The following is a 144179-nucleotide window of genomic DNA, read 5'->3' as shown; positions in this document are numbered from 1 at the left end:
AAATAAATGTATTCCATTGTGCAGGCATGCTATCAATGGAAGCACTACATTTCGGGGAAGGAAACAGTCATCCACACATACCACCCACCTCTACAATTCATACAGACACAAGGGAGGTTGGAGAATGATCGCCATCATAAATGATCCACCTATCTACAATAGATCCATTTGAAAATTAAGTATAAGAAGGGCAGCACCAATAACGTCATTGATTGCCTCATCCGACCACTAGTCATGGAACTGATCATTGTGCTCGACTCCTGTGGGCACAAAACATCGAGGTGGCTATATCTTTACAAAATTGATCCGAAATTCGACAGAATATATCAGACACTCCTCGAAGGGAAGAAATTTCCAAATTTTCACCTTTAGGATGCACTTTTATGCCACCTAGGACACATCTGTGTTCCTTCAAGTGAGCATGTTAAGATTATTTGGGAGGCACATTAAAGTTGGGTCGCTGGACATTCCAAATTAGAGAAAACAATGGAGGTATTGTAGAAATATTTGTATTGGCCCAAACATCATCAGGATGCTGGGAAGTAAATTAGATCCCGCACAACTTGCGCCATTGCCAAACCAACCAATAAGAATTAAGGCCTATATACTCCTCTACCTACTCCTAGTCAACCTTGGGAATATATCTCCATGGATGATATGTCAGGCCTTCCTTCTACTAAGCACGACAACGATTACATTTTGTGGTTGTTGACAAATTCGCTAAGATGGCCATCATGGAGGCCTGCAAGAAGAGTATCACAACAGAGGCCACTACTAATCTCTTTTTTGAGCGAGTGTGGATACACTTTGGGATCCCACAGTCCATTATCTCATATCAGGTGAGAAGATTCTTGAGTGGACTCTGGTGAAGTCTTTGGTCGATGCTGGATACAAAACTTACTAAATCCATGACTTTCCATCCCCAAACTGACGGCCAAATAGAGGTTGTCAATATGAGAATCGTACACATTCTATGCATGTACAACTCAAAGCATCCACACATGTGGGATGGAAGTTTCTCATATGTCCAACATAGCTACAACATATCTCTCCATAGCTCAACCGGTCACATCCCCTTTCAAGTAGGGTTGGGATTTTAGCCATTATGCCCCATTGATGTGGCCATACCATTTGTAGCCACTTAGGTAGATTCGGCTCATGTTCAGTGTAAAGTTGAAAGGTCTAAGAGCTCCATTGAGCACATTCAACATATATGCCAATAGGTCCATGATATATTTGACAAAGCCAATGCTAAGTACAAGCTGCGCCATGATTTGCATCGAGTGTCACACAAGTTCTAGGTGGGCGACAAAGTTTAGCTACATTTACAGAAGGAGCACCTTGTTGGACACCACCGTAAGCTTCGCCTGCTTGATATCGGCCATGCAACATCACCAAGGTTGTTGGTGACAATTCTTTCGAGCTCATCATCCCACCATTCCTCTATCTTCACTTAGTGTTCAATGTAGATCACCTTCGGCCATACCTTCCACCATTGTTGGACACATATGACATTGCAGAACAACTCACACCAATAGAGCTGAACTTGAACTGCATGGAACAAGCCACAACTGATCAGATCATGGAAACACATATCAATAACACTTGCCAACAGAGGATACAATTATATCGAGTTGTCTACACAAGACAACTCCTTTCACAGGGAAAGTGGTTCACCAGGTACTAGGTTCAACAAAATTTCCTCACTTCATGGAGGATCTACATGCAATGGGGACCATTAATTCCTAAGGGGGTTAGAATGATCCAAGTGGATATTGGTGGTCACCCACCTATTCCACCTAGACCCCCTAGTAATTTTCATATGTTTGTTGGTTCATTTCATCATTTACTATTTTTATCAGTTTTTCGAGTCGTGGACTTCCAGAGTAGTTTTGACACCCTAATTTTTTTTTTTTGGGTCCATGGAAGGCTCATAATTATAGGCAGGGGCCTGCTACGAAACCTATAGTACTCAACCAAACCTTTCCAACAAGGTATTGTATGCACCAAATGGAGATAATATGACCAAGTTACGACCCCCGGATGTTGGCTGCCCAACTAACCCAAACAGTGCCCACAAACCCTTAGTGTTACATCTCATGGAGTTAGGGTTTTGGTTATTTAGGGTCTTTTCATGTTTTCCAATAATAAATAGGCCATTGAGCTTCATTGTAACATAGTTCAGAGGCATGTAGCCACCACATCTCTAAGCTACCTATTGTAGCAGCTACAACCACCCTCCAAAATTTTGGCCTGCACCAATTTCAGAGCCTCCCTTGAAGAGTTTCACTTGATGACTGCACACACTTGGGTCACTCCATGAGCCTGTGTGAGTCCTTACATCCACCTTGCTTGTTCATTGCATCAAGTCTCTGTATGTTGATGTCTAAATCATGCTTGCGACCATGTTCTGGTTATGCTCAAAGTCTTCACTTCGTATTTGTTTGTTGTGTTCACTATGAAAGCATATGTCGCACTCAGACACAGAGTCACATTCACTGTTGCACAAGTGTCGTATTGATCAATGAATGATCAATCATGAGTGTCACACTTCTAAATTGCACTGTTGATCAGTCATGTTGAACATGTGTGTCTGGATGTTTCGGTCGTTTCATCGTCAAGTCATGCGAGTGTGTGTTCGTATGATAATTATGCATCTTTTGATTGTTCACACACCTAGTCATTTTTTTTGAAGTTCTGACGACAAAACTCCCCACTGACAGTCAGACCATCACCCTTCTTTCAACTTGATCGTCTGTCAACCATAACAATGTAGAAGCACCAAGCTATTCTTTTGAAGCTACGTTGCCCGCAAGAAATTCAATCAACTCTCATGCTGGCCACTGGGACAGTCGGACCCAATAGTCACCCCGGGACTGACTCCCCTTGAAAATTGTGCAAAGGCCACTGAACTCACCTTCTCAACTGACTGAGGAAATTATGTAGACAGGTCGGACAGACACCAAGTTCCCATCCCTCTCTCCTTCAAAAAATTACGCAGTCTTCCCAGTGAGTCATCTGGACGGTTGATCGATTGCTCATCCAAGAAATTGCGCAATTTTCATGAGCAGGCATTCTACTGTCCAATAGTCCACTCAGCTCAAAAATTGCACAGAGATGATTAGCAGACAGACTTCGCAACTTCAGTTCAATTTCCCCACAAGCAGCTCCTAACAACAGACTACTAGTTCCCTCGAGGAATTATGCAGTTTCTGTTGCTAGTGACCAAGCAGACAAGTGCGAGTTCCCTCTGGGAATTGTGCAGTTTTGGCTGCCAGTGACCCAGTAGCCAACTGGCAGTTCCCTCTGGAATTGCACAGTTTTGGCTACTAGTGACCCAATAGCCAACTAGCAGTTCCCTCTAGAAATTGCATAGTTTTTGTTGCCAATTCCCTGGGAAATTCCCCCAAAAAACTACATAATCCCTGCCTATTGACCCTTCATGCAGCCCAACCCATTCCTCTAGAAAATTGCACAAATTTGGCTGTCCAGCCCCTACTGACTGTTCATTTCGAAAAATTCATAAAGCATGCCTACCTTGCCTTGCTGTCGCCCGAATTGTCCCTCCCAAAATTTGCACAATTTTGCCTCCAACCTGAACAAGACCTCACAAACAACCATTGCCAGCTCATATTACCCATCACCATCACTCAGTGACTCTTGTGTAGTTTTCATCAACAATGCTTAGAGCCGTCATCCCACTTCACAACCTTGCTACCTCTCCCAGTCACCTACATCCGAAATGATCATGTTTCGTGGTAGAATAGGAGGTTTTGGATTTAATGTCGTCTCGTCATGAGTGACTGCAGGTAAAGGTACACCAATAGACATGGAAAGACGACGAATGGGATGAATGAAGGGAGCACCTGTAGAAGGATAGGTTCACTGATGGATGAAAAAACGAAGCATGCACCTTCACAAATAGATGAGCTTTTCAAGCCTTCCACCAGGCAAGCAAGGAACAACATGCTAAAGCTTCATCCAACAAACCAAGGACCATCGAAGACTCTGCGCACTTCGCCATGCGGAGGTGAAGTTATGATACACCATGAAAACATCCATCACCTAGCGGAACTATAGCTCAACATGAACTCCAACAATAACATGAATGTACCAGCACTATCATGTCAAGTCATGTGGAGTCATATCATGAGTCATGTTGCCCACATCTCCACTATGGGCTATGTTGTCAATCATTGTGATGTAGCGTGGAAGTCCAAGAGACCCACTTGTTGAACATAGAGTCATGTAAGTCGAAAAGTCATAGAAGTCAAATGGTCATGAGGGTAGTCGAATAGCCACAAGGGTCAGTTTCAATTTTTGGCTATAAATACCCCCTCATTTGTACATGCAAAGGACTTTTCACCTTAACTCCTCCCACATAGCCAAGAGAGTTTGTAATATTTTCTTTGAGGAGTAAGTATTGGCTCCAATGCCCCGCACTTTGGGTTAGTGATGTATGGTGTAACGATGTGTCTTGTAACTTTCGATTAATTCAAAATCCTGCAAACAAGCCATCACGTTTTCACATATGTATTGTATCTATTGTCATACTGATCTTTAACACTTGTAATGAATGTTGTTTTAACCTATGTTCTACATCTTAACTGTTTCATTTGTTGTAATGCATAATCTATTAATGAAAATGTGTTGTATATGTTGTTAACATTGTCTCGCCTGCGTAGACTGCTCTCCTGGACATCAGGAAAAAATTTCACATGAAGCTTGCTGTAACAACCATTGCACGTGTTGTACGTGTTATCTTACCTTGTATGTTGTGACCTCTGAATCTGTGTGGACTGCTCCACCGAAAGTTGTGCATGTCCTATTGTGTTGTGTGTTCCTAGCTGAGTTGGGACTGATCCCATCCAACTTGGAGCTCACTTTCACCCTCTCCCCCTTCAAAGTGAAATGACCATTGACACAAGTATACTTACACTCACCAGGCACGCAAACCTCACTTACAAAAGACAAAGCAAACCACTCTCTTGTGCTGATAAGAAAGAGTTGAGGAAAATCCCACGATAATGGTAGCTGGGCCATCATATCGGATGGGACTCCCACACTAAACGATGTGAGGTATAGTTGGGACTTCATACCAGGGTGATCTCCTCAATGTTGGCGGGTCCAGCACCATCAACATTTCTGGTACTAGAAGGAGGGCGACTAGTTATACATGGCTAAAATTCCCCTCACACTCACTCATCAACCATCTAGTCAAGACAGTAACTCGCACTCCCTCTCATGCGACTTTGCAAGTGGTTACTCCTCACCTCCCAAAATTGAAAAGGAGATTTCATATCAACACTTTTGATCCGTCCATCCCATCACTCGCTAGTTCACGAAGGAATTTAAACTGATCCCAAGTGTACAACATCTTTTGCTCACACCTAAGAATCCAAAAGCCACTCCCACAGTAGTTGTTGTATCATCAATAGAAGAAGTTGTCCTTGCCACTCTTGAAGGTTTGGAAAAAGCTATTGAAGACAAAGAGGAACCTCCAATCTTCCTTGAATATGAACGAGGCACTCTTGTGATCTGGGGATCGAAATTCGGTATAGGAGGAGGAGGGGAAGGAAACAGAGGGGGTGGAGGTAGAGACGAATTGGAAAATTCAGATCTGGAACCTTCGTACTTTGAAGGAGAGGAAGAGGACAAAGAAGACAAAGAGATGGTTGACCCAAATCTTGAATGGATGACTCAGGGAGCATTGGCTCTCTCGGCTGTTCTGCACAAAATGTCAAAGCGAGTGGAGAGAATGAACATCAATTTTAACCCTGACAACATGGTGAGGGCAGAAGACCACTTAGACAACATCTACCTTTAGCTGCAGAACCTTGAGGTACGCTATTATGATGCAACATGTTGATTTTTCCCATGTACCTTTGACAAACATGCAACTATTTGGTATTACAACCTTCGACCCAAATCCATACACAACTGGGGTTCTTTCAAACTTATGTTCCTTGAAAATTTTGCTGATGACAAGACCCCAACCATGCTACTCAAAGAATTGGGAAGCCTCAAGACGGAGGGAAAAGAGAAAGTGAAAGACTTCAATCACAGGTTTATGTGTATTTTGAACAAGTTTGTGGCACACACAAAACCTCATGACTCCATCACTGTCGACTATTACACATCTGCACTTCTAACCACCATTGTGTAGTTTGTCAAGCAAGCTATGAAGCCAACACTTTTAGAAAGCTGCAAGGAGGCTATTGCTATTGAAAAAGACTTGTGCACAATCAAAGTCATCAAGGATGACGAATCAATGAAATATTCTAAGGATGTGAGCAGAAATCCCCAAGAAATGGCAAGCAAGGGTAGAGATAAGGAAGAAATTGATATTGAGACCTTCACTCGCCTTGTCAAGAATTTGACCACTGAAACGTTCGAATTCAAGCAATGAAAAATGGACACATTCACATGCAGTCATCCACTGAGAGAGAGACAGGAAAATAGTTCATCAACTGGCTCATTAAGCAACAACTGGTTCAATTCCAAATTTGCGCAGAATCATGTGTTCCAACTCGATTAGTGTGCTGATCTTAATTTTTGTTCCTTCCACGAAGAGTTTCACCCCAAGAACTCTTGTTTAGATTGGAAGTGAGTCATTACTTCTGTCTGCAGTCATACACTCGATGTGAAAGGAAAAATGCAGGAGTAGCCATAAGACACTGATGATAACAAAGAGGTTGCACCTGATGAAGCACCTAGTTTTGGGAATGTGGTGAACGCATATCAGTGCTCACAAGTAATCTCGAAGATGAACACCGAGAAGTAGCCCTGAAAGCAAAATGATCGTTACAATATTAGGATTAAAAGGGCTCCCCCTACACTTGGGTAAAATCAAGAGAAGGTGAGACAACTGATAAAGAAGGCTGATTTTCCCGGTGCCTCCAAGCAACAAACACAAAGAAAGTTCGGGAAGATAGCGGTGGATAAGAATACCTCCATGAGTAGCAAGTTTCAAACACTCCGCTAGATAGCACGGACATTTGTTCCACCCCAGACACCTTGATGAGTCTACCACCTCTCGAATACAACATAGTCGATGACATGAAGAAAACTCGAGTGAACATCAGTTTGATCAAGTTAGCCAAAGTCTAAAGTCAGTGAGATATCCTGCTACATGCACTGGGACAAACAACAATAGACATCGCGACCTCTACCAACAAAAGAGCATTCACACCTCTTGTATCACTATCCATTATGCTCAATACACTTCAGATGTAAGAATCAAACTTACGTTGCTCCCCATTCCTACTTTCATTCGAATTTTTCAACTACAATGTCCACAACTGCTTAGTTGATTTTGGCACGGAAGCCAATGTCATGCCGCTCTCCATTGCTGGAAGAGAAAGGCTTCCTGTGCAGAGAGGTGAAGCATGAAACTCCATTGGGGTATTGACCAGGCTCGCTGGTAGTGGAACAATGTGTGTGTTCCTTTGTGACTTCACCGGGGTATTGTCTAGGCCTGCACGTACCGGAGCAACACCAGAGATGAAAACTTATACTCTGAAAATCTTCAACTCATGAGCTAAACTACCCTTCCCAGATTCACAACACTGCGATCTAAGCTGAACTTTTGATTGTGTTTGACTGAGTTGGCAAAGGGTGAACCATGTATGTCCATGGGGTAAGTGGGGAAACTGAAGTAATCCGCACAATGATTCAATACTCCCCAAAAGGCCAAGGCATTGTGCTAGCAATGAACCGAAATAGAGAAGTTGGAGTTCTACTAGTGTGTCACCAAGTGTTGTAGTGGCTACAACGACCCTCCAAAATTTTTTCCTACACCAATTTCGGAGCCTCCTTTGAAGAGTTTCACTTGATGACTGCACACACTCGAGTCACTCCTCGAGCCTGTGTGAGTCCTTATATCTGACTTGCTTGTTCATTTCATTCAAGTCTCTGCATGCAATGTCTAAGTGATGCTTGTGACCATGTTCTGGTTATGCTCAAATTCTTCGCTTCGTACATGTTTTTTTTGTTCGCTATGAAAGAATCTGTCACACTCACACACTGAGTCACATTCATTGTCATGCAAGCATTGTCTCGATCAATGAATGATCAACCACGAGTGTTTTGCTTGTCACTTGCACTGTCATTCAATCATGTTGAACATGTGTGTCTGTATGGTTTGGTCATTTCATCGTCAACTCATGCAAGTGTGTGTTCGTATGATCACCTATGCATCTTTTGATTGTTCACACACTTAGTCATTTTTGTTGAAGTTTTGACAAAAAGACTACCCACTGATAGCTGGAACATCACCCTACTTTTGACTCGATCAACTGTCAACTAGAATAGCGCAGAAGCACCAAGCTAGTGTTTTCAAGATGTGCTGTCCGCAAGAAATTCAATCAACTCTCATGTTGGACACCTATATAGTCGGATCCAACAGTCACCCCGGGACTGACTCCCCTGAAAAATTGCATAGAGGCCACTGACCTCACTCGCTAAACTGATTGAGGAAATTGCACAGACAGGCCAGATAAACACCAAGTGCCCGTCCTTGTCTCCTTCAGAAAATTACACAGTTTTCCCAGTCAATCATCCGGATGGTCGACTGACTGGTCATCCATGAAATTGTGCAGTTTCCATGAGTAGGCCTTCCGCTGTCGAGTAGTCCACTCAACTCAGAAATTGCACAAATATGATCAACATGCTGATTTCCTAGCTTCAGTGTAATTTACCCACTAGGAGCTTCTAGCAGTAGACTGCCAGTTCCCTCCAAGAATTGCACAGTTTCTACTGCCAGTGACTGAGAAGCCAACTGCTAGTTCCTAATGGGAATTGTGCAGTTTTGGGTGCCCGTGACCCAACAACCAACTGGAAGTTCCCTCTAGGAAATGTGCAGTTTTGGCTGCCAGTGACCTAGTAACAAACTGGCAGTACCCTTTGGGGATTGCGTAGTTTTGGCTGCCAGTTCCCTTGACAGTTCCCCCAGAAAACCACACAATCCTTGTTTGTTGATCCTTCATGCAACCTGGCCCATTCCACTGGAAAATTGTGCAAATCTGGTTGTCCAGCCTTCATTGATTGTTCATTCCGAAAAATGTGTAAAGCATGCCTACCTTGCCTTCCTGCAGACCAGACTGTCCCTCCCAACATTTGAGTAATTTTGCCTCCTAGCTGAGCTAGACCTCGTAGAGTCACTCTCATCTTAGATTTCCCGTCTCCATCACTCAGTGACTCTTGTGCCATTTTCATCAATAGTTTCTGGAGCATTCATCCCACGTCACAACCTTGCTACCTCTCCTGGTCACCTACATCTGAAATGATCATGTGTCATGGTAGACTAGGAGGTTTTGGATTTGATGGTGTCTCATTATGAATGACTGTAGGTATAGGTACACCAATAGACATGGAAAGACGATGAATGGGATGTAGGAAGGGAGCACATGTAGAAGGACAGGTTCACCTACGGATGAACGAGCGAAGCATCCGAAATGGACAAACGTGACAAACATGCACCTTCACAAACAAATGAGCCTATCAAGCCTTCAAGCATGCAAGAAAGGAAAGACATGCTAAAGCTTCATCAAGCAAACCAAGGACCATCAAAAACTCTGCGCACTTCGCCATGCAGAGGTGAAGTTATGATACACCATGAAGACATCCATCACCCATCATCACTGGAGATCGACATGCACTCCAACAATAACATGAATATACCAGCACTATCATGTCAAGTCATGTCGAGTCATGTCATGAGTCATGTCCTTCACATCTCCACTATGGGCTATGTTGTTAATCAATGTGATGTAACGTGGAAGTCCAAGAGACACACTTGTTGAACATAGTGTCATGTAACTCGAAAAGTCATGGAATTCAAACGATCATGAGGGTAGTTGAATAGCCACAAGGGTCAGTTTCACCCTTTGGCTATAAATACCCCGTCATTTCTACACGCAAAGGAATTTTCACCTTAGCTCCTCCCACAAATGTATTGTATATGTTGTAAGATTGATCTTTAACACTTGTAATGCATGTTACTTTACCCTGTGTTCTACATCTGAATTGTTTCATTTGTTGTAATGCATAATCTATTAATAGAAATGTGATGTATATGTTGTTAACGCTGTCTTGCCCACATAGAATACTCCCCCGGACATTAGACAGACCTTTCACATGAATCTTGCTGTAACAACCATTGCACTCATTCAGACTGACAAGTGAGTGTTATCTTACCTTGTATGTTGTGACTATCGCATCCATGTGGACTACTCCGCTAGAAGCTGTGCATGTCCTGTTATGTTGTGTGTTCCTAGCTAGGTTAGCACTGTTCCCATCCAACCTGGAGCTCACTTTCATCCTCTACCCCTTCACAGTGAAATAACCATTGAAACAAGTACACATACACTCACCAGGCATGCGAACCTCACTTCCCGAAGACAAAGCAGACCACTCTCTTGTGATGATAAGCAAGAGTTGAGGCAAACCCTTAATATAGTGGCAACCGGGCCATCATACTGGATGGGAATCCCACACTAGACAATGTGAGGTCTAGTTGGGACTTCATATGAGGGTGATCCCTAAATGTTGCTGGGTCTAACACTATCGACACTACCATCACTCGAGCTATCTTATTTCCATTCTATTTGTAAGCATAGTTCAATAATTTTCTATTAATGCAATGAAGTGTTTTGCTGCTACGTCTCTATGTTTATGATTATATCTGTAAGTTTTTGTGTTCTTGTTTAAGTTTAGATCACATTAGTTTGCGCCAAATAAAAGAATCGCCTTACTTCATCAGAGCCTCGACCTTTACCCATGCCTCTACAGTAGCATTGTTGAGGTATTTATAAGTAATGATATCATGCCACATTCTAGGTCCCTTAAAGGCCCTCCATAAATTCTTAGTAAGAAGTTCTAGGTTGAATAGCTTACTATACTTGATACCTAGCCTCCATCATCTTTTGGTCTGCATATTACAGAGAGCTTGGAGAGGTATATTTTTTTATTTAATTCCATCCCCAGCCCATATGAATTTAGAAAATATAGAATCGATATTCTTGATCAACAATATGGGTAGGTGATAGTGATGCATCCAATAGAAAACAATTCCTTGGAGGACAACCATAGTCATGACCAACCTTCCTCCCAACAATAGCCACTTGTTCTCCCATAAGGTTAGTTTCTTTTCGATATTCATAATGATCCATGACCTGTCCCTTTGGCACATAATTCCAAGGATTTCGGTAGAAACCTAAATACCCACAGTAGTCTGTTAGTGGCTTGATGTAAATCCCAAATAGATCAGTAAGATGTTTGATTTCTTCATCCTTAGGGCATTCTGAAACAAGGTTTGATTTTCCTTTTTTAATGAAAATACTGGAGGCATTCCCAAACTTCTTCAAGATAATATGGAAAGAGTTCCATTTAGCCATCCTTAATAGTCCCATGCAGAGGACATCATCCACAAACAATAGTTGTGAAAGCTGTCAGTTAGAAGTGACCCTATAACTAGATATGTGACACAAGAGGTGAGGAAAGAGAACACAACCTTTCCTCAGACCTCTCATTATCTTAATGATGTTTGTAGGCATGCCATTAACCAGGACCACCGAATTTACTAATGCAACACATGCCATGATCCAATTAATGTGCCACCAAGGGAGTCCAATCCTATATAAAATCAATCAGAGAAGGTGCCAATCGACCCGGTCATATTCTTTAGTGAGGTCAATTTTCATCAGAATAACATTTATTTTGTGGGATTTAATGAAACGAATGCATTCCTCGGCAATCCCAATAGCATCCTGAATGTGCCCATCAGCAAGGAAATCAAATTGTTCTGCATAAACTTGATTTGACAACATATTTTTGAGTTTGATAGCTAATAAATTAGAAATAACATTATATGTGACATCACAAAGGGAAATCAAACTATAATTAGAGAAACAACAAGAGGGATATATCTTTGGAATAAGTGCATGAAAGGTGGCATTGATTGCACATGAGATATTTCCACAAAGTCGAGACTCCTCATTAATATCTACTAGATCTATAGCCATGTATTCAAAGAAAAATAGGAATAGCTCAACAAGACAACCATCCATACCTGGGCTCTTTTCCTTGGCTAAATATTTTAGGACTCCAAGCAGCTGTTCAACAAAGATATATCTATCCAGGATTTCAATAACTTCCTTGTTAACCATGTGAGGGAATAGTTGGGCGATTTATAATTGGTCCTCAATGTTGGCCTCTTATGAAGAAGAAAATTGGTTTTGGAAGTAAAAAACAACTTCTAGATGGATATCCTGTAATGATGTAAGTGCCAGTCCCTCATATTTCATTATATTCTAGATTGATTTGGATCCCCTTCTCTTAGATGCAACCATGTGGAAATATTTAGTAATTTTATCATCTCCTTGCACCAAGCCACTCAGCTTTTGATGCTCCATTCCTCTTTTTGTTACTTTAAGATTTTGTCCTTATTGATAGTTACTTCAAATATCGTCTTCCTCCATTGATTGGAAAACAATATAGGGAGTGATGGATCCCTTAGTCTATCAATTTATTTGTTTATAAGGAAAATTTCCCTAATTTGTTGCGTCCTACAATTAGTAGCCCAAGTTTTGACCAGAAATTTCAAGTGTCTAAGATTGAATGTGACAATATCCATCCTCCCATGGAGAGTTGCACCAATAAGAAGATTCCATGAGTCACTCATCAAGTCATTCGACTCTTTTTATTGTAGCCATGAGTGACAAACTTTGAAGGGGAGTGCTCCAACATCAAATTCCCCTTCCCATTCTAAAATAATGGCATCGTGATACAAGGACCTAACAAAGGTAGATGAAGAGGTCACATTTTTATGTCTTTGAAGTAGGGGTCCATGCACTAGGTACCTTTCAACCCTCTTTGTTATGCCATCCATGGTAGACCGTGCATTTCTCCAAGTAGGGCGTAGAGGGCAAGGAACAATGTCCAGCAGGGATTTGTATTCGAAAATATCTTTGAAGAATCTTTGTAATGGATTGGCTCCACTATTTTTTCGCCAAGTCTCGTCAGCACCCAGTGTCAAGTTAAGATCCCTGGAAATAATGAGTGAGTGTAAAATTAAAAATGTCACAATCTTCCATATTCTATCCATATTCATTCCTATTTTTTATGGAGATACATATTTTTGATACACATTCTATGTGGATGCCCCCTGCAATGTCTAGAGACAATCATGCCTGTCGAGGAGTGATATGCATTGATCGATAGGACTTTGGGGTCGCACATAGTTGTAAGAGCCCCAGATATTCCTTGTGCGTTAGTGGCGCAAATTCCAATTTTGGATAGATCCTATGAAGAATATCCAAAGACTTCTGCTTATCGATCATGGTCCTCTTGCAACAGAAACAAGACCATTTTTTTGTCTATGATAAGGTCAAGAGTGGATCGTTGAGAGTAAGGTGATCCTAATCCTCTAATATTTAGTGATATTATTATGATTTAAAAAAGGCCGCAATAGGTGGTCCTGATTTAAGGACCCCAACTTGATTCTGTCAAAAAAGTCTTCGATAAGTGAAGATGAGCTAGTATCAGTGGGAGGATACATGGCCTCTTCAAGGGATTCATCAAACTTTGTATTTAGATATATAGTATTTTTTATGCATGTAAATATCTTCCTATATTTCACCCCCTTTATCTTTCCTTCTTATGACTCACCACTTCATATCAAAGATAGTGTTGACTTCGCTTTCATGGAAAAAGGCTCATTTCACAGTGAGAGGACTCTTCACCCACTAGGTTCTCTAGTTCAGAGTCAATGGAAAGTGGATAAATTTTATCCTCAATGACAGACTGATGTCCGGGGGGGGGACAAGTAGAATTCGTCCTTTGATCCATTTCAGGTGTAGGCTCAACCCTGATTGATAATTGTTTTAAAATGACCATATGAGCAGAAAATGTATCCCTCATAATTATATTTTCCCTGGAAGATGAAAAAACAATTAACTAACATAGTATAATAATAAATTATTGGTAAAAATATAGAGATATTAGTGAATAATCTATCACAAAATGGAAAACATATGGATATTGTTCATTTTAAATTGAAACAAGAGCTAATGGCCATTTTCTAGTTCATGCAATCTCAAATACGCACAAAATGTTAGCATAATTGCAAATCATTATGATTCGAGTGGTCCTAGGCTACCTTTGCACACGAGTTCTTTCGATTTAAATGTAATGGGGTTTCTGGGCTATTGTCTTGAGGCCCACACAAAGTTAGTGTCTTAGGTTAGTAGGTGTTTTGTCTAAACTCCTTTCTTCCATATTTAAAAATGTAAAATCATATTACTCTACTATAATTCAATTAAACATATGAAAAATGAACCTTGCTCTACTGTTGCTCTTTTGCAAAATGAACCTTAGATTTTTAAATTTTCAAAAATTCTTTACGAATGATGTATGGATCCTGTTGCGCTGAGCTCTAAACCAAATGTAGTGGCACATCCAATTAATTTATTAAATGTGTGAGTCCAAATAGCGAAATGTCAAGTTTTACTCTAACACCCCACTTCTCATGACTGGTTTTCTCAAGCTGTCATCTCCTACTACAGAAAATACACCAACTATCATTGCATCAGAATGTTTGAAGTTTTCATGTCAACATGGCCATGGCTATGATAAAATCAAAATCAACACTAAAGCCCTTCTCCCAATTTTTGATTTTTTTAGTAGCTATCACAAACTTGCCTTCAACCTATATTATTATAAAGCAAAAACCTAAGTCTGACAACATAAGAAAGCCTATGTATTTTCAAATGAAGGGTTGCATTCAGAAGAGGACTCACAAAATCAACCCTAAAACAAATGAAACTTCATTCAAATTAACAAAAAAAAAATTGGAGTTTTCCTACCTTGTAAAAAAAATGTGGCAATTTCAACACACTTCCTCTTATTGCGTACTGGCAAAGATGCGTGTATGGATCGAGCACAAGGGAGAAGTGAAATGATGAAATCAAATAATGTTTTTCACACTAAATGGAAAGTGGTTACCATTGGTCGGTTATTAAAAGGGTCAGGTCAATGTTTCCAACCTTTACATGCAATATTTCACATACACATGGGAATTGGGAAAAGACTATTAAAAATGACTCATGCATGGGTTTTTTTCCTCTTTTAGAGGGATGCACATGTTGCTAGTTTTGGAGGTTTCTTTCCATTTACCATTAATTGGTACATTGCAACTCATTCCCACATGCACAAACTATTAGGCCACATTATCTCTTAATAGAAAAATAGTTGAATAACAATGATCCATAGTTCGATTTATGACTGGAATATGATCGATCCATACAAGTGGCATTACTCTTCTTCTATTTTTTTCTCCATACTCTAGTTTGTAGGCAAGGGTACAATATAGAAAAGAGCAGTGAAATGACCGTTGTGTTGATGGTGCTAGATGCCCCAAACAGCTAGGGGGTCTCTCTAGTGTGAAGTCCCAATTAGACCTCACACCATTTGGTATAAGAAACTCATCTAGTATGCAGGCCCAACTACCACCATGGATGTTTTTCTCTTAGCTACCAAATGAAAAGATGCTAGATTGAGGACAAGAATTAAATACCCAGACAATAAAATGGAGTCAACCCAAGAATAACAAATTATAGAAAGAGGTATAGGCTAGTAAAAAAAACACTAAAAAGAGGTATGTCATGAGAATAATGAGTGAGCCAAAACCCAATCAGACATACATGAACAAGAAAATTCTAGAGGTTAACTCCAAATTAGTTCACAACATATCACTGACATGGCATAGAATAAGTAAGCATAGATTCGAAAGAAAACATACATGCAACAACTACAAATCAGTCCATAACAAATTGCATGTATGAAGGTGCACATATAAATATAGTGAAGATATTAGACAACCAATACAACCACTGTTAGTGTGAAATTTCTTCGATGGTGTATCAAGAACACTTCATTTAAGTCACCAGGTGACAAGTTACCCTAACAACAATTTGTGACAACTTACAATTCATATTTGCAATAAAAATGGAAAAACTTGCAACAAAAACATATACGATCCAGAATAGCAGACAATAGGAAAGACTCTAATTGAATAAATTATTTATTAGAAACACTTGGTGAAGGAGATCTAGAAAAAGGGTATGTAAATCCCCATTTTTGGGAAGGGTCCTTTGATGTCCTTGACACTTCAGTAATCAATCTTCTCTCTCATTATGTAAAAAACCCAAACAGTGTGAAGAACTCAAATGGAGCTCAAAATAAAAGAGACGATAATGGTGAGGATGATAATGATCATGGTGAAAAATGAATGGAAAACCCTCCTAATTATAATAAAGTACTGTGTTAATCTAAAAAATAGAGAATAATAAAATAATATTGACCAAATCAAGATCTAACCGCTAGGAATACTTTTTATATTTATTGTAGAGGGAAAAAATATTTAAAATGGTTAAATATATTTAACTATAAATAATTAATAAATAAAATTAAATATTAATTATTTCGTCAGCATTAAGAATGGTGTGAAATTGAAATAATTATTAAATGGTGATTTAACAATTATTCCAATAATGGAAATAACGAATAATAAATAAATAATGATTTATTTAATTATTCCTAAGGGATTTGGTGAAATGTGACAAGGAATAATTATTAAACAATAATTTAGCAATTATTCATAGAGGAAATTAAATAAATAATGATTTATCTATTTATTCTCATGGGTTTTTTTATTTTAATTAGAAAATGATTTAATAAAAGTGGTTCACTAAATTATTTTCCATAGTGAAAGTGATTTTACTATGGTAAAGTTAATCCTACATGGTGTATTTCGATCCACCTAGTTAAAAATGGCTAAGTGATCAATTTTTAGTGATAACAAATTTCCCCGCAATGTAAGGGTGTTAGGAGAAAATTGTATGGCCGAAATATGTTGTAGTTTACACCTCGATGAGACACCAAAAGGGGGGGAGAGAGAGAGAGAGAGAGAGAGAGAGAGAGAGAAGTGAAGTAATGCAAGGGCAAACAAATAATGGAGGGGGTGAGACCTATAAACTGATAAAAGTCTCCTTTTATGTGGGATTACATGATCTCAAATGAGCCGGGCGAGGCACACCCATACCCACCCAGATAATGTCATACAAAGAATAATGATGAGCCCAACAATTTGGGACTGAGCTATGAAGTAAATGATACATGATACATGGCAATATTGGGTTTGAAAATACTACAGTGGATCCCATATATATAAAGTGCTTGGAAAAACATAGGCTAAGACTAAATATAACAACATCTTAGTATATGAGACATAATGTCCCTAAAGCTGACATGGTGAGGGGGGATCACAACCAAATAATTCCTACTAAATAGGAAAGGGCTTTAAAGATCTGAATAGATCATCTGAAGGATACATGTGTGATGTGGGCACTACAAGCAGTAGAAACCGAACCCATAACATCTACGGAACTGCTTTTGAGGCTAGATCAACATCCGTGGTCATTTGGGCATGTGGGGGGATACCTTAAGGGCCAACCCCTCATGAGGTCTAGAACATCTCACCCACACCCGGGTGTTATCGGGAAAACTAGTGTCTATGTAGAACTTCTAGTCCCACTAAGGGTGATAGCTACCTTAGAAACAAACACACTTAAAACTACTGTCGTTTTCCTTTATGAAAAATAGATGAGAGGAGAATAAAGGAGACCAACCTCAGTCTTGCGCTTGGTTCCTTGTTTGATTCCTCTCCCTTCTGATAGTCCTTTGCTACTTGCTTCCTTGTATACCCAGCTTCAAAGAGCACCTGTAGAATCAAAGCAACATAACACTATACGTGAACATAGATCTATTATCATAAACAATATAGGACTAGATGTATATTAACCACACAAATGTATACAACATCAATCACACAAAAATGTGGAGGAAAACTTGAATAGCTTTATTAATAATCAAGAAAGAGCATAGAGGATTACAACCAATTGTTCTGACCCAGCATCATCCTCTCAGCAAGAAGCCCTTCTTCACCTCATGAAAAGCTTAGATCACCCAACACTATGATGTAGCACCAAGAAACCAGCAACACTTCCTTACAAGATACAAAATTCCAGCCTCTGGATCTCTGGGATGAGGGATCCATATATAGATGTTTGCAAGGGGGGGTGGGTCAGATTTTGAGATTTGATTAGTGTCCTCTCTCTGATATTTCTTGAATCCACTTGGAGATTGATGATCTCTTACTCATCCCTGGGCAAATGTAGAGAGGCAAGTGTCAGAGGAGAAGTTTCTAGAAGATTCTTTGCTTCTCCACCTTGCAGATTGACCCTGCCATTTGTTCACTCTCACCCATCGCACCCCATAGAAGGGCTTTTCAACATGAATCGCACTTGCTGAGTGTACTTAGGTTGGATGCAGTGCACATTGACCATGGAGTAGGTGAAATGATCCAGTTTTGACCAATTCTGAGTAGTTTTTCATGGAGAACTTCTGGGAGAATATGTAATCAGTTGACCTTGTTCTTTTAGGGGTCAGAACAACACTTTTAGGGACTTATGAGCCCTTAGTTTATGGACATTTATGATTGGGGTTGCAGTGCCCAAAAATGTCTATAACAGTTGCCCCCTAAAGCATGAGGTTGTTAATTTATTGATGTCAGGTGAAATGCTTTATCATGAGGATCTGAAGTTCTTTCAAGCTAGAAGGAGACCTGTAATAAGATACAATACAATACATTATCTTCATAATATTTTCATGATCTAGCTAAGGCGGGCATTCCCATGCTCAGCTTTATAAATTCATTTTCATGTACATGAGACAGACAATCGTCTGAGTGTAGACTGATGATTTTGGTAGAGCCATCATCCCTTAGATTGGATGATTATCTATGCAACAATGATGTACATTTGATGCCTTTATTTTTCTTGAATATATATATATCGCAGCCCTGATGGATGAAACTAGATCTGGGGCCTTCAATCTCATTCGATCTTCACTCAAAGTACAAGTCGATCCATGTGAGAGTTGTTCTGGAGTCGAACATGGAAAGACATCGCTTGATTACTAGCCAATGATGTAAGCTGTTAACAGGCGCGAGAAGAATCATCGATAATGATGATGACCCTCAAGGTACTACAGTACAATTCACGTGGTGTGAATAAGGGACTTGGCGTCGAACACCATGAAAAATCTTTCGGTCGAAGGCCATTGATGTAAACCTGTCGCCGGAAGTGGGAAACTTGCCATTGAGGCATGCAAGCTTCAAAGTATTGAAGGGGTTGTTCCTAGATCGACTTCTTGGATAATGAGCTGATGTCGACAAGAAGTGATCCGTCATAGGAGGGCCTTAGGGAATCCCACATCAATGACACGGAACGGAGCAAATGATTTTAATGGAGGTGAAAACGATTTGGTGATATAAGGTTCAGGGTGGCGGTCATGAAAGAATGGAGCGTAAATGTATTGCAGTGGGTGAGACACAGGTGAATTCTCTGAGCGACTTCTCTTGAACATATCGGCGACATTGACATGATGGATTGGTAGCATTAACCCCAAATATGGATGGTGTGGCGGAACCATGGTGATGTGGCCAGCGAATGGAACAACCCAACCCAACTCGGATGTGGAGTGAAAGTGTCATGTTCAAGAGCGACTTGCTACCAACAAAGTTTCTTCAAGTTTTCTTCCCAATTTTTCCCCAGTCATTGCTGACTGGTACCTCTTTATTTTTGTAAAGCTTGAGGAGGATAACATATGCTTGTTCTATAATTCGTCCTTCAGGCAAACCCATCGCTATGTTTTAACGAGCCTAGCGATAGTGAAACTCGTTCTTGTCTGTTATGGACAAGTTTGTCACTATTCGGTTTTAACGAGTTTAATGACAAAGATAACTCAGTCCTTTTCAATTTTAGAGAGTCTGAAAAAGAACGTAAAGGAAACTCAAAAAAATCCTTTTTCGTCACATAATCCTTTGAGTCTGAAAAAGTATAAAACAATACAAAAGGGATGAATTTTCGGTATTTTTAACGAGCCGAACAAAACAAGTGCTCAATCTTTTTGTGTAATAATCCCTCAGGTCCAAAAAGATTAAAATCTAAAGGAGGGATAGCACTTCTGGTCACTTTAATGAGCTGGAGAGGCCAATGGCTCGACAATCTTTTCATATTTTATGAGTTAGTTGAAAAGAGCTTAAAGGAGACTCGTTTTTTGAGGGACAAGTGATAGATTCGGGTAGCAGCTGATTCCGGGTAAGGTTTGGAATTTTCCAATCATGGCAGTATTACAAGGATGGCTAACAGGATCACTCTTCGCAGCTGTTCCTCAAAAGGGGTAAACAATCACATGGAGGTGAATGATCAGCCAATATAGAGTGGAGGTGATGATGAGAACACAACCAAGGCTTTATGGGCTGAAGTACTACATTCACGAAGATTATTTATCAGACTTTGGTTCATTTTTTATTTTAAAATGAGCTTAAACTCTGGAGGAACATTTGCTCATTGCTTATGTTTATTTTTTAACGAGCTTGAAGTCCACATTAAAACTGCTCGATATAATGGTCATTGATTTCTTGATTTTACCATTAATAGATTTGTTCCTTATAAGGTCGTACTGCCTGCTCAATTGCTTCATCAAACTAGTTAGAAACGAACAATACATGTTTAAAAAATGAATGCCTTGAACCAAAGGTGTTCAACTGCTGTGATGCATTACTCTTTGTGATGAAGGAACAATTGACCAAGGTGAAAAACGGGAGATTGAAGAACTTTGGATACAGTTCTATTTTGACCACTTTTGCCTTGGAAAAGATCCCACTGATGCAGCCGCAGTATATTCCACTTGGCTTACCTCCACCGAATGAGCCACGGATGCAGAGATGGGTCGACCATATGTCCAGACATGTTGGTCACTCTCAGGTTTCCTTTTCTGACACCTTCTTTGGGTGGTTCGATCATCCGGAGATGGTTTTTTCTGAGTATCCATATGCTGGTATGGATTTCCAGGGTGACCCGGATTTGGTACTGCCGACTAGCGAGCAGTGGGGCGCCATTAGTAAGATTTCGACCATATCTCTGTTTATATAATGTTCTTGTGCTTTATTCTATCAAGACTAATCAGAACTCATGTGCTCATGCAGATGTTGGACTAGTTCGGCCAGTAGTACGCCTGAGAGTGCCAGCTGCCGTTCCAGCAGGAGAGGCAGTGGGAAGGGCTATCCTTCACAATCTTGATGTGGCCGAGACTCTTTCAGCATTACAGGATCAGGTCGAGGGCATCACTCTTGGTATTCTAGATGTGAGGACTAACGAGCTGCCTCTGAGATTGCAGGGACATACTATCGGCGTGCCGAGTCGATGGACTAGGCTTTTACGCATGATTGCGCAGGCGGTGACTTCTTATTACCAGCATCATTAGACTAGGGTGCCCCATAGTGTTTTGAGTTTTGGGTCCTTTGACCAATTTTTGTCTTGGTTACATAACATTATGTGTAAACCATAAAAAATTATATATATATTTTTGATTTTTGGAGTTTTATCTTGGTTAAGTCATATGATCCTGATGCAAATATTAATGAAATGATTCTTTTTATAGATGTCGCAAATTTCTATCTAACACATAATTTACCAATGAGTTTGTTAACGTGTTTAAGTTTATGGAAATATGCTGATATTGAATAAAATCAAATTGCCTTTCCAAAATCTTGACCCTTAGGAACATGCGATAGATAGCTGGATTTCGGACAGAGTAGATACCAATGAGTTGTTGTATGACGAGCTACAAGTCTAGCCTGACGACAAGTTGGCCTATGCCATGTGTGATGGAATTAGAGAGAAGTTCTATCAACGTGCTATATTCCGCGATGTTATTCATTGATCGACCAATACATACTCCTCTGAAACTTACTAACTCGCCGCTTGGATCAAAAATGGCCTAGGCCGTAGAAGAAAGGTTCTACGAACTACGACTCGCTCCGTCGGCATATCCAACAAAAGGTTGCAATAGGTTTGTCATTTGCGACAAATGTAAAAAGTGGATTACTTGACCAAAACAAATACTTTTAGCGAAAACAAAAATGTAACAAAAGCATATGTGTTACCACACTGAATCATGCATAGTAACGCTTGAGGTACAACCCGTTACGGGGTTGCACCAGCGAATCCCATCATAATCCATTAACTCGTAGGCTCCTTGTGCTAACACTCGCTTAACAATATAGGGGCCCATCCATAAAGACTTGAATTTACTTGCTCCCAATTTATCAGATTCCTGGTCATAAAGCAAGACCAAGTCACCTTCTGAGAAGACATGGGGTTTGACATTCTTGTCGAACTGCGCCTTGACTCGTTTCTTATGGGCTTCACTAGCCAAAGAGGCATCACGACGGGTTTTGTCTAATTGGATTAATTCCAAGAAACGAGCCTTCTCTTTTCAATTTCCGGGGAGAAGGTCGACTGCGAGTTTGAGGGACGAGATTTCACACTAAACTGGTAATATTGCTTCTAGGCCATACACCAGTTGAAAATGTGTGAACCCGGTTGCATTCCTTACCGACGTTTGGTATGCCCACAAGGCTGAGTACAGGATTAGGTGCCAACTCCTTTTGTGGACTCCAATCATCCTTTGCAGCATCCGTTTCAGGACTTTGTTGATTGCTTCAACTTGTCCGTTGGCATGCGGGTAATATGGAGTAGAGCTATCATGGGACAACCCTAATTTGGAAGCTAATTCGATCATCATGTGATTGCGAAAATGCAATCCATGATTTGTGACTATAGCCTGTGGAACGCCGAATCTGGCGACTACATGATTAAAAAAGAAAAGGGCAGCTGTTTCACCAGTGTTATCTAATGTAGGCATCGCCTCGGCCCATTTGGTAAAGTAGTCTACCACGACTATGATATACCCATGCCCCCTGGTTGAGGTGGGGTTACATGTCATGAAATCTATGCCCCATTTGGCGAATGGCCCAACAAAAACTATTGGCTGCAGAGGTGCGGATGGTTTTCTGGTTTTGCTATCGAAAATTTGACATGCATGGCAGTTTCTGACTGCGGTTATGCAATCTTTGAACATTGTTGGCCAGAAGTATCCTGCTCGTAAAAATTTTTGTGCCGTAGTGTAACCAGATTGATGCCCCCCACATGCACCTGAATGGCAATCATTTAGGACTTTTTCGGCCTCCTCATGGGTGAGGCACCTCCTTAGAACTGTGTCGATACCACAATGATAAAGCGTATCACTGACCATCATGTAGTCTTTTTCTTGGTATCGAATACGTTTTTGTTTTGAGCGTGAGGTATTAGGCCTATATTTTTGGGTTTGGAGATAGATGATTATATCTCCATACCATGGATCGCTTGAAGATATTGGAAACAAGGATTCATCCATGATGGTTTCTTCGGATGTGTCATCGTTGGACGACGATGGGAGATCGCATAGTAATTCCGTGAATACCAGGGATTTCTTCGATTTGGATTTTACAAATTCCAAATCAAACTCTTGAAGAATTGCTATCCATTTTGAATATTTGCCCCCCAGCAATTGTCGCGACAATATATAAGTCATGGGGTTGCAATCTGACGGAATGGTAGTTTTTCGAAAGAGAACATAATGCCGAAATCTCTGTATTGCTTTAATAGCTGCGAGAGCGAGCTTTTCAACATAGGAATACTTACTTTCCATATCGTTTAAGTTCCTACTTAAATAATATATCGGATGTTCAATACCGTTGTCTTCTTGGACTAAAACCATTGCGATGGTTGTATCTGTTGCAGCCAGATACATGTTAAAGTCTTTTTGATAATTAGGAGTATAGATTAATGATGCTTTCATTAGGGATTCTTTTAAAGCATCAAAAGAAGCTTGTGCGACCTCATCCCATACGAAGGGTACTTCCCTTTTCAATAGACATGTATAACCTTTAGCAACTTCGATGTAATTTGGAATAACCTCCTCAGAAAGTTTTCTTTCCCTTGGAGTTTCTGAATCTGAAGAAAATTTGAAGGTGGAGGCAAGTCTATGATCGCCTAAACCTTACAAGGTTCGAGACGAATTCCGTCCTTTGAGACTATAAAGCCAAGTAAACGACCAGAACTGACACAGAACACACATTTGTGTGAATTGAGTCTTATCTTGTAGTGTCGGCAACGTAGAAAAATCGCTCTCAAATGTTGCGGATGATCTTTCCACTTTTGTGAATGAGCCGGAAGGTCGTCGAGGTATGGCTGAACGATGTTTTTGATGTCATGGAAGGCATAATTCATTGCCCTCTGAAATGTTTCCCCTGCGTTCTTTAAACCAAAGGGTAATTTTCAATATGTGAACGTGCCCCACAGACAAATAAATGCAGTCTTTGACTGGTCTTGTGGACGGATATTTATTTGATTATACCCGGAGAATCCATCCATGAATGAAAAGATTTCACATCCGGCACATTCATCAATTAACTGGTCAATAAAGGCTGTAGGATAGTTGTCTTTTGGACAAGATTGATTTACATCCCTATAATCGACACACACTCTAATCATTCCTTGTTTTTTCATCACAGGAACAATGTTCAATACCCAATTGGTCAGAGGAACTGAGTAAATGAAACCAGCATGAAGAAGCTTTTCAAATTCTGTCTTAATGGCGGCGGCTTTCTTGGGGTGCACCTGCCGTAGCCGTTGTCGTACTGGTTTGAAATCTGGATACATCTTGATTTCGTGTTCCACTATACTCGAGTCAATGCATGGCATTTCATCATATGTCCAAGCAAAGACATCTCTGAATTCGCAGAAAAGAGCATTATATATTTCAAGTTCTAAAGGAGAACAACATTTTCCAACATAAATATTCTCTACAACATCTGTTTTGGTCGAGATATTTATGGCGATAGTCTCTTCAATATTGGACAAGTTTCACTCTGAATCCACCATGTTTACAGTATTTGATAGGAAATCAAAAACTGAAGGATGATGAAGGCCATTAGGAGTATCTTCTTTACAATCCGGAAGATGGGAACGATGGTGGTAGTCTTCCCATGGCGCCTCGTTAGTTATCATTGACTGAACAATTCCTTCGTCGCTGTAATGCACTTGCGACTAAGGATCTAAAGGGGTGCCATATTCCTTAGACCTATATACCCAAATGCTTGATGAGCGTTGATTTGGGTTTGCCTCCCATGCTAGAAACATTGATTGCTATAATATTTCTATTGGGCTTGGAGGCAACACCAACTGATGATTCATGTTAATATCGTTTTCTGACATCTTGTGAATAGAAGATATCATATTGCAGGTTCCTATTTTTGCCACTTCCGCCAGATTGATTGGAGGAGGGAGGGCAAAAGTACCCATTAAGATAGGGTCTTTTAGTAGGCCTACTCCGATATTTGGAAGTGAATGGGGGCTTCCATGGATCATCGGAATGCTTCCCGTAACTTGGGAACCATTGGGGAGAAAAGTTTGTTGGTCGACGATTGTAATTCCCCCTTGGAAGGGAAATGCAATCTTCCTAAAGTAGGTCAACACAATGGTAGCCATGGCATATATCCATGGTCTTCCCAGTAGGATGTTGTAATCGAGGTTTCCACCGATTACTTCGACATCTATTTCTACTATTTTCCCGCCAGTTCAACTTGCAAGTTACTTAGAATACCATATGGGGTATATGTTCGTCTGTCAAATAATTTTAATGTCGTCGAAGATCATGACAAGGTTTGAGATCCTAAAGTTTTCCAACAACTCATCGACATAATACATGTAGATGCCCCATCATCAATAATTGTTCGATGAACAATTTTGTTGAGGGCTTTCACTTGAATGAGGAAAGATAGTTGAGCTAGTAACTGAGGATCGTATCCTTTATGATCGAAGGACACAAGATTAGAATCCTTTGGGTCTATCCCACCGATAGCTGATAATAAACCCTGTTTTTGGGACGGGCAGTTTTGTAGTACCTTAAGTGTCGACATAGCGGATGGCGATTGTGCCAGATCTTCCACTATATTATAATGCTGTGCTACTCTGGCACAAGGATTAAATGTCGACTTGTGTACTACTCCCTTTGGCAATTTTATTGTCAGTTCTGGAATGATGGGCAGTGCAAATTCTGTCGAAGTTGTTGTAGAACTACTAGGTTTATCTTTATCCTTGTTGTTCGACAGCTGTGGATTCTCGTAATCTTTATTCCTTGTTGATATCAAAGCGTCATTTTTCTGTTTCGAAACTGAAAACATCAACACTTGGGACGGGGAAGCATTTCCACTGGCAACCAGATTTGTTCCTGGATTTGGAAACGGATCAGTTAATACGGCCGAGGTTTTTGAATTCGTGCAGAATTTCTTGAGCTCAGCTTTATATGGACAATCTCTTGTCCAATGATCCTCATCACATATTAAACATGGATTTCTCAGTTTCCTATCTCCAGGAGGATTTGCAGAAGATTTTTCAGGTGATGATTCTTCGTGTTATTCTTCTTCCCTTTGTTTTTCTTCTTGCCTACTGGTTGCCTGGTTTCTTTTCCTTTATCAGTCGAGACATCATTTACTTCCGAGGTGAGAAGTTCTTCTTTCGCATTTTGGCTGGAAATCTTACGAGACTTTTTAGATGTAGCCTTTGTCGATTTCGTGTCTGTCGTGCCAATCACACCATCGCTAGCATGAGAGGCATTGTTCGATTTAGGAGGAGGGGGGACGGAAAATTCCGGTCTGGGAGTGTCAGGGATTTTATCATAGAGTGTGCCAGACTGAGTATAAATCAAGTCTAAATACTGCGCATGAGCAATAATTTGTTCTTTAGTGACGACTCCTCCTTTTTCCACATCTTCTGTTATGGAAGGTAATAGCGACTTAATAAACCATTCAACTAAAAGTTGATTAGGAACATACGTTTTTACCATTCTACGACGACGTCGCTACTCATGAATATGATCAGATATATGAGTGGCCGTGGTTTGCTTGAAATTGGTAAGAAGTTCTGTTCCCATTTCATACCTTATGGGTAGCTAAAAATGGGTTAAAAAGGTTGTGGCTAGGGTACTGAAGTTGTCAAACGAAGCTCTGGGTAACTCGATATACCACTTTGCTGCTGGACCAATTAACGTCCTCTGAAAAAGGCGAAGCCTAATCGAATCATCATTTAGGGTATTTGATGAACAACACAGACGAAATGTCATCACATGATTCGATGGGTCTTCACCCGAATTTCCATTAAATTTAGGAATATCTGACGGAAGTTTATGTGGAATCGCTGGCCACCAAGGGGTGTAAGCAATCAGATCGTTCGTTAGCCGATTCAGATCTGGTAACTCTAAAGTCGCCACGAAGGGTAACTGTTGATTCAGGTTTGGCGAAGCATACCCAGGATAAGATGGAATGGCCTGAGCAGTTGGTCTTTGCATACCAGCATAATGCATTTGATGCTGGTAACTTTGGTAAGGTTAATGGGCATAACCTTTTTAGAATGGTTGATTTTGACTGTTTTGAATATATGGTTGCCCACTATTTGCAAAGATTTGTTGCTCAGATCCTTGGTATACTTGTTGGAATTGCAGTTGTTGGTACTACACCAGCCATGGTTGCGAAGCCATGTGTTGTTTTCCAATACTAATCGTTTGACCAAGATGAGGGGTAATTGTACCTGTTTGGACCTACGTCATCCTACTAGTTGGCGATTATGGTTGAGTCGCAGGGACAAGAGGCTGTTGCATTACAACCTGAGAAACCTGAGGTTGGCATACAACAGGCAGCGCTTGTACTTGCGACACTGTCACAATAGCCGGCGTAGTTGGTATATTTGACATAGGTAAACATTGTTGCATCAAATATAAAACTCTTGGTTGTTGAGGTAGTATCGGCACCCAACCGCTAGATGTAATTCCAACGTAACCTGATTTTTGTTGCGAACTCTCGTATGGTTGTCCTGCCGGAGGAGACAATGAAAAGGTATATTGCCCCCCATACGGTGGTAATTCGGTACTTAAAGGAATTGTTTGCCCTTGAGGACCGGACTGCCCAAATTGATGCCCTAAATGACCAATTTGCTGAGACTCAACATAAGAGTTCCTAAATACTATTCCAGATGAACAAACAGGAACGGACCATACTGTCGAAATAGCCCCTGTGTGGGCCCCATCTAGCAATTGAGAGCTAGTTGGGACATATGGTATGTTGGCGAACATTGCTGGAGTGACATCAGGAAGTTCTGCTATTGCTGTGTCGGATGACACAGTCCTAGATGTCGAAGGTTGTTCAGACATTTCTAGTCTATCCAAAAGATTGCGTAGCGATTCTACAGGAGCTTTTGATGGCGGTAGATTAATTTCTGAAGAGGAAGGATATAAAGTGATCCCAACTCCAAATTGTGATGGAGTACTAGATAGAGGATCCTCTATAATCTCTTCTATAGCAATCAAACCAGGTGGAAGGGGTAGACCGTCAGGTTCGTAAAATATTTCTGGTGCCGAAGAAGGTATTGAATCTGCAGTGACAGATGTTTGGGGAATAACACCTTCCGAATTAGCTGTAGATGGAGTTGGTTTAGTAATGCAAGTGTTTACCTTCACACTAAGATTAGTGCTATTATCCTTAGGTGGCTGCTGAACTTCTTCTATAAAGGCAGGGATACCAGAAATGTTTGGAGTAACCGGAGTCTCCGATGGTGTTGGAACACTTGTTCTAACTTTACCTGGGGATTTGGAACCAGTTAAAAGAGTTTGCTTTGTCTGTAACAATTTTGACTTTGGAGACAAAGACGGTTGACTCGCAAGCCTCCTCGAATGATGGAGTTTCAATTGAATTTCTTCCACGATTGCGGATTACCTGATCAACTAAAAATCAAGTGGAAATATGTTTCCAAATTAGATGAATTTTAGATGCTTTGACACAACTTGTTTTTTTCAATTTTTAAGAGTAGAGAAAAAACAAAAGATGACTCTAGTCGCCTTCGATTTTTAGTGAGCCTGAAGTGACAAGTGCTTAGATGGACCTTTTCCGTTAAGAAGTCTGAAAAGGAACGAAAGAGACTACTATGGAAATCTAGACAGAGGGATTACCAAACCAATCACAAAACTACATAATACTTTTTGCGGTACGACAATTAATCTTCCCGAATGCTGTGTTTAGTGCATTGCAATCAATAGGGTGGCAGACACGGCTTCCTATGGATAAAGGATAAAGCCTATTGTGGTATCCAAATATATACTCGATGGTACATGGGAGCACAAGTCCGTATTGGCACTTGTTGTCTCAAAGTGGAGGAATCACCCAACCAACAACGAAAACAACAGTTACCATGTTTTACGATGCCGGAACACGTCTCTAGGATAGACTTCTAAATGTTGTGCGTTAGGTTCCAAAGCATTTTTAGATTCATTAAATTTATTTTATAGTTGATCTTGCTTAAGAAATTTGCCTTTCAGGTTCACCGTGTGATGTAGATGTACAATTCCTAAAATGCAGTCTAAGATGATAAACAGTCGTTTAATCTTCTTTCAACAATGAAAATCCTAGCTACTAAGGAAAGAGAGATGGCGTTATTTCAACAAAGAGCAAAGAGCACACACTATATGCACTATCCTAAATCAAACCAACAAACAATCTAAATGCAAATGCACATGCATGTATTTTTTTTTCAGCCTTCTTAATGTGTAAATGATAAAAAGAAAGCTAAGTGCAAATCTGAATTATTTTCCAAAGCGACAATTACTAACAAGTTTCCTTTCAAGACAAAATGAGGACAGAGACGACACTTTGCTATTCGAAATTGAAAACTTGCTTTCGACACTTGAAAAACTATTAATTCAAATCATATACAGGAGTAACAATGTAATTGACCATCAAGAACAATTGGATTCTCTTTTATGACTGAAAACGACACTTGCGACACTTTCAAATCAAGAAACGACAGTGCAATTACGCTACTTCTTTGTAAAGGAGAACTGAAAACGACTCAAAATACACAAAAAAATTTATAGTTATTTGCACAATGGAGGCAGAATAATAGCAAGGAAGGGGGTTTCAATAGAGGTGTACTAATTATAGGCAGCAAAACTCTTGAATAGATCTGAAAAGAGTGAACACAGAAACCAAAATTTAGGAACAAGGCCTTGTCTGATCAGCACACTTGTAACACAGTGAAACTGAAATGTAGCGCACCTGCTACACTCGAGAAGTGTGATGCATTTGAAGTTCACAGAACAGACAGTGCGATGGACCAGGGACGAGACTTTGATTAGGTTCCAGGTCACAGTTTGCAGTTTAGTTCAGGGATTTAGGCCGAGCAAGTGGTAATCAATAAATGAATCACAGGGGTAGATCTAAAGAGGTTGTTAGAGCCACCACAAGGCAATTAGAGAGCTTGTAAATCAAATGTTCAATTCATAAATGAAACTTGGAGGTTGATTGAAGCAGTATTGATCTACTTTGCATTCGTAAAACAAATGCAGTTCGAAGGCTAGCTGGCTTGGCTTCAGGCTCCGTCTGTAAGTTTATAAAGTAAACAAATATAGATAAACAAACAACCTATTCGCTCCCCAACATAGTCACCATTTTGTTATCGGGAAAACTAGTGTCTATGCAGAACTGCTAGTCCCACTAAGGGTGATATCTACCTTAGAAACAAACACACTTAAAACTACTGTCATTTTCCTTTATGAATAATAGATGAGAGGAGAATAAAGGAGACCAACCTCAGTCTTGCGCTTGGTTCCTTGTTTGATTCCTCTCCCTTCTGATAGTCCTTTGCTACTTGCTTCCTTGTATACCCAGCTTCAAAGAGCACCTGTAGAATCAAAGCAACATAACACTATACGAGAACATAGATCTATTATCATAAACAATATAGGACCAGATGTATATTAACCACACAAATGTATACAACATCAATCACACAAAAATGTGGAGGAAAACTTGAATAGATTTATTAATAATCAAGAAAGAGCAAAGAGGATTACAACCAATTGTTCTGACCCAGCATCATCCTCTCAGCAAGAAGCCCTTCTTCACCTCATGAAAAGCTTAGATCACCCAACACTATGATGTAGCACCAAGAAACCAGCAGCACTTCCTTACAAGATACAAAATTCCAGCCTCTGGATCTCTGGGATGAGGGATCCATATATAGATGTTTGCAAGGGGGTGTGAGTCAGATTTTGAGATTTGATTAGTGTCCTCTCTCTGATAGTTCTTGAATCCACTTGGAGATTGATGATCTTACTCATCCCTGGGTGAATGTAGAGAGGCAAGTGTCATAGGAGAAGTTTCTAGAAGATTCTTTGCTACTCCAGCTTGTAGATTGACCCTGCCATTTGTCCACTCTCGCCCATCGCACCCCATAGAAGGGATTTTCAACGTGCATCGCACCTGCTGAGTGTAATTAGGTGGGATGCAGCGCACTTTGACCATGGATCAGGTGAAATGATCCAGTTTTGACCAATTCTGAGTAGTTTTTCATGGAGAACTTCTGGGAGAAGATGTAATCAGTTGACCTTGGGTCGGAACAACAATTTTAGGGACTTAAGAGCCCTTAGTTTATGGACATTTATGATTGGGGTTGTAGTGCCCAAAAATTTCTATAACACCGGGAATCAATGGGACAATCTTCTAGATCATCGAACCATCAAGTGTACAAATATGGATATAATGGGGTGGATACGACAAAAATATGTATGGATCATTGTAACTGGGCTCAAGGGGACTCAGAAAAAACTCCATAGATACAAGGGTGACTCATCTTAGATGATCTGAACAAGAGTGACTCGATGATGTTGTCACATAGTGAAGCCCCAAAGGGAACCATGAAAACATGAGTAAATAATGGTCACTCATGATGAAAGTCGAAACGTAATTCAACTTGTGCAAAGGTAAAGTGGTAATAGAGTATGGGTGGCTCAAGTGAAGGAATTAGATTTTAATTGGCGGAAAAGTGAGACTTCATGGAAAAAGTGGCTTCCTTATGAAATGTCAAATTACCGAAAAGAAAGGGAGACCCATTATAAAACTAGGTGAGTGATTTCCAACGGTGCTAACAGTTTGTCAAAAAGAGATATGGTTTGGTTACCATGGGAAATGGAAAAAGAAATTGCATTTTTTCCCCCAAATCCAATTCATTTGCATAGTGAACAATGGAGAATTTGGAGAGGAGGAGAAGGCCCTAAATATTGTTGAGATCATAGCGGAAAAACTGACCGTCACATTCAGGATCAACAAATTTCAAGTAGGTGGTTGTACTCGTCTGTAGATGGCCATAATACTTCTTTGAAGAATGGTTCTCCGTGAAGAATTAAGGAAATAAAATATCAGAGGAATGAACTACTAGAGGAGGTCTAGAATCATCCCCACCCACCAAGTAAAACTTGGGGACTAGATGGTAAATGTGGCATACATAGAGTATAATTTTTGAAAATATGGAATCAATCATCTACAGTATGAAATGTGTATATTTCTTGTCGGAGAGGTTGGTAGGACAAATCATCCAAGGAATGGAAGGATAATCGACCATACCTAGATCATTGGACTCTAGGCTAACACTTATGTTGATGAAATGAGAATGCGGCAAGGGGCCATCATGCCCGCAAGAATGGGATACTATTGGAACGTTGGTGGGACCTGTCTCCCAGACCTATTGTATACCATCCAATCTAAATATATAAGAATTCAGGATTGTTCTAAGGAGATGAATAAAACTTGTTTTGTCGAACAAATCTTGGGACTAAGCTAAATTATTTAAGAACATCATATTTTCCTCACCATATCATATTATTAGTATTAGATTCAAACATTTACACAATATAAGATGAGATAAATATATACAAGAAAATTATTCCAAACATGTTTTACTTATTTGTTTTCTTAATTTCTCAACCTACCACGAAAATCATAGGGGAAAATAAATTGCTCCACCGAACCAATGAGAACCAATATCCTCTATGAGCACTCCCCCCAAATTTGGTTTCACTTCCAAAGAATTTTTTCTTGACAAACACCACACTTGGTCCGTCAAGGAATTATCTAACCACACCATGTCTAGTCTAGGGTTTCACTGACCACACAGGGTTCAATTTGGAATTCCATTAGCCAACGAGCGCAATAATTCCCTTTTTTGATAGTGTCCTACCTCCGTAAACACCATCCTATCTGAGGCTATCAATCTTACAAATTTGTTTTCCTCTCTTGGCCCCCCTCCAACCAGGTTCTAATTTCACAAGGTTGCCTCTAGATTTTTCCTGTGCACCCTCTTCGCCCCCTTTTCCTTAACTAAGATGATTTATCTCTAGAGAGAGGGAAAAATATCTTCCATTTGTCTATTATCTGAAACTCTCCTTTAACATATTTTCCCTACCAAAATTTTCATGGATTACCATATACAATATTTATTAATGAAATTTGGAAAAATAAATAGTTATGTTTATCACTTATTCATACCAGGACTTTAGCATGGCCCATAGTCTGCCAAGTAACTTCAACAAAAGTAAATTAAAATATCTAAAACTTATTGGGACGTATTACACCTTTTAAGTTGGAAAAATATACATATCTTTAAAGCAAAGAAAAACCTAAAAATATAAGGAAATGCAGGGGACCTTTCGGGTTTTTAGAATTGTCAAATTTTTTCATAATGAAAGTTAAAATGAAATTGTAAATTGACCCTATAATATTTTTTACAGGTTTGACGAGATTCGAGCTTGATGTTTAATATGAAAAAATTTCAGGTAAAACTCAACAATTATTTAACAAATTTCTTGAAAAGCAGTTCGTATGATTTGATAAGATGGATCATAATTTTGAGAAAGTAACAAGATCTAACCTCAAAATCTTTTAGTTGTTGAGACGCTAGTATTGGAGGTATTAATTTGAGAAACTTGCTAGGGTGATCCAGAAGATACTTGAGCTACATTTGAAGGCTAAACTTGCCAATTATTATACTATGGTTGTGTGAATGAGTGAGTATTTCTAGTTTCTTCACAAAAATCACCAGATCCTCCTCTATGGTCATTTTGTGATGTCTCTTATTTAGTATGTGTGATAAGCCAACGCTTTGTTGCAATAGGCTGGCAATTTAGATCATACCCCTCATAGAAATATTCTCTAGGAAACAGTGTCCAAGCCTTTGGATCAGATACGGTGATATGATTAGGTGAATGGTTGCAATTAAGAGATCCCTCAGGCCTCCTACAAAAGAATTTTTAATAATATAAAGATTGAAATATTTTTATAAAGATATTCAAATTTAGAGCTTAAAGTAATGAAATTTCCAATTAAAAATATGAAAGGTCTTGGCTACAATCCAAATGATTACATGTTCATTTCAGAGCGTCTTGAACAAAAGCGTAGTTATGGCTAGCGGAGTTGAAAAGGGTAGAAATTGTCCATGGTTGCAATCATAAAGGAAAATTGTCTTTAAAATATTTTACTTTATTTAAGCCACTTTTAAAATAAAAATTTAAAACACCATCAAATATCTGAGAGAACAACCACAAATTTCCAAGGTTCATCTCATAAAATTTCACAAATTCAAGAAGTTAAATATAAACACCTTTGGCCACAAATTCAAGAAGTTAAATCTAAACATATTTGGCCACAAAATCAAGAAGTTAGATATAAAAAAATTTCCCCACAAATTCAAGAAGTAAAATCTAAAAAATTGTGGCTAGAAATTCAAGAGTTGTAAACATATTTGGCGTCAATTCCCTCTTAATGTATCAAAATATAAAATCTTTGTGGTTTGATTCTGTTATTACAAATTATATAATCAAAATTTCATTTATTTTGATAATATTCGACTAGACTCTTGCCCCCTTTATGAGATCTTTTTTTATAGCTCAAATGCTACTCCCTTAGACGATTTTTTTTAAGAAAAACAAAATGCAAAGTGTCTCTTGCAAAGAAGGACCAATCATTTCATGAAAACACACTTTGTTGTGTTCGTGTAGCAATAAATAAACTAAGTTAATCTTGTTCTTCACATATATTTAGCTTACTTTACTTGTTGTTTCAGGTGAGGATAAAATATGGATATTTTTCTATTTTCAGTTGCAAACATGCATGTCAAAGACTATCGAGTGCCTCTCCCCATCGATACCTTCATTAGAGATCAAGGGAGAGACTTCAAAAAACGGCTTTTAAACTCAAAGGGGAAGATCGTGCATGCATTTAACACCATGGCAGTGCATATCCAAAAAATTGTCTCGATCACAATCGAATGCCCAATATATAGCCAACTCAAGGTTTTAATCCGTTTTTAACTGATGGTTTTACCACCTTTTTCCATGCAATGAGGTTCCTAAGCACTTCTCTTTGCCTATTTGAGATATTATGACATTAATTATCAAAGTTTGAAACTCCTAACATCAAGGAGGGTGCACTCTAGTTCTATATAACTATCCATTAATTTATTTAATTTTTTAGGCTAACATAGAAAATTTATATTACATAAACTAAACTAGAGTACAAAATAGGAGCTAGTTTGTGAGATTCGAAACTAGACTAAATATAGAAATAAATTGTCTTAATGCCATTTCTGTCCAAAAAAACCATTAAATTCTTATGTTGTTGGTACTTCTTAAAAGACTCAAAAAATTGATTATGACTACTATTCCTCAGATTTTTGCCTATTTGACATTCTTGAAGACTATGATATATAGATTTGTCTATTACAAAACGATTGCTAGCCTGCACATGTAAACTAATACCTAAATATGTTATAAACACATCCATTAACACAGTAAACCGAATCGAGAAACCCCATTCTTGAACCTCATTTCTCCATAGAAGGAGTCACTAATGGAACCTCCATTGGAGCCACCTTAGGAATCATCAAAGTATCTACCATAGGAGTCACCACTAGAGTGTCACTTGTGTTGGGTTGTGTTATATTCTTTCCACGTAGTTAATAGGGGGTTTGAAGGGCACCCGTAACCCCAATTTGGACCATATGTTAGGTTGGGTGGACCCACCTATGGTTTTGTGCATGATTTTCGCACATGTTTTTTAGACGCGATGGTTTTCGGTCCATGGTATTGGATGCTTCGGCATGTATAAATATGTATTGTAACATTGAAAGGAATATAATGAAAAATCAAGCTAGTAGTCCCATTTTGGGATCCAGGGAAAAATCTCTGTGCATATGTGTTTTATGGGTTATGCTCTCGCATTGTTTATTTTCTTTGTTTAAGAATTCGTATGCAGGTAATTTCTGTACAGGGTTAAAACCTACATTTGGTATCAGAGCTATTTTGGCTTCAAGGGGATGCCTTTGTTGCTGAGGGGTTTCGCTCGGGCCTGTGGTAGACCCTGTTCAGTGGGAGATCTGTGAGATCTATTCTGGTGGTGAAAGAAGATGGCAAGCAGTAGAAAGATAGAGATTGAGAAGTTCAATGGTCAGAATTTTGAGTTGTGGAAACTCAAGATGGAGGATCTGTTGGTGGATAAAGATCAGTGGATAGCGGTAGATCCGGGTACTAAACCATCGGAAGTGACCGATGAAGAATGGAAGAAGTTGGATTGGAAGGCAAAGAGCACAATACGATTGTGTGTCTCAGATGCAATATTGCTGAATGTATCATGGGAAGCTACGACAAAGGGTTTGTGGGTCAAGTTAGGGACTTTGTACCAATCTAAGTCTTTGGTGAATAAACTGTTCCTACGGAAAAAGCTGTATAACCTGAGGATGAAAGATGGAGACTCGGTGACAGAGCATTTGAATGCGTTTAATACTATGGTAAGTAAGTTATTATCTGTTGATATTAAAATTTCAGATGAAGATAAGTGCATCAGTCTGTTGTGTTATCTACCAGATTCGTGGGATAGTCTGGTTATTGCAATAGGTAGCAATGCAACTGCTTTGCAGTTTGATGAAATAGTCTCAGCCTTGCTGACGGAGGAAATGAGACGGAAAAATATGGACAACCATAATGGTGATGCCTTGTCTGTACGAGGACGGTCCCAGAACAGAAACAAAAATAAGTCGTCGAGTGGGAGATCTAAATCTAGAGGGAGATCTAAATCTCCAGGAAAACCTACAAAGGTGGTGTGCTGGAAATGTGGAAAGGAAGGGCACTTCAGAAGGGATTGTAAATCTAAAGCTCCTGATAAAGGAAAGGGATCTGATGATGCTCCTTCTGCAGAGGCGAAAACCACCTCAGATGAAGGTGGGGATGTGTACTTGGCTTCTTCAAGTACACATGTAGATCATGAGGCATGGTTGATTGACTCAGGTGCATCCTTTCACTGCACTCCCCATAGAGAGTGGTTCTGCGAGTATGAGAAATACGATGGTGGTGATGTCTTCTTAGGAGATGATAGGAAGGCTAGAATCATTGGTCGGGGAAAAGTAAAGTTGAAGTTGCAAGGTGGAAGGGTTAGAACACTTACGGGTGTTCTACATATTCCTGCATTGGCCAGAAATCTGATTTCTGTAAGAAAGTTGGATGATGTAGGTGTAAAGACAGTGTTCGAGAAAGATACCTGCAAGATGGTTCGAGGAGCACTGATATTGATGCGGGGAGTTCGGATTAGAACTCTGTACAAGCTGCAAGGTAGCACTGTTGTTGATGGGTGCAATAGTTCTATGGTTCCTGAAAATGGAGTAGAAAATCTAGTGGTCTCTGGAGAGAAGACCATGTTGTGGTATCAAAGGCTTGGACATATTGGAGAGAAGGGCCTTCGAATACTTCATGGTAAAGGTATGGTAGAAGGTATGAATGATAGCTCTCTGGATTTTGATTTCTGTGAAAATTGTGTGTATGGGAAGCAAAATCGGGTGAGTTTCCCCTCTGGTGGTAAGAGGACGAAACAGATATTAGAGCTTGTGCACAGTGATGTGTTTGGACCTGTGAAGGTTCCATCACTGGGTAAGTCTGTGTACTATGTATCATTTATAGATGACTTCTCAAGGAATACATGGATATATTTCCTTAAGAAGAAATCTGAAGTCTTTGACAGGTTTAAAGAATTTAAGGCTCTCGTGGAAAATCAGACAGAGAAGAAGATGAAGGTGCTGAGGACAGATAATGGTGGAGAATTTTGCAGCAAAGAATTTGAAGAATTCTGTAAGAAGTGTGGTATAGCACGGAAGAAGACTACTCCATATACACCTTAGCGAAATGGAGTCGTAGAAAGAATGAACAAGACGTTAATGGCAAGGGCAAGAAGCATGCTCAGTGGTGCTGGGTTAGGACAGGAATTCTGGGCAGAGGCAGTGGATACTGCATGTTACCTGGTCAAAAGGTCACCTTCATCAGCGTTGGAGGATAAGACTCCACAAGAAGTATGGACTGGTAAGAAACCCTCTCTTTCGCATCTAAGGGTATTTGGATGTGATGCATATGTACATGTTCCAAAGGAGAAACGAACCAAGTTGGATAGTAAATCTGAAAAGTGCATCTTTATTGGGTATAAGGATGGTTTAAAGGGTTATAAGCTTTGGAACCCAGTCACACGGAAGGTTGTGTACAGCCGAGATGTGTTGTTCAGAGAGGTAAAAGATGTTATTCAACATGAAGTCCAACCAAAGGTACCTGAGAAGATAGAGTTTGAGCCAAAGGAAGAAGAATCAGACTCTGCAGCAGAGGAGGAATCAGAAGATGAAGAGCCACAAACTCCGGCTGTGAGAAGATCAGTTCGAGAAAGAAGGCAGCCAGAAAGGTATAGTCCATCTGCTTTCAGTTCAAATTTTTCTTTGTCTGTTACTGATGATGATCCCAGAACTGTGAAGGAAGCAGTGGATTCAGAGGATGGAAAACTCTGGAAAGAGGCCATGGTCGATGAAATGGCATCTTTGCACAAAAATGAGGCTTGGGATCTGGTGGAGTTGCCGGCTGGAAGGAAACCCATTGGCAGCAAATGGGTGTTCAAGAAGAAGACAAATGCAGAAGGAAAGGTGGAGAAATACAAAGCTCGGTTGGTAGTAAAAGGTTATTCCCAGGTGCCGGGAATTGATTTTGGTGATATTTTTTCTCCTGTTGCCAAGGTAACTTCCATTAGATTACTTTTATCTGTTGCTGCTGCTTTTGATTTTGAGGTAGAACAGATGGATGTGAAGACAACATTTCTTCACGGGGATTTGGAAGAGGAAATCTACATGAAGCAACCTGAAGGCTTTGCGGTGAAGGGTAAGAAAGAACTGGTATGCAAGTTAAAGAAGTCTCTGTATGGGTTAAAACAGTCACCAAGGATGTGGTATCAGAAATTTGATACATTTATACGGGGACTTGGCTTCACCAGAAGCAAAGCAGATCATTGTGTATATTTTAAATTAATTGGTGACTGTGTTATTTATCTGATCTTGTATGTGGATGATATGTTGCTGGTTGGAAATGACAAAGAAATTATCCAAGATTTGAAGACCCAATTCTCCTCCAAATTCGACATGAAAGATCTTGGTGCTGCAAACTATATTTTGGGCATGGAAATTAAAAGAGATCGGTCAAAGAGGAAGCTCTGGTTAAACCAGAGGAAGTATGTCGAGACAATACTCCAGAGGTTTAATATGCAGGATAGTAAACCAGTGAAGGTTCCTATTCCTGTAGGTGTGAGGTTATCTGCTGAACAGTGTCCCAAGACACAAGAAGAGGAAGAGGACATGTCCCGTGTTCCATATGCAAGTGCAGTGGGTAGCCTGATGTATGCAATGGTCTGTACTAGACCAGACATTGCACATGCAGTGGGAGTATTGAGCAGGTTTATGTCAAAACCTAGGAAGGAGCACTCGACAGCAGTGAAGCGGGTTTTCAGGTATTTGCGTGGCACTAGTGATTATGGTTTGTGCTACCAAGGAAGACCAGGATTGGACAGAGTGTTGGATATTGATGGCTTTGTTGATGCAGACTGGGCTGGAGATCTGGATCAGAGAAGATCTACAAGTGGGTATGTGTTTAACCTATTTGGAGGTGCAGTCAGTTGGATGAGTAAGAAACAATCTGTAGTGGCACTATCAACTACAGAGGCAAAATACATGGCAGCCACTCATGCAAGCAAGGAAGCAGTTTGGTTGCAGAGATTGTGTTCAAGTATGGGGTTAGTACAGGGAGCTATAAGAATAGACTATGACAGCCAAAGTGCAATTTTCTTGGCAAAGAACCCTGCTTATCATTCAAAGACAAAGCACATTGATGTTCAGTATCACTTTGTGAGGGATATGATAGAAGATAGAAAGGTGTTGCTGGTAAAGGTGGACACTTTGAAGAATACTGCAGATGCATTGACAAAATCTGTGAGCTATGAGAAGTTCTCTTGGTGTAGAGAAGTAATGGGAATCTCAGGGCTGGAAAAATGACTAAGCTCTCCTGTGGCCCCTGTGGAAAGAAAACAACAAGTGGGAGATTGTTGGGTTGTGTTATATTCTTTCCACGTAGTTAATAGGGGGTTTGAAGGGCACCAGTAACCCCACTTTATGGGGTCCGGGGTAGCGTCCCGGAAAATTTTGGTTTTGGACCATATGTTAGGTTGGGCGGACCCACCTATGGTTTTGTGCATGATTTTCGCACATGTTTTTTGGACGCGATGGTTTTCGGTCCATGGTATTGGATGCTTCGGCATGTATAAATATGTATTGTAACATTTAAAGGAATATAATGAAAAATCAAGCTGGTAGTCCCGGTTTTGGGATCCAGGGAAAAATCTCTGTGCATATGTGTTTTATGGGTTATGCTCTCGCATTGTTTATTTTCTTTGTTTAAGAATTCGTATGCAGGTAATTTCTGTACAGGGTTAAAACCTACAACTTGAGCTTCCAAATGCCCAAGATTTATACCTACATAAGCGGGTAGGTTCACCTTTTGCATCCTCCAAAGATATGTCAATATTGTTAATATACTTCACGATTATGGTGAACATAGTGTTTAGGTCACTTATGCGACCATATTGAAATTTCTCAATGTTCATCGGCCACTTTAGGACTAATTCAATGCCTTCTAGCCTTTGGTTGATGGCTCTTAATTGATTCAAGATATCCACAGAACCATTGGCCCTTTCCTCTAATGCTTCTACTTGCAACTTGTCGAATAGGGTCTTTACATGCCATGCAGTTTCCGGGTGTTATGGTATAGGGTCACTCGAATGCGGGTTTAACTTGTACCATTAATCCAATCCATTTCCTCCTCAATTTAGTTGTCTATGGTAGCCCTTCATTGTTGGTGAACTTCTTCCTCCCAAATCTCCACCACTTCTTTTCCTTTCTACAGAACTATTTCTTGATAGGCTTCGACTCCTTCCCATATCAATGCACGACTGCTTACTACACTTTGCCCCTTTTGCATCTTCCTGGGGTCTCCCTCTCGACCTGCCCACAACGTATTGAACCTTCCCCATTCTCCACTCAACAACCTTTCCAAAATCCATTACTTCTTCTAATAAGACATTGTAATACCACAATCTCTCAATTTCCAAGCTCAAATAGCATGAGAAATCCACCAGGACCAAATTTAAAGTTGATTTCACCAAACTTCTTCACCTTACTATATTTCTGATACCTTCCTTTGACATATTCACTACCTTTTATTTGTCGACGGTGTGACTATCACTTCGTGCTATACTGATCCATATCTCCATGTCATTCACCTAGCTTAGCAATTTGTATAGGATAATAATCACCATAAGTCAGCCCTCATACACATCCTCTGTTGTAATCATACTTTCCCGCTTCTCAGTCACCTCCTTATTAATGAAGAACTAGATTGCATGACAAACCTTGATGGAGGGAATCATAACTTCACCACCTTCAGCTACCACATTTCCCATGCAATGATCCCACATGCCCATTTTCCCACCTTGATATAAACTTCCTCTCACTTCCATGATCAAAACTTAATGAATTGTGTGAATAGGTGGGCCTCTACCAGATCTGGAGCCCACCTCTATGTTTTCCTTGTAACCGGTTGTTGAGAAGTTACGTATTACCAATAAATGACATTCTTGCATGAGTTGTCCCTCCTGGAGATCTATCCAAGTGATGTCAATGAACATTTGTGCGCGGACTACCCTTTGATTTTCTAACCTGTCAGCCAATGCATTTGCTAACCTTCGAATTGAGCTAAAATTAACTGTTATCAAGGTACCTAGATGGTGTTGTATATGTTGGATTAATTTCACTAGACACTAGTTCCTTATTACCTTCCTTACCTATGTGCCACATTGTAACCTCCTAGCCATTTGGATGGCTATCGATGAGTCCCCTTCTATAGTGGCATTAACAATTCTCTCACGAACCATAATTTTCAACCCTTGTTCCAGGGCATGGAATTTAGTTTCATTATTAGAGGCATGTCCTAAACTTATGAAGAAAACTCTGTGAGCTTTCCCTATACAGTCGCTTATAACTCTTCCTACTCACGTGTTACCAAGCTCTCATTTAGAATCCCTATCAAAGTTTATCTTAACAAAGCCTTGAGGGGGAGGTAGCCAAATTGAATATCCCATTTAAATTTGGAGTTCTTTGGTCTGGGACACCTGCATACAAAGGTAATACAATTCTAATGGTTTTAAGACTCTTGCCTCCTAAGGAGAAGGCGAATCCTTTGATGTTTTGGGCCCTTTACTTATTATTGCTTCTTTTAATTGTCACTTAAATTTTCTACCAGATAGCCTGGAGGGAGCTTCTCATTTTGTAAGATTCATCAGTTAGTTTCCTTCCATAATGACCAGAGGATGAAGCCTGGAACTAGGAACTAGGTGAGGTTTACAACTTCATTTTTTGTGTAATTCCCTCATCATTTCCTAATAGTTTCTTGTATATTGTCCCTGATTCTATCTGTTTTCCTGAAAATATAGGTCATCCAATCTCATATTTAAAATGTATATTGCAAGTATTTAACTAATGATTTAGGGTTTCCTCCTAATTTTCACAGAGACAACATTGTGAGGCAATAATACAGCCTCTCTTAATGAGACTATCCCATGTGAGGACTTTCTGGTGCAACACCAACCACATGAAGATTTTAATTTTTAGCCAATGGGCAACTGGCCATAATTTCTTCCATGCTAGATCATATGCCTCATATTGGGAAGCATTAAGATATTTTTTTGCTTCTTTAATATTGAATTCTCCTCCTTTTTTGCCCACCTTAATTGATCTTGCTATTTTTTAAATAGGATTATTCTACTACTTAATTCCTTTGTTAGACCCTATTCCACTAGCTCATTCTAATTTATCTCTCAAAAGAGGCTAATGTTCCACTTTCACCATTTATTTCCCTCCAATCCCTGTTCCCAGAACTGCTGCACTTCTTTATGGCCCTAACTCTTAGTGGATAATTGGATGGGGTGCCACTCCTCCTTACATAACATTTTTTTTGTTTCCACGCATCATCCCAAAATAGAGTCGACCTTCCATTTCTGATCTCCCAAAAGAAATGTTTTGTATTGGCCAAGCTCCTAATCTTTGAGCCTTGAATTGACCTTGACATGTGAACAAGGCCTTTCGAAGGGAATTTGGGGACATATTTTTCTCTCCAGAGTTGTGCCCATGGCATCAACCCTCCTTTTTCACCATCTCCACCACAGTTCAGCTCCATTCACTTTATTGACCTTATGCAGGTCCTATAAGCCCAAGCCTCCTACATATTTTGGTTTTCATATAGTGTTCCAAGCTACCAAAGGCCATTTTCATTTATCCTCAGCTCCACACCATAAGAATTTTCTTTGAATTTCTCTGATTTTATGCAAAACCCCTTTGATCGCTTGAAATATGGATAACATAAACCTTGGAATTGCTTGCAGAATGGATTTAGTAAAAAATAACATACCTATGAGGATCAGTACTCTAACAGTCCATCATTCAACCCTATAATACAAGCTCGATACTACCTTTTCCCAATTAGATTTATTCTAGGCTTGAAGAGTTAGAGGGATTCCCACATACTTGGAAGGCAGACATTTCCTTTGGAGTATGAGGATGGAAATCAAGTTTCTCTAAATAAAAATATGTGTGTTGAAGAAAAACTCATATATTTGGAGTGGTTTATCTCCATACCTAAGGTTGTAGCAAAGGTGTCTAGGACAAGGTTGAGCGCATGAGATTCCTTCACTGTGGGGTACCATGCAACATGGTATCATTGATAAACTACTAGTGCATGGTGGCATCACAACCTTCATGTAATTGGAGCCCTCAAATTTCCCCATCCCCACTAGATGCTGAAATTGAACTACTTAGGCCTTCCATCATTATGAAAAAGAGGAACAGTGACATGGGGTCACCTTGCAAGATTCCGCAGGAGGGGAAAATGGTTTTCTAGAAGCACCATATATCAATATTGAAAATTTGGGGGAAGTGACCAAGGCCATTGATCAGGTGCTCAAAATTAGGATCAAAACTCATAGTGTCACAATCTTGATCAACTTAGCTTCATGTTAAAGATCTTGTCATTTTGATTCTAGAAATGTGAAAGATACTCAAATCCAAGCTCATATGCAAAAGTTAGAGCAAGTCAAAGTTCAGATTTGACTTGGACACATTGCAAGAATGGATGACGTGGCACGGTCATTCAGCGAATGGGGAGGCACCAAGTGGTAGGCTGCCATTGGCCCCCGCATATCAAAAATTTCATGTCGCAGGTGGGTTGGTGTTAAAAATCAGCACCATAATAGCGAGGGTGTAGTGTGATAATTGCAATTGCATATCACAACAGGATAGGCAGGAGGGCATTAACGAATCGAACTCGGCAGGTGCGATTCGATGATCGCAATCGCACTTTGGTGAAGGGAAGTATTACATATAATCTACCCTCAATGTACCCGAATTGTGATGCGATAATCACAATTGCCCTTTGCAAAAAATACACTCCCACATATATAAGACCATTGGTACTAAGTTGATTTCGATTTGCGAGAGGATCCTTGATGTGGAAAGTTTATTGGTTCCAGTTAATAGTTCCATTGGGTGTGCCGTATCACAATTACACATCACCCTACCACATTCACAGACCATAAGAACATTGATTTTCCCTTGATTGCAATTTGCAATGGAATAGTCAACCGACAAATTATGGACTGCCGTGCGACGAAATTTTCACTCAGTTAGCATTTTTTCGAGCTAATTTGTAGGATCATGCCGAAAATGGGGTAATTTGTCGAGAAAATATTGGGAAAACAAGGAGAAGTCATAAATTCTTTAGTTTTTCACCAAATTAGATTAAAAAAGATTATGGATAGCCATTTTTGGACATTCTAGACTCATTGGAGCAGGTTTCAAAAGCATTTGAGCATTGTAAACACAAATTTTTACAATTTTGAGCATAATAGAGAGGCCCAATCCATTGGAAGCATGACCAAGGAGGCGTAGCCCAGGAGGGTTTAACTCCTTTATCATGTGATCGTTGTAGTTTATTTTTGATGTTTTGTACAAGTTTATGATACTATTCAATTTCTTATTTATGTTAAATTGCTCATAAAATTAACATAAAAAGTCTTCATTTCACTTTAAAAAATTTATGAAGCCTTAATAACAACGAAAGCACTTTTTTTATAATCTGAGGAGCATCTTAGCACTGCAATATAATATTATAAATTAGATAAATTTTGGTATCAGATCCCTTGGTTTCCTTTGTGAAAGAAGGATTTAACTGTTTACAATTTTATGTCATGCTTATAAGGTTAAAACTCAAAAGAGGAGAAGGCAAGTTTGTTGGGAGCCCTGAAGTTGGGTCAACGGGAAGCAGAGATAGGTTTCCACAATCTCCAACACCAGCTCAGCCTCAAGTAAAATTTGACACTCTAGAGATCATGTATCATGAAGGAGAACCTAAAAACATGACAGTAGATGAGAAGACGTTCAGAAAGGCTTTCTTTGATACAAAAGATATGGTGAAGGTCCTCTATGAAGAGAGGAATGCCAGGTTTCAAGGGGAAAGTTCCAAACCTCCCAAAGAAGAAGGCTCTTCAGGAGGAGGTAATGGAAATGGAGACAAACCTCCACCCTCTCCACCATATTCTTCATCTTCTTCTTCACCAGCATCTTCACCCTCTTCGACTAACAAAACCCATACTCATACTCATCATCATACTCCAAAAGGTACTGGTAAATCACCTTTTTAGAAACTTGATGCTAAATTTGAGCTACCCATGTATAATGGCGAAGGGAATGCAGAGAAGCTTGATAATTGGATTCACCAGTTGGAGGTCTATTGCAGGATTCAAAACCTTCAAGAGGATGACATAAAGATTTAGTTAGCTTTCTTGAGAATGGAGGGTGAAAAACTAGTATGGTGGGAATCAAAGACCCAAGAGGAGATTAAAAGACACAATGTGATCTCAATTTCTTGGAATGATTTCATTGCTTCAATCAAATGAAAATTCTACCCTCTAGCTTATATGCAGAAAGCCATCATGAATTGGTAGAACTTTAGATATCTTAAAGGTCAAAATGTGCAAGATTACACCCAAGAATTCAGAAAAATGTCTGTGATGTTAGGTGTAGATTTGCAATCACAAGACACATTGTTGAATTACATAGGGGGTTTACACGGTTACCTTATGCATACTATCTTAATGTTTAACCCCAATAATCTAGATGATGTGTGTGTGCTAGCCATCCATATTGAGGCACGAGGGAAAAACACTCCAGAAGAAGGTAGTAAAAATCCATTTGAGAGTAAAGGAAAGGAAAAGCCTTTGAAAGGGAAGGCAAATAAAAATGCATCTATCAAAAAAGAAGGATAGAAAGTTACATGAAAACATTGTTCCATAGAGGGTGACATTGTTGGAAGCTTCAACTAAAAATGGTACCAAAGCCAAACAACAACAAGGGAAAACAAAAGACAACTGCAACCACTCAATAGGATTTAGGATTCGATTCGGGTGATGAAACTAAAATCACAGTGATGGGGTTAAAAGGAAAAGAATCCATTGCTAGCAAATTTCATAGATGAAGTGGAGCTTGACGTTGTGTCATTAGATATCTGTGGCATAGTTCTTGACAGCCCGTACATTTATGATAGAAAAGATATCTTCCATAGACATGAAAACAAATATCATTTATTCAAATATGGAGTAGAATATATTGTGATAGCTCACAATAGGAAAACAAATCTTTCTCTTATTAATGCAAGGCATATGAAAAGACTAGTGAATTCGAGCAAGAATTTTGTGCTTCTAATGATCAAACCCAATGATGAGGTTGATAATGAAGCTTTTAAAGGTTGTGATTTGAGTTTGAATTCTAAATTAGTTGATGTAGTTAACCAATATGACGAGATGTTTTGGGAACCAAAGTGATTATCTCCCAAGAGAGGAATCCAACATGAGATATAGTTGCAGCAGGATTTTCCTCTTCCTAACATTGGAATGTATCAGATGTTAGTGATGGAAAGCACAAAAATTAAGAATAAAATTCAAGAGTTGTTGAATAAAGGGAACATTAGACCACCCTCCTCACCATGTGGTTCACATATTGTCTTGGTGCCAAAGAAGGATGGAACATGGTGCATGTGTGTGGACTTTTGTGCATTGAACAAAATTACAATAAAGAAGCATTACCCACTGCTTAGAATAGATGATTTATTTGATCAATTGAAAGATTATAAATATTTTACTAAGTCGGACTTAAGAAGTGGCTACCATCAAATTAGAATAGTTGAAGGAGACATTTGGAAGACAACATTCAGAACAAAATAGGGTTTGTTTGAATGGCTATATATGCCGTTTGGTTTATGCAATGCTCCTTCTACATTCATGCATGTGATGAATGATGTGTTGAGGCCACTTCTTGATGAGTTTGTCATTGTATACTTAGATGAATCTTAATTTTCAGTAAATATCATGATGAACATGTCATGCATCTAAGAAAAGTACTTGATGTCTTGAAAAAAGAACAGTTATATCTTAAGATGTCAAAGTGCGAGTTTGGAAAAACTTCTTTAGTTTAGTTGGGACATATTGTTGGAGGAGGTGAGTTGAATATAGATCCCTCCAAGGTTGACATAATTGTGAATTGGCCAAGGCCCAAGATAGTTACGAAGGTAATATTTCTTTTGGTAGCAGCCCAATATTGGAGGAAATTCATTACTAATTTTTCTCTCATAGCAGCTGATCTGAAAATGGAATGTACTTGTTTAAGGGTGCAAGGTATCCACTTCCAATAATTTCAACTGTGAGCTAGACACTCCAAATGACCTCTAAAAATGTGTAAACTTCTTATTTCTTATACAGAGATAGACTGTAGGGGCATTCACCGGACATGTCACCTCTAAAGAGAGGATGAGTTCCAGAGACTACCTGGTCCTCTACAGGCTCTGCCTAAAGAAATAACAAAGTAAACACTTAGAAGTCTTTGACATACACATACTTGAAGTTTAAGGTCTTGCGAAATAAGACAAATAACTTTCTGCAGCTGAATAGGTGATTATGGATGCATGCAAGTTATATATATTTGCTATTTAAAAATTTATATCAGTTTTATTTACCATATCATCTTTAGCAAATAAAGAAATCAAAATGATAAAGTAGTTCACCCCCTCTGGGCTACATCTGCTGGACCAAACCTCTCAAACTAGGCTTGTCCTCTTGTATTAAAAATGCTACAAAGGCTAATACAAGAATATGAATGTCTCAAAAGATAGATCTGACTATAAATACATAATCAGAAGATAGGAAATTGCTAAACATGCTCTTTCCCAAACACTAAACAGTGAATTTTGTACCTTTTACAGTACTTTCCCCAATTGGCCCTGGTGGCCCTTTAAACTTGCATGGAGAATTTCGAGGTGAAGATGACCTCAAATGGTTCTGAAACCTCTGCCATTAGACTCATAAGATCAAAAATAGCAGACATAGGCTTTTGAATCACCAAAAACGGATGAACATAGCCCCAAAACAGCTCATGCACTGAAATGGCCTTAGTGGCCTTGAAAGCTTCCCTGAAGCTAAACAGTGAGAAGAATGCCTCAAAAGGCAAAACAAGCTGCAGAAATGGACTTGGAAGGCTGAGAAACTTCAGGAATGACCTTCGTTCCACATTCACTGGCTGCACAATTCCCAATGCAGCTCCCAAACTGATTTGGCCCTGGTGGCTCCTGGAACTTCCACGAAGCTAAAACACCTACAAATGACCTCATATGGCTATGAAACCTATGCCAATGGCTTCAGAAGGTCCAAAATACCCAAAGTAAAAAAAAAATTCGTCCAAAACAAACTTTTCTAGCCAAAGTTATGGCCATTTACTCCCAACTGCCAGCTGGTTCTAAAAAGACTCCAGCTAACTTTAGTTGGAGCCAGTTAGGCCCGCCAAATATGGCGGGTCCGCCCAAATTTGGCGCTCCGCCAAAAATTCCGCCAACTTAACTGTCAGTTTACTCCACATTCAGCGTGCATGTGACTGGGAATCTCGGCTGGTGGTTTGCGTTGGAGTTCGTGCCGACGGTTAAGGCATGGAACCCGGTTCTTGGTGTGAGGTCACGTGGTATGGGGGGCTGGCCCCCTTTGGTTTCCGCCCAAACCAAGGTTAACATTCAAATGTCATTTCTTCGCATTTTTTAACAAGTACTGCCGCGCGGTGCAACAGTAAGGCATTCGGTTGCTGGATATGAGGTTGTGGGTTCAAAACTTTGAACTCCCAAAATTTTAACATGCCCCCACAGAGATTCGTTGACGTCACCCAGGCCACGTGGCGGCCTCCGGGCCTGCCATGTGGAAGTTTTTGATTGGCTGCCCAAAAGGAATATTCCCTGGAATATTCCAAAGAATATTCTGTGGAATATTTTTTTTTAATTTTTTTTTTTTTTTTTTTTTTAAATTCAAAAATTAAGGGTTATTGGGCGATTTTGCTTTTGGCATAACTTTCTCATACGGTGACCGTTTTTTGAACCGTTTGCAGCGCCGGAATTAGGAAGACGAGCTCTATCTGGTTGTTTAGGTTCCAATCAGTTCTGAGCACTTTCATTTTTGACCATTTTACGACACTTGGTCATGAGCTCCTGATCAGCAGTTCCTTTGCATGCATTGAAAAGCACGAAAAAGGTTTGTTAGTGGGGAGGAAAACACAAAAGGCCTTTCATGCATTGAAAGAAAATATCAGTGAAACTCTGTCACTTCTAGACTTCAAACAGTCATTTGAGATTCAGACTGATGCTAGTGATTACACAATCAGTGCAGTCCTCATGCAACATGGTAAGCCTATCTGTTTTCATTCAAAAACTTTTAATGGTGAAGTGATTAACTATACTACATATGAAAAGGAATTGTATGCGGTGGTGCAAAGTGTGAAAAAATGGAAGCACTACTTAATGGGTAAGGAAACTATCATTCACACTGATTTTCAACAATTGCAATACTTGCAATCAAAATCAATGTTGTAGCAATCATGACATTTCCGATGGGTGGGTTTTCTTCAACAATTCGACTTGGTAATCGGGTATAAGAAATGTATCTACAATAAAGTTTCTGATATGCTTTCTTGGCCTATTGTTAGTGCAACTACTTTACTCAAGCATAATTCTTTTTTACATGAAAGTTATATTGAGCAACATGCATTAGATAATGACTTTCAAGATGTTTATGTAAGCTTGAGTCAAGGTAACGAAGTAGAGGAATTGGATTATAATTTGCACAATAACTTGTTGTACCATCTTGGAAAGCTTTGTATTCCACAAGGAGAAAGAGTTAACATCATAAGAGAGGCACATACTTCTCTTATTGCTAGTCATTTAAGTGTAAGTAAGATGGTGGAACATCTATAGAGGTATTGTTATTGGCCTCGTATTCTTGAAAGTGTGTCTGGTTTTATTAAAGGATGTTCATTATGTGCAATCAGTAAGCCTAGTAATAGGAAGTTAGGATTGTACACACCACTTCCGGTTCCTTCATGACCATGGGAGAGTGTTTCTATGGATTTTATAGGAGGTATTCCATTGTCAAAAAGAGTCATGATTATTTGTATGTAGTTGTGGATAGGTTTAGAAAAATGTGTATTTTGATGCCATGTAAAAATCAAGTTACAATTGAACAAACTGCTCAGGCTCTCTTTCAGAATGTTTGAGTGCATTTTGGATTGTCCACATCCATTGTTAGTGATCGAGATTCTCACTTTGTTGGGAATTTTGGGTCAAGATTGTGGGGATTCATGGACACCAAATTGAAAAAGAGTACAACATTTCATCCGTAAACATATGGTCAAACAGAAGTGGTGAAAAAAATAGTGATACATATTCTTCATGGGTATTGTAGCAAGCATCCTAAGTTGTGGGATGAACATTCACACTATATTCAACATGCTTACAACCAAGCCAAGCACTCTTCCACTCAAACTTTTCCATTTGAGGCATGTATGGCATACTTGCCTAAATCTTCTTTGGATTTTATTTTTTGGAAAAAATGTTGCTATTGAAGGTCATAGCAACACAAACAAAGCAAGAAAGTTCATTGAACAAATCCAATTAGTGCACCAAAAGGTTCAATAACAGCTTGAGAAAAGCTAAGGAAAGTACAAAGCAAGGCACAAAAATCATCATCAAGATCACAAGTTCCAAGTTGGTGATGATGTTAGGCTTCACATTAAAAAAGAGAGGCTCCAAGGAGAAGGTAAAAATCTAAAACCAATTAGATATGGTTCATTCAAAATTTTGGAAAAGATTGGTAATAATGCCTTCAGGTTGGATTTTCCTTCATATATGCAAATTTATGCCGTTGTTAATGTTGAGAATTTAAGGTTGTATGAGCCTCCTTTGATTGAAGATCAAGGAGAGAATAGTCAAATTCCATCTACTGCAGAATTTTCTCCAGAATTCTTTGATTAGCTTCAGCAAGACACTATATTTGACAAAATAACGAGGACATCAAAAGGGGAAGTATCGATTATCTTCGAGTGGGGCTCAAGGCTAAAAATCCTTTAAAATAAAAATGGATAGAGGTTGGAAAGGTGAGGGAACTATACCCTCACCTGCTGGACAATTGAGAGTGATCCGTTTGGGGTCCAAAAGGTTTCCAGTGGGAAGGAGTGATCAACTGCTCAAAATTAGGCTTAAAACGCAAAGTGTTAGAATATTGATAAAATTAGCTTCACATCAAAGAGCTTCTCATTCTAATTCCAACGATGTGAATGGAACTCAAATCCAAGCTCATATGCAGAATTTAGAAAAAGTGAAAGTTCATATTTGGCTTGGACACATGGCAAGAGTGGATGACGTGGCAGGGTCCTTCAGCGAATGGGGAGGTGCCAAGTGCCAGGCCACCATTGGCCCCCGAATTTTGCAAATTGCATGTCACAGGCGGGTTGGTATTAAAAATTGGCTACAAGAAAGTGAGGGTGCAATGTGATAATCGCAATCACACATCACAACAGGGCAGGCAGGAGAGCATTAAAGAATTGGCCTCGATAGGTGTGATGTGATGATCTCAATCACACTTCGGTGAAGGGAAGTATTATAAGTAATCGGCCCTCAACGTACCCGGGTTGCGATGCAATAATCACAATCGCACTTTGCAGAAGACAAAGTCTTGCATATATAAGATCATCGGTACTATGTCGATTGTGATTTACTAAACGATCCTAGATGCGAAAAGTCTATTGGTTCCGGTTAATAGTTTCATCTAGTCCACCATATTGCAATCACACGTCACCCCGCCGTGTTCACAGACAATAAGACCACCGATTTTCAACTGATTGTGATTTTTGATGGAACAGTCGACCAACAGATTATGGCCTACCGCACAGTGAAATTTTCGCTCAGTTAGCATTTTTTGGATCTAATTTGTAGGATCATGCTAGAAATGGGGCAATTTGTGGAGCGAATATTGGGAAAACAAGTAGAAGTCATAACTACTTTAGTTTTTCACCATATTGGATGCAAAAGGAGGTTATATGGCCATTTTCCAACATTCTGGACTCATTGGAGCAGGTTTTAGAAGCATTTGAGCATTGTAAACACAATTTTTTACCCTTTTGAGCATAATAGAGAGGCCCAAGACGTTATAAGTTGGACCAAGGAGATGCAGTGCAGGAGGGGTGAACTTGTTTATCATGTGCTTGTTGTAATGTGTTTTTTATGATGTTCTATACATGTTTATGTTGTTTTTCAGTTTCTTATTTATGTTAAATTTCTCAGAAAATTAACATAAAAACTCTTCATTTAACTTGCAAAAATTCATGAATCCTTAAGCACAATGAAAGTATATCATTTATAATATGAGGAGGATCTTAGCACTACAATATAATATTCTAAGTTAGATCAACCATTATCCAATTTATCTATCTCTCATCAAAACCAAAGGCCCTTAGTACATATTCCATATATTTACAGATGATCTTGTCATACGCCTTCGAAAGATCCATCATATTATCAATATTCCTTCCTTCTCCATGATCTTTTGAGAATGGGAAATCTCATGGGCATGGATGACATTATCTAAAATCTGCCTACCCTCCATAAAACCTTACTGTTCTTCTGAGATCAATATGGAAAGTATTGTTTTGAGCCTATTGTCTACCACTTTCTATATGATATTATACAAAACATTGCATAGGGTTATCAGTCAAAATTTCTCATGGGTATTGGCCTTGTCCTCCTCCAAAATAAGGGTGATAAACATAGAGTTTAGAGCCTTAAGGATTGTATCTGAGTCCTGGGAGTTAGCCACTACCTCAAATACATATGTTTTAATTGCTTCTCAATGATATTTGAAGAAGTCTATGGTGAAGCCATCTGGCCCTAGTGCTTTACCATTAGGCATCTCAATTACTACATAGGTCACTTATTCAATGGAGATGGGCTTACTTAAATTCTTATTATGATCGTATGTTATCATATTTTGGATATGATTGAAAACATTATGAATAGATTCTAATCTATTGAGCATAGGCTCCTCTGCAATCCTTCGGAAATGTTGAACCAAAACCTGCTTTATGTCATGGTGTTCTTCATAGGATTGTCCTTGCTCATCCTTAATCTTGAGGATTCGATTTGAGTTTTGATGGTGAATTGTTGATCGTTGAAATAATTTAGTATTTTTTTCCCTCCCTGGAGCCACAAGGATCGAAAGTTTTGTTTCCATAATATTTCCTCCCGTCGGAATCTCTCCTCCCATAATTTCATAATCTTTGTTTCCTCATTCTTCCTTTCCTCTGTATAACCTTCTTCCATCAGTACTTTTTGTAATGCACCAATGTTCAGTTACAAATCTCTTTTCACCTAAAATATGTCGCCAAACTTCATCTTATTCCACTTCCTTGATTGGGTTTTAATATATATTAATTGGGCATGCAATTTTTACATCTTAGATCCCTTGATTTGCAGTGGATCTTCCCACACATTTTTGATAATAGCCATAAACTAGGATTGATTTATCTAGAAAGCCTAAAATCTGAACTATTTATATTTAGGTGTACCAAGCATTGCAATTTTTCACACCATCGACCAATGATCTGAGCCCCAATAAGGGAGGAGATTTTCTTCCATATCAAACCCTCGCATCAGCAAATCCTCCGATATTTGGAATTTTTCTAGCCTTGTAGCCACTTCATGCTCCCCTTCGAACTTGTTGCTCCGTGTAAAGGTTCCTTTGTTTGTCTCCATATCAATTAGATTTGCTTCATCAATGAACCTTTTAAAGGTCTCAAAATCTATGTCAATCTACCATTGACCACCCTACTTTTCTACCATGGATGTGATCATATTAAAATATCCCCCTATAAGTTTTGGAGACAACGTTTTATATTTATAAGGTATATAATCGCTTGGATCAAACTTAATTTTTCATATATTTGTTGAGGGCCATAAACATTCGTAAAAACAATCAACCCAACGACACCTATTATCTGCGTCTCTAATGATAGGAGAGATCTAGAGGCTTTTTCATCTATTATATTTAAAACGTAAGGGTTCCACCAAGTCATTAAACCTTAGGTAGTACTATGATCTTCTACCTCCAAATATGTAAATCCCCTTCCTAATTTCCTACTTGTTTCCTTTATCTTTTCTAATGTACATTTTGTTTCTCGTAGGAACACAAGATCTAGATGTTTCATTTTTATATTTTTGTTTAGCAGTTTGCATTTTCTTAGGTTGCTAATGCCGCTTTCATTCCACGTTATAAATTTCATGTTTAACTATGGAGATTAACTTGCGAGCGTAGAGCTCTCATCTTACTTGAATTTATCAACATTTATCCCAATATAGAGGGCTACATTAATCAAATTCCTTCATCTTTTACTTTGCATGTGCTTAGGTGCTTATAGGTTTTTGCCTTCTGATGCCTTGAACCCCATCTCCCCAATATATTCATGTGTTTTTTTGTCCTCTAATCTTTTCCTCCTCGCGCATTAGGTATAGGTACTAGATCCAATTCATCTTCTCCATTAGGATGGCTTCTAAACCATTTTTTCTCACTTGTTCCGCCATGTTTTATAGTTCTAACAATTACCTTTCCACTATTTCCTGTAGATCCGAAAGCTCTATTCCTACTTCACCTGGGGCTATTTTAGAATCATGTTCAAAATATTTACTGAGGTTTGGTATTTCCACATTTTCTGTGAGATCCTATGGGGTTTCCCTCATTTCCTCCTTTATATACTCATCTTGATTCTCCATTTTGTCTTCCTCATTATTATTATCTTCTGGATTATGCTCAGACAAGATCTCAAAATTGTTCATAAATATCGTTCTCCCTTCTTTATTTTGTTGTTGTTGTCTTCTGTTGGTGCGTATCCTTTTATTTTGTACTATAAAGTCATTTGCATACTTTTGCTCCTTTTATTTACCATATTCCTTAGTTTTATTTAGGGGAAATTCCCTGATTAGGTGCTCGTGCTCATTCTAGTGCCTACACCTAAAGGGAATTTTCTCATAGTCTATCGGTTGCTCCCCGATTTCATCCTAGAATTCTAGTTTAATTTCCTCGGGTAGTTCTACTAAAACATCCATCTCCGCACATATTTTCGGATATGAAGTATATATTATTTGCATCACCACATTAGATATCTTCAAAAACTTCCCTAACATGTCTCCTACAAGCTTTAGGGTCGAGGGAAGCTAATAATATAAATGGAGGGAATACAACCTGAACCAAACTAGGACAAACTAGTAAAGGTATCCTTCTTTGGGGTGAATTTCTCCTTCCATGGCCACTTGTATAAGCCCGCAGAAGCAAAGAATTAGGGACCCCCATCAAAGACTCGATCCCTGTCCTCCAGATTCACAAAGACCACAGTAAAAAAGCCTTTGGACCCTAAATGAAACTTCATCTCACCACAAGGTTTTTAGTGGTGCTTGTTCCAATCACATAATGCTTTCTTTGTGGGCTAGAGACCCATGATATTATATATGATCGCATATGTTTGCATGCGCTCCTTAGAGGATTGGGTCTAGGGATCAATGCTTAATGCTGTTGGGATTACTATCATTTTGGGATTGCATGGGAAATTCCTATTAGCTCCTTTTGAATTTTGTTGCTTCCTGCAGTACCTATGTATTATTCTCATCTCTGACCATTCCCGCCTTGAGTACCTACCCCTGCCACTCCTTGACTTGTTCCCATGGACTTGTTAGCCGAGAATATGAATCCTGCCTTTGGCCCTTTCCCTTTGTCTTCTACCATGTTCGTATAGGACAGAGCCTCGCTCCCACCCCCTCTAAACACCATTTGAACTAGAACCTACCTGCACATGCACAGACACCCTAGTATTCATGTGCTCCCCTCTAGGTTTATTTTCACTATCATTTCTTATAATTATCCATTAATTTCATATTATATATATATATATATATATATATATATATATATATACTAATTTTTTATTATTATATTTAATAATTATAAAACCAACACAACTACATTGGCCTGCAATATTCACTAAAATTGTTCATGTTTGGTTAAGAGTGCGTCTTCCATGGATGTAATGAAACAGGTTAATGGCCCAAGACCCAAAGGAAGTTGGCAGGTGTGAAAGCATAGCCCATTATGGACCATCAATGGATCATTCCATGTGGCATATTTTTCCTTGAATAATAATGATGATTCAACCTGCATTTGCGGATAGTAGCAAGAGATGACTATCCTCACTACTCGTTTGACAATTAAGTTATGGTAGGTTTTCCCATTGTTAAAAAAACTAGCACAACCACATTTACTAATCTAGTTGAAATACACTGATCAATGTCTTTTTCATACACTGGTTAGTGTATAATAGGTGGAAAATGTTTTCTATTGGTGTATATCAACCAAATTAGTAAATGTGGTTGTGCTAGTTATAATCAATGTGCATGGGGTGGATCCATTGACCATGGTTGACGAGGATTAATGAGATTGATCAAGGTTGATAAGGTTGATGATGATAAAACTTATATTAATGTTAATGTTACATTAATTTTTGATGGTTAACCATTAAACATGGCCGAAAATGATATCAATAATGTTTGACCATGGTTTACCATATTCAACCAACATTAATGGTTGGTCATGGTTGATAACCATTGTCGGCCATGCGGTCGTTAAGGTTGAATATTGTCAACCATATTCAACCATTGAAAATAATTGATCATGTTCAATAATTTTCAATGGTTAACAGTGGTTGACCAAATTCAATCATTATCAATTGTTGATAATGGTTGACCATGGCTAACCATAGTTGATGCTAGGAAACAAACTCACAAAAAGATAAAAATATAGATCAACGCCTTAGAATTCAACCTCTTCGAGGGGGAAACCTCCTTTACATTACACAAATGAACAATTCTCAGATGATTCAAATGACAAAACCTCCTTTTTATATATAGGAGTCTAAGGGGACACAATATAACCAAGCCAACCTAACAATAATAATATAAAGGCACAAAAATAACAATAGTGGGATTCTATGGCGCACAATAATAACAATATGGGGACAATAGGGGCACAACAATAACAATAAGGATACAATGACAATAGTAATGGGGGAATCACTAGTATTATAGGGACCTAACATGCCCCTCTCCTTCAAAAAAGTGTTGTCCTCAATGTTTGAGTAGTTCTTGGTGCTTCTGTATAAAATTCTCATCTTCCCATGTGGAATCTTCAATGGATAAGTTCTTCGACTTGATGAGATACTCTAAAATTGATCGATTTTGTAGTCATCGAGTTCTTGCTTCTTTGACTGCTTCAGGTTCTAGTATGATTTTTCCTTCCTCATCAAGTTCTGGAAATATTGTTTGAATTGGAATCTTTTCACCTATAACCTTCTTTAAGCATGAAACATGGAAAACTGGGTGCACTCGTGAAACTGCAGGAAGTTCCAATTTGTATGCCATAGTACCTATCTTTTGCAACACCTTGTATGGACCATAATACTTTGGTGATAATTTATTATCCTTCTTAGCTTTCTTGAGGGAAATTTGTTTATATGGTTATATCCGTAGGAATACCCAATCACCTACATCAAAACTTCTTTTGCTGCAATGTTGATTTGCCTGCTGTTTCATTCTATTTTGCGCCAAGGTAAGGTTATCCTTTTAGAGTTGGAGAACTTGTTGTTGATGCTTGATGTGATCTTCCACTGCTTGAACCTTAGAATTTTCTCTTAAATATGATGTGATGGATGGTGGATGATATCCATAAAGTGCCATAAATGGGGTAATTTTTGTTGCAGTATGGAAGGAAGTGTTATACCACCATTCAACTAGAGGTAACCATTTGACCCATCGTGTCTATTTATCAGATACAAAGCAACAAAGATATCCTTCCAACCATTTGTTTACTATCTCAGTTTTCCCATCATATTAAGGATGATAAGATGAGCTATGAGCTAACTGAGTCCGAAGACAAGAAAATAATTATGTCCAAAAATTTCCAGTGAAAATGGGATCTCTGTTGCTTACAATAATCTTTGGGTTTCCATGTAGCTTTTGAATTGTTTCCACAAATGCAGTATAAATTGTACTCGCTTTAAATGGATGAGATAATGCACAAAAGTGTGCATACTTGGTAAGTCTGTCAACTACCACCATGATAGCACTGTTTCCTTCAGACTTGGGTAAACCTGTGATAAAATCCACTAAAACCTCCTCCCAACGTTGGCTTGGAATGGATAAGGGTTGTAATAGTATTGGGGTCTTAGTTGTTTCAACTTTATTTTGTTGTCAAACCAAACATTCCACCAAAAACTTTTGAATATCTGATTTAAGGCCATCCCAAAAAAAATCCTTCTTAACCCTGTGGTAGGTTTTTAGAAATCCTGAGTGCCCTCCTAAGGGAGATGTGTGCAATTCTCTAAGAATCTTTTGTTTGAGTTGGGAATTCTTACATAGGTATAACCGATCCTTGTACCATAACGAATCATTTTCCAGCTAAATGTATCAGATGTACTCGGATCTTGTTGTATCTTTTGAATGAGTGCCCACACTTCCTCATCATTCTTCCATTCATCCCTTGATTCGTTTATCCAATCTGGTTGGATAATAGAAATTGCACAAAGAAATGCTTCCACATCCTCATCCTTTCTTGAGAGTGCATCTGCGATAACATTTTTCTTCCTTTTTCTGTAGATGATTTCAAAGTCATAGCTCAACATATTTGTGACCCATTTTTGCTGCTCTTATGAAGATAATCTTTGTTCCAAAAAGTATTTAAGACTATCATGATTTGTTTTTACCTTGAAGTGTATTCCCATTAGTGATCCAGGTGGATATTGGTGGCCACCCACCATGTCCACTTGGACCCCCACCATTGTAGCACAATTTACTATTTTTAGCAGTTTTTCGGGTCCTAAACATTCGAAGCTATTTTGAGGCCCTAAATGACGTTTTTTGGGAAAATTTGGAGCAACATGGGTCCATGGACTGATGTTGCTTTTCCCAAAGCTGTAGTTCTCGGATAGATCTTTCTAATGAGATATTGTATGCGTCAGACGAAGATCGTATGCAAAGTTATGACCTCGGGAAGTTGATGTACCAATTTACCCAAATGGGGCCCACAGTTTGGCGTTTCATCTTCTAGGGTTAGGTTTTTGGATGTTTAGGGTTTTCCATTGTTTCTCAACAATAAATAGGCCTTCGAGCCTCATTGTAAGATAGTTCAGAGGCATGTAGCGGCCACATATCTTCTCAGAGATAAGCTACCATCGCCCTAGCTGGTTTATTTCTATCGCTATTTGTAAGAATATTTCAATATTTTACATTAATGAAATGAAGTACTATTTCCACTGCATCTCTGTGTTTATGGTTATCTCTGTAATTTGTTTCGTTCCTATTTAAATCCGGATCAATTAGGTAGGGTGACCATTTCTTAAGTTCATGTAGTATTGCCAGCATTTCCTTCTCATAAATAGCTTTGTGTAAATACTTTCCTTTGATTGGATGACTTTCAAAAGCAATGGGCCTTTTTTCTTGCATTAAAATAGCACCAATTCCATTTCCTGAGGCATCACATTCCATAATAAATGTTTTTGTGAAGTCCAGTGTAGCTAAGACTGGTGCTTGGCACATTGCATCTTTAAGATGTTCAAAGGCCTTCGTTGCTTCTGGAATCCATGAGAATGCATATTTCTTTAATAATGTTGTTAGAGGTGCTACTATTCTCCCATAATTCTTAACAAACTTGCGATAATATCTTGTCAACCAGATAAATCTTTGTAGATGCTTTATGGATGTGGCGATTTTCCATTCCTTAATGGTTTTCATTTTTCTAGGGTCTACCTTAACACCTTCGCGAGATACAATATGACCCAGATATTCCACCTCTTGTACTCCAAAGAAACATTTGGACATTTTTGCATATAATTGTTTCTTCTCCAATAGTTTGATAACCATGTCAACATGTTGGACATGATCCTTCCAAGAATTGTTGTAGATTAGTATATCATAAAAAAATACTAACAAAAATTTTCTAAGGAAGGGTTTGAAAATGGAATTCATCAAACCTTGAAATGTAGAAGGTGCATTAGTAGGCCAAAAGGCATGACCAAAAATTTAGAATGACCCTCATGAGTTCTAAATGCTGTTTTTGGAATGTCTTCAGTTTTCATTCTAATTTGATGACATCCTGAACGAAGATCCAACTTAGTGAAGTAAATTGATCCATGCAATTCATCCAATAATTCATCAATGACAGGAATGGGAAATTTATCTTTAATAGTGAGCTTGTTGAGCTCCCTATAATCTGTACACATGCGCCATGATCCATCCTTCTTGTGAACCAATACTATTGGAGCAGAGAAAGAACTTTGACTAGGTTGAATAACACCAACCTCTAGCATTTTTGCAACCATACGCTCAATTTCACTCTTTTGTACATAGTGATATCTGTAAGGCTTGATATTTGGAGGAACACTTCCTGGAATCAAATAGATAGCATGATCATGATCACGAATAGGTGGGAGGCCTTTGGGAGTCTCAAATACCTTGGAATGATTGTCCAAGACTTTTTGGAGATCTAGAGAAATGGATGATTTCGATGTGGGAACCTCTATTGAACATAATTGTGCGATTATGCCTTGTTGTTCTTTCTTTAGAAGTTCATTCCATTAGAGCTTATTATCTTTCCCGGTTTCATTGCGATACCCATTAATTCAACTTCCTTTTCTTCTGAAGATAATTTCATGAAAAGTTCTTGAAAATTAAAAGCTATTGTACCCAAGGATTGTATCCATTGGACTCCTAGTACAACATCAACACTACCCATTGGAATGGAAAGCATTAGGCTATTCAATGCATATTCTCCCATGGATAGCTTGATATTATGGTGCTTTCCTGAGCAATTTATGGTTCCTCCACTTGCAACCATCACTTGACACTCTGGTGCTGGATATAGGAAGAAATTCAATTCTTTGGCTATCTTATAATGAATAAAATTATGGGTACTCCTTGAATCAATCCACACTATTACCTATCTTGATAGTTTGAGGAGTGATAATTCCAGCCAATGCATTACAAGATATGGTCATATTCATTTCTTCTTTTTCTATGGTTTTTTCCTCATGTATATCCTCTTCTTTTGACATTTCTTGTTCCTTTTCTTCCTCCTCTTGACAATCTATGTAAAATAATTTCTTCTTGGCACACTTATGACCTTTAGTGTATTTGCTATTACAATTGTAACAAAGCCCTTGTACTCTTTTTTCTTCCAATTGTTGTGGTGTCAACCTTGTAGGCTATGGATGGCTAGGGGTAGCAACACTTCCATCTTTATGATTGTGAGTGGTAGGCTTCCTTGTTGCCATAATTTTTCTTTCCATTTTTCTTGCCAACCCGAATGCCTTCTCCAATGAATTTGGTTCCCAAACGAGAAACTCATGTCGGATGTTATCTTTTAAAGTCCCTATGAACATATCAATCCTATGCTCCTCTGGAATATCTTTTACCCTTATACTCAATTTTTGGAAGTCCTCAATGTGCTCCATCATTGAACCCTTTTGTTTGAGATTTATCAATTGGCTAAAAAGTGTTGCTTTTTTTATCCTCATAATGTGCTATCATTTCATCCGTAAAAATAGCCCAAGTGACAATTTGTTTACAAGAGCAAAGCCATCGATACCATACAAACTAATTTTGTTCCAAATATAAAGTTGCAATGTGTACCTTTTGTGTGTTTTTCACATTATGGAGATCGAAAAATTGCTTCATCTGTAATATCCATGTTCTGGGATCCTTGCCATCAAACTTCCTCATATCAATCTTTGGAACATGGTGGTTCTTCGATCCAACATTAGAGTCTATGAAATCATGATTAACATTTATTTTGTTCTCATCATGAGTTTCCTTTACTACCCTTTCGCCATTAGTAAGCATTTCTTGTAGAAACTTTGTCAAATCTGTCTTCAAATCTTCCATGCTTGTCTTCAAATCTATCTTTAAATCGTCCATCTTAGTTTCCATGCCCTCCATATTAGTTTCCACACCGTCCATCTTAGTTTCTACTCCATTCATCTTAGCTTCTACGCCTTTCTTTAAACCATCCATCTTATCTTCCACACCTTTCTTTAAACCATCCATGTTAGCTTCTACGCTTTTCTTTAAATCATCCATCTTAGCTTCTGTTACTTTTTGTGCGAGTGACATTTTTTTTACTTGGTCTTGTAATTTTGATATATCATGTTGCATTTCTTCCTCTTCTTCATGAGTCATGCTAGAGATTTCAGGATGCTTACTAGGTGTTTCCATTTTCTTTCTTCGAGGCATCAATTACTGATAATAATGCTTCACTATGCCCTTTGAATTCCTTCAAACTAATTTTTCAAAACAAGCTTATGCAAAAATTGAAAACAAGAAAAACCACACACCTTTTTTTTCACTTTGTAGGAACCTGATATTGAATCGGATGTATTTCTGTAATTTCAACTCTTCCAGTTCTGAAATCATTACCTACAGTATCCCTTTGTGTCCTCTTTCCAATGCCACCAGTCTGATCGAAATTGGATTCTATAAGAAATATTTATGCACAATCTCCCAAGATGACCTAATTATATACCTTTTCAGAAGAGAGAACTTGTATGAAGTTCCACGTGTCACTATTTTGACCTCAATATCTAAACAATATATACAAGAAAATATAGTTTGTCCCCTTTCTGTAGCTTCTTACGAAATTTCAATCTGATGCTCAGAGGGACAATTATGATGATTTGCCCAATGTGACATGTTTGGAATGTAATTTGGGGGTCTGCAAAAACCCTAACTTCCTCAGACTATATCTCCAAAAATATAGCGAGATAGGATCTAAAATTTGGAGCCAAGGTTCAGATCAATTTCTTCTCAAATGGGTTCTTGTTTTAGGTTATAAAACTTTGTAGCAAAAGTGTTATAGCGAAAATCCCACAATGACTTGTTTTAGTTTAAATTCTGGAGCTTCCAAAAACCCTAACTTCCTCAGATCATATCTCCGAAAATGTAGCGAGGCAGGCTCTAAAATTCGGATCCACGATTTAGCACGATTTCTTCTCAAATGGGTTTTTGTTTTCACTTCTGAAACGTTGCGAAACAAAAGTTATAGCGAAAATGCCACGATGACCTATTTGGAGCAGCAAAACCCTAGAATCCAAAGCTTTGATACCAAATGTTAGGAAACCAACTCACAAAAAGATAAAAAGATAGATCAATGCCTTAGAATTCAAACTCTTTTAGGGGGCAACCTCCTTTACCTTACACAAATGAATGATTCTTGGATGATTCAAATGAAAAAACCTCCTTTCTATATATAGGAGTCTAAGGGGACACAATATAACCAAGCTGACCTAACAATAATAATATAAATGCACAAAAATAATAATAGTGGGATTCTATGGGGCACAACAATAACAATAAGGTATATAATGACAAGAGTAGTGGGGGAATCACTAGTATTATAGGGACCTAATAGTTCACCACAATTGACTATGTTTGACAATGGTTGATGTTGACATATTCTCATTGGTGATGGTTGGAAATGGTTGACCATGGTTGGAAACCATTGACCATGGTTGACAATTTTTTACACTAGCTTATCATGGTTTATCATGGTTGACAATGTTTGATGCTAACATATTCTCATTAACCATGGTAGACCATATTCAACCACTGGAAATGGTTGAAAACCATTGACCATGGTTGATAATGGCTAACAATGGTTGACCATGTTTTGGCTACCAAAACATGGTTGACAATGGTTGACCATATTCAACCAATGGTAATGGTTGACAATGGTTGACCATAGCTAACCATGGTTTTTCTACCAAACCATGGTCAACAATGATATTGACAATTATTGACAATGGGCGACCATGGTTGACAACCTGTGTCAACCATTTTCAACCATGTGATTGTCAAGGTTGACTATTATTAAATATGTTAAACATAGGATTAATTAAGTTTGATCATGGTCAACTATTTAGACAATGACTATAAAAGTTGAATTTATTTGATTAATGTTGTTCACTATGTTTAATTATTAATATTTAATAATATTAATAGGTGATTATGTTTGACCAAAGTTGAATATTGTTGACTGTCAAACATAGTCCAACATAGTAAACCATATTAGTAACTGTGGTTGACTAATTTTGTAATGGGGCATTGCGATGTGGGATAGATTTTTGTACCATTGTGACATGGCACAACATGTTTCAATATTAATATTAATGAATAATATTAATAGGTGATTATGGTTGACTGAATTTCAAGACTATTGATTATCAAACATAGTGAAACATATTTGAACATAGTGAACCACATTATTAAATGTAATGTTGCATTGTAAGGTTGGATAGATTGCAATGTAATGTAACATTGTGAAAATGGCCATTTCATTATGAAAATGTTTTTGACGTTGTGATTTTGGATAGATTTTTGTACAATTTCGATGTCATAATATTAATATCATTATTATTTGTATTACGATTAGTGAACTTTTTAAACATTAATATTGTTATTATTAAACATTTTAAATATTTATTGTGATCCACCAAGGATGATCTTAGTTGAATAAGGTTGATAATGTTTAACTTTGTTCAACCATGCTTGACTATAATTGAATATTGTTGAGTTACATTGGTTGAGGATGACTATGAGTGAATAAGGTTGACTATTGTGAAATATGGTAAACATAGGGTTGACCATGGTTTGTGGTATTGCAAAGTTAGACAATGTTTGTCACATTGTAATGTTGGATAACATTTTGTACCATTTGGATGTATGAACATGTTTGTTACAATACCATTTTTGTTTCTTTGTCACATTAGTTCATTTGTGATAATGTGATGGTCGTTTTTTTTGTCACAATTCCCAAACATTTATTTTCATAGTATTTTCACACAATTTTTTTAACACAACCACATCAGATTGTTCTAAGTTTTCTAATATCTCATTGTGACAATGTTCATCCCATTATAACCTTGGATAAATTGTGGCAATGTCATATTGTTGGATAGATTTTTTGTGTTAGTTTTGTAATGTCATGTTACATTAATGTTTTCTACATTGTGTTATTGGATACATTGCAACACAATGTCACATTGAAACAACATTTGTCACGTCATCATGTTAGACAATATTTGTCATATTGTGGTGTTGGAAAATTTTATGTATCATGTTGACATCAAAACATGTCTATTATAATGTATGACATTGGTTTGTTTTTCATGTTACTTCATTTATCACAATATGACACTAGTTTTTTCCTTGCACTGTATAAGAATTTATTTTCATATAAATTTTACATGGTTGAACATGGTCAACCATAGTCAACATGGGCATCTTGATAAACCATGGTTCACCATGGTCATCCATAGTAAACACTCACAACCTTTATCAACCATGTACACTAACAGTGAACCATATTCAACCATGTTTGACCAACTCAGCTATGGTTAGACATGGTTGAAGAAAATCAACGATGGTCAAACATGGAAAAACATTGTCCAAATTGAGGGCAACCATTGTCAACCAATGTAACCCACTTCAACCATTTAATTAATTTCAATATTAGCACTAAGATTAATGTAATATCAACCATAGTCACCCATGGTCAACATTAATGTAACATTATTCTTACCATGTAACAATGGTCAACAATGGTAAACCATTATCAACCAATGTAACATTAACATTAACATTAATGTAACATCAATCATTGTCAACCATGATTGATAATGGTTAAGGAAAATGTGACATGAAATTTATTTTTCCATTGCATGTTCACGTCATTTTATTTTTGCAACCACATTATGATGCTAGTTTCTATGGCATCCCCTCCGGGTTAATCACCCCCCATAAAACTTTCCCTTGTAATTATGTAATTGTAACGTAAAAATGATTGAGAGAGGGACACATATTCCATTGTATGATGAGGGATATTGTTTGAGGAGTTGGTAATTTTAAATATAAGTCATGTGTTGACTTAGTGGCTTTTAATGAGATGATTGTGTATTAGCTCAGCTGCAAAACAAGGATGTGCCCATGTTCTCTTTGGGAAAGAGTTATAAGAAAAAAGGATAGAAAATAAAGAATGAGTGGGTTACACTATCATAGACAAATTGACTGTGTGGAGATTAGGAAAAGGACAAGCGATTAGTCTATTAGATAGGTGGCAGGCCTCCAAATTAGACATAAATTAAGGCCTAACTTACCATCCTTAAATATATTAAACCTATCTCTTTTCATTAGATTATTTTTTTTAACATTAATATGTTCATTATGAAGTTTTAGAGATAATTGCATATTTGTGCCTAATATGATTTTTTATTGTAGAATATTGTGAGAATATTTGGCATATTATGAAGACTTGGAGGATGAGATAATCTAGGGACTTTCCCGCTACTACAAGATGGGGAAGGATTGGATAATAAATGAATAAGATATTATGAAAATTATTGCACAAATTCTAGAGCTCGAGTGATTGTGTAAAATTAGGAATGTGTTTTCTGTCATTTAATGAAGATTCCTAGTGTTGGGAACCAGATCCAATTTTTGAGGAGTTTTAGAGGGGAAAGTTTCCTCCTTTTAAGGAGGACGCTTCCTCATCTATTTGTATAAGTAGAAATTTACATTTTACTATAGGGGCATGTATTTCTTAGTTTTCTTGTGGATAAAACATTTTAATTAGTATCCCCCGTTTCATTTCTAGCAAATATGTACTTGGATTGATTGAAATAATGAAGTTTGGTGCGTATTTTAGCTTCTAAAGTTTGGTTTCCTTCATAGGACTCTAAGTATCCTTGTGTTAGGGTCTAACCCTAACTCCCTTATAAATGAAATAAGACTGATTAGAGTCATACTAAGTTAGTGGAGTCAATAAAGCTCGTATGTAGTTATCCACATTAATAATAATGTAAGTGGTTGACCCGCATTATAGAAAAGGGACCACAATTAGTTATTATTCCATAGTTAATAAATAAAGTGGTTAACCTCTATTATGAAAGTGACAACTAGTAGTCAGGGTTTTGGATGTCATAAATCTATAAATAGTCTTAGATAGCAAAGGAAGAGGTATCGAGCCTTATTGTAATTGAGCTCTGCTCTACTGGAGGTTTCCCCTTTGAAGAGGCAAGTGAACATTGTATTATGAGTATGAATAATAAAATATATGTGTATCTTGTCTCATTTCATGTTATATTTCTATGTTTCGAGCCATATGTTTTCTTATTTCTGTTACTCTAGTTTTCTCGTATGCCAAGTGCATAACAAGTGTTATAAGAGAAATTTTCAAGGGCAATTGTACCTCCAATTTTCACAGAATTTTTTTGGAGGCTAGAGACGTGTTCTAACATCTTTAAACCATGGGATCTACCATTTATCACATAAACCTACGTATTTTGGGAGACATGCATGTGGGGACTACAAGAGGTGGTCACACTTGTTGGACATCGTTGTAACCCCTAAGGGTACCCCTTCAAGTACTAGCACATTAGACATAACAATGCACTTACTGAAATTCCATGTAACCTTGGGTATATCGGAAGACACCCTAGGAGTCCAACAAGTGTGACCTCCTGTAGTCGTCTTTTGGCTACAATACACTGATAACAACACTCAAGTAGATTACTCACACATATAACAGAACACATATTTCATTAAATTTGGAAGTATTCAGTGGATCTAGAATATGTAACTTTAACTAGATTAAGTTTTTTCAAAATGGGGAATTAGAAATTCACTTAGTTCACTAATTTTAATGTAGAAATTCATCATTTTTTGTGAAAAAATTATCATTATAAACTTTATTAAACAAATTCATATAAACTTGTAAAAGCAAATCTTTCACGTCTTAATCTTGGATTCCTTACATAATCTATTTTAATATTTTTATGGTTTGTATTAAAATATAAGTTTGTTAAGGTTATTTTATGAAAAGAATAATTTGTATTTTACTATTATTAACCCATTTAATTATAATCCAATATAGTAAATATCATGTATGTGTTAAGTTACAATTATTACTAAGACAATGTTGGCACAATTTAAAAGTCTATCACCTTTGCAACACTAGTAATATCATTGAAGATTTAAAAAATCTCATAGATCATCGAGTTTATACTCATATTGGATTTAAATTTCAAAATATTTGTGACGCTACCAACCTTCTTGATCTTTTAACTAAACAAAATTATGATGAGCTTGAAACACTTCTTTTAATGCTTTTTGAGCATAACAATAAAATTCGAAATAATTTTGGGTAATACCCTTTTTCCTTCTTATATACCATATTTGGTCTTAGTGGATGATAATCATCATTATCACCATCATCATTTCATATTATTGTAGGAAATTTGCACCATTTTAGAGTTGAGGAGAAAATATTTTTTTAGGATCAAATTAAATGTTGAATGCGAGTAGTAGCACAATTTATTTTTATTTATGATTCGTACTTTTATGTTAAAAACTAAGTTGATTGAGGCTTACTTAATGAATAATAGATTAATATGCAATATACATATTAAGTATAAAGTTATTTAATGACAAATGGTCATAGTAATGTGTCCAATATATGCCATCATAGATCCATCTTAATTGCGGATGTAGGGATCAAATTTCTTCACGTGCAAACATTTTTAGAGTGCAAAATAGAATGTGTTATTTTTCATTGTTCAAACTATATTTTTGAATGCTAAATAGAGTATATATAAAGACCAAATAAAAATGTTAACCATATATATATATATATATATATATATATATATATATATATATATATATATATATATATATATATATATATATATATATATATATATATATATATATATATATATAGTTGATATTGACATGAATTAGTTAACATAGATCTTCAAATAGTTTATCTGAATCTATAGGTGAAATATTTTTTAAAAGTATAAGATTTAAACATTTAATTCACACACTTTTTTACTTCTAATTACTTTACAACATATTCATTTTTTTATTTTTCTATTTAAGACATAAGTTTTATTTTAAAGGGGCACATACGGACAAAGAAACTTACACATCCCCGCATACTGGATTGTAGAATAATTACTAATCATTTCAATGATCAAAATCAATCATGAATTAGAATAGTAACAAAGTATTGCAATTTGATTATTTTCAAATACAAGAGGAAAGAGAGAAACATGACTAAACTATTTATTACAAATGTTTAGCTTTTATTCGTGTAGTGTTTAAGGATATTATATTGAAAAGAACATATTAACATTAGTCTAAAACTTAGATTCCTTACATTATTTCTATTATCATTAATATTTATATTTATATTTATGTATTAAATTTGACTCATGAATAATAGATTTTGTAAAAGAAATCTTACCTATAAAGTTATTTAACAATATATTAATATTGTTTTTCTTACTATTATTGACCATTTTAAATTGACACTAACTACTTTTCCTATGTTGAGTACAAATTTATTATACTAGTACAATGTTGGCACCACTTCAAAATCTATAAGAGGAAATATTTTATAATTCTAGTTGTGTTGTTCAATGATCAAAATAATTTTTTTATAAATTAGAGTGCAACAAAATAGCAAATTTGATTTATATCAATTATAATAAGGAATATTAAGGAAAACTCACTTCAAAAATTATTACAAGTGTCTAGCATTTATTCATTAAGTGTTTAAATGGTTTATATGAAATATAATACTAATTACTAAGTACTTCACTCTTGTTTTAATAGACCAAGTTTAGAATATGTTTTTAAGTGCATTATTGAATATGATTATGCATATTTGATATGGTGAAAAGTCATGTTGGTCAAATAAAGCTTTGGAAACTTAAATACTTTATGGCACTGTCATGTAATTTGTTTCAACACATGATTAAATTGAAATATTAAATAATATAAAACTCCAAAAATAATATGAAGAGAATATTTTATATATAACAAATATTGAAAAGTTTGTTTGAGTGTATATTAATAGATCCTTCAAAAAAAATTACATTCATGAATCATATAGACCTAATCTTAAGATATTCGCTCAAGTAGATCAAGAATGTCTTCTACACCATATTTATTTATCTTGGTCTTCTTGCAATGTTTTATCTTTGGCATCCATGCCCACATTATGGTATTAATTGGAATAGAGCCAAGTTTTGTGTCATTGGGATTTGGTACCCGATATTTCTCTAAAAAATTTCCATTGTATTTCCTTGACATAGGCTTCCACCAGTCAACTTTTACATGAAGATTCTTACTTTCATTATCTGTGAAGATATCTTAGAAGGATTTTTCCATCCAAATCATCTCTCCTGCGTCCTCATTTCCTTATGTAACTAGCAACATATTTCCTTTATCAACATCAATCATAATATTGAATGTTGGCTTTGGTTTGTTGCATTTGGGTCCAACATATACTCGTTCATCTATCACATTATCAAAATCTCCATCAATAATACTTGATATCACTTGAAGTGCATTATGATCAACATCAAAAATGTGCCTTGTCTTGGGCCAAAAATCCTTAAAAGATGAATCACTTTCATTTACTATTCTATGATCATTATAGATTCCATCTAATGTATCAAGAACTCCTTCCCAATACACTACTTTATTTTTCCATTCCTTTGTAACAATTGGTGAATCCTCATTCCCAATAGTGTCTTTCCGCATTTTTATGTATGATGTTATCCCTTCCTTTAGTTCTTTTGAATAGACATCATTCTGTTTGGAAGATAATAAATATGGCTTCCCTATGGGAATTATAGTTTGACCTTCATCATCTATATTCCATAACTCAACTGGTTCTGACCACTTAATATCTCTAATTGATTCTTTGTACCTTAGTACTGGAACATCATTGGGTATAAGAAATTGGAAGTATTAGACATTAAGATGTCCAACTAGTGAATTTTTCCCTCCTTGATGTATCCATTAAGGAAACTTTTGAAGTAATGTACCTTGTCAATAAGTGAAGGTGGAAACACTCGATTTTCTTCAATTATGCAATATGTATCCATCATTTCAGATAAAGAATAAATATCTTTACTTTTTAGGCTGGAAGACTTTCTTCCATTGGTTCCATTTACGTCTTCATGGGTGTGCCCCACACGCATGAACCCAACTGCAATAGTGATGAAGACAACAATTGTAGTTAAAAGTGATAGAAACATGAAAAGGTATCGATTCTTATTATCACTTGCTGCATTGTCCAACTGTAACAAAAAATGTGGAGGAAGAGGTTTAAAATCAACATTTTGACTTTTTGATCTTCCATTAGATATAAAATCATCATTGTGCACTTGACATTTTGAGTAAATAGAGGTGTCAAGTAATGCATTTGTAAGTGGGCTTCTTTAACTTCCACTTTCATAAAGTAGATCACCATACATATCCATTTGTGGGTCTTCAAGGTCCCTTAAGCACTTTGCAAGGGATTTAATAGTAAATTGTGATCCCATATGTACAAATCGTAGGGAGAAATGACCAAAACCTCATGTCTTATGCCCATGTGTAAGCATACCTATCAATGGCAAACCTAAATTTCTTCCTACAATAGATTTTGATTTGACATGTAGCCTTGGTATTGAAGTCTTCATTTTGTCCATTTTATCATGCATAATGATCAAGTTCTCCTTTGGAAATCTCTCTGACATAATTCTATGGGCATAGTAGCAATCTCTTCCACTCATAACAATCTTGTTATGTTCGTTTAGCCTACCTCATGCCTTTTCTTCCAAATGTTTTGTAGTTGTTGACTTCATTTGTGCTTTCAACACAATACATTCACTACATTTACTGAAGTTGGTGTTCTTTGAAAATGCCACATCTTGAAACTTAGTATTCTAGATCTTGCTTATTGTTGACTATGATATTGATGGGTAATTGAGATTGTGAAGACCCTTATTAATCTCTTTTAACAAAGAATTTTGTGTGTAATCGAAGGAAGCAATCTTAAAGGATCGGATGTTCCATCTTCTTCAACTTAACGTGTTTGGTTTGGTGAAAAGTCTAAATTATCCATTACAATTTTGTGCAATATTTCTATGGCTGTGTGAGCTCATGCTTTGGATGTGTTGGTGTTACCATGAATAGCTTTGATATGTCCATGTTGGAAATAATGTTGGTAGTTATAGAATGTGCTTTGAGGAATCTTATGTATCTTATACCATGGTTTCTTACAAATAATATTCCCATTAAATCTCATGTCCTTTACATTTCTAGCAATAGGTGGCAAGCAATGGCCATGGCCCTTTGACATGACTGTGTTTGACATGAGTGAATTCGAGACAAATTCCCTAATACCATTTTTATTTATTTCCCATACCCCTTCTAGCACCTGCAATGGCCTTCCTATCCACATGTTGAAGACAATCTTTTCTACAAGATACATCTGCTGCCAAAAGTCAAATTTCTTTCTCTTCATCTACTTTTGTTTGACATTTTGCAATTTTTTTTGTATCCATAACTAGTTTAATACTATTATACAACCTTGTTACATGCATATCAATTTAGATTCTATGCTTTTCATTACAAAGATACACATCCCATTTGTTTAAGGGATTTGTGTCCTCTATAACATCCCATATCACCATTTCCTTGGGTGGCTCCTTGAACTTTTCCTTGACCCTTAATATCACACCTTTTTTGTCCACCAACTTATTTATTGGCCATATAACCAAACAATGTATAGACTTATCCCCAATTCTACACATCTCACAATTTCCATCTACCTCTTCCATAAAAACACCAAATTGCGTTTCACCTAGTGCTTCACCCTCAACAATGTCATCCCCACGGACATTAACTAGAATTCCTTTGGCAATGCACATGATTTTTCCCATGCATTCATTTGTAAGAGAAACCTTTGTAAATATGAATCTAACCCTATCTTGGGAAATATTTATGGCATGATCATGACAGTGAGGCTCCAAATCTGATTCTGGCCAAACCTCATAAGATTCCAATGCACCCCCTCGTGTATCCTCAAATACTGTTGGATGTGGTAGAGGAGCATCATCTTTTAACACCTTCTCAATTTTAACCACTATGAATCCTTTCTTTACCATATTTGCATGCACTTTATGCCCAAGCTCTGCATTGAATATGGAGCCCTTGCCCATCTTCACTCCATGTCGAAGAAGATCTACCTTATCTCCAATAGAAAATGTAGAAGAAACATTTGCACCTATAAACGAATGTAAATAAGGTTAGTATTTACTTAAGAAAAAACTTATTATACTATCAATAATATTACACATACTTCAATATTTTGATTTACATATGTTGTGTCTCAAATCTATGATCTTCCATGGATGTATGTCCTCTTCATTAACATCCTCACCAATCAAATGTGGTTGAGTGACACCAATTATCAAAATTGTAACATAACCTGCATTAACCCTTTCTCTGATATAATAAGTTCTAGACTCTATAGATTTGACCCTTCCTAGCCCAATGACTTGATCATTGATAAGCAAATAAACATAGTCCCCTTTTGGCAAAATTATATTTTCCATTGTAGCTTGTATAAATTCTGTAACAATAACTAAATCATAATTTGTAATTAAAAGGTTGAACCATGTAAAGTGTGACTTTATATTTTTTCAAAAACACACAACTTATGAAAAAGTAATATAGATGCAATAATTTAAATAATATGGTAGTCATATTGTATGTAATGAAACATTATTTCCCACCATTTAGTGCCTACTACTAAAAATTACTTTACATACAAATTACAAAAAAAATATATATGAAGAATAGGAAATTAGAGATGTAGATAGTATCATAGAATGACAAATATCAACTCATATCAAACCACCAACTTCCTATTTAACTTTAAAAATTACACGTGTAGTTTTGATGCATGTGTATGAATAATGATCATAAGAAATTTGTAGAAGTTGAAGAACCAAAACATGGTCCTTTGGAAAATATAAGAAATTCCAAGATCGATGCTACTTAATATGTCTAAAATCCCCATGAGAAGGACAAATTATACTTATATTTCACTTAGTGAGGATGTTTGATGTTTGAACTTGATAATTGAAAGACAAACTAGAGGTTTTCTTCCAAAAAAAAATTTTGGTACTGTAAATACTAGATAATTTTCATTTTTATTCTAAAAGCAAATAAATTGCATTAGAAGAAAAATATAGTATACCTCAATAATAAATTTATTCATAAACTTCAAAATTATACAATGATCACATTATTCTCCATGGATCAAATAATTATGATTGGATTATTATGTTTGTGCCAAAAGGAAAGCTATACAATTATCTTTCCTTCCAACTCAAGCACAAATGTAGTGCCAACAACAACATATTTTTATATACACTTCTCTTGCACTATCATTGATATTCATAAATTGTTCGAAATTCAATAAAAGGGCACATCAAAAGCTATAACTCTAACCATTGTGATTATTGATACAATGTCACTCCCAAAGCATTGGTTGCATAAGTGTAATGGTCTCTAGAAGAAAGTTAGTAATTACTAGGTATCCTTCTTGCATGATAAATAATGTACTACCAATAACAATATCAGAGCACTAACCTTGGTGAGGGTGAAATCTTGATAGTTTTCCTTTTTGCACAAGAACAAAGAAATCTAGTGCATCCTATAATTCCTTCTAACACAAATACAGGCACATTTCCAACAATAATGTTGCATTGTGAAAAGAATTTAACGCATGAAAGATCTACTTGTATCACAAATACAAACGCATTGTCAACAATAAAATTTCAAGATGAAGGAAATTTAACACATTCTAACCTTCCTTCTAGCATAATGAGAAACATATTTCTAATAACAACTTTGCATTATGAAGGAAATATAATGTTAGTTAGCTTTCCTTCTATCACAAGTAGAAGCCCATTTCCAACAACAACATTGCATCTCAAATGAAAGCTAACAATCAATATCATTCCTTCTACTACAAACATAAGCATATTACTAGAAGCAACATTACATGGTCAAATAAATCTAGCATGTGCTAGATTTCCTTGTAGCACAAACACAAGCACATTGCCAATAATAATATTCTAGGCGAACAAAATCCACCACATGCTAAATTTCCTTCTAACATAAATAGAAGCATATTACTCTAAAAAAAATTGCAAAGTAAAAAAAATATTACACATTCTAGAGTTTCTTCTAGCACAAACACAATCACATTGCCAAAAATAAAATTGCAGGGTGGAATATATCTAGCATACGCTTTATTTACTTCTAGCACAAACACAAACACATTGGAAACCCTAACATTGTAGGAGGGGAAAAAATTCAACGCATGATAGAATTCATTCTAGCACAAACACAAGTACATTTCCAACAATATTGCATTGAAAAAGAAATCCAATGCAGGTTATATTTCATTCTAGCAAAAATGCAAGCACATTGCAAACAACAATATTGCATTGCAAAATAAATCTATTGCATACTAGATTTTATTCTAGTACAAACACAAGCACGTTGCTAACACCAATATTTCATTGCAAAACCCCTAATCGGGGTGTGACAGAGAAGAGGAGGTGGGCTAGCGGCAATGGGAATGGAGATGTCAGGGACCATCCACTCGAGTGCAAGGACAGAGAACACATCAAGATGCGGAGGAAGAGGACAAAAAAAAGGGAAAGTGGAAGGATATGGAAGGGAGGGAGAAAGCCCCGAAAGAAGAGAGGTGGGGTTGCAAAGGGAAGGCAGAGAGGAAGGCATGGGAACCATTGAGAGAGTGGGCAAAGAGATGCCAACAAGTGGCAAGAATATAGAGAAGAACCCACAGTAGGAGAAGCTGGAGGCACGAGGGAGTTAATGAGGGTCGGAGCTAGAAGGGACAGAGGGCCGTCATTCCAAGGAGTAGGAATGAGGAAAAGGGTGGCGAGAAAATTAGGAGGATAGGTGGTAGGTGTGATGAAAGGCAGTAGGGACAGTGAGGTAAAACAAAAAGTAAGAGAGAAAGAACATAGATGCATGCAGAAAGAGAAAGTGAGAGTAAGAGCAAAGAAAGGTGGTGGATGCAAGACGAGGATGCAGGTTGGTGGATGCAGGTTGCGTCAACTTAGGTTGACGGTATGTATTCTTCCATTTCCTTAACATTGAAATTACAGTAATGCCAAATTCAGTGGTACTAGGGAAAGAGACTTGGGAAAGTCTAGACTTAGAAAGTGTCAAAACCAGGGCCTCCTAGAACACTATCTGGGTCAGGAATGAGGATGAAAGGGAGAGAGAAGCAAAGGATATAGAAATGCCCCTAAAGAGAGTGTAAAGAGGGAAGGAGGGCGGCTGGGGAGAGAAGAGAGAACCTGGTAAGGGAGAAGGCCGTAGGAATATAACTCCGGCCAGGTGGCTCCTAAGGCACAGAGGGGATAATTTGGGTAGTTGGTTTAGAGAGGAAACTACCTTGGAGGCCTCATTAGCTAAGACAAGGGACATCTAGGCCACTGAGAAACCTAACTGGAATATCCAGAGTAAAACTGAGAGGAAAACTAGGGGCTCAATTAGAGCGAAGACTATAGAGAGGTGCGAGAACGGAATGAAAAAACATCGTGCAATTCAGAACAGGGACATGGTCTCCCTTTGTAGACTCCCCGGTAGGTCTTCTAAGGTAAACCATCTGAGAGAGGGTAGATGGGGAGAGATGATTCTGAGAGAAGAAGAATTGAGAAGCTGCAAAAAGCTAACCCAAGAGCTATCAGCGGGAAATCTGAGGGAAATGAAAATCAAACTCAAGCCGCCAAGACTTGAGCGAGAGACCAAACATGGAACACTTAAATACAAAACAGAATGGGAAGTATACCTTCAGACTACTGATACTTCTTATGGTATTGTTTTAGGTTTAATCATAATTTGCGTCCAGTACAGTGTGAAGGCAAGCAAGCACATAAAGGAAAGTGAATTGGGTGAAGAAAATGACAACTGAGACAATGCAAGAATGGGGAGAGACAGAAAATAAGTGGCTAAGAAGAGCAACAGAGGTGCAGGCAAAGTAGGGAAAAGGACCACCGGGGGGGACCTCCAGCAGAGAACAACGCAAGAGAGGGAGAAAGATGGGACAAGAGCATATGAAGACCCTTATTGACGCATACATGGCAGGGAATACACCCGATGTCAGAGCTAAATAGCGGGTTGGGAGCAAGAACTAAATGATGGTATCACCAACCAAGATATTCCCACAGAAGAATGGGAAGACATGGTACAAGACTCGGGGAACACCTACAGCCATCACACTCTATTCAGACAAATGATCTAGCAATACTGGGTAATGAAGAATGTAGTGGCCCGAGCCATGACTCTCAATGAAGTATAGGCAATAAACAAAGGACAAAAGACATAGGAGGAAACCAAAGTGAAGGAACCCAACAGAGTAGATCTCCTTAGAGAGGTAGCAACAATTCAGATTCAAACATATTGAAACAACCTGGCACTGAGTAGGATCGAGTAAAGTTTGCAAGACATGAGGAGAAGCGAGATGTCGGGATCCAATGCTAAAGCCTTAGCCCCCATGGAGTCCTCGGATGAGGAGTAAACATAGATCCAGGTAAATTTTTTGTTTTTATGCCAAGTAGCTTTTACTTTTCAAAGTTGATATTCAGTATAGACAAAATAGATAATGTTGTAAGGATGATACAAAAAGACTTATTTAAATTTTGGACAGCTTTTAACGCTAACAGGTGGCCAACTTGGCTTCCTACGGGCAGGTTGAGGCCACCTATTACTATTGAAAAAACTTGATTATGGTTAGTTAATATAAATAGAGAAAGTACTACCAAGTTTACAAAAAAAAAATATTTCATTGCAAAATAAATTTAGTGCATGTTAGAATTCCTTCGACCAAACACAAACATATTGCCAACATCAATATTGTAGGGTAAAAGAAATCTATCTCATGCTATATTTTCTTCTATCACAAACATAAGCATAGCTCCAATAACAATATTGCAAGGTGAACTAGATCTAACATGCTATTTGTACTCATATCTCAAACACAAACATGTCACTAATAACAATATTGCAAGGTGAATGAAATCTAACACATGTTAGATTTTCTTCTCTCGCAAACACAAGCATATAAAAATATTGTAGGGTGAAAGAAACATACCACATATTAGATTTACTTCTAGCACAAACAAGCATATTTGCAAAAACACCATTGCAAGACAAAATAAATCTGGTGTGTGGTAGATTTCCTTCTAGCAAAAACACAAACACATATCATTGTAGGGCTAAAGAATCTAGCACATGCTAGATTTTGTTATAGCATAAACACAAACATATTACCAACAAAATTCTAGGGCAAAAGAAATCTAGCACATACTAGATTTCCTTTTAGCACAATCACAAGCACATTGCCAATAACATCATTGTAAGGTGAAGGAAATATGATGCATACTAGATTTCCTTCTAGCACATACTAGATTTCCTTTTAGCACAATCACAAGCACATTGCCAATAACATCATTGTAAGGTGAAGGAAATATGATGCATACTAGACTTCCTTCTAGCACAAACAATTGAATTGTCAACAACAACATTACAATGCGAAAGAAATCTAGTGCACACTAGATTTCCTTCTAACGCATATACAACCATATTGTCAATAAACTCATAGAAGGGTGAAAGAAATATAATGTATGCTAGATTTCCTTCTAGCACAAACACAAACACATTATAACATTTCTAGATAAAAGAAATCTAGCACATGGTAATATTTACTTCTACCACAAACAAAAGCATAGTGCCAACAACCACATTGTAGTGAAAAAGAAATCTAGTGCATGCTAGATTTCTTCGAGCCAAAATAGAAGCATGTCACCAATAACAACATTGAAAGGTGAATAAAATATAACACGTGTTAGATTTACACATAACACAAACACAAGAACACAACAACATTGTAGGGTGAAAAAAATCTAGTGTGTTAGATTTGCTTCCAGCATAAACAAAAGCATATTGCCAACAACAACATTGCATGGAAAAAGAAATCTAGAACAACTTCTATCACAAACACAATCACATTTCCAAGAAAAACGTCGCAAGGTAAAATAAATTTAACGCATGCTAGCTTTACATGTAGCATAAATACAAGCATACTACCAAAAACAACATTTCATACCAGAAGAAATCTAGTGCATCCTATATTTCCTTCTAACACAAACACAAGCACATTTCCAAGGTGAAGGAAATATAACACGTGTTAGATTTCCTTCTATAATAAACAACCAAATTGACAACAACAATATTGCATAGAAAAAGAAATCTAGCACAACTTCTAGGCCAAACACAAGAACATTCCCAATAACATTGCCAAGGTGAAGGAAATCTAACACTTGTTATATCTCCTTTTATCATAAACAACCAAATTGACGACAACAATATTGTAGAGCAAAAGAAATCTAGCATAGTTTCTAGCCCAAACACAAGCACATTTCCAATAAAAACATTGCAAGGTGAAAGAAATTTAACGCATGTTAGCTTTACATGTGGCACAAATACAAGCATACTACCAACAACAACATTTCATGCCAAAATAAATCTAGTGCATGCTATGTTTCTTTTTAACACAAACACAATCACATTGCTAATAAGAACATTCCATGGTGAAGAAACTCTAACACATGTTAGATTTACTTCTATCATAAACAACCATATTACCAACAATAACATTGCATTGTGAAAGTTCCTTCTAGCATGTCAATAAAAATATTGCAAGGTGAAAAAAATGTAAGGTGTGCTAGTCTTGGAAATATTGAGAGGGGGGTTGAATCAATATTTCTTTACAATTGTTATTATGGCAGTTAAAATCACCAATTACAGCAAAACACAAGATGTGCAACAAGAAAATAATTTTATTAATGAAAATGATGAGGACTCTAAAAACCCAAGCTTCAACTTGTACAACAAAGTATTTAACTCCTTCAAGGCTCCAACCCTAAATGAGGACTCTAATATTCAACTACAAATCCAAGCTCCAACTTGGTCTCTCACAAGGGTCCAACCTTGTATGAGGACTCCAATCCTCACATATTAATCCAGGCCCCAACCTCGTATGACGACTTCGATCCTCTAGGGATCCAACCCTCTCATTTTCCTTCAATCCCTTAAGGTGACTTCAATACTGCTTCACACTTGAGCCTTAAAAAACTTCAAATACTTCTAAAAAATTTATCCAAGATAGGTATACAAAGTGCTCTGAAATATACATCTACAAAATCTTCAGGTCTGCTTCAGAAAAACTTTTATGGTTGAGCCAACAAAACATGTCTTCAAGTGTTGATCTTCAACTATGCTCCAAGGATGACTGCTCCAACAAAACAAGTCTTTAGGTGTTGGTCTTCAACTATACTCCAAGGACGTCTGCTTCAAAAAAAAAGTCTTCAAGTGTTGGTTTTCAACTATGCTTCAAGAGTGACTGTTGTTTCAATAAAGGCTTGAAGAATGCTCAATTAATGTCATCATGAATGCACTCTACTGTCAACTCAAAAGATGCCTTAAGTATGCTATCATTTTATCATTCGATGAAGGTGTCTCCTAGTCTCTTCATGTGTGCTTTAAAGAATGTCATTCGGTCCACAAGGATTACTTTACTTCTGTTTTAGATCTGACTTTAAGTCTATTCAACAATGCTTCAAAGGTTTTCTTCAAAGGCGCTCAAAATAATCTATTACAAAAAACTCCTCAAAAACTAGTTTGAGCAGCATTGTCAAATTGGAGTAGCTTGATCACAACCTTTCTCCCCAAGAAAACATGAACCTTGATCACAGCCTTGAATCCTATCAAAGTAGCCTCTCGTCACATGTTTACCCCAGTTGGTCGGTTACTTGGGTAGATGTGGGAGGAGGGTGTTATAATGTGCATGAATATCAACATATCTAGTAAAAAAATAATTAGCACAACAAAATCCCTGGCATGAGCTCCAACATTACTGCTATGGCTCCAAGTGACAATCTATATCCTTCTTGAACATGTCAAGCCTTGTTGAACACGGAGAGCCAAATCTTATAGGAATGTGGAAACTTCTCTCAAACCGAATGGGGATAATGCCTCATGAAATTTTGCATGACACCATGTTTGATGTGAGAAAACTTAGTGTATTTATGGGACCACATCGCACATGTTCCTAGCAGCATGTTGGACCATCCATTTATTAATTATTTGTGAGCAAAACTCCCTTCCAATGAAGCAGAGCAATAAAACGAATTCTGGTGACTATATCCAATAGAAATCAAAGCCCAAAATGTGTAGACAACTAAACAATTCCACGTCACATGCTTAACCACTTCATGATTGTGACAAATTAAATGATGTCCAAGTAAAACCAAAGTGTTGTAACCAATCCTTGACTGTGAAACTATCACAGAGAATCTACCATCCCAATATGTGTGTATGAAAAGGAAGAATGAGACTTCTAGATGCCTTGGCCCTGTTGGATCCACCCAAACTCAGAATTATTGACATTACACTTTGTTGTAACTCTCAAGAGACAATTCCTGGCTGTGGGGAACTAGTGCTTGATACAGCTTGAGATTGAATAAAAATAACTAAAATCAATTGATAAAAGAACAGACCATGAGGGCTTGCAAGCAAAGCTTCTAGTTCTGAAACCCTAGCATTCCATAAGCCATATTTTAGCCAAAGAAACTCTGAGAGTTGTAGAGTGTTGGACTAAAGGAATGGATTGAAGAAGAATAAAAAGTAGAGTTAAAATTAGGCACTTAAGAATCAAAATTTAAACTACTGCAGAAAGGATAATGAAAGACTAAGAAAATGTGAATTGGATTCTTGGGTGTGGAGCACTTCATTAAGGACTTCAAGGTTAATTTTCATGAGTAGAACTCAGTAAATTCATTAAAAACTAAACTAAAGCACAAATTGCATCTTAGACTATCCAAGAGAGGAAACGACACATATGAATGTTGGAATAGAAGGGAAAAATAGTCACAACAACTTCCCAATGCTAGAATCAAACTGCAATATATATTCAAATTTCAAAGATAATTTTTGTTTACAATGCCAGTCATGGGTGACTGTGCCCATTCGAACCCCTTCAATGAGGGGAATTATGGTATTTTATTCTTGATGCTAGCCCTAACTATCTAACTATTTTAATCAGTTTGAAAATTGATTCTCAAATAGTTTCCAAACCATTGCTTCTTGAAAATATTCTAAAAATAATAAAAAGTTACAATGATAACTTTAAATATTATATATTATATAAATAATATATATAACAATATTAAATCTGCTTCCTTTACAATGATTGTCACATTAAATAAAATTAATTGCAAAACAAAAGGGTAGGACCAAAGATGGACATGGATGGCATGTGGGTTTAACTGTTGTACATGGGAGGTTTTTGAAGAAATTGGTTCCTGCCCAGGAGCACCTATAGCAGTTTCTGGAGATGAGGAAGGTGTTTTTGTAATAATTAATAGTCATCAATTTTTAGATGGGTAGTTTGAGAAAACTGCCTCGCAACACCACATAAACCATTGAGATACTTTGATCCATGTGCCCTTGGGTAACATTGGATCTTGATCAATTCGTTGAAGCTTCAATGTTTGTGTCTTGGGATTCAACATTTTCATTTCTAACCCATAAATTCAAGTTCTCTTTTTTCCTTGACTCATCATCCTTTCTTCCTTTTGCTTCCTTTGAACACCCCGCATAATAAAGGTTCATTCTTATTTCAAGTTGGTGAAATCTAGTGTTTGGTCGAAGGGGATCGACACAGACATTGGTAGATATATCTGAGAGGAATCCACCCCACATGTATGAATCTAGATGTTATGAAACCAGCTCAAGAAAAGATAGAAAATATAGATCAATGCCTTATAATTCAGCCTCTTCAAGGGGGCAACCTCCTTTACATTACATAAATGAACAATTCTTGGATGATACAAATGAAAAGACCTCCTTTCTGTATATAGGAGTCTAAGGGGTCATAACATAATCAGAGCCGACATAACAATAATAATGTAAGGGCACAATAATAACAATAGTGGGCTTCTTATGATGCACAATAGTAACAATATGGGCACTACATGGGTACATCAATATAATAAGGGGGTTGTACTAATAACAATAAGGGGTTACACTAATAGTATAGGGGCCTAACATGCCCCTCTCCTTCAGAAAGCGTTGTCCTCAACGCTTGAGTAGTTCTTGATGCTTCTGTATAAAATTCTTGTCCTCCCATGTGGAATCTTCAGCAGGTAAGTTCTTCCACTTGATGAGATACTCTGAAATTGATTGATTTCGTAGCTGTCGGGTTCTTATTTCTGTAACTGCTCCAGGTTCCAATATGATTTTTCCTTCCTCTTCAATTTCTGGCAATATTGTTTGAATTGGGATCTTTTGCAACTTTTGAATAAGTGGCCATACTTCTTCGTCCTTCTTCCATTCATGCTTTGCTTCTTTTATCCAATCTGGTTGGATAATAGTAATAGTACAAAACAATGCTTCCATATCCTCATCCTTGAAGAGTCTTCACATTCGGTAAGGTCGCCATTTTTTAAGTGCATGTAGTATTGCCAACATTTCCTTCTCATAAATAGCTTGCTTGAGATGTAGCAGTAAAAATACCCAATCAAAACATTTTTCACTACAATGTTGATCTACCTGTTGTTTCGTTTGATTTTGCACTGAAGTGGCGTTATCCTTTAAAATTTGGAGAACTTGTTGTTGATGCTTGATGTGATCTTTCACTGCTTGAACCTTTTTCTTCTTGATATGTCCTTCTATCTCTAGAGTTTGAGGAGTGGTAATTTCTTCCAATCCTTTACAAGATATGGTCGGATTCATTTCTTGATGCTCGATGTGATCTTTCACTTCTTGAACATTTTTCTTTTTGATATGTCCTTCTATCTTGATAGTTTGAGGCGTAGTAATTTCGACCAATGAATTACAAGATATGGTTGGATTCATTTCTTCTTTATCGGTGTGATATTTCACTTCTTGCACCTTTTTCTTCTTGATATATCCTTCTATCTTGAGAGTTTGAGGAGTGGTAATTCTTGCCAATGCTTTACAAGATATGGTCTGATTCATTTCTTCTTTCTCTGGGGTGGGGTCCTGGTATATATCTTCTTCTTTTGATGTTTCTTGATCCTTTTCTTCCTCCTCTTCATATTCTATGTAAAATAATTTCTTCTCAGCACACTTATGACCTTTAGTGCATTTGCTATCACAATTGTAACAAAGCCCTTTTTCTCTTTTTTCTTCCAATTGTTGTGGCGTAACCCTTGTAGGTTATGGAAGGCTAGGAGAAACAACACTTCCATCTTTATAGTTGTGAAGGGTAGACTTCCTTGTTGCCATAACTTTACTTTCCAATATGTCACAAAGCCCCTTTACTCTTTCCAATTGTTGTGGTGTTGCTCTAAAGAAGGTGTTGCTCTTTGTATCCTCATAATGTGCTATCATTTCCTCCGTGAGAATTGACCACGTAACAAGTTGTTTACGAGAACAAAGCCCTTTATACCATAAAAATTGATCTGGTTCTAAATATGAAGATGCAATACATACCTTTTGTAACAGTGGTACACCATGTAGATCAAAATATTGCTCCATCTGAAGTATCCAATTTACCGGATCCTTGCCATCAAACTTCCTCATCTTGCTTTTTCTTGATTTTAGGACCTCGATCTTGAAATGACTGTAACTCTGTAATTGCGGATATTTAAGTTCTGAAATTGCTATCTGTAGTAGCCCTCTGTGTCCTCTTTCCAATGCCACTAGTCTGATCCAAATTGGATTCTCCAAGAAAGGGTTATGCACAATCTCCCAAGATGACCTGATTATAGACCTTTCCAGAATAGCGAACTTGTATGAAGTGCCACATGTAAAATTTTTGATATTTGGTTCTGAAAAAGATATACAAGAAACTAAAGTTAGTCCTCTTTCTGTACCTTCTAACGAAATTTCAATCTGATCCCCAGATAGAAAGTTATGACGATTTTCCCCAGGTCACCTGTTTTGAATGTAATTCAGGAGTCTGCAAAAAGACCAAATTCCTCAAATCATATCTCCGCAAATATCGTGCGTAAAGCTCTGAAATTCAGGTCCAAGGTTTAGCGCGATTTATTCTAAAATGGGTTTTTTTTGCGACTTCTGAAACGTCACAGAAAAAAAAGTTATAGCGCAAATGCCACGATGACCTGTTTGGAGCAGCGTAACCCTAGAATCCAAAGCTCTGATACCAAATGTTATGAAACCAGCTCAAGAGAAGATAGAAAAGATAGATCAACGCCTTAGAATTCAGCCTCTTCGAGGGGGAAACCTCCTTTACATTACATAAATGAACAATTCTTGGATGATACAAATGAAAAGACCTCCTTTCTATATATAGGAGTCTAAGGGGTCATAACATAATCAGAGCCGACATAACAATAATAATGTAAGGGCACACTAATAACAATAGTGGACTTCTTATGGGGCACAATAGTAACAATATGGGCACTACATGGGTACATCAATATAATAAGGGGGTTGTACTAATAACAATAAGGGGTTACACTAATAGTATAGGGGCCTAACACTAGATCTCTTTCTATGGGTATGATCTAAATCATGGATTTGCATCACTGGTTTCTAGCAAATGAAGAATATTTTTCCATATAGGTTTGGTTGACATTCTTCATTTTCCTGTCACCTAGAGCTTTTACTTCTTGAGGCTTTCTCGTAACATATCGGTCAGTGCACGTAGTTTTCATCTTGATTTCTAAGGAAGGCTTCGTTAAGGATATTTCTGATAAATTAGCATTGTTTTTACCATCTGAGAGCTTATGAGCATTCACATTGGCAGTCTTGTTCATGGTGTCAAAATATATTTTCTCTTCTTTTCCACCATTTACTTTTGTAGATTTAAAAGTTGGTCCTTCAGCATTAGTGGAATGGTAGAGCTTGCCAAAAGTTTTCTTTGAGAGTTCTTGCAGCAAACAAACTCCATGTTCGAATTCCTTCTACCAGACATTGCCACTTAGCGTCTGGAATTGTCGAAGTACTCTTAAAACCTTTAGTAGATGGAAGTTGATTAGGAGAGTATTTTAGGCTTTGTTCGTGGCCAAAATGAATAAAATTTATTAGTAGAGGGATGAAGGATCCCACTCACAAATTGAGCAACAGATAAGTCCACAAGTGAAGTTAAAGGATCCTTTCTAAGTCTTTGAAATTCCACCATTAATTCCACATAGGAATCATGAACACCAACCATCAATTCCTTATTCCAAGAGGCAATAAGTTGATTGTGTGTGTCATGTTTATTTCCTAAAGAAGTTACGAAGGCTTCATTTTCAAATAGATATCGCCCCTCATAGTGGCATACAGGAAAACATCCAATGATCGTCACTGGCATGTTGACTGAGAAATTCAATGGAAGGGGGGATAAGATGAAATTATCTCAACAAATCCTCGTAGCTTTTCTATTCTGGGATGCATTTGTAGCAACACCAACAATTTGGACCAAGTTGCAAGGCATATACCTCTTGTCCATGCCATACTTATTGTTTTTCCAGAGTCAAGGGTAATGGAAACAAGCCATTTGTTAGCAACTTTGCTACCATATTCAACTACGCATACATCTATAGTATGAAATTTTGTCACAACACTTGAGCTACTGAATAGATTTTATATTTGAAATTTTCTCCACCTTTTTTTCAAGAAATAAACTCCTTACAATGGAAAATGTGGGACCCACAGAGACAACATATTTCCGGCATGGAAATGATAATCTTGTTTCCCGAGTTGACAAGAACACCTATTCAACTGACTTAAGAAACAACAATACAACATAACAATGATCTTTAAATTTTTTAAATAATCATTTGATTCTCTGATCACCACTTTCAACATTGTCTTCTACATAGTTAGACTTTGAAGGCATACAATCAGATGAGCCCCAAGAAAGAGTTTTGCTAACAGAAAATGGAAGAAATTGATCTTGGAACCTCCCAAGCAAATTTGTCACTCGTAAATAATACATTTTTTCACTTACTAATCTTGAAGGTATAAAATCACCAGGGTTCAAAGATGTATTAAGGACCAAACCCAAAGGATCCAATAAATAAATAAATACATTAGAAACTATAAATGGAAGGTCACATAGTCGGTAACAACTAAGTAAGCCTGAGCCATAGCAAAGGGTTTGACCTCGAAGTTTCCATGGAGGATTAAGATGGAGAATGCATATTTCCTCCATACTTAGCACAATCTCTTCAAAAGAAATTATGAGAGCAAGCCCCTAGAATTCACCTAGATTAGGTTGAAGTAAAGATTGTCGTGGGTTCTCCCACTTATCATATATAATGTGTAATTTCTTTGCTTGGCATTGGTATATTATCTTTGATAGGTCAAAAAATATAAGGTCGTCATTCCCATATCTCTGAAACAATTCAACTATTCTAGTATGATCCATACAAGGAAAATATTTTATCATTTCTTGATCTATAAATGACATATGTCATAGTGACCTTGCACCAAGTCGCTCAACCAAATCATTTCTTATAAATCAACAAAGTGTAATGGTGATTCTCTGTTGTGAAGACCCATATGAAAAGTGGTGTAATGCTAATAAGACCAATGCAACTACTGGCAACATACCCACTCACCTTTCCCTTTATCCTACAAAACACTCCCATGTGTGAAATCCTTTTTTTGCCAAGTGTTTGCTTGTAAAAGGGGAAAGTAATGAATAATTTTCTTGCTAGAATAACTTTCTTTGGGGAAAACAGGGTGGAAAACATGAAGCCTCGTCTCCTTACCAAGAAAGTAAGGCTAACTAGGATTGATTGATATCCATGCCTGATGAACTATATTAGTGGTAAAAAATTTTGTTTGCACTTGATTGGTGATGAACCTTGGAAGAAACATGTGTTATCATCTTTAGAATGTTAGTAGTTACACATCCATTACATCTTTGTTTCTTCCAACTTCTATGGCATAATCAGTGTAGTTGAAGCCTTCGAGATTTCTGAATCCAGTGTTCTTAGAAGAATGTGGCAGGCTTAGAATTTAGTGTCCAAGCAATTACTCACCTTTATCACAAGTTGACCAACTAGTTTTCCTATTCTAGATTACTCTCAAGATTTACTTACATTCCACAAACAAAAGAAGGTATTGTAAATACAATCTTTCTCTATTTCTAAAGGAAAACAATCTTTGTGAAATGACCAAAGATAATTTTTTGTTATTTTTGTAAGAGTTGCCTTGAGAATATTGCCAGAGAACTCATAATACATTGAGAAGAGTTTATATAATCTCAAAATCTTCCAAGATCACGTAATCACAATTGAGCCTCAGCAGCGATACAATTACAAGGCAGTCTAACCCATATTCTTGTACTCTATTTTCCTTTAGATGATTACATAATAAAAAGCTATACAGACAAATATGCATTCCATTGACAAGAATCAATATACCCCTATCAAGGTCTTACAAGGAAAGAATATTTGTACCAAGAAGATCCACCTGAAGGGATCAATTCCTGTTGGCTCAACCAAAGGAGGTCCTTGTGCAATCTATTGGTACCAAGCAATAATCCCACATAGCAGTGTCTAGGTTTTGTTGGCATCTTACTAAAAAAACTTTTGTTTCTCCCCATGTAGGTTGACCATACCAATGTAAGGTTTCATTGTTCAAAATTTTAGGGCCTCCTTGGTACAACCATGCATGTCATATTCAGTGACTATGGCATACTCTGAGGTAGATTCGGTAATAAATTTTGTGCATCAATAGAGTTTTGGCATTTTCTGGCTAAGCTAAGGCACCAACACCACAACTGTTATGAATTACCTAGTCAAGTCTCAAGAGAGAGCCTCTAATGTCCCATCACCATATCAATCCATGAAATCATGGAGAGCCTAACAACCTTATCTTTTAATCACTCAAGCTAGACCAAATTGACAAGTTGTATTCCTATCTAACCAAACATTTGCCATGTTTTTTCTTCCTCTAAAAAGAGATCCGTATAGGGTTTCTCTTGATGCAAAATGTACCTCTCGGAAGACTATGTTAACACCTTGTTTCAGGAGATTAACCCACTGACCTTTTTTCTGTGGTGACTTTCCAAACCCAACAACTCCTCCATAAGATTACTCTCATATTGAAACTAAAACCATTTAAATATGATTAATTGGTAGCACATGCAATTTGCAAGGAAGGGTCACAGTTTTAGGTTTGGACCATTTAGCCAAGTTTATAGCTTAGATGGCAGTTTCATACTTCGCGTTAGACTATCTTTGACATATATGATATAACTCACCTAGTCCATTTTTATGTCACTACTACAACAATCCATGAAATGTGCATGCAAGGTCTAATATCAATTCTTAACTTGGCTTCCATAGTAATGTTCCACATTTGAATGGAATTTTCAAAAGATTGCATTCCATTTATATAATGCTTCATGCATCTTTATTAAAATCTAAAGGCTAGATGCCAAAGTTGTTTTTCAGATGTTGCTTATGAATGCATAGATAAGATTGATTTATTTCATATATTCTCATGCATCTCTTGTAAAAACTAAAGGCTAGTTGCCAAATGTATTTTTCAAATATTGCTTATGAATGCATAGATAATATTGGTGTATTTCATATACACTCATTGCAATATTGAAAGTTAGATATAACTCTTCAATGGTCCATGGATTGAATTTTAACTCCTTGAAATCTCTATTTCTATGGAATGGAGCTCAGTAGCAGCATAACCCTTTGAGTGCTATTATTGATTGAGTTTTGTACCTCTTGAATTGGAATTGGGTTAGGTAGCTACATAGAAACTTTTATTTTTCTTCCAAGTTTGGTTACTTGTCTATGATTTCTGGCACATATACAAGACTTGAAAGTGTGTGAATGCACAAGAATAAAATCCTGGGATAAATACTTATTTGATTATAAGGACTTCTCTTACATTGATGTCACAATGTCAGCAAGGACATTTGCAGGTATCTTGACACAAAGAAACAAGCAATCAAATTCCCTTAGAATGCACTTAAATTTCCATCTACCCAAAAGCAGAGGCAATAGCTAAGATGGAATCTGATCCAGGAAAATTCTCGATATTATCATACTATGCTTATTAATTCTTACAAGGAAATGGGTTGGGTATGTGTTTAAAGTGTGTACAATAAAAAAGAAACAATCTAAAGGTAGCCCCAACAATCTGAACATGCAACAGGATATCAGTTTACCAAGTCAATCTAATAATGCAGTGCATATGGACTCATCTTGATATTGCTGCATTGAGTTTACTGATTGTTTAACTTGTAAAAGTGAAGGGTTTTCCCTTTGATTGTGTGTATACAATGGGCCAGTATCTTTAGCACTAAGGAATCAGATGAACTTGCAGTTGGTCTTATCTCTCTAGAGGTAGCACTGGTGTATTCTAGCTGTGTAAGTGTCATTTGATGAGGTTGCAACTTTTCACATATTACAAAAATAGGTCAATATATGGAAATATATTCTATGTGCCTAGTGGTAGAGGGAGCAAAAATCCATTAGCATCAGAAGACAAAGGTACAGTAGGAAATGAAGATGACCAAATTTTCTACCTTACTGATGCATAGACCCAGTTGTTGCCATAGAAGTTCAATAGATAAAATTTAGACTCGTGATTATAATAACACTTTCATCATGATATCTATAAGTTGGTACCTAATCATCCTTTTGCTCGTTAAGTGAGGAAGAAAGAGAGCACAAGTCCAAAAGTACCCTAAAAATTGTAGCACTAGACATTTGACTTAAAAGAAGCATGGCTTCTACCTCAGAAAAAACACTGGAGTTCACTCACTACAACCTTGCTCAACCTTTTTTTTATAGAATTTGGAAATTTGGTAATGAAAATATGTCAATGGGGAGGTGCCAATTTCACTAACTTAATAAATAAATCTAGATCATGAGAATATACAAGGCCTGACAGATCTTCACATGCCAACAAGTATGATAATAATCTAAACTTTGTTGTAGGAACACTAAGGATCATTGTTCATAAAATTTCATTTCTCACCTCAGCCCAAGCACAAAACTAAATCATCGTTGTGGTGTATGCTTGTGCTGAAGAAGCCACAAATGCACATAAATATGCACCCTAAATGGATGTGTTAATACCTTCCGTTCATCCAAAGAAGGTGGGTTAGCCCTCAAAGTTGTTTTGAGATTGCATGAAGAGAAGGCTGGTACTTTTCCTCTAGATTGAGGATCATTCAGCCTAGTTGGAATGGAGAAATATTGAATAGGTATAAGAATGAGTTTGGCTATTGGGTTTTGATCTTTAGAACAATTATATGACATGTTTTCTCCAAGACATAAGTAGAAGTAGGCTTGTCTGGGAGACTGTTTTTCATAAATGGTTGAAGGGAAAGTACCCCTAGAGTCCTTTGGGCTGAGACTCTACCAGACTGAAAATTGCTTATACAAAGAAACACACACATACAGCCATCTTTTTAACTTTTAAGCAAATTCTAATGTTTTAGGGTACATACCTAAGGTCCTACGTCCGAGAAGACCGTTAGGGTGCAAACCCTTCTTGGAGTTCCCTTCTTCTTTCTCTGACCTGCAAGACAAACAAATCAAAGAAATCAACAGTACATGTATAGAAGTTTATGTATAAATCATCTTCATGCTATAAAGTTAGTTATAAATAATCTTTAAGTAACTACTTTCATAAGAATTCAACACAAGAATCTCATAAGCATAAAGAAAGATTATTCGGGAACAAAGACGTGTTTCTTTATATATAAAGGCAAATAAAGTACATATATCGGAAAGATATCACCTGAACACCTTCAGCAGGCTCCAAGCAAGCTTCCTCCCGGATTCGTTCCAGCCTCCAGCCTCCAGCAAGAGCTCCTTCCAAGTCCTACTCAATGATGATGTCAAGGATGAATAATCACCAATACACATGGAAACAAGGGTTTCCTATGCAAAATGGGGGAAGTGCAGGATGCACCAAGGACTTCAGACCTGGTCTAAGGGAAAAATCTCAGCATAATAATCTTGCTCTCCTTTCTCTCTCCCCTTGGCCTTCCCTTTGATGTCTTTTTATACCCTCTCCAAAGTAGTTTTTTAGTTAGGAGTTGGTTGGGAACAGTTGGGCCACGGGCACTAACAGGTGATCCAGCAGGTAAACCCGCGATCACCGCCCGAAAAAGAGGAAATTATATTTTTTTAAGTGTTTTAATAGATACACGCGGGTTGGGTATGACAGACCCGCGTGTACACGCGTTTAACACAGGGCAAAGTCGCGTACAGGGAATAAAACACTGTTTTTTAAATTTTTGGACCAGGTCTGGAAGGAGGGGTTGCCCTAGGCCATAAGTGCAGCATCACAAACCATAAGAGTGAGATTTGGAGCTATAACAGATGCCCCCTAATGTATGAGGTCAGAAGGGGAACATGATGGCCGAAATACATTAAGTAAGTACAAGGAAAGGAACTCTGCCGAAAAACCGAGGAGGACTTCACCAGAATTCAGCCTGCCAAGCCACCGAAAGGAGATCAGAAAGAAACACTGTCTGAGGCGGGCATACCCATGCTCAGGAAAAGTAAAGCATGTCCGCATATCAAGTACAAGCGGATCCACTAAGTATACAAGTATAAATGACTGTAAAAATACATAATGGATCATCTGATCATAATGAGTAAGTACATGTCTGAATATCACATATAAAACTGTCAATGATGCTGAAAGATGCAACGGATCACTGAAATCAAAGACTGATCCCATAAGGTACCAACTGAACATGATGGAATAGGATGGTACTACACTGCAAACTCAGGTGCCAGCATATAGAATGTCGCCATGACTGACTGCAACATATAAGGTGGAATGGTATCAACTAGCAGCAACAGGAGCAACTGTCAAGTGAACCAATGAATGCTGATACAACCTGAGGTCTTCACCGACCGCCGTGGTACATTTCTACACCATGGGAATAAATGATCTGAAGTCGACCATGTGAGAAATCGTTTGATTACCGGTCATTGATGTATACCGTTAACAAACGCGAGACTACTCACCGATAATGATAATGAGCGTCAAGGTACCCAGTACAATCTAACAAGTGTGAATAGATGAGCTGAAGTCGAACACCTGTAAGAATCTATCAATCAGGAGACAATGATGGTTTCCCACTGTCGATAGCGAGGAATCTGCCACTAATGACTGCAAACCCCAAGGTACTGCCAAATGGACTCTAGATCTTTGCCCCAGAGCAATGAGTCGGAGTCGATAGGGAAAGATCCGCTAGAAGGAAGGCATTAAGGCATCCTCCATCAATCTAGCGCGAGTGTAACCCGTAGGCCAATAATGTGGAAGGAATCGGACGAAAAAGATGTAGTAACCCAACCGAAAGTACGTTTCCGGCGTACACAAGATGTGGCTAGCGCACGGCAGAAACCCTCTGAACCAACCAATAATGAAAGCTGACACAGAGGCGAGGTATCCACCAATAGGGTCAAATGGAAACCAAGGTACTGCACGAATCCCAATGTGTGATAATGTATGCTGATGTCGAACACAAGGGAAACCACTCAGTCAAAGACCCATGATACTGATCGATGCTGAGCACAAGGTGACCTATCAATAATGAAAATAGGGCCAGGGTGCGGTCTCTAGGTCTGCCCTCAGAGCAATGTGTCGTCGTCGATAAGGACAAGACCCGCCAGCAAGAAGTCAATGGGGACCTTCTCAAACCGGCACGAGTGAAGGACCAATATAACTGATGTGATAATAGACATGATACTGACAACCAGGGATGGCCGACTGAAAAATGAGTCAAGAGACACCGCAGAAAGGCCGACTCAGGCTAACTTCCCTTGAACAAAAGCACGACTCAATGTGACTATGTGGCAGCATATAATGAATCTGTATAAGTTCGTCATGCAGGAGGCACGAACGAACCCTCCATATGAGTGGAAGAGATAACCAATCGGGGGAGGACTGACTCGATAACAAGGTTATGGCTTACCTAAGTCAAACTAGATCCCACCCATGCGGAGGAGACTTTGTTTCGAGTGCTTTGTTCAAGGGCGACATGACTGACTCTAGCTGCCAACAATAAATGGAAATAATGTCCCTGTTCCCGCTCTTTTTGGAATATTTAATTTTTTTGTCTTTTTCTGATAAGCCGGAAAAAGAATAAAAGAATGCTATGGTACAGTGGAAAGAACGAGTGTCGGTGAAACAGATGCTCTAGTTCCTGGGAAAGGAACGTTCCTATGCTCAATGCAGGGAGGTGAAAAACTGGTCAGTGACACTCAGAGGTATGTCCCTTCCACGGATCTGGGTATGTCAAGCTGCAGAGGTCAAGGGTATGCAAGGTTGATTTTTTGCAGACGTCATGGTCAAAAGTGGGCTTAAACACGAGTCCAAGTGAAGCCGGTTATAGGCCAAAAGGTGCAAATGGTCAACATGCAATGCAGAAGTACAACTCAACACACATAGGAGCCTCTAGGGTATAAGGCCAGAACGAAGCGAAGAAGCAAGGAAGAATGAGTCTTCAACGCATAAGTCATGGCGGGACTACAGAGGACTCCCGAGCCTACTCAAAACGAAGCAGCATGGGCAACAAATGTCAGTGAGGTGCTAACTAGGATGCCCATGTAAAAGGATGGCTCTACCATCATGTCATGATTTAAAGAATCGGCGAGTGAAAATGGCTTGTGAACCATAACATGATGGGGTCGACCCTACGGCAGATGTATCGGTCAAATGGAGGCTAGTATGCATAATGCAACGGAAAAATGGTGTCCCTAACCTATATGCCAGTGAGAACACGATACCTGCCATGACGGGTCAGCAGTCATGGAACCGCCTCGAATCGTCGAAAAATGTCCAAAATGTCCTGAAAAACAACTCAATCTCGACATTCCAAGCTCCCAAGTTAAAAGTGACATGAAATCAAACAAAATAAAATTTTGAAAAAAATTTTGCATTTTCAAAACTTATAAAAAGAAATTTTGAACTTACCATTTTCACCGTTTGGGTATGACAGACCCGCGTGTACACGCGTTTAACACAGGGCAAAGTCGCGTACAGGGAATAAAACACTGTTTTTTAAATTTTTGGACCAGGTCTGGAAGGAGGGGTTGCCCTAGGCCATAAGTGCAGCATCACAAACCATAAGAGTGAGATTTGGAGCTATAACAATAAATTCACAAGGTATTATTTATATCCATTAGGAAGCACATCCTCTGGTTCTTGAGAATAAATAATAGCACATTCAGTTGGATAAGAAGGTCTAATTCAGAAAACCTCACCCAAAATCTCACTCAAATCTACTAGTATCATTTCCACGATTTAAATAATGAATGGAGGAGTCTTAATACTCCCAACATTTAACATAAAAGCGACTAATATGGTCAAAGGATAATATCACATGACTCTCATGCCACATATGCATAGGTATAATTGGAAAAACACATATCGCATGAGAGTCATGGCAGCTAGCTTACCCAAGGTCAAAGACTAGTCACACATTATTCTTTGTGCTTAGTATTTGCAATTGAAAATTGTTTTGTAGGGAGAATTAAGAAGTAAAATGTTTTTCGATTTCATATTTTAAGCAAGCCTACCCTTGGTTGATTTGATAGTGGAGATTCTCTTCAAGCCTTCTTTTGAATGTAGGTCCCCTAAAAATCCTTGCACTCTCATGTTCTGCAGATGATTGGATCACAAACAACCATACAAATCACAATTGTTTTCCATTGAGAAGAATCTATATACCCCTCTCAAGGTCCTACAAGGCAAGGACACAGATTGAAAAAAATATATATACTCTTCTAAAAATATTTCTAGTTCTCCAAGTCACAATAGAGCCTCAACAACTAAAAGTTGTGTACCACTGAAACCCATATTCGTGTACTCTGGTTTTCGTCATATGATTAGGACAATAAAGAACTATACAAACATATGTGTCCTATTGAGAAAATACGTATACCCCTATCAAGGTCTTGCAATGCAAGGGAATTGATTGATAAGAGTCTATATACTCCACACAAAATATTCCATGTTCTCAGAGTTGCAGTTGAGCCTCAACAACTGTACATTTGTGAGGCATTTAAACTTGTATTCTTGTAACTCTGTTTTTCTTTAGATTATTAGATAATAAGCAATTACATAAATTCAAACAACATCTGAATTCCAATAATAAGACTCTATATTCCCCTCTCCAAGTCTTGTAAGGAAAGGACATACATTGGGAAGAGTTTATATACTCTCAAAATCTTCCAAGATCATGTAATCACAATTGAGCCTCAACAACTATATAGTTACGAGACAGTCTAACCCATATTCATGTACTCTGTTTTCCTTTAGATGATTATGTAATAAACAACTATATAGACAAATATTCATTCTATTGTCAATAATCTATATACCCCTATCAAGGTCTTACAAGGAAAGGACATGCATTGAGAAGAATCCCTATACTATTCTCCAAATGCTCTGATATCTTAGAGTTGCAAACTGGGCCACAAAAACACTATACTTGTGACCCGTGAGCCATTAAAGCCCATATTATTGTAATTTTATTTTCTTCAGATGATTATATAATAAACAATTTTACAAACAATATATGCATTCCACTAAGAAGAATCTACAGATCCCTCTCAAACTCTTGTAAGAGAAGACATAGATTAAGAAACTGTGTACTACTCTCAAAACCATATGAGCCTTGGAGTTGCAACTGAGCCTCAAGAACTATACAATTGAAGGTGTCGATGAAACACATATTATTGTACTCTATTTTTCATTCATATGATTAAATAACTATCAAAGACCCATCTAAACGCGCGTCTCATATGCAACTTGAGGTTCAAAATCTTGAGGATGCATATTTCAAGTTCGAATATCTAATATCTATTTATATCAACTAAAGATATGCATCCTTGAGCTTCACAACCTCTAGGTGCATAATGTACTTAGGTTTGAATAGGTTTGCACTCATGCTGATATTAAATGTACTAGTCCATGCTCTAGATTCAATGTAGTGTTACACGGATACCACCACTGCCATTCCCACCCAATTTGTAGAATGTACCTTACTACTCTTGTGCACTTAGATAATTTATTTTGTAAAAACACAAAAACTACAATAATATTGTATCCTAGTACTCTATAAGAAAATAAGTTATATTTCTTCCTGTAGCTGTACTTCACCCTAATTACATAAAACTTCCCCAAATTTTGGAGCATTATTTGTCAGCAAACCTCCATTGTGAAACTCGTCAAGAATAATGGAGGTTGTTAAATATCAGTATGAAACTTTGTGTTCCCCTTAATGTATTCCTCAATCTCATCAACACAGATCCCAAATAAAGTCAAGAAACAGGAACATCCCTACTTAAGCCCAATGGTTCTCTTAATAAAGTCAAAGTCCTTGAGTTCTACAAAACCAACCTAAAACAATGTCAAAGTTCCTCTCATAATAGGAAGTTGCAAAAATGAGAGGACCAGATATTGCAATATCATGTTATCTCTGAAACAATGAATTCCATGGCACAAAATTAAAGGCTTTCATGAAACTCACAAAACAATAAAATGATTTTGAGAATTGTTTCCTAGCCTTTTCAACAATAGCTCGAAGTGTGAAAATGTGATGAATAATCTAGTATTCCCTTTAAAAACTTACTTAGCCTTTGGATTAAGTTTACTTCTCTCCAAATACTTCTTAATTTATGTTCAATCTTGGCCCTCAAGATCATCAACATCATTAGAATATTATCTTAGCAGTAGAGTTATTTGGCCTACCCTGAGCTGAAATAAATCACGTATGGATCTTTACAGCTCCCAATAACAACAGGAAAAAGTTAAGGGTTCTTGCAATAATCTGAAGAAAATGATTTTGTTTAAGTCACATTCTCTTAGTAAATCAAAGACCTTCAGGACAATGATTTTGTGAAAAAATAAGACAATGACAATTTTTGTAATAAAGGAAGTGGCCTTCTAAAATTTTGACTTGTGATTGAACTTGGTTGTGATCCTACATTGATTTGCCTTACATTAATCTTGTAGCATGAAGCATGATTGGCATGACATCCTGGTGACGACTGAAAATCATTAATTACTATGAGCTTACAACTACAAGTGGAAACAAGAAACAACAAAGGAACAACAATTCTAGGCCAAAATCAAACCTCTCAAGGATCTGTCAGTAAAGGAAATTGTAGCACCTTTGATAAGAAGTAAACCTCACCTAAAGCCTTCAGTCATGAAGGTCATCTAGAAGAAGTGCATAGCACTCTAACTAATTCTCTATCAATCCTTGTGAAAAATAGAAGCAAGTATACAAGCAAAATAAGCAAAAGAACATGATATCTTGATTGCATTAAATTAGGATTTTGTGAAGGATGGTTCTACATATATGAATGCCCGATGATAAATTCTTCTTCCCATCATGAATTAGGTAATTTGATGCAATGAAGGATGAGACAGCTAGGACTATGATGACTCAAACCTTGTCTGAAGTTGTTGCCTCATCTGACTTCAAGAAAGGCTTAAGTGGGAGCCATAAAATCTTCAATTACTGTTCTTGTTCAATGATTCCTGATGAAAGGCATGTCTTGATAATTGAATTTGATATAAGTTGCATGATTATGATTGGATAATTCTAGCATAAGGACCATATCATTAAAAGAAGGTTGCATATAGCTCAATTCTTATGTTTTAAGTAAGCTTACCTTTCAAACATTCAGAGGGAGATGTGATGTTATAATATGATGTCTAATGACTCTTATTACTTAAGAAATAGTATGATTGGCTGAACTTGGTGCATACATGAATAATAGAGTGCTGATAGCTTGATGGATATAATATGAACAAGAATGATTTTCCAATGTTCAGAGGAAGATATGATCTGATAGATAATGTTTCCCCAAATTATCTAACTTAATCCAAACTTTCAAACTAAGTGCACTTGTTAGTGCCTACTCAAAACTATTGTTATTGCCACCCACTGATGCTTAGCAATAAAGAAATATTAATTTAAAGAGAAGGGATCTCTGAATAGGTTGGGATAGAAAGCTAAATAGGCTTGATTATGGTGAAAAACTACACGGTTAAGTTTCCTTTGAGCCAAGAAGCCTTGCAATGGTGATTTGACCTTCCTCTGAAGTCTTTGTTACTAGGTATAACCTTATAGGTGACAATTGATGCCATGTGATTTCATTTAACTATATTCAATGCTACTTCTTCACCCTCTCACCTTATGCAATGAACAAATGAGGAATTCGTCATTATGGCCAATGCTCACGCTTGATGGGTCACATTGAATAACTTTATATTTTAGAAAATTCCCTTGAATCAATGAGTGCATGAAAAATTGTTCATTATGACTAATACTCATGGGAGGTGGGTCGTGCAGAATGACTTAATATTCTTGCAAGCTCATTGTAACCTGATACAATGAATAGATGAGAAATTATTCCTTATGATTAATGTTGATTGTAGATGAGAGTGCACAAGAAATTGAGCATTATAACTAATTCACATGGGATATGGGTCATGCTAAATGACTTAATATTCTAGCCAGTTCCCTTGATGCAATGAATGAGAAATCGATAATTATGACTAATGACTAATGGTCATGGGATATATGTCATGTTGAATAACTTAATACCCTAGTTGTTATAGACATATTTGGGCACTGTAACCCCAATCTCATATGTCCATAAACCAAGGTCTTCTAAGCCCCTAAAAGTGATGTTTCATACCCTAGAGGAACAAGGTCAGCTGATTACATCATCTCCCAGAAGTTCTCCTTGAAAAACTACTCAGAATTGGTCAAAACTGGACCATACAGACTACCCAGTGCTAAGGGTGCGATGCATCTCACCTACTACATGCAAAAAGTGCAATGCATACTGAAAAGCCCTTCTGTAGGGTGCGATGAGTGAGAGTAGACAAATGGCAGAGGCAGTTTGCTAGGTGGAAACCCAGATAATCTTCTAGAAGCTGCTCATTTGACACTTGCCTCTCTGAATTCACCCAGGGATGAGTAAGAGATCATGAAATATCCAAGTGGAACCAAGAACTATCAGTGAAATGACACTAATAAAAATCCTAGAAGCTGCTCACCCAATTACAAATATCTATATATGGATCCCTCATCCAAGAGATCCAGAGGCTGGAATTTTGTATTTTGTAAGGAAGTGTTGTTGGTTTCTCTGTGAAACATTGTATTGTTGGGTGATATAGCTTTTCATGAGGTGAAGAGGGCTTTCATGCTGGGAGGATGGCGCTGGATCAGACAGCTTGGTTGTAATCCTCTCTTCTACTACTTCTATCAATAAAGCTATTTGAGTTTTCCTCCATATACTTGTATATCTCTGAATCTTGTATTTGTGTATGCATTTGTATGGTTAATATACATCTGATCCTATATTGTTTATGGTTATATATCTCTATGCTTTGATGGTATTTTGCTGCTTTGACTCTATAGGTGTTCTTTGAAGTGGGACAAGTGAGGAAGGAGTGGTGAAAGCTCTATCAAGGGAGAGAGGAAACAAGCAAGGAGCCAAGCAAAAGACTGAGGTTGGTACTCTCTGCTTCTCTCTCATCTATCTCTCATAAAGGAAAACACAAGTGACTTTAAATTGTTTGTTTCTAAGATAGCTACCCATCTTAGTGGGACTAGTAGCTCTGAATGGACACTAGTTTTCCTGATAACAAAATGGTGACTCCGCTGGGGAGTGAATAGTTTGTTTGTTTGTTTCTATTTGTTTTCTTTATAAACTACAGACGAAGCTTGAAGTTAAGCTAGCTAGCCTTCGAACTACATTTGCTATGCAAGTGCAAAGTAGATCAACGCTGCTTCGGTCAATCTCTGGGTTTGTTTATGAACTAAACAACTGACTTAAAAGCATCCTAAGTGCCCTGGTGGTAGCTCAAATAACCTCATTAGATCAGCCCCTATACTTTGTGTTTACTCTCTATCATTAGCTCAGCTAAAATCCCTGAACTTAGCTGCAAACTGTGAGTGAAAACCAAGCTCAGTCTTGTCCCTGGACCATCGCATTGTCTCTCATTGGCAACCTAGATGCATCGCACCTCCCGTGTGTTGCAGGTGAGATGCATCCCTGTTTCCTTGTGTTACAGGTGCGATGATTGAGTGAGACTGTTTCTGCCTCCAGATTTTGGTTTTTTCTTCATTGTTTTTAGCTCTGTTCAGTTGTTTTGCTGTCTATGATCAGTATATCACTATTGAAACTCCCTTCCTTTACATTATTCAGCCTCCATTGATAAAGAATTGTGAATGTTTTTTAATGTATTTTTCATCATTTACAGTTCTACTTTGCAAACAGTAGCTTAATTGAACTGTCATCTTTTGATTTGAAAGTGTCGCAAGTGTCATTTTCAGTCAAAGAAAAGAGTGTCGTAAAGTATTCCTCTTTTAGATAGTCGATTACACTTTTGCCATTGTATTTGATTTGGATCATCAATTCTTTGAAGTGTCGAAAGCAGTTTTCAAGTCAAAATGGAAAGTGTCGTCTTACTCTTCCTTTCATTTTGAATACAAATTGCTGAAGCCTCGCTTTGAAGAAAAGTAATTCAAAGCTGTACTTAGTTTTCTTTTTGTCATTCATACATTAAGGAAATTGAAAAACAAATACATGCATGTGCATTTGCATTTAGAATGCATGCGGAAATTGATTTAGGACAGTGCATCTTAGTGTGTGCTCTTTGCTCTATGTTGAAAGGATTTTACTTCTCTTTCCTTAGTAGCTAGGATTTTCATTGCTAAAAGAAAGTAAACGACTATTTATCATCTTAGATTGCATATTTAGGAATTGTATATCTACATCACACGGTGAACCTTAAGGGAAAACTTCTTAAGAAAGATCAACTGTAAAATGAACCTCAGTGAACATAAAAACTCTTTGGAACCTAATGCACAACATCTAGAAGTCTAGGTTAGAGATGTATTCCAGCGTCATCAAGCCTAGTAATTATATCGTTTTCATCATGGGTTGGGTGATTCCTCCTGTTTGATACGACAAGTGCCAGTATAGACTTGTGCTCCCATGTACCGTCGAGTATATATTGGGAGACCACAATAGGCTATATCCTTTATCCTTAGGAAGCCGTGTCTGTCACCCTATCGATCGCAATGCACTGAACGCAACATTCCGGAAGATTGACTGTCACACATAAAAAGTATTTTGTACTTTTGCGATTGGTTTGGTAATCCCTATATCTAGATTTCGAGAGTAGTCACTTTCGTTCTTTTTCAGATTCCTTGAAAGAAAAGGTCCATCTGAGCACTTGTCACTTCAGGCTCATTAAAAATCAAAGGCAACTAGAGTCATCTTTAGCTTTTTCTCGACTCTTAAAAATTGAAAAAGCAAGTTGTGTCAAAGCGTCATAAAATTCATTTAATTCAGATTAATGTTTTCCCCTTTTAATTTTTAGTTGATCAAGTAATCCACAATCGTCGAATAAAGTCAATCAAAACCCCGTCATTCGCAGAGACTAACGAGTCAACTCTCTTTGACTCTGGAAACGAAACCATTCTGTGCCAAGCGATCTTATTTAACTAGGTCAAAGTCTCTTGGTTTAGTTGAAACTTATGTTTCAACATCCTCAGAGACTCCAGTTACTCCAACTATTTCCGTTATTCCTGCCTCTACAAAAGAAATTCTGTAGTTACAAGAGGACATTAGAAATGATCCTAGTGTAATGGTAAACATTACTATTCCTAAACTAGCTCCATCTAGGGTTGAGTCGGAAGGTGTTACCCCTCCAACATCTGTCGCTGCAGATTTTATACCTTCTCCAGCACCAGAAATATTTTACGAACTTGACGGTCTGCCTCTTCCACCTGGATTGATTGCCATAGAAGAGATTGTGGAGGATCTTCCATCTAGTATTCCATTTCATTTTGGAACTGGGATCCACCTATATCCTTCTACTACAGAAGTTAGTCACCCTTCATCACAAGTTCCTATAGAATCGCTAGGAAATCTTTTGGATAGACTCGATATGTCTGAACAACCATCGACATCTAGGACTATGTCATTTGATGTAGTAGCAACAGAACCTCCTGCCGCCACTCCGATAATGTTCGCTGGGGTACCATCTGTCCCAACTAGTTCTCAACCACTAGATGGAGTCCACCCAGGGACTGTTTCAACAGTATGGTCTGTTCCTATTTGTTCATCCGGAACCCGATCTGGAATTTCTTATGTTGAGTCTCAGCAAATTGATCATTCACAACAGTATCAATTTGGGCAGTCCAATCTCCAAAGGCCATTTTTCCCTTTGAACACTGGATTGCCGCCATATGGGGGGTAGTATGCCTTTTCGTTATTCCCTTTGTGAGAACAACCATATGAGAGTTCACAACAGAATTCGGGTCAGGCTGGAATTACATCCAATGGTTGGGTACCAATACTACCTCAACAACTAAGAGTTGTATATTCCATAAAAACCAAATCAACCTGTGTCGAATATTCTCACAACACCAGCTATTGTGACAGTCTCGCAAATATAAGTGCTGCCTGTTATATGTCAACCTCTAGTCTCTCAGGTCGTAATACAACAACCTCTTGTCTTCGCGACTCAATCACAACTGCCGATTAGTGGATCCTTAACTAAATAGACTCAGGCTCAAATAGGTACTATAACCCCTCATCTTGGTCAAACCAGTATTGGGCAATAGCAAGTGGTCTCACAGCCATGGTTGGTGTTGGCATTATGATTCTGGTTTGGCACTATGGTACAGGTGTTGTACTTGATGGCAACTCACTCAAGTGGCAGATCTCTGTTCAGGCTCTCAAAATCATAAAAAATAATATACCCGCAGGTGATCCTAAGCGAAGCTGCGGACCCGCAGGTATGCCGACCAAGAAGTGTGGACATACCCGCAGGTGCTCTATTCAGAAGGTGCGGACCCCAGTTCACTCACTCCAATGCAGAAAAGCATGCACACGTGGGAATTCTTATGTTTGTCCCTTGATATTTAGCCCGTCGTTCATGATCCTATGGTTTTGGTCTGTGGTATAAGATCTAAATTATTGAGCCCCAGGTTTTTGGGTCCCTTGTATTGGCTCTCTATGGTTTTAGTAAGGGCTTGCCTATAAAAAGGAAAGGAGAGCATTTGGCTAGTCGCTGGTGAAATTGAACATCTTAAGATCTGAAATTTTGGGTGATCAGTTTGAGAAGCTAGATCTGAATCAAGGTGAAATCTAAGGTGGATCTATCGTGATCTTTTTGGCGTATGATCAGATCTGTGGATCTGACAGTTTGTGGCTCATTGGAGGTCTGGTAATTTGGCTCTAGTCGGAGGTCCAAAGGCGATCCACAGCACAAGTGCGGAGGTACGCGACGCAGTAAAAGGTGCAGGTGTGGAGGTACGCAGCGCAGAAGAAGGTGTAGGTGCAGAGGTACAGAGTACAGCAGACGGCGTAGTTGCATAGGTATGCAGTGAATCAGAAGGATAAGGTGCAGAGGTACGCTGTTGGGTAGACAGTGCAGGTGCAGATCTGCACAGAGGTACGCAGAGCCGCAAAAGGGTCAGTGCGTAGCTGCGCAGTCTAGACATAGAAGAAATGTGGATATCCGCAGGCTGCTACTGGTGAAGGTGTGGACCCATTTTGAAATAATTATTGACTGCCTTTTATCTATTTCTGCAGAGTTCTGGGTTTAGATTCTGGTATTAATTTTTTGTTTACAACATTCTGAGAAGTTGGGTGATTCATTGGTTGATTGTATGAGGAGATTGGGTGATTCACATGTACTTGATGATTAGTTGATCTTCATGGATCCAGTTTGAAAATTAATGAAACGTGGTCCTCAAAGAAGAAGAGCTAAGGGGGTTGTAGCTCCCTTCCAGGAGAAACTGGAAAACAAGAGAGAGTTGTAGCTCTCTGTAGGTTGCAGCTTGCGTACTGGTAAAGGACTGCACTAGTACAAAATCATTGTAAAGGAAGTTTCTAATTGAAAGAAGATAGAGACATATTGCAGCAGGTGGTTTTCACCCACATTAGGTTTCCACCTTATATATGGTGTTCTTTGGTGTGATTATCTATTTTTCTTGTTCTTGCTCATTATTATATGGTATTGACATACAAAGTAATGATCAATATCTGAAGAATAAATTAATTGAAAAGAATTTGATAATACTGGTTCACCCCCCCTCTTAGTATTATTTCCAACAATTGGAATCAGAGTTGGTCCTTCAGAAGAAGCTTGATCGCTTGAAGGAATATCGTTCATCATGAGCAACTACGAGAGGGAAGCATCAATTAGGCCACCGATTTTTGATGGGACAAACTTCGTATATTGGAAGGTAAGGGTTATTTCCTATCTTCAATCTCTTGGTACAAAAGTCTGGGATTTCATAGATACAGGGTATACTTTTCCTTCAGCAACTCCTACAAATCCGTCTGAGAAGAAGAAATATGAAACAAATGCAAAGGCGGTCAATACTCTTTTAGGATGTCTATCGCAATCAGAATTTGTCAAGGTTATGTAGTATAAATCCGCAAAAGAAATATGGGACAAGATCGTTCTGAGCTATGAAGGAGATGAACAGGTAAAACGAGAAAAACTTCAAACCCTCAGAATTCAGTATGAAAATCTCAGAATGCGTAATGATGAAACTGTGGCTAACTATTTCCTTCGTGTAGATGAGATTGATAATTGTATGAAAAACTTGGGTGAAGAAATAAAAGAGGCTGTTGTGGTTGAAAAAGTTCTAAGATCTTTGTCCCCTAGGTTTGAATCTAAAGTTTCAGAGATAGAAGAAAAGGAGAATCTTTGAAACCTTACCATGTCACAGCTACACGAGATTCTAATTGCTTATGAAATGAGGAAAGGAGGACCATCAGACAGGAGAGAAGCAGCTTTCAAGGCTTCAGGCAAAGGAAACTACTATGAGTTAGGACATGCATCAGAAGAGGAAGAAGAATCAAATTTTGTCAAGAATCTTCAACGGGGTACTAGAAGATTCAGAGGTAAGTTACCCTTCAAATGCTTTGCTTGTGGGAGAGTCGGTCACTATGCAGCCAAATGTCCGCATAAGGATAAAGGGAAGGAACCTGTTAGATGGAACAAGAAACATAATGCAACTAAGAAAAGTTACTACACTCATGAAGATAGTGATGGTCTTTCAAATAGTGATGAAGATGAACGAGGTAATAACTATAAACTTTTAATGGCTTTTGAAGATGATGATTACATGGATGCTATAGATGTAGATGGTTTTCATGAAGAGATTTCTAGACTTAAAATATGTTTAGAAGAAAAGAATATGATCATTGATACTCTGCAATTCCAACTTGATGAAAAGGAACAATTTCTTGAGAAGTTAGAATGTGAAATTGTTGGGCTTAGAAAAGAAATTGAGAAAACAAAGGCTCTCAATCTCAAATTTGTTAAAGGATCTGAAACTCTGGATGAGATCATCAATATACAACGCTCTCCTCTAATCAAGACAGGTCTGGGCTATAATGGAGAAACATCTCAAGCATCCACCTCAAAGAGTTATCTTGATGCAGCAAGGAGGCATGAGCCAAAGACCAATGAAGATCACCAGGTAAAACAGGGACGAATTCCATCAAAAATAAACAAAGACTATCAGGAAAATCAAGGGCAATCCACCTTAAGGGTGAATAAAAGCTACAATCAACCACAGGGAAGATCTTCTCAATTTGCCTCAAGAATGAATGACAATAGAAACTACAATCATTTGGCTGGTAGATTTGATAATCGCAGAAGTTTCTTCAATGGCCAATGTTTCTCTTGCCATAACTTTGGTCACAAAGCAGCTCAATGTGTTGCCTATAAGACAATCATGACCAGAGAAGCTCAAAAGCAAAGAAGTATGACTGGGATTACGAAAAGGACCTATAATAATTTTTCAGCTCTTGAAAATGAAATTGAATGTTCTATTTGTAATAACTTTGGTCATGAAGATTCTGAATGCAGGAGCAGGTTTCGACAAACAAAGGAACAAGCCTTAAGCACTAGAACATGGAGAATAAAGGAACCACAACCAGAAAGATGTGGGATAGCTTTTTATGCAGAAGGACAGGAAAATCAATGGTACATCGACAGTGGATGTTCGAAGCACATGATAGGTGATAAAGAAAAACTTGAATCATATAGTGTTTTAGAGAAGGGAAAGAAAGTCTCTTTTGGAAATGATACCCCTGCAGTCATAAAAGGAAGAGGCACTACTCAATTGAAGGAAAAGGTCAAAGCTGGAAATGTTTTGTATGTTGATGGCTTGAAGCATAATCTTCTGAGTGTCAGTCAAATGTGCAATCAAGGAACCGGGGTAATATTTCGATCAAATGGATGTAGTGTTCGTGATTTTGATACAGGAAAAACAATGATTAAAGGCAGGAGAACTCCAAATAACTTATACATTTTTGAAGAAGGACAACAATAATGCTATTTGAGCAAGGATGATGAACATTGGTTATGGCACCGTAGGTTGGGACATCTAAGCTTTTCACAAATAAGGAAAGCATGCAAATACCAGGCAGTTCATGGTCTTCCAGATATCAAAATTCCAAACAACATGATATGTAAGTCATGTCAATTTGGTAAGCAAACTAGAACTAACTTCCCTGAGAAGGAAGGATTAGCTAGCAAGCCTCTTGAGCTAGTCCATACAAATGTATGGGGCCCATTTAGGACAAGGTCAACTCGAGGAGAATAATATTTTATATTATTCATTGATGACTTCTCCAGGATGGTTTGGTTAGGACTTACAAAGCACAAAGACGAAGCATTCGAAAAATTAAAAGCTTTCAAAGCCTTGGCTGAAAATGAATCGGATCACAAAATTAAGTGCCTCAGGTCTGACAGAGGTGGGGAGTTTACTTCAAATGAATTTTTGATTTTTGTGAAGAACATGGAATAAGGAGGGAATTCTCTACAGCTAGGACTCCTCAGCAAAATGGAGTGGTGGAAAGGATGAACATAACGGTTCAACAAATGACTCGTGCTATGCTTGATGAGTCTGGAACTCCCGCAACCTTCTGGGGTGAAGCTGCATTTGTTGCGGTTGTTATTCTTAACAAAACAAATGTCTGAGTGAACAAAACTCAAACTCCTCATGAGCTCTGGTATGGTGAGACTCCTTCGGTAAAGCATTTCAAAATTTTTGGAAGCAAATTCTATATTACGAATAATGATGAAAAACTTGGAAAACTTGAACCTAGAGCAGATGAAGGCATTCTCCTTGGTTATTCTCCCCACAGCAAAGCATATAAGTGTTACAATAAAAAACTTGGAAGAATTTTTGATAGCATTGATGTAGTGGTTGATAAAAAAGGATACATTCCTAGATAAGTAAATTATGAAAATATCGAAGAAGATGAAGACTACCCTCCAAATCAGATTTATGATGAAGAAGAACCTCAAGAGGCACCAGAGGAATAGAGAAGGATAGAAGAAAAGACTACATCCAGGTATTTTCAAAAGAATCATCCAAAATCTCAAATTTTGGGGAAAAAGGAGGCAGGTGTACAAACAAGAAGAACAATTGCGAAAGCTTCAAGCTATTTGGCATTACTCTCCTCCACTGAACCACAAAATGTAAGAGAGGCATGCAAAGATGAATGCTGGGTCAAGGCAATGGATGAAGAACTCGAGTAGATCGAAAAGAACAACACTTGGGAGTTGGTTCCTAGACCAAAAGATAAGAATATCATAGGGACAAAATGGGTCTTCAAAAATAAGTTAAATGAAAATGGGGAAGTAATTAGAAACAAGGCCAGACTTGTCTGTAAAGGGTATGCTCAACAAGAAGGAATAGACTTTGAAGAAACTTTTGCTCTCGTTGCTAGACTTGAGTCCATCCGAATGTTTCTTGCTCTCTCAAGCTTTCAGAAGTTCAAAGTATTTTAAATGGACATGAAATCAACCTTTCTGAATGGAGACTTAGAAGAAGAAGTGTACATTGAGCAACCAAATAGCTTCATCCTTGGGAATGATCCAAATCTTGTATGCAGACTGAAAAAGGCTCTCTATGGTCTTAAACAGGCTCTAAGGGCTTGGTACTACCGTTTGGACAAATATCTTCACCAACAAGGCTTTTCAAAAGGATTAGCAGATAGCAATCTTTATATAAAAATTGAAAATGACAAATTGCTAATACTTGTTGTGTATGTAGATGATATTATCTTTGGCAGCAATGAAGAAGCTATGAGTCAAAGCTTTGCCTTAGTAATGCAGAAAGAATTCGAAATGTCTTTGCTTGGAGAACTGACATATTTTCTTGGTTTGCAAATCCAACAAAATGAAAACGGTATCTTTTTGTCTCAAACCAAGTATCTCAAGCAGATCTTGAAGAAATATGGCATGGAAGATGCAAAACCAGTATGTACCCCCCTGGTTACAGGATGTAGCCTCAGTGCAAATGATGAATCAACAACAGTGCATCAGCCAACCTATAGATCTATGATTGGAATTCTACTTTACTTGACAGGTACTCGGCCAGACATTATGCATGTAGTGGGAATAGTTGGAAGATTTCAGGCAAATCCAAAGGAAACTCATCTTCAGGCAGTGAAGAGAATTTTCAAGTATCTTCAAGGAACTCAAAACTATGGCTTATGGTATCCTAGAGATACAGATCTCACACTTCATGCTTACACAGACGCAGAATGGGCCGAAAGTGTGGATGACAGGAAGAGCACAAGTGGTGGTGCTTTCTTTATGGGTTCCAGATTAGTATCTTGGTTCAGTGAGAAACGAAGTTCGATTGCTTTATCTACAGCTGAAGCGGAATATGTGGCTGCTGCATCTTGTTGCACTCAACTCCTTTAGATGATGTAGACCTTGCAGGATTTTCAAATCACTTGTACACCACCTATCTCTATCCTATGTGATAATACAAGGGTTATCAGCATTTCAAAGAACCTAGTCATGCATTCAAAGACCAAGCATATACCTATCAAATATCATTTTCTTCGAGAACAAGTGCTTGAACAAAAGGTCAAGTTGGAGTATGTTCCTTCTAAGAAACAAGTTGCTGATATACTCACCAAACCATTGTGTTATGAAACCAGCTCAAGAAAAGATAGAAAATATAGATCAACGCCTTAGAATTCAGCCTCTTCGAGGGGGCAACCTCCTTTACATTACATAAATGAACAATTCTTCGATGATACAAATGACAAAACCTCCTTTCTATATATAGGAGTCTAAGGAGTCACAATATAATCCAGCCGACCTAACAATAATAATATAAAGCCACAAAAATAACAATAGAGGGATTCTATGGGGCACAGAAATAACAACATGGGGGTAATAGGGGCACAACAATATAAATAAGGGGTGTAACTACAATAGTAATGGGGTAATCACTAGTATTATAGGGACCCAACATGCCCCTCTCCTTCAAAAAAGTGTTGTCCTCAACGCTTGAGTAGTTCTGGATACTTCTGCATAAAATTCTCATCCTCCCATGTGGAATCTTCAGCGGATAAGTTCTTCCACTTGATAAGATACTCTGAAATTGATCGATTTCGTAGCTGTCGAGTTCTTGTTTCTGTGACTGCTTCCGGTTCCAATATAATTTTTCCTTCCTCGTCAAGTTCTGGCAATATTGTTTGAACTGGGAGCTTGTCACCTATAACCTTCTTTAAACATGAAACATGGAAAACTGGGTGCAATCGAGAAGCTGCAGGAAGCTCCAATTTGTATGCCATAGTACCAATCTTTTGCAACACCTTGTATGGACCATAATACTTTGGTGATAATTTATTATCCTTCTTAGCTTGCTTTAGGGACATTTGCTTATATGGTTGTAGCCGTAGGAATACCCAATCACCTACATCAAAACTTCTTTCACTGCGATGTTGATCTGCCTGTTGTTTCATTCTATTTTGTGCCAACACGAGGTTATCCTTTAAGAGTTGGAGGACTTGTTGTTGATGTTCGATGTGATGTTCCACTGCCTGAACCTTAGAATTTTCTCTTAAATATGATGTGATGGATGGTGGTTGATACCCATAAAGTGCCATAAATGGGGTCATTTTTGTTGCTGTATGGAAGGAAGTGTTATACCACCATTCAGCCAGAGGCAACCATTTGACCCATTGTGTCTGTTTATCAGATACAAAGCAACGAAGATATCCTTCCAAACATTTGTTTACTATCTCAGTTTGCCCATCAGATTGAGGATGATAAGATGAGCTATGAGCTAACTGAGTACCAAGACAAGAAAATAATTCTGTCCAAAAATTTCCAGTGAAAATGGGATCTCTGTCACTTACAATAATCTTTGGGTTTCCATGTAGCTTTTGAATTGTTTCCATAAATGCAGTAGAAACTGTACTGGCTTTAAATGGATGTGATAATGCACAAAAGTGTGCATACTTGGTAAGTCTGTCAACTACCACCATGATGACACTCTTTCCCTCAGACTTGGGTAAACCTGTGATAAAATCCATTGAAACCTCCTCCCAACGTTGGCTTGGAATGGATAAAGGTTGTAATAGACCCGGTGTCTTAATTGTTTCAACTTTATTTTGTTGGCAAAACAAACATTCCGCCACAAACTTTTGAATATCTGATTTAAGGCCATCCCAAAAAAATTCCTTCTTAACCCTGTGGTAAGTTTTTAAAAATCCTGAGTGCCCTCCTAAGGGAGAAGTGTGCAATTCCATAAGAATCTTTTGTTTTAGCTGGGAATTCTTACAGAGGTATAAGCGATCTTTGTACCATAATGAATCATTTTGCCAGCTAAATGTATCAGACGTACTGGAATCTTGTTGTAGCTTTCGAATAAGTGCCCACACTTCTTCATCATTCTTCCATTCCTCCCTTGCTTCGTTTATCCAATCTGGTTGGATAATAGAAATGGCGCACAACAATGCTTCCACATCCTCATCCTTTCTTGAGAGTGCATCTGCCACCACATTTTGCTTCCCTTTTTTGTAGATGATTTCAAAGTCATAACCCAACATCTTTGTGACCCACTTTTGTTGCTCTTCAGAGGATAATCTTTGTTCTAAAAAGTATTTAAGGCTATCATGATCCGTTTTTACCTTGAAGTGTCTTCCCATTAGGTAGGGTCGCCATTTCTTAAGTGCATGGAGTATTGCCAACATTTCCTTCTCATAAATAGCTTTGCTTAAAAACTTTCCCTTGATTGGACGACTTTCAAAAGCAATGGGTCTTTCATCTTGCATTAGAACAGCACCAATTCCATTTCCTGAAGCATCACATTCCACAATAAAGGTTTTTGTGAAGTCCGGTGTAGCTAAGACCGGTGCTTGGCACATTGCCTCTTTAAGATGTTCAAAGGCCTTTGTTGCTTCCGGAGTCCATGAAAATGCATCTTTCTTCAATAATGTTGTTAGAGGTGCTGCTATTCTCCCATAATTCTTAACAAACTTGCGATAATACCCTGTCAACCCAAGAAATCCTCGCAGATGCTTTATGGATGTGGGGATTTTCCATTCCTTAATGGCTTTAATTTTGCTAGGGTCTACCTTAACTCCTTCATGAGATACAATATGACCCAAATATTCCACCTCCTGGACTCCAAAGAAACATTTGGATCTTTTTGCATATAATTGTTTCTCCTCCAATAGTTGTAGCACCCTGTCAACATGTTCAACATGATCCTTCCAAGACTTGTTGTAGATTAGTATATCATCAAAAAATACTAACACAAATTTTCTAAGGAATGGTTTGAAAATTGAATTCATCAAACCTTGAAATGTTGAAGGTGCATTGGTAAGGCCAAAAGGCATGACCAAAAATTCATAATGACCCTCATGAGTTCTAAATGCCGTTTTCGGAATGTCTTCAATCTTCATTCTGATTTGATGATATCCCGAACGAAGATCCAACTTGGTGAAGTAAATTGATCCATGCAATTCATCCAGTAATTCATCAATGACAGGAATGGGGAACTTATCTTTAATAGTGAGCTTGTTGAGCTCCCTATAATCCGGACACATGCACCATGATCCATCCTTCTTGTGCACCAATACTACTGGAGCAGAGAAAGAACTTTGACTTGGTTGAATTATACCAGCCTCTAGCATTTCTGCAACCATACGTTCAATTTCACTTTTTTGGACATAGGGATATCTGTACGGCCTGATGTTTGGAGGAACACTTCCTGGAATCAGATGAATAGCATGATCATGATCACGCATAGGTGGGAGACCTTTGGGAGTCTCAAATACCTTGGAATGATTGTCCAGGACTTTTTGGAGATCTGGAGAAATAGATGATTCCAATGTGGAAACATCTAGCGAACATAATTGTGCAATTACACCTCTTTGCTCCTTTTTTAGAAGCTTTGTCATACCATTAGAGCTGATTATCTTTCCTGGTTTCCCTGCAATACCCCTTAATTCAACTTCCTTTCCTTCTGTAGAAAATTTGATGAAAAGTTCTTGAAAATTAAAAGCTATTGTACCCAAGGATTGTAGCCATTGGACTCCTAGTACAACATCAGCACCTCCCATTGGAATGGAAAGCATTGGGCTAGTCAATACATATTCTCCCATGGATAGCTTGATATTATGGCACCTTCCAGAGCAATTTATTGTTCCTCCATTTGCAATCATCACTTGACACTCTGGTGCTGGATATAGGAAGCAATTCAATTCTTTTGCTACCCTACAATGAATAAAATTGTGGGTGCTTCCTGAATCAATCAACACTATTACCTTTTTCTTCTTGATTTGTCCTTCTATCTTGATGGTTTGAGGAGTGGTAATTCCCGCCAATGCATTACAAGATATGGTCGGATTTATTTGTTCTTCATCTAGGCTTTGTTCCTGGATTATATCTTCTTCTTTTGACCTTTCTTGCTCCTTTTCTTCTTCCTCTTCACAATCTATGTAGAATAATTTCTTCTCAGCACACTTATGACCTTTAGTGTATTTGCTATCACAACTGTAACAAAGCCCTTTTGCTCTTTTTTCTTCCAATTGTTGTGGTGTCAACCTTATAGGTTGTGGAAGACTAGGGGCAACAACACTTCCATCTTTATAGTTGTGAGTGGTATGCTTCCTAGTTGCCATAATTTTGCTTTCCATTTTTCTTGCTAACCTGAATGCCTTCTCTAATGAATCAGGTTCCCAAAGGCGAACATCATGTTGGATATTATCCTTTAAAGACCCTATGAACACATCAATCCTATGCTCCTCTGAATATCTTTTACCCTTATGTTCAATTTTTGGAACTCCTCAATGTGCTCCATTACTGAACCCTTTTGTTTGAGACTTATCAATTGGCTAAAAAAAGTGTTGCTTTTTGTATCTCCATAATGTGCTATCAATTCTTCCGTAAAAATTGCCCAAGTGATAAATTTTTTACGAGAGCAAAGCCATTGATACCATACAAACTGATTTGGTTCCAAATATACAGTTTCCATACGTACCTTTTGTGTGTTTTGCACATTATTGAGATCGAAGAATTGCTCCATCTGTAATATCCATGTGGCGGGATCCTTGCCATCAAACTTCCTCATATCGATTTTTGGAATATGGTGGGTCTTCGATCCAACATTAGAGTCTATGGAATCATGATTAACATTACTTTTGTTCACATCATGAGTTTCCTTTACACCCTTTTCACCATTAGTAAGTATTTCTCGTAGAAAATTTGTCAAATCTGTCTTCAAATCTGCCATGTCTGTCTTTAAATCTATCTTCAAATCTGTCTTCAAATCCGCCATGTTTGTCTTCAAATCCATCTTCAAATCATCCATCTTAGCTTCCATGCCCTTTATCTTAGATTCCACGCCATTTATCTTAGATTCCATGCCATTTATCTTAGCTTCTGTTAGCTTTTGTGAGCGTGACATTTGTTGCACTTGTTCTTGTAATTTTGATATATCATGTAGCATTTCTTCCTCTTCTTCATGAGTCATGCTAGAGCTTTCAGGTTCCTTACTAGGTGTTTTCATTTTCTTTCCTCGGGGCATCAGTTACCGATAATAATGCTTTACTATGCCCTTTGAATTCCGTTAAACCAAACTCACACAAAAATTTAAAAAAAAACTACACACCTTTTTTCACTTTATAGAAGCTTGATATTGAATCTGATGTATCTCTATAATTTCAGATCATCCAATTCTAAAGTTGCAACCTGTAGTAGCCTTCTGCGTCCTCTTTCCAATGCCACAAGTCTGACCCAAATTGGATTCTCCAAGGAAGAGTTATGTGAAATCTCCCACAGTGACTTGCTTTTAGACTAGTTCAGTAGAGCGAACTTGTATGACGTGCCACGAGTCATTGTTTCAACCTTTGGATCTGAAACTCGCATACACGAAACTACATTCCGTCCTCTTTCTGTACCCTTTTACAAAATTTCAATCTGATCCCCAGAGAGAACGTTATGATGATTTTCCCCAGGTCACCTGTTTTGAATGTAATTCAGGAGTCTACAAAAAGACCAACTTCCTCAGATCATATCTCCGCAAATATCGCACAAAAAGCTCTGAAATTCAGACCTAAGGTTCAACGCGGTTTCTTCTCAAATGGGTTTTTTTTTGTGACTCCTGAAACGTTACAGAAAAAAAGTTATAGCGAAAATTCCACGATGACCTATTTGGAGCAACGAAACCCTAGAATCCAAAGCTTTGATACCAAATGTTATGAAACCAGCTCAAGAAAAGATAGAAAAGATAGATCAACGCCTTAAGATTCAGCCTCTTCGAGGGGGCAACCTCCTTTACATTACATAAATGAACAATTCTTCGATGATACAAATGACAAAACCTCCTTTCTATATATAGGAGTCTAAGGAGTCACAATATAATCCAGCCAACCTAACAATAATAATATAAAGCCACAAAAATAACAATAGAGGGATTCTATGGGGCACAAAAATAACAACATGGGGGTAATATGGGCACAACAATATAAATAAGGGGTGTAACTACAATAGTAATGTGGTAATCACTAGTATTATAGGGACCCAACACATTGCCTAGGGAGACTTTTGAATACCTCAGGCAAAAGCTCGGGGTAGTTGATGCATCATCTTGTTGTGTAATTTCACCTGTTTTAGAGTTTGTTGGTTGTACGTGAGTTTCATATGGGGTATATGTGTACATTTGCTGGTTTATGGATTGGTCGAAGATCAAATGGCACAGGTTCAGGGGGAGCATATATAATGCATTGTTGGCATTATGATAGAAGATCTTGGAGAAGAATGTACAGAAGGAGAACATGGATGCTGATCTGAATATTGCTGCTAATATGTCTCTATCTCTTTCACGATCATTTATGATGTATGGTGGAGTATGGTTCTTCTTGAAGAATTTTTTTTTGCAGATCTGATCTATAGTCAGGGGGAGCATGATCAGCAAAGAATTAAGCATGTTCTTAGGGGGAGCATAACCCTTTGCCCTTGATGTCAAAGGGGGAGAATGACGTTGAGGATCTTGAGGTTGCCATCAAGTCCAAAGGGGGAGATTGTTGGCATTATGATTCTGGTTTGGCACTATGGTATAGGTGTTGTACTTGATGGAAACTCACTCAAGTGGCAGATCTCTGTTCAGGCTCTCAAAATCATACAAAATAAGATACCCAAAGGTATGCCGACCAAGGAGTGCGGACATATCCGTAGGTGCTATGTTCAGAAGGTCCGGACCCCAGTTCACTCACTCCAATGCAGAAAAGCGTGCACACGTGGGAATTCTTATGTTTGGCCCTTGGTATTTAGCCCGTCGTTCATGATCCTATGGTTTTGGTCCATGGTATAAGATCTAAATTATTGAGCCCCAGGTTTTTGGGTCCCTTGTATTGGCTCTCTATGGTTTTGTTTCATGGTTTTAGTAAGGGCTTGCCTATAAAAAGGAAAGGAGAGCATTTGGCTAGTCACTGGTGAAAATTGAACATCTTAAGATCTGAAATTTTGGGTGATCAGTTTGAGAAGCTAGATCTGAATCAAGGTGAAATCTAAGGTGGATCTATCTTGATATTTTTGGCGCATGATCAGATCTGTGGATCTGACAGTCTGTGACTCATTGGAGGTCTGGTAATTTGGCTCTAGTCGGAGGTCCGCAGGCCATCCACAGCGCAGGTGCGGAGGTACATGGTGCAGCAAAAGGTGCAGGTGCGGAGGTACGCAGCGCAGAAGAAGGTGCAGGTGTGGAGGTACGTAGTACAGCAGACGGCGCAGTTGCGTAGGTACGCAGTGAATCAGAAGGATAAAGTGTGGAGGTACGTAGTGAATCAGAAGGATAACGCGTGGAGGTACGCTATTGGGCAGACAGTGCAAGTGTGGATCTGCACAGAGGTATGCAGAGCCGCAGAAGGGCTAGTGCGTTGCTGCGCAGTCTAGACATAGAAGAACTGCGGATATCCGTAGGTTGCTATTGGTGAAGTTGCAAACCCCTTTTGAAATAATTATTGACTGCCTTTTATCTATTGCTGCAGAGTTCTGGGTTTAGATTTCTGGTATTAATTTTCTTTTTACAGCATTCTGAGAAGTTGGGTGATTCATTGGTTGATTGTATAAGAAGATTGGGTGATTCACATGTACTTGATGATTAGTTGATCTTCATGGATCCAGTCTGAAAATTAATGAAACATGGTCCTCAAAGAAGAAGAGCTAAGGGGGTTGTAGCTCCCTTCTAGGAGAAACTCGAAAACGAGAGAGAGTTGTAGCTCTCTATAGGTTGCAGCCTGCATACTGGTAAAGGATTGCACCAGTACAAAATCATTGTAAAAGAAGTTTCTAATTGAAAGAAGATAGAGACATATTGCAGCAGGTGGTTTTCACCCACATTGGGTTTCCACCTTATATCTGGTGTTCTTTGGTGTGATTATCTATTTTTATTGTTCTTGCTCATTATTATATGGTACTGACATACAAACTAATGATCAATATCTGAAGAATAAATTAATTGAAAAGAATTTGATAATACTAATTCACCCCCCCTCTCAGTATTATTTCCAATAGTTGGTGCAATATCAACAACCGCAATTCCAGTAAACTTACGAAGGACCTAAGCAACAAGGCTTTGCAAGTAATGGGTAGCCATATATTCAAAACAGTTATCAATAATCATATTATAATGGTTATGCCCATCAACCTTATCAAAGTTATCAGCATCAAATACATTATGCTGGTATGCAAAGACCCACGGCTCAAGCGATCCCATCTTATCTTGGGTATGCTTCCCCAAACCTTAATCAACAGTGGACTTTCATAGCAACTTTAGAATTACCAGATTTGAATCAGATAGCAAATGATCCAATTGCTTATACCCCTTGGTGGCTAGCGATTTCTCAACATCAGATATTCCTAAATTCCATGGAAATCTGGGTGAAGATCCATTGAATCATGTGATGACCTTTAATCTGTGGTGTTCGTCCAACACTATCAATGATGATTTGATTAGGCTTCACCTTTTTTAGAGAACGTTAACTAGTCCGGTAGAAAAATGGTACATCGAATTGCCTAGAGCTTCATTCGATAACTTCAACACCCTCGCCACCACCTTTTTAACCCATTTTCAGTTACCTATAAGGTACAAAACAAGAATGGAGCTTCTTACCAATTTTAAGCAAACGATAGCCACTCACATATCTGATCATATTCATGAGTGGTGGCATCATCTTTGAATGGTAAAGACATATGTTCCTGATCAGTTATTAGTTGAATGGTTTATTAAGCCATTGTTACCTTCTATAATAAAAGATGTGGCCAAGGGAGGAGTTGTCATTGAAGAGAAAGTCATTGCTCGTGTGCAATATCTAGACTTGATCTATACTCAGTCTGGCACACTCTACGACAAAATTCCTGATGCTCCTAGACTCGAGTTTTTCATTCCTCCTCCTTCTAAATTGAATAAGGACTCTCATGCCGGTGACAACATGATTGGTACTTCAAGTACACAAACCACAAAGGCCTCATCTGGTAAAGCCCTTACAGTTTCCAGTAGAAAGGAAAATGAAAAACTTCCTGCCTCGAAGTTTAATGCTGTGTCAACTGACAAAAGCAAAGAACCGAAGCAACCAAGGGGCAAGAAGAAAGGGAAAACCAAAAAGAAGAAACAGGATGATTTGTCTCCTGAAAAATCTTCTAAAAACCCTTATGGGCAAAAGAAAGCTAGTCAGCCATCTCACATATGTGATGAAGACCATTGGATGAGAGATTGTCCACATAAAGTTGAGATTAAGAAGTTCTTCAAGAGTTCAAAAACCTCAACGGTATTGATTGATTCATTTCTAAACCCAGAAATTAATCTGGTTGCTAGCGACAATGCTTCCCTGTCCCAAGTGCTTACGTTGTCCATTTCAAAATAGCAAAATGATGCTTTGATATCGACAAGGAATAAAGATTATGGGAATCAACAGTTGCCGAACAATAAGGCTGCAGACCAACCTAGTAGTTCGACAACAACTTCAACCGAAGTTGTGCCAGTCATCATTCCTGAGCTAACGATAAAACTGCCAAAGGGAGTAGTACACAAATCAACATTTAATCCTCGTGCTCGAGCAGCACAAAATTATAATATAGTAGAGGATCTAGCCCAATCACCATCCGCTATGTCGACACTTGAAGTACTGCAAAATTTCCCTTCCCAAAAGCAGGATTTATTATTAGCAATAAGTGGGATTGACCCAGCAGATTCCAATCTTGTGGCATTTAATAATAAAGGATATGAACCACAGTTACAAGCTCAACTCGCTTTCCTCATCCAAGTGAAAGCCCTTAACAAAATTGTTCATCGAACAATTATTGATGAGGGGGCATCTACATGCATTATGTCAATGAGTTGTTGGAAAACATTAGGCTCACCACCCTTGTCACGATCGCCAATGACATTAAAAGCATTCGATATATGAACATAGACCTCGTTTGGGATTTTAAGTAACTTGCAAGTTGAACTGGGGGGCAAAACAATAGAAATTGATGTCGAAGTTATCAATGTAAACCTCGTTTACAACATCCTACTGGGGCGGCCCTGGATTTATGCTATGGCCGTTGTTCTGTCAACATACTTTAGAAAGATTGCATTTCCTTTTCAAGGAGGAATTACAATCGTTGACCAACAAATCTTTCTCCCCAACAGTTTACAAGTTACGGGAAGCAACCCGATGATCCATGAAAGCTCTCAATCACTTCAAAATATTAGAGTAGGCCTCCTAAAAGACCCTACGTTGATGGGTACTTTTTCCCTACCACCTCCAAACAATCTGGCAGAAGTGGCCACAGTGGAAACCTGCAATATGGTATCTTCTATATCTACCAAGATTCAGAGAATTTCCAAAAACGATGTAAGCATGGATCATCACCAGGTATTGCCTCCAAGCCCAATAGAAATATTGTAGAAATCAATTTTCTTGGCTTGGGTAGCAAACCCAAATCAACACTCATTGAGTGTTTGGATAGATAGGTCTAAGGAATATGGTACCTCTTTAGATCCCTGGTCACATGTACATTCTACAAACAAAGGAATTGTTCAGTCAATGATGACAGGAGAGGCACCATGGGAAGATTACCACCATCATTCCTATCTTTCAGATTACCATGAAGATTGTTCCAACGACCTTAATCATCCTTCAGTTTTCTATTTTCTATCAAATACCATAAATACGGTGGATTCCGAGCGAAATCTATCCAATTTTGAAGAAACTATCGCCATAAGCATCTCGACCAAACCAGATGTTGTAGAGAATATTCATGTCGACAAATCTTGTTCTTCTTCAGAACTGGAAATATATTGCACTCTCTTTCACGAGTTCAGAGATGTGCTTGCATGGTCATATGAAGAAATGCTAGCCATTGACTCGAGCATAGTTGAGCACGAAATCAAGATGTATCCAGATGCCAAACCGGTACGACAACAACTTTGATAGGTGCACCTAAAGAAAGCTGCTGCCATCAAGGTAGAAGCTGAAAAACTTTTACAGGCTGATTTCATTTACCCGGTTCCTCTAATTGATTAGGTATCGAATATTGTTCCTGTCATGAAAAAGTAGGGAACGATTAGAGTGTGTGTCGATTAGAGGGATGTAAATCAAGCTTGTCTAAAGGACAACTACCATACACCCTTCATCAACCAAATAATTGATGAATGTACCGGATGCGAAATATTTTCGTTTATGGATGGATTTTCTAGGTATAATCAAATAAATATCCACCCACAAGATCAGTCAAAGACTACATTTATTTGTCCGTGGGGCACATTCGCTTACTACAAGCTACCTTTTGGTTTAAAGAACGTAGGGGCCACTTTTTAGAGGGCTATATATTATGCCTTCCATGACATCAAGAGCATCATTCAACCATATCTCGATGATCTTCTGGCTCATTTGCGAAAGCGGGCTGATCATCTGCAACATTTGAGAGCTATATTTCTACGTTGCTGACACTACAAGATACGACTCAATCCGGACAAGTGTGTCTTTTGTGTCAGTTCTGGTCATTTACTTGGCTTTGTAGTTTCAAAGGATGGGATTCGTCTCGACCCATGTAAGGTTCAGGTGATCATCGATATGCCTCCACCTTCAAATTTGCTTCATATTCAAAAACTCCAAGGGAGAGCAAACTTTCTAAGGAGGTTCATTCTAAATTACACCGAAATTGCTAAAGGTTATATGCGTCTTTTGAAAAAAGAAGTGCCCTTCAACTGGGATCAGGTTGCGCAAGCTTCCTTTGGTGCTCCAAAGGAATCCCTAATAAAAGCATCATTAATGTATGCTCCTGATTATCAAAAAGACTTTACCCTGTATCTAGCTGCGACAGATACAACCATCGCAATGGTTTTAGTTCAATAAGACAATGGAATCGAACATCTTATCTATTATTTAAGTCGAAACTTAAATGATATAGAAAGCAAGTACTCCTATGTTGAAAAGCTGGCTCTTGTAGCTGTTCAAGCACTACAGAGATTTCAACACTATATCCTCTTTCGCAAAACTACCATTTTGTTAGATTGCAACCCTATGACTTACATCTTGTCGCGTCAGTTACTTGGGGGCAAATATTCAAAATGGATAGCTATTTTGCAAGAGTCTGATCTGGAATTTGTGAAATACAAATCAAAGAAATCTCTAGTTTTCGCAGAGTTACTATGCGACTTCCCATCGTCGTCCAACGATTCAACATCCAAAGCATCAATCGTGGATGAATCTTTGTTTCTAATATCATTGAGTGATCCGTGGTATGGAGATATAATCATCTATCTCCAAACCCAAACATATAGGCCTAATACCTCTCGCTCAGAACAACGACGTACTCGATACCGAGCAAAAGACTACATGATCATCGGTGATACACCTTACCTTCATGGTATCGATACAGTTCTGTGAAGGTTCCTCACCCATGAGGAGGCCGAGAAAGTTCTGAATGATTGTCATTCAGGCACGTCTGGGGGGCATCAATCTGGTTATGCTACGACACAAAATATTTTACGAGCAGGTTACTTCTAGCCAACAATGTTCAAAGATTGCATAACCACAGTCAGAAGTTTCCATGCTTGTCAAATCTTCAACCGCAAAACCAAAATACCACCCGCACCTCTGCATCCAGTAGTTGCTGTTGGGCCATTCGCCAAATGGAGCATAGATTTCATGACATGTAACCCCACCTCGACGGGGGGGCATGGGTATATCATTGTCGCAGTTGACTATTTTACAAAATGGGCCGAGGCAAAGCCTACATTAAACAACAGTGGTGAAACGAATGCTCTTTTCTTTTTCAATCATGTAGTCTCTAGATTCGGTTTTCCACAAGCTATAGTCACAGATCATGGATCGCATTTCCGCAATCACATGATGGTTGAATTGGCTGCCAAATTAGGACTGTCCCATGACAGTTCTACTCCGTATTATCCGCAAGCTAATGGACAAGTTGAGGCGATCACCAAAGTCCTGAAGCACATGCTACAATGGATGATTGGAGTCCATAAATAGAGTTGGAACCTAATCCTGTACTCGGCCTTGTGGGCATACCGAACATCGGTAAGAAATGCAACCGGATTTACACCCTTTCAGCTGGTGTATGGCCTGGAAGTAGTCTTACTGATTCAGTGTGAGATTTCATCTCTCAAGCTCACATTCGACCTTCTCCCCAGAACTTCAAAGGAAGAGGCTTATTTCTTGGAACTAATCCAATTGGATGAAACCCATCGTGACGCCGCCTTAGCTAATGAAGCTCATAAGAAATGAGTCAAGGTGCCATTTGATAAGAATGTCAAACCCCGTGTCTTCTCAGAAGGTGACCTGGTCTTACTTTACAATAAGGAATCTGATAAATTGGGAGCAGGTAAGTTCCAATCATTATGGATGGGTCCCTACATTGTTAAGCGAGTCTTAGGAAAAGGATCCTACGAGCTAGTAGGTTACGATGGGATCCCATTGTCGCAACCTTGAAACGGGTTGTACCTTAAGCATTACTATGCTTGACTAAGTATAGTAATCTCTTAATATGATTTTGTTACGTTTTTTGTTTTCGTCAAGAGTGATCATTTTGGTTAGGTAATCCACTTTTTCATTTGTTGGATACACTAACAGAGCTAGTCGTAGTACATAGAACCTATCTTTTGCAGCCTGGGCTATCTTTGATATAAGTGGCAAGTTAGTGAGTTTCAGAGGGGTATGTATTGGTCATGTAACGGACAACATCACTGAATATAGCACGTTGATATAACTCCTCTCTGATGCCATCGCACATGGCATACGCCAACTTGTCTTCAGGCTACACTCACAACTCATCATCCTACAGCTTACCGACATCTATTCCATTCAGAATCTAGCTATCTATCGTATGTTCCTAAGGGTTAGGATTTTGGAAAGGTAGTTTGATTCCATTCAATGTCAACACATTTCTAGAAACTTAAAAACATTAACTGATTCATTAGCAAATTATGTGTTAGATAGACATTTGCAGTAGTTATAAAAGAAAGTAGTTCTATCAACATTTGCATTAGGATCATATAACTTAATCAAAATAAAGCTTCGAAAATAAAAAATATATATAACTGTTTATATATTTTTTAAAATGTTCTCTGTCCAAGACAAAATCAGTCATACGACCCAAAAATTCAAAAATGTAGGAAAGCACCCTAAACTAATGGTGTTGGTGATAACAAGTCACCGCCTGTGCGATCATACGTAAGAGCCTAGTCCACCGGCTCGGCACGCTAGTAGTATGGTGCTATAATCTCAGAGGTAACTCATTGGTCCTCACATCCTTAATCCCAAGGGTGAGACCCTTGATCTGATCCTGCAATACTGCAAGGGTCTCAACTATGTCCAGATCGCAAAGGATAGCCCTCCCCGTAGCCTCTCCTACTGGAACGGGAGCTTCTACCCTTGGGCGCACTGATGGTCACACTGGTCCAATATCTACATAAGTACATGGGTTTGATTAGTCTTGATAACATTTAAAAAACACAAGAACATTATAAAAGAAATAAACAAAGATATGGTCAAATCTTCTACCTATAACGCCCCACTGTTTGCCAGCTGGCAGCACCAAATCTGGGTCACCTCGTAAATCCATCCTGGCATATGGATACTCATCTTAAACCATGTGGTTATGGTTGAACCACTCAAAGAAGGCATCATAGAGTGAAATCTGTGACTGAACAACATGTGTGGACATGAGATCGACCCATCTTTGCGTCTGTGGTTCTGTCGGCGCTGGCACTTCGAGTGAAATGTAATGTGGCTGCATCAGTGGGATCTTCTCTAAGGAAAAAGTAGTCAGAATAGAACCATAACCAAAGTTCTTGGATCTTCCATTCTTCTCCTTGGTAAGCTATTCTTTTTATCACTAGAAGTACTGCATCACACCAGTTGAATACCTTTGGTTCAAGGCATTCCAAGGCATACTGCATATAGGACATGTTGGCTAAGTGAAGAGCCGTGATACTAGCCAATATAGCAAAGGTGAATAAGTTAGTCCTCAAGGACCGATCAGTGACATCTCAAATATTGATCTTCTTGTCCTTGCTCGGCTGACTCGATCCATCTCTACAGTATCGGTGAATATAAACCCTCATGGATTTGTCCCCACGGGCGGAACCTGATAGTGAGAGAGGGGCACCACGCTTCGATAAACTGGTCAAAAAGTAGATATCCTCAACAGTCAAAGGGATGGATTTACCCCTAATCTGGAACACTTGGTTGGTAGGATCCCATGCATCGAGAAGATATTGAAACAAATTAATTTGTTGCCTCATGCTGGATATGTGGAAGAGTTTGAGCAAGCCATAGTTCTGCAATGCAGTGACTGTACCCAGATCATGTAAGGAAATGATATCCTCTTCTTCATGCTCATGTTTACACCATGTAATGACCATCTTGCTCTAATGAATCTCTAAAAAACAAACAAGAGAAGAATTAGGATCCTGGTTTGGCCAAAAACAGGCAAAATTTGCTTGAAAAATCAGTGCATAAACTTTCCTCCTTGCACCCATCGCACCCTAGTTGTGTACTAGGTGGGATGCATACTGACTGGAAAATGGCTAGCCTAGTATGCATCACACCTTTCGATGTATACTAGGTGTGATGGGGAGAGAATGAATTATTCAAACCGTAGAGGCCCAGAATAACAGGAAAACATGCTCAGAATCAGAAAAGGAAAGAATGCAATTAAAGAGCTCAGGGTTAGCTCCTACTTGGTCCAGACGGCGCCGAAAATAGTATGCAGAATCTCCGGAAATCAGCTGATGAAAATCGAGGGGGAAAACACCTCTAGAGCTCCAACAATCCCAAATTTGAATGAAATGGTAAAATGAGAGGTAAAAAACTACTTTTATGTTACTGTTCACATAATTCAAGTAAGGTATTGGTTTTTTTTAACTCATTTTTCAAGCATGTATTTTCATTTCTAATCAGTTTGATGGAGCAATTGGATAGATAGTACGACCATCAAGAGAACATAGTGTTCACGGTGAATCGAACATCTCTGACCATTATCACGAGTAGGTTTACGCGAAGTTCAAGCTCGTTAAAAAATAAACCTAGAAATGAGCATATGTTCCCCCAGAGTTTAAGCTCATTAAAAAACGAACCCACCTTTTGGTAAATAACCTTTGTGATTGCATTACTATCAGCTTTTGAGCCTTGGTTGTGTTCTTACCATCACCTCCACTTTTTAGCCGATCATATGCCTCCACTTGATTGTTTACCCCTTTTGAGGAATAGATGCGAAGAGTGATCCTGTTAGCCATATTCTTTACACTACCGTGATTGAAAATTTCCAAACCTTACTTGGAACTATCTGCTACCCGAAAATATCACTCGTTCCTCAAAGACAAGTCTCTTTTAAGCTCCTTTTAGACTTGTAAAATATAAAAATATTGTTGAGAAATTGGCCTCTCCAGCTCGTTAAAGTGATTGGAAGTGCCATCCCTCTTGTATTTTAATCTTTTTGGACATGAAGGATCATTTCACGAAAATATCAAGCGCTTGTTTTTTTCGCCTCGTTAAAGTGATCGAAAAATCATCCCTTTTGTATTATTTTACACTTTTTTAGACTTAAGGGATTATATTACAAAAAAGGATTACTGGAGTTTCCTTTCCGTCTCTTTTCAGGCTCTCTAAAACTTAAAAGGACCGAGTTATATTTGTCGTTAAACTCATTAAAACAATAGCGACAAACTTGTCCATTACAGACAAGAGCGAGTTTCACTGTCGCTAGGCTTGCTAGAACATAGTGATAGGTTTGCCCGAAGGGAAAATTATAGAACAAGCATGTTATCCTCCTCAAGCTGAAAAAAATAAAGAGGTGCTGGTCAGCAATGACTGGGAAAAATGGGGAAGAAAACTTGAAGAACTTCATTGGTAGCAGGTCGCTCTTGAACATGACACTTTCTTTCCATCACCATGATTGAGTCGAGTTGGTTATTCTGTTCACCGGTCACATCACCATTGGTCCTTCGTACCATCAATTTTTGGGGTTTACGCTACCAATCCATTTCAGTGTCGCTGATATGTTCAAGAGAAGTCACTCAGAGAATTACCAACCCAGCTAACATCTCATCCGCTAAAATACCTTCACGCTTCATTCTTTCATGACCGCCATCCTGAACCTTGTATCATCAAATCGTTTTCACCTCCACAAAATCATTTGCTCCATTTCATGTTGTAGGTGTGGGATTCATTAAAGCCCTCCTACGATGAGTCACTTCTTGTCAACATTAGCTCATTATCCAAGAAGTTGACTTAGGAACAACCCTTTCAGTACTTTGAAGCTTGCATGCCCCAATGGCAAGTTTCTCACTTTCGGCGATAGGATTACATCAATGGCCTTCGATCGAAAGATTTTGTGTGGTGTTCGACATCGACTCATGTATTCGCACCACGTGAATTATACTGCAGTACCTTGAGGGTCATTATCATTATCGATGATTCCTCTCATGCCTGTTAACAACTTACATCATTGGCTGGTAATCAGGCGATGTCTTTCCATGTTCGACATCAGAAATTCTTTTCACATGGATCGAATTGTACTTCAGACGAAGATTGAACGAGTTTGAAGACCACGGATCTAGTTTCATCCATCCAGGTTGCAATATATTCAGGAAAATAAAGAAATCAAATGTACATCATAGCTGCACAGATAATCATCCAAGCCAAGGGATGATGGCTCTACCAGAATCATCAGTTTGCCACACAGATAGTTGTCTGTCCTATGTACATGAAAATGAATTTATAAAGCTGAGCATGGGAATGCCTGCCTCAGCTAGATCATGAAAATATTATGAAGATAATGTATTGTATTGTATCTTATTATAGGTCACCTTCCAGTTCGAAAAACCTCGGATCCTCATGATAAAGCATTTCACCCGACATCAAAAGATTTACGACCTCATGCTTTAGGGGGCAACTGTTATAGACATATTTGGGCACTGCAACCCCAATCTCATATTTCCATAAACCAAGGGCTTCTAAGCCCCTAAAAGTGTTGCTTCATACCCTAAAGGAACAAGGTCAGCCGATTACAACATCTCCTAGAAGTTTTCCCTGAAAAAATACTTAGAACTAGTCAAAACTGGACCATACAAACTGCTCAATGCTAAGGGTGCGATGCATCTCACCTGCTACATGCAAAAGGTGCGATGCATACTGAAAAGCCCTTTTGTAGGGTGCGATGAGTGAGAGCAGAGAAATGGCAGAGGTAGTTTGCTAGGTGGAAACCCAAAGATCTTCTAGAAACTGCTCATTTGACACTTGCCTCTCTGAATTCGCCCAGGGATGAGTAAGAGATCATGAAATCTCCAAGTGGAACCAAGAACTATTAGTGAAATGACACTAATCAAAATCCCAAAAGTTGACTCACCCACCTGCAAATATCTATATATGGATCCCTCATACTAGAGATCCAGAGGCTGGAATTTTGTATTTTGTAAGGAAGTGTTGTTGGTTTCTCTGTGAAACATTGTATTGTTGGGTGATCTAGCTTTTGGCGCTAGATCAGACAACTTGGCTATAATCCTCTCTTCTACTACTTCTATCAATAAAGTTATTTGAGTTTTCCTCCATATAGTTGTATATCTCTGAATCTTGTATTTGTGTATGCATTTGTATGGTTAATATACATCTGATCCTATATTGTTTATGGTTATAGATCTTTATGCTTTGATGGTATTTTGTTGCTTTGAATCTATAGGTGTTCTTTGAAGTGGTACAAGTGAGGAAGGAGTGGCGAAAGATATATCAAGGGAAAGAGGAAACAAGTAAGGAGCCAAGTGAAAGACTGAGGTTGGTACTCTCTGCTTCTCTCTCATATATCTCTCATAAAGGAAAACACAAGTGACTTTAAATTGTTTGTTTCTAAGATAGCTACCCATCTTAGTGGGACTAGTAGCTCTGAATGGACACTAGTTTTCCCAATAACACTAACTAGTTCACCTAATGTAGACAAATAATGCAATGAAGGATGAGATAACTAGCACTATGATGACTCAGACCTTTTCTGAAGTTGTTGCCTCATCTGACTTAAAGAAAGGCTTAAGAGGGAGGAATAAAATCTTCAATGACTGTTTTTGTTTGATGATTCCTGATGAAAGGCATGTCTTGATAACTGAATTTGATATAATCTACATGATTGGGATAATTCCAGCAAATGGACCATAGGATTAAAAGCAGGTTACATATAACTCAATTCTTATGTTTTAAGTAAGCTTACCTTTCAAACATTTAGAGGGAGATGTGATGTTATAATATGATGTCTGATGACTCTTGTTACTTAAGAAGCAGTATGATTGGTTGACTTTGGTGCATACATGAATAACAGGGTGTTGATAGCTTGATGGATATGATCCAAACAAGCATTCTTTTCCGATATTCAGAGGAAGATACGATCTGATAGATAATGATTCCACAAATTATCTAACTTCCAAACTTTCGATGGATATGATCCAAACAAGCATTCTTTTCCGATATTTAGAGGAAGATACAATCTAATAGATAATGATTGCACAAATTATCTAACTTTCAAACTAAGTCCACTTACCAGTGCATACTTGATATTGTTGTTCTAAATATCCTAGGATAGAAAGCTAAGTAGGCTTGATTCTAGTGAAAAACAACATGGTTAAGTGTTATTTGAGCCAAGAAACCTTAAAATGGTGATGTGACCTTCCTGTGAAGTCCTCGTTACTAGGTATAAGTCTCATAGGTGACAATTGATGCCATGTGATTTCATTTCATTGTATTCAATGTCACTTCTTCACCCTCTCACCTCATGTGATGATAAAATGAGCAATTGGTCATTATGAATAATTCTCATGCAAGATGAGTCACATTGAATAGCTTTATATTATATAAAATTCCCATGTCTCAATGAGTGCGCGAAAATTTTTTCATTATGACTAATACTCATGGGAGGTGGGTCGTGCAGAATGACTTAATACTCTTACAAGCTCATTGTAACCTGATACAATGAATATATGAGAAATTGGTCCTTATGATTAATGTTGATTAGAGATGAGAGTGCATGATAAATTGAGCATTATGACACATGCACATGGGAGATGGGTCCTGTTAAATGACTTAATATTCTAGCCAGTTCCCTTGATGCAACGAATGAAAAATCGGTCATTATGACTAATGACTAATGGTCATGAGAGATGTGTTATGTTGAATAACTTAATACCCTAGACAATTCACCTAATGTAATGAGTGTATGAGAAATTGTGTTGAAAATTGGTAGCTAAGGGAAGGGCTGACTTAGTGTGGAGGGAAGGTTTCGTCTATGTCTAGATTGAAGAGTCTCAGAGAAAACTATTGAAGGAAGAGAAGTTTTGACTAGGTTTTCCCATCAAGGGGGGCTTTTCCCTGGCATAGTGCCTACATCTCGTGTCACGTGTTTTTGTGATCTTCGTACACACATAACATGGTAATTGCTTGATGAAAGATAATATAATAAAGAAGTAAAGGAAGCCAACATAATTAACAAGTAATTATCAAGAAAGAGGAATCAAACCTTAATTTACTTGCATTGACTTCTCAACAACCATTAATTGTTTCAACATGTTTAGAGTGGTTCCAACTTCATTGTAGATCATATAGAGAAAATATAATTTCATATTTCATTCATAAATCAGAATAAAAATTTCCAGATTTACAGGGTTGACAAGATTGTGGTGTTTCCACTAGATTTTATCATGTATGAGGGTATGGAATTGGCATTAATCAAGGCCACTAAGCTATGGGATTTTGTATCATGTAATCATCTATAAGAGATAATATAGGGATGGGTTTCCTTCAAAAAGTCATTTAAGTGTATCATTGTTGTCTTCTTGCTTCTTTTCTTGCAAAATAATGTGATATTTATAAATAAAAAACTATATGTGTATAGGTTTTTGTAATTTTTATATACCACATTTCCCCTAGGTAGCCATTTTGGGGGAGGTCACATCTTCTAGTGTTCTTGTTTTGGAAACTTGTACACATTTCCACGTTTTGTGCAATTTAGCCCTAATGCTTTGTTACCTGACAATCAACTGAGTTGGACATGGGCAAGAAGCATGTCTAAATATTGAAATATTAATTGGTTAGGTACACAATGGAACATGTCTCAACTTATCGCAGTACAAGAAGACCACTTGAGCTCCATGTTGTTGGAAATTGACATTCTAGTAGTAACTATGTGCTTGACCTTGAATGCTCTAAATTTTGAATGGTAGTAGAATAGCTCCAACCTCGTTGAACCTCATATAGAGAAACTAGAATTTTATATCCCATTCAGAAATCAACAAACCTAACAATTATCAAGATTTTAGGGTTGGAAAAATTGTAGTGTTTCAACTGGATATTTTTTTTTCCGAGGAAAAAAACGAACTTTTTTATAAGGAATAAAAAAGTTACAAGCACATGAGTTAACATTCCAGAAACTTCTGTGATCTTGAGACCATCATCAGTCCTCAAGGAGAGAGTCATACTCCCCTTAGAATCACCAAGTCAAACCAAAAAGAAATAAGCTCTTTCTCGCTTACTTTCAGCGCTGTGTCGTTGCCTTCTATGGACAACTCTGTCAAAAATTTTGAAACATGCCAAAATAAAACGTGGGCCTCCTTTTTAAACAGGAAAACAACCCACGGATCTATTTTGCATAAGTTTGTTTTCAGAACAGCAGACCCGAAACAGGAAATAGTAACCAGCAGTGTTTACAATTGACCGAAACAAAATCGGATATAAGTAGACTGTCTATAAATCCAAAAACCTGAAACAACTGATATTTTAAGAAAAAGTTAAGTGTGAGGAGGGAGATCCGACACACGGATCTGATCATGCAGCTGTTCAGTTATCCTCCACGAATCCACAGCGAGCTGCAAACCCTCTTTAGAAAGCCTATCTGCCTCTTCGTTCCTGTCCCTGTAAATATGTTCAATGGAAAAAACATTAAAATGGAGTTTTAAGTTTTGAATCTCTTCCAAAAGCGGCCTCAGCATATAATTTTGACATCTATATTTCCCATTGACCCAGTTTATTACATTCAAAGAATCACCAAAGATCTGAACTGTGAAGATATTTCTGTTTATGAGCCAGCATAAAAGAAGTTTGAGGGCGGATAGTTCAGCAAAGTTGTTTGATCCGGTTCCTAATCCCACAGCAGCTTTGAGAGAGTGAGAGGGGCTTATATGAATGGAGATTCCAGCACCCGTAATGTTGTTTTGAGCTGCCCCGTCGAAATAGGCCCATGGAATACCTTCCCTGATTCGCTCTTCCTTTCTGGGGGCTGAGTTCTGTGATTCTTCAGGTTCCGGGATACTAGACAGAATGGCTGAGCTTTGGATAGCAATCACCTCCGCTGGAGTAAGTTGTTCTCGGAAGATGCTTCTATTTCTAGCAATCCAGATACCCCAACAAATAATGGGGGGGAGATTTCTTAAGTTCCTCTCTGGGTAGTGGTTCCACCAATATTCCCAAGCTGAAAGAAAAGTATCCCCTTCCCATCTAACCTTTTTCCCTAATAAATTTTGCATTTCTTCCCAAACTTTCCTTGCAAAAGGACAAGCAATGAACAGGTGAGGAATGGATTCAGAGTCTGAGAAGCATAAGGGGCACCTACCTGGGCCCTGTTTGAATCTGGATTGTAGAATATCCCAGGTAGGAATTTTCTTTCTTAAGACACACCAAGAGAATAATCTTGCTTTCTTGGGGCACTTCAATTTTAGCAGAGGTTTAACCCACCATTCTGGATTAACCCACCCTTTCTTCTTCATTAAGAATGAATACCCCGCCTTTGGGGAGTAGGCTCCAGTTTCAGCATGTGCCCACACCAATTGGTCCGGTCTATCCTGAATTCTAACATTTGATCTCTTTAGCTCCTGAAGAAAACTCCGCCACTCATTCCTCCACCTGGGGTCAATTCCTAACTCTTCTTCTGATTTCCATGCTTGGCCCCAAATGGTTGACTGCCCCAAATTAGCAATCTGATTTAGACCATGTATCCCCTTCGAATCCAGGTGAGCATTCAGTTCAGGAGAAAGAGCGAAAGATTCGTTGCAGCCCACCCAAGGGTCTCTTCCAATCCTTACATTTTCACCGTTTCCTACCTGCCAAGCCAGACCCTGCTCGATGACCTTGAAAGCCTCGACTGTAGCTTTCCAAATCACAGAGAAATTCCTGCCTTTTTTGTTTGGGTTCCTTATCCAATATTCTAAGGGCATGGGATCAATATATTTTCGTTTAACTACTCTGGTCCATAGGTTCTCAGAAGTGATTAAGCGCCAATCGGATTTTGCTGCTAAGGAGGTGTTGAAATCCAAGAGATTTTTAATGCCCCATCCACCCCAGTCTTTTGGCCTTGCGATTTTGTCCCATCCCACCCAAGGAAGCACTGAGTCCTCCTTTGACCCTGACCAAAGGAATCTGCTGCATAGTTGTTTAATCTTGTGGAGGATGCCTTTTGGGATCCATGTCAGAGCTGCCCAGAACACAGGCATGGCCTGAAGGACTGAATTCACCAGGGTCAACCTGCCTGCTCGAGATAGCCACTTGTAGCTCCAATGGGAAATTCTTTGTTCGATTTTTGCCACCAGCCAGTTCCAGTCCTGCTTTCTATACGATTGAGGTTTTAACCAAAAGCCAAGATATTTGAAAGGATTCTCCATTTTACAGGCCTCGAAGGGTAAGTAAGATGTAATCAGGAGTTCCTCCTGTCTGCTGAAACCCTCCAGAATTAGCTGGGACTTTCTAGAGTTTATTTGAAGGCCTGTTGCTTTCAAGAACAGGTCAAGAATACTTTTAAGTTCTTTAATTTCATTTAAACTCCCATTTGTAAATAATAAAATATCATCTACAAAAAGGAGATGGGTAATGAACAAATTTACAACAACTTCCAAACCTTTTACCAAACCTGATCTTTTGGCATTGGATATCAATCTACTGAGACCTTCATCAGCTAGGAGAAAGAGCAGCGGAGAAAGGGGACACCCTTGCCTCAACTGTTGTGGGGAAAAATTCCTATGCAGGACGATCCTATCCACCTAAGGTGTGACAGTGCCTTAGCAACAAATGGAGACAACTATTCTAGTATTCTTCCTTTATGAATTAAGAATGAAGAGAGATGGATAGACTAACCGGTGTCTTCCGTTTGTCCCTCGATCCAGTTTCTCTTCTCTTTGAGAGTTCCCAACTACTTGTCTTCTCGCTCGCCCAGCTTCAACAGGTCTCTGCAAGATCACAAGAGAAGAACACTACACAAGACATAGATTCATATTCATAACTAGTTCAGGATTAGAAGTAAACTAAACATACTAATGCAATCATACATCAAAGATACATCAGTATATAGGACAAACCAAGATAGCTTTATTGATGAATAACAAGGTTCAGGAAGAGATACAACCCAGAGGGCTCCAATCCAGCATCTCCTTCCCAGAAAAATGGAATTCCTATCTTCACCTCCCTTCAAAGCATTGAGCACCCAATGATTCCAATCTCAAACCAACAACAATTCTTTGCAATAACAAAATTCCAGCCTCTAGATCTCATGGAGGAGAGATCCATATATAGATGTTTGGAGAGAGGATGAGTCAGCTTGAGATCTGACTAGTGTCCTCTCCCTCTGTCAGTTCTTGATTCAACTTGGAGGTTCTTGCTTCCACTTGGAGATTTGGAACCTCTTACTCATCATAGTCAAATTCACTGAGGCAAGTGTCATTGAGGAAGATTTTGGAAGCTTCCTGGGTCTTGACACCTTGAAGAATGAACTTGCCACTTGTCAACTCTCGTTCAGTGCACCTAGGTAGTGCTTCTACCTGCGTTGCAGTGCAGGTAGCCAGTGTTGACCTTGACATTCAGTGCAGACAGCTAGTGGAGCCACTGAATTGATCCTGAATTGACTTGTTTTTTAGCAGTTTCTGGTGGAGAACTTTTGTGAATTGCTGTGGTTTGTTAGCCTTGTTCCTCTAGGGGTAGGAACAACATGTTTAGGGACTTTGGATCCCTTAGATTATGGAAATTTCATGCTTAATGCTGTAAGGCACAAAAATGTCTATAACAGTTGCCCCCTAAAGTATGAGGCCGTTTATCGGGTGAAATGCTTTATCCAGGAGGATCCGAAGTTCATCAAATGCTGGGAGGAGACCTGTAATAAAATACAATACAATACATTATTTTTCATACTGCTTTCATGATCTAGCTGAGGTGGGCATTCCCATGCTCAGCTTTATAAATTCATTTTTCTGTACATAGAGTAGACAATCGTCTGATGGTAGACTGATAATTTTGATGAAATTATCATCCTTTGGGTAGGATGATTATCTGATGCAATGATGTACATGTCAATGTCTTTATCTTTACTGAATATATATCGCAGCCCGGATGGATGAAACTAGATCCAGGGTCTTTAAACTCGTTCGATCTTCACTCTAAGTACAAGTCGATCCATGTGAGAAATGTTCTGAAGTCGAACATGGAAAGACATCGGTTGATTACCGGTCAATGAGGTAAACCGTTAACAAGCGCGAGAGGAATCACCGATAATGATAATGACCCTCAAGGTACTACAGTACAATTCACGTGGTGTGAATAAAGGACTTGGCGTCGAACACCACGCAAAATCTTTCGGTCCAAGGTCATTGATGTATACCTGTCGCCAGAAGTGAGAAACTTGCCATTGAGGCATGCAAGCTTCAAAGTACTGAAGCGGGTGTTCCTAGATCAACTTCTTGGATAATGAGCTGATGTCGACAAGAAGCGATCCATCAAAGGAGGGCCTTAATGAATCCCACATCAATGACACGGAACGGAGCTAATGATTTTGATGGAGGTGAAAACGATCTGTGACATATGATTCAGGGTGGCGGTCATGAAAGGATGAAGGATAATGTATGGCAGTGGATGGGACACGGTTGACTTCTCTGAACGACTTCTCTTGAACATATGGCGACACTGATGCGATGGATCAGTAGCATTACCCCAAATATGGATGGTATGGCGAGACCATGGTGATGTGACCAGTGAATGAAACAACCCAACCCGATTGTGGTACGGAGGAAAAGTGTCATGTTCAAGAGCGACTTGCTACCATCAAAGTTTTCTTGAGTTTCTCCCAATTTTTCCCCAGTCATTACTGACCAGTACCTCTTTATTTTTGTCAAGCTTGAGGAGGATAACATATGCTTGTTCTATAACTTGCCCTTCGGGCAAGCCCATCGCTATGTTTTAACGAGCCTAGCGATAGTGAAACTCGTTCTCGTCTAAAGACAAGTTTGTCGCTATTAATGATTTTAACGAGTCTAACGACAAGGATAACTCGGTCCTTTTCATTTTTAGAGAGTCTGAAAAGGTACATAAAGTTAACTCCAAAAGTCCTTTTTCGTCACCTAATCCCTTAAGTCCAAAAAAGTATAAAACAATACAGAAGGGATGAGTTTTCGATAGTTTTAACGAGCTGAACAAACAAGCGCTCGATCTTTTTGTGCAATAATCCCTCAGGTCCAAAAAGATTAAAATCTAGAGGAGGGATAGCACTTCCTGTCCCTTTAATGAGCTGGAAGGCCAAGGACTCGGCAATCTTTTCATATTTTACGAGTCAGATGAAAAGAGCTTAAAGAAGACTCGTCTTTTGAGGAACGAGTGATAAAATGGGTTAGCAGCTGATTCCAGGTACAGGTTGGAATTTTCCAATCACGGCAGTGTCACAAGGATGGCTAGTGAAATCACTCTTCGCAGCTGTTCCTCAAAATGGGTAAACAATCATATGGAGGTGAACGATCGGCCAAATGAAAAGTGGAGGTGATGGTGCAAACACGACCAAGGCTTTAATGGCTGATAACATTACATTCACAGTGGTTATTTACCGGAAATTGGTTCATTTTTTATTTTAAAATGAGCTTAAACGCTGGTGGAAACACTTGCTCATTGCTTATGTTTATTTTTTAACGAGCATGAAGTCCGCGTTAAAACTGCTCGGATCTTGCGTTTATTTTTTAACGAGCATGAACTGTGTGCTAAAACTTCTCGATTAACCCAGTCATATGATAAGAGTGCCTCATTGAGATTCTATTTTTTATGGAGCTTCATCTCACAAAGCTTTGCTCCGCATCCTTTCTTTATGCAAGTTAGGAAACGGCTAACCCAAAAAACAGATAAATAACCGCTCTTTGCTTGCACTCCAAAAGGTTTGCATGCCCCCAGGTATAAAGTACGATTTCAAGGTTACCCCTACTTCATTTCCGTCAAAACATTCGTTTCACTAAGAGAGGCCTACCTCTTTCAGGTTACCCAAAGATTGTTCTATTAATCTTTCAAACAAAACACTTCCTCGGCAATGTCTACCGAAATAGAAAGAGGTGAGCGACGTAGCCCGCCAACTCACATAACTTTGACAAAAGAATCTTATTCTAGAATAACCCCTCTTCCTAGACGGACAGGGTACAGACTAGTCATATTCTCCCGTGGAAACCTACTCTAGACCCAAAGTTTCCCTGCCAAAGCAGACCAGGACGCATGCCCCCTGGGTTCCAGTCATATCCTCCCGGATTACTCGCGCTCATCAGGAGGACAGACCGTGGGTTGAGACACTTCTTGCGTGAATAGACCATTTAGGGATGGTACATGACTATTTGCGATGCGTGATCCGGGAAATGAAAGTTGGTCCACGAGCTTGACCACTCTTCCTTCATGCGGAAAACACATTACTCTAAAGAGTGAGGAGACGATGGCTCCCATGCAATATATATAGTCTCGTCAAAGGAGTAGGTTATAATCCAAGGGTCCTTGAACGACCATCACGTTCAATTGAACGGTCTTCCCTTTCAATGTTATGGGCACATTGGGGAGGATCCCTAAAGGTCGACTAGTTCCTTTATCAAAGCCTGATAGATTTCTCATTTCAGGCAAAAGCGCTGGCAAACCAAGCGCTTTCCAAGCAATAGAGGAAAGGATACTCACAGATGCCCCCTCATCAATGATAGTGCCAGCCATTACCATTCTGTATATTTGAACGATAATTCTGAATGGTATACTGGCTGGTTACCGGGGTCTGCCTAGTTGGTTCCAGTCGAACGAGACAACTAGGTTGCTTGGTGGTGGGACCGAATAGACGGCCGGGTATGACCCTGACGAAGTTCCTTCCTGCGATAAAGGAATGGGCAAATTGCCCCTTTGTTCGTCAGAGTCTGTGTTAATGAAGAGAACTTGGATGGTGTTGTCTTTATTCTCCTCTGTGATGGTATCATTCGAAGATAGAGCCTCTGAAGGCAAAACCGGGTCAACTGCCGCCTCAACCTTTTGACTTTCGTCAGGTATGGATTCAGACGGTTCAGCTTCAATGATAGGTGCTTCGGCCGACCACCTGAGCGGGCCAGCCAGGTTCTCAACTAGTGAAGGACTTGGCAGGAGTTTTTTATATCCAGGAGGAAGTTGCGCTCGTAAAATCGGGCGATCTTCCAAAACTCTTTTAGTCTCGTCTAAGAAGGGACAATGGTGGATGGCATGGTCGCCTTCACACAGTTTGCAGGGAAATCTAGCTTTCCCTCTCTGTCCTAGGGCTTCACTTTCACTAGTTGACGGTGTGCTGTCAACATGGCTATCATAGGTTGACGCCACCGAATTGTGCAGACGGGGAGACCAGTCCCTTAGTATCCGAGGGATACAGGGACAATCTCTGTGGAAGTGGTCTCCCTTGCATATGACACATGGCGATTTAGGTCTAGTCAGTGCTGTGTGTGGATTTTTGTCAGACGACACTTGTTTGCCCCCAGTCGCCTTTGGCTCCTTCTTCTTCTTCTCTTTCTTCTTCTTTTCCTTATTCTCCTTAGGAACTCGGTTTTTTGTTTTACCAGTTCCGTCAAGCGAAGAGGAAGGAGGAGAGGAAGAATTATATGAAGTAGAAGGCTGGTGGGTAACTCTGGTCTGGTCTAACTGTTGACTCGACTGTTCAGGAATAGTGGTGTTTTGAACGACATTGGTTGAAAAGAGCCAGACCAGCAGGCCAATTGTTAGTCCTGGAAGCGACAATGTGGCCATGTGGGGCGCACCAACATCTCCCCAAGAGGAGAAGGGACTAGGATTTCCACCAAGGGGAATTCCTTGGTTGGTGGGCTCCATCTTTTCAACCTAAAGATCAACACGGGAATAAAGGGTGATTGTTCTGTTTAAAATAAATTTTTAACGACGCTTTAGACACAACTTGCTTTTTCACTTTTAAAGAGTCGAGAAAAAGCTAAAGATGACTCTAGTCTCCTTCGATGTTTTAACGAGCCCGAAGTGACAAATGCTCAGATGGACTTTTTCCGTTATAGAGTCTGAAAAATGCCAAAAGTAACTGCTCTGGAGTTCTAGGCAAAGGGTGTGCCAAACCTTTTGCAAAACCGCAGAATACTTTTTAAGGTACGGGCGGTCGATCTTCCTGAATGCTGTGTTCAGTGCATTGCGATCGGTAGGGCAGCCGACACGGTTTCCTAAGGATAAAGGTTATATTCCTATAGGGGTCTCCCAATATATACGCGACGGTACGTGGGAGCACAATCCGTACTGGCGCTATCGTCCCTCAGGAGGAATCACCCACCTTCAACGAGACCGACAGTCACCAGGCTTTACGACGCCGGAACACGTCTCTAGCCTAGACCTCTATGTTGTGCGTTATGTTGCAAAGCGTTGTTAAGTTCATTCAGTTTATTTTAAGTTGATCTTTTTAGAAGTTTGCCTTTCTGGATCACCACGAGATGTATGATACAATTCCTAAATGCAGTCTAAAGATGATAAGCAAGCTTTATATCTTTTCAACTATGAAAATCCTAGCTACTAAGGGAAAAGAAAGACACCATCTTTTCTCAAAGAGCAATCAGCACACTCTAATGCACTTTTCCTAAATCAAACATGCAAACTATCAAGATGCAAATGCACAATGCAGGTGTTTGTTTTCCGCTTTCTTAGTATTGATGCCTACAAAGAAAGATTTTTGTACAACTTTGAATTTGCTTTTAAATGACAAATACAAACAAGTTTACTTTTTTCGAAATCAGAAAGGGTGGAAGAGAATACAACACTTTGCAACTTTCGAAATGAACACTTGTTTCGACACTTAAAAGAGACAAACTCAAACCAATAAGCAAAAGCAAATGTATAATCAACTGTAAACAGCCAATGAACTCTCTCCTAAGATCACAATCAACAGATCTGAATCAAGGGCTACAGGATGATTATTTCACTCATGCAAAGGAAAACTGTAAATGATGCCATGAACACATAAAAACACTCACAGTCTTTTTGTACAAAAGGAGGCGGAATTTAAGCAGAGAAAAGGAGTTATCAGACTGGTACCTATGCTGGTTACAGGCTGCAAAAATCAGAGATCAAAACAAGGCAAAAGAGAGCAGAGAACCCCAGCTGCACAAGGCCAAACTGGATCAGCGCAACCTCAACACAGGGGTTTTGACATTCAGCGCAGGTAGCCTTCACGGGACCTGCGTTGAAATGCAGAACCTCTTCACAGGGGTCGCGCTGAAGGAGAAACGAGAGTTTCTCATTGGGTTCTGGGTCACAGTTTGTTGATTAATCAACGGTTTCAGGCCAAATAAAAGCAACAAGAAAGGTACAATCAAAGGGATGCTTTGAGGGGGTACTAAGATCTATCACAAAGGATCATCAAATCATTTGTGAGTCCATCATTCAGATCATAGACAAATCCAGTGATTAGATCAAAGCAGCAGCTGTCTACTTTGCATCTGAGAATAGCAGATGCAGTTCGATTGTTGCTGTTGAGTCTATGAAACAAACAATGATAGAGACACAAATAAAATGACTAAACAGATCTCCCCAGCGGAGTCGCCAATTTTTTGTGGGGAAAAATGCCTATGCAGGACGATCCTATCCACCTAAGGTGTGACAGTGCCTTAGCAACAAACATAGATAGCTATTCTAGTATTCTTCCTTTATGAATTAAGAATGAAGAGAGATGGATGGACTAACCGGTGTCTTCCGTTTGTCCCTCGATCCAGTTTCTCTTCTCTTTGAGAGTTCCCAGCTACTTGTCTTCTCGCTCGCCCAGCTTCAACAGGTCTCTGCAAGATCACAAGAGAAGAACACTACACAAGACATAGATTCATATTCATAACTAGTTCAGGATTAGAAGTAAACTAAACATACTAATGCAATCATACATCAAAGATACATCAGTATATAGGACAAACCAAGATAGCTTTATTGATGAATAACAAGGTTCAGGAAGAGATACAACCCAGAGGGCTCCAATCTAGCATCTCCTTCCCAGCAAAATGGAATTCCTATCTTCACCTCCCTTCAAAGCATTGAGCACCCAATGATTCCAATCTCAAACCAACAACAATTCTTTGCAATAACAAAATTCCAGCCTCTAGATCTCATGGAGGAGAGATCCATATATAGATGTTTGGAGAGAGGATGAGTCAGCTTGAGATCTGACTAGTGTCCTCTCCCTCTGTCAGTTCTTGATTCCACTTGGAGGTTCTTGCTTCCCCTTGGAGATTTGGAACCTCTTACTCATCATAGTCGAATTCACTGAGGCAAGTGTCATTGAGGAAGATTTTGGAAGCTTCCTGGGTCTTGACACCTTGAAGAATGAACTTGCCACTTGTCAACTCTCGTTCAGCGCACCTGGGTAGTGCTTCTACCTGCGTTGCAGTGCAGGTAGCCAGTGTTGACCTTGACATTCAGCGCAGACAGCTAGTGGAGCCACTGAATTGATCTTGAATTGACTTGTTTTTGAGCAGTTTCTGGTGGAGAACTTTTGTGAATTGCTGTGGTTTGTTAGCCTTGTTCCTCTAGGGGTATGAACAACATGTTTAGGGACTTTGGATCCCTTAGATTATGGACATTTCATGCTTAATGCTGTAAGGCACAAAAATTTCTATAACATCAACCCCCTTTGACTTCTAAGGAATTGGGAGGCGGATCCGTTAATTAACACTGCGAAACTTGCGCTTGAGATACACCCCATGATCCAGCTTATGAATTCCACCTTGAAACCCAGGTGAGTCAGCAGCATCCTTAGATAATTCCAGCTGATTCTGTCATAAGCTTTTGACAGGTCAATTTTTAGCACAGCCCCTTTCAAGTTTGAGTTTCTGATGCTATGAATGGTCTCTTGTGCCACCCCTATAGCTTCGTGTATTTGACGACCGTCTAAAAAACCAAATTGTTCCGATGAGATGCAATTGGAAAGGATCGGTTTCAGGCGAACCGCAATGGTTTTTGCAATAATTTTGTATATGCAATTGCACAGTGAAATTGGCCTGAAGTCCTCGAAAGTTTCCGGGGCCTCCTTTTTAGGAATAAGAGCAATGAAAGTAGCATTGAAAGGGGTATAAACCTCACCTTTTCTCCTTGATTCCTCCACCACTTCCGTTAGCTCTTCCCCGATCAGCTCGAAAAAATGAGTGAAGAGTTCAACTGTCCAGCCATCCGGCCCCAGACTTTTGTCTTTTGCCATAGATTTAACAATACTTTCTACTTCCTCTTTTGTCACCTCTCGAAAAAGATCTTCAGCCTCTTCCCCCTCCACAAAACGAGGAAAAGCTTGAGCTGTTCTGATAATTTCAGCTAAAGAAACCCCTCCTGGGTCTGAGAACAAAGATTTAAAATGATTCTTCCCCATATTTGACAAAGCCTCAAAGGACGAGGCTTCTCTGCCCTCAGGGTCCTTTAGCTTCCAGATTGTATTTGCATTTTTTCGGCCTTTTGCATAGTTGTGGAAAAATTTTGTGTTCTCATCCCCTGCTCTCAACCAGATTGCCCTGCTCTTAAGTCTCCATTCTTCCTCTTTGTCCAATAAGATCTTTGCTCTCGATTTCTCAAGAGCCACAATCCTTTCTTTTGACTCCTGTGTAGCATATGCATCCGCCTCAGGATCTTCTAGAGCTCGGAGTTCATCATCTATTTTGTTCAAGACCTCATTTTGTTTTTTCCTTCTTTCAGAAGCCCATTCTACAGTTGCTTTCTTTAGTCTTTTTAGATTTTCCATGAAGAGAGCTCCTTTATTACCAGAAGAGTCTCTGCCCGTGTGTCTCCAAGTATTCCTGAACAGCTGGTTAAAAGACTCTTCTTGCAGCCATGAAGCATTGAATTTGAAAGGAGCTGCAGGTTTTGGGGGAGGCTTGGAAAGTTCTAAGAGAATGGGGAAGTGATCAGAATTTCCCCCTTCACCCACCCATTGCCTGAACATTGGAATATTGGAGGCCATCAAGTCACTGATAAGGAAGTGGTCTAGCCTTTTTGCTATTCTCTCCTCCCCAGTTCTCCTATTCCTCCAAGTAGGCTTGGCCTTTATAATGTTTACATCTATCAGCTTGTGGGATATGAGTAATTGAGCAAAATAATCTGATAGGGGGTCAATTCTGGCCGAGGGACCCCAAGCCTCCGCATTCCCTAAGGAGAAATTTAAATCACCTCCTATTATCAGATTTTTCCCTTTCATCAATTCTTTAGACATGAACGCGTTCCAGAAAGCAACCCTTGCCTGACAAGGCCCATAAACATTTACTATCAAGAAGGAGAAATCGAAGTCTGGGTAATTAACCTCCATACCCAGCACATTGGGCATACCCCAATGACTCAAAATTTTCAGTCTGC

This window comes from Pinus tabuliformis, chromosome 1_2 (genome assembly GCF_031772625.1).
Source record: "Pinus tabuliformis cultivar Carrire ecotype Pingquan chromosome 1_2, CPIR1, whole genome shotgun sequence".
Classification (NCBI taxonomy): domain Eukaryota; kingdom Viridiplantae; phylum Streptophyta; class Pinopsida; order Pinales; family Pinaceae; genus Pinus; species Pinus tabuliformis.
The sequence above is the reverse complement of the archived record's forward strand: the minus strand, read 5'-3'. Positions refer to the sequence as shown.